The 144,179-nt window shown below is 43.1% G+C and overlaps 5 protein-coding genes across 8 annotated transcripts in view; 1 reads left to right on the top strand and 4 right to left on the bottom strand.

Moving 5' to 3' along the window:
- The window catches only part of LOC137799940 (plexin-A1-like), a 231,357-nt gene extending 229,352 nt beyond the window's left edge, over nt 1-2,005 (bottom strand). For all 3 annotated transcript variants that reach the window (XM_068596847.1, XM_068596848.1, XM_068596850.1), the window contains exon 1: nt 1,877-2,005. The gene's annotated coding sequence lies outside the window, so the exon portion shown is untranslated. The remainder of the gene's footprint in view (nt 1-1,876) is intronic.
- Nucleotides 2,006-48,083: 46,078 nt separating this feature from the next.
- chchd6a (coiled-coil-helix-coiled-coil-helix domain containing 6a) lies at nt 48,084-116,477 on the bottom strand. 2 transcript variants are annotated; one of them, XM_068598240.1, is made up of 9 exons: nt 116,194-116,477; nt 114,001-114,106; nt 113,271-113,391; nt 110,979-111,126; nt 95,892-95,915; nt 94,614-94,697; nt 83,625-83,695; nt 72,791-72,926; nt 48,084-48,691 (listed from the first exon to the last, which is right to left on the bottom strand). In XM_068598240.1, the coding sequence occupies exons 1-9, from the start codon at nt 116,395-116,397 to the stop codon at nt 48,668-48,670; spliced, it is 918 nt and encodes a 305-aa protein (XP_068454341.1). In that variant the 5' UTR covers nt 116,398-116,477; the 3' UTR covers nt 48,084-48,667. The 2 variants fall into 2 exon arrangements, with proteins under 2 accessions (XP_068454341.1, XP_068454342.1); XM_068598241.1 differs by lacking the exon at nt 95,892-95,915 and having other exon boundaries at nt 116,194-116,470.
- Nucleotides 116,478-117,792: 1,315 nt separating this feature from the next.
- LOC137801074 (E3 ubiquitin/ISG15 ligase TRIM25-like) lies at nt 117,793-121,308 on the bottom strand. Its single transcript, XM_068598480.1, has 4 exons — nt 120,691-121,308; nt 119,850-119,989; nt 118,701-118,868; nt 117,793-118,501 (listed from the first exon to the last, which is right to left on the bottom strand). Exons 1-4 carry the CDS (start codon nt 121,306-121,308, stop codon nt 117,793-117,795), a joined length of 1,635 nt encoding a protein of 544 aa, XP_068454581.1.
- Nucleotides 121,309-124,658: 3,350 nt separating this feature from the next.
- Nucleotides 124,659-127,069, bottom strand: LOC137800775 (galactose-3-O-sulfotransferase 2-like). Its single transcript, XM_068598117.1, has 2 exons — nt 126,656-127,069; nt 124,659-125,658 (listed from the first exon to the last, which is right to left on the bottom strand). Exons 1-2 carry the CDS (start codon nt 127,067-127,069, stop codon nt 124,840-124,842), a joined length of 1,233 nt encoding a protein of 410 aa, XP_068454218.1. The 3' UTR covers nt 124,659-124,839.
- Nucleotides 127,070-140,533: 13,464 nt separating this feature from the next.
- Nucleotides 140,534-144,179, top strand: part of slco4a1 (solute carrier organic anion transporter family, member 4A1) — a 28,502-nt gene continuing 24,856 nt past the window's right edge. The window contains exon 1 of the mRNA XM_068598548.1: nt 140,534-140,854. The gene's annotated coding sequence lies outside the window, so the exon portion shown is untranslated. The remainder of the gene's footprint in view (nt 140,855-144,179) is intronic.

The raw sequence follows: 144,179 nt of genomic DNA, 5'->3' as shown, positions 1-144,179 counted from the left end.
GAAAACATAGAGAGCGTGAGGGAAAAGATAATCCTTTCAGAACAAATTAATAATAAAAGACTCCAAGAATAAACTAGGTAATTAGGTTACAGGCAGCTCAACGCAGACGTAGCACCGCTGTCGTCGGGAGTCCAATTCTGACTCATTTCAGGGCTAAAACCCGTTAAAAACATGTTAAAAGGAAAAACACAGCATGTGTCAGCGGCTGCGACAGGAACAAATATGTTCCACAGTTGTCATTGTGTCACTTTAACTATGCATGCCGTCACTTCGGATGTCACGCCTCAGCCCCAAAGTGGAGGTGATGTTCAGGGTTTCAGCCTTATCAACACATCCCAGCACAGGCACATCATGACACACGCTTAAGAGAGAGGGGGAGGCACCCCACCCCCCTCCATACATCTCCTCTAGCTCCCACATCATTCTCTCTCTCTCTCTCTCTCTCTCTCTCTCTCTCTCTCTCTCTCTCTCTCTCTCTCTCTCTCTCTCTCTCTCTCTCTCACGTAGCCTGTGAGTTCAGAGAGAGGAGAGAGATAAGAAAAGAGAGAAGGAGATGAGAGGAGATTCAGAACATGCAAAAAAGACTCTCACATCTCTCCCTCTCTCTCTCTTTCACTCACACACACACACACACACACACACACTCACAATTTTTTTCTATGTGCTTTGGCAGCCAAACTGGTGGCTTGACGCCCGTAGTCTCTCGAAATCCGCCCGTCTGCCTCACCTACGCATTTCAAGTCAAAAATTCATAAGGTGACACAAAACTGTCGAAGCATGTTGATGCGACTCCAAAATGACGAAGTTGTGTGCGTGTGTGTGTGTGTGTGTGTGTGTGTGTGTGTGTGTGTGTGTGTGCCCCTCTCTCACCCACACAAACACACACACACACACACACACATCTGCACGGGCACTCACACACACAGGTCAAACACTAAGCACCTCTAGACAATTTACATTTTGCATCTGAACAAGCACAAATAGGCACATGCGTGCACACAGCTAGAAACTTGTAAACACACACACACACACACACACACACACACACACACACACACACACACACACACACACACACACGGCGTTGATTAATGCACGTGCACGCGTACAACCAGCGCAAAGACTGTTTTCAAGTTCAAAACCGGGTCTGGAGCGCAGCTGGAACGCTGTTGACGTCCGCACTGGGTTTAATCACATCTGTCAGGGAAGAATCATCGCAATAAACCACAGCGGCTGCAAATCCTAAACTGGCGTCACTGGCGACAAAACATTCCTATAACCATCCTGCGATGTGACATGCACGATAAAGACGAGACCATTAAAGCTCACGCATGCGAGATAATAAAAAGAAACACCCCCGTGGAGCTCTGAGACTCAAACAGGCCATTCATACAGACACTTTTTTGCATCCGAAATTCGCAGTTTTTTTGCCAGTGAAGTACAGCAATCCTTCACCTTCAAGCAACTTTGCCCATTCCAGGTAAGGAAAAAAAAGGGGTAAAAAGACAGGGGGGACGTTTAGTCATTTCGGAGATGCGTGGTGTTCATCCGCATCCACCTCGTGAGTCTGGCTGCTTTTCCCCGGGTGCGCAAAACAAGCCATGCGATGTTTCCAAACGCCAAAAAAAAAAAATATCTACAGAAAGCCGGGTTTCTCCCGAAGCGCAGATTTTCTGAGGTTAGTGACACGAGAGAGACATCGGCGGAAGGTACAACGCAGGGCAAAGGAGAGGGGAGGGTCGCAGCAGGAGGAGAGAAATGTCGCCAACATTTCGGATGCAGGAAAGAATACCAAAAAAAAGATCCCAGATGACTTGAGAGATGATCGCGACCACAACAACAACAGCCACCGAAACAAAAGTTTGCCTCTACTTACTAATCAAACCGCGCTTCGAGTTCGTCCTCCTTGGCATGTTTTGTCTTTTTTTTTAAGATGTCAGAGTAGCAGCAGAAGACATTTCCATTCCCGGCGGGCTTGTCGGTCAGCAGCAGCAGCAGCAGCAGCAGCAGCGGCAGCAGCAGCAGCACCGGTTTCGAGGCTCAGCTCTGCAGTTCCGTGCGCACAGGACAGCAGCGATCAGCATGAATGAGAGGAGAGCTGCGGTTAGACTCCGGCATCCCCTGGTAGAGAGAGTGGGAGAGAGAGAGTGGAGAGAGAGAGAGAGAGAGAGAGAGAGAGAGAGAGAGAGAGAGAGAGAGAGAGAGAGAGAGAGAGAGAGAGAGAGAGAGAGAGAGACGGAGAGGTTAGTGACATGAGTGCGCCCCCTGGCTGCGGACGCGGGTAACGACGGGTCGCCGGACGCACCGCTCCGCGGTGCGCATAGGCGGCAGCATCGGGCTCCTTGTGGTGTGTTGAAGGCTCACACGTGTCAGGGCGGAGGTTTGTGTTTGACTGGAAACCAGAAGATGTTTGATGCCTCCCTGATGAAAGGCTGCCCCTGAACCTGATTGATCACTGAATGTCATCGCATAACTCGCTGTTTCTGTTTCCACGTCTCCCCTGCTGCTCGCTGTGTGTTTGTGATCCGTTATAGGCACGCCTGTATTTGATTGTGTTTCTCTTTTGTCGGAGCAGGCGTCTGTGTGCCTGCATGTGAAATCGTGAGCTTGTGCTACTGTGCGTGTGTCTGTGCGTGTGTATGGGTGTTTAGCAACGTGCACTGCTGAAGGTTTTAGCTCTTTTAAAACTTGTCAAATCATCATTCATGTTTGAATCCACAGATTTCAAACTGACGCTTTAATCGCCTTCTTGCCTCAACGCTGTCTTGTTCTCCTTGCGAGGGCCCTCAAACAAACAATGACCATTTGAAAGAAGGTGACTTTGTCAGAGACTGAGCTGGCAGGCCGACTTTACAAAAAGAGGCGTTTATTTCCCCAGAAGAGAAGCAAACTACAAAATGTGTAACAAAGTTCCTGGCCCACAAACTGAAACAAAATGTCTCAGTTGTAATCATTGATACATGTTTGCGCTATTTGGCGCTGGGGGTGTCCCATGTAACTGTATGGAGTATCTCCATCTGCTTTAAATAATTGTCGACTGAGTCGGCGCCATGATGGAGCCAAAGAATGTTGAACAACATGTGACATATAACCCCAAAACGAGGGAGACGTCTGAGGAGATGCTGTGCACGGCCGCTGAACTCGGTCCATGTTGGCGGGAGCAGCCGGCAACAGTTGCGGTCTGCGTTCGGTTTTCTGGGCATCATATCGACGCAGAGGATGAAATAGGAAAGGCCTTCAGCGCACTTCTTCGAGGTGCGCTTTCTTTCATTGTTGCTCTGGCCTGACAAGATGTTCCTCCAGCAGCACCACCCGTCAGCACTGGTAACGCAAAGAAATAGAAATTAAAATGATTCAAGGAAACCTTTTCTTCAGACAAAATTAAACTTGACTGTGCAGGAGTTGACTGAATGTACTCATTCACTGCTGACAATTCACTGCTGACAACATGTTAACTGCCTATTTCCAGTGAAGCTGCTCTGATAAGCACGCTGGATGCTAATTGACGGCCAGCACCAGAGAGCAGACACAGCTAGCAGTTAGCAACAATAGTGGAGCAGTTAGGTGCTCAACAGACAGATATTTCTTCTCAGGAGTTGGCGGAGAGAAAAACAACAAGAAGGAGAATACATATTGAATTTAGTCCAGAAAACAAAACTCCTAATGAATGCTAACACTGCTACGTGTCAACTCGATCTGTAAATTGAAGTTAGCCTTCTGTTAGCTAGCAACTGTATTAACTTTACTTCATTCAGTCAACTTATGGATACCCTTAACAAAAAACTGCTTTTGTATCATTTCACTAAACTACAGACATGTACCTCTCATCATTGATTATTTGAGACCATTTCCCCAAAAAGCTAACATACCTTTTTTGAGGAAGATTAATGAACACAATCAATGCAGCCTTGGATGTGCTGCAGTAAATGTTTTTGGGGGCATTCAAGAAGCTCAGTCATCTGAGACTCGAGAGCTCCTGCACAGACAACAGTTTTGACGCAAGTAGCAAGTCATTTCACGTCATCCCCTTTCTCCACAGCCATGTTTGCATGTCTGTCCTTTTGGATTAACTTCACAGCACAGGAGCATATCATGCAATTAATGATGGCTGAATTCCACTTAGCTCCTTCAGTTTCACGGTAATGTGCATGTTGGCGCACTGTCAGGTTTTCCTGGGACACTTGAATTGAACAGAGCCATCCTTGATGTCATTAGTAACACCTGTGGTTTTCCTACTGTGACCAGAGAAAATATTGTTTTAGAAAAAGGCTTACTGTCTATATCCAGGCCTCAGACTATCCCAAATGATATTAACATCTTGTTAATATCATTTATATTTATAATATTAATACAAATATTTGTACATTTGCATGGCATACAGTGCCAAAATGTCTGGATTTTTGAAAAAAAGACAATGTTTGTATTTTATTTTATTTTATTTTTCTCAGAAATGTACAATATTATATATTATTGGTTAAATAGAAATTGTTATCCTTAATCTACTGTACTAGTGTGGTACAATCGTGATTTCCACTGTCACCAACGAGGGACTCGAGGAGAGGAGAGGAGAGAGGTCCAGTCGCACCATGGAGGAAGACACATTGTTGGTGTGTGTTCAGGTAGCATCATTTCTGCTTGTCTGCAAGAATTTCGCTCCTCATCCTGGGCCCCCGCTACGACCTTTGCGGTCTCCTTGTGCATATTAAATGTTGATATTCCTGCCCATATTAGCGATGACTAGGGAGTTTTCTTATAGGGCGATGGGGTGTCAGGTTGCTCCTCTGCGCACTGAGGATGTGGTTACACATATGATACTTGGCTGCTCAGATTACTGTGTGTGTGTGTGTGTGTGTGTGCGTGTGCGTGTGTGCGCGCGATACATGAACATCCTTTCTGCTAATGCTGCATTCAATTTGACTCGGAAATTGGAAGTCAGAGCTGGGAACAACGTCACACCAAGTCGATTGGGTCCCAGTCAAACAAGTTGGACAACTTAATGGGCTTTGCTTCAGCCATGTTAGCCTATTTTAGCAATACCAGTTTATGGCGTATTCCGCGTATACAAACACCGCAGCATATGTAGAAACACCACAGGGAGAAGTTGGACACTACTGTATGTATACATGCTGATGCTGATTTAATGAGACATGAGTGCTTTTGAACAGCATAAAACTACACATCTTTGTCTGTTGATGCACGCGAAGCCATCTTGGATTTGGAGGTCTGTTTTTGATGCGTGTCCGTCCGATTTTTCGAGTGGGAAGTTCAACTTCAGGCCGCGTTTCCACTTAATATTTTCCCAACTGGCAACTCAGAAGTTCCAACTTCCATGTACTCTAACGTGGCTGAATGCGTCACCGTTCATTTCCTCGAAGAAAAAAACAAACTCTGAGTCATCCGCATCTGCCCTGTTGTGCTAAAATCTTTATCAATACCAATCAGTGTTACATTAAATGTCTCGATAAAGAGTTTTGCTTGCTGAAAGCAGGATTCAGATTTAGCTGAATTTTATTAAATTGCCTGATTTATTGTGTTGCATGGTTTACTTCCTCCCTTGGTTACAATAACGGAGTCATGGGTATATGAAAAGCAAAATGAAAGGGGGAAAATTATCTACATGTATATATCTGCCTTATCATGACCACTAACTGGAAGGTACACTACCATTATAACCGTTACACAACCGTTGGAGGCATCCCCTCCAACATTTTCATGGAATAATAAAACCCATAAAGACGACACAAAGACGACGGCCCCAGGCCCATGTATGTAAAGGCCTTAAAAGCCGGCTACACAGTACCATTCATTACTTTTATTTATTTCCAACTAACCAGAAACAGAGGACACGTCACACATCAAGTGGTTCTTCCGGAGAAAAGACAAAGAGCCGACATTCAGTGTTTGGACTTGCAAATGAAAAAGCTTTCACGAGCTAGAGTAGTTATGTCCACTGACAATAGAGACGTTTTGTTTAAAAAAAAAAAAAAGGTGCAATTCTGCATGAGGAAAAAAAAGAAAGGGCTCTGCTTCCGACGCGGGTCTCAGTGGCTTGTCAGCGTGTCACCGAGCATGGCGTGAAGGAAAACGTGTGTGATCCAGTCCACAATCTCTTTCTACCTCTCTCGCTCCCTCTCTCTCTCTTCCTCATCTTCTGGTTTGCTTGTATCTCTCTCCATCTCTTTCGACTTTCCAACAGAGCCTTGATCAGCAATGTCCATTTCATCCAATAAACGCCAGCTGATGCCAAATCATAATTAAAATCTCCACGGAGAGAGACGCCGAGATAAAATATTCTAATTAGGCTTTTCATATTTTTTTAAACAGTGTTTTTGTCCGTTTCGTTTTGGCTTTAAGACACAAATCAAATTAACTCTCTCAACTTTTGTGCTTAAGAATCAAGGTCTCAGCATGTGCTGGTGGAGATCAAGCAAATTTCCTCCTCTCCTTTCTTTTGTGTGGAAGTCTGTTTTGTTTCACCTTGACATTTCTTTCTGTTATTTGCTTTTTTGCTTTTGATCAGTGACAAAAAATCACGACGATCCCTCTGATGTTAGACCCAATTCTGAGAGCAAATGCAGCGGCAATTACACAGAGAAAGAGAAGAGCAGAGACAAGAAAAGAGGAATGCTGGCAGGAGAGTGAAAAAGAGATGGAGAGAGAGACGGGGGATGGAGAAAAAGAAAGAGTGAAAGAGCACAGCAGCTAAACAGACGACCGGGCTTCAGTTCTCTTCACTTGTTTTGTCTCTGCTTGATCTGTATCGCACGTGTGATGCACTCCCACGCTCGCTGCACAGGTGTAGCCGCACATACATACATACATGCGTGGCTAAAAAGGGCCAGACTTCTTTTGAGCTTCCTTCTTTTGTCTCCTCTGGATCCGTCTGTAATTACAGCCTGGCCCCCTGATGAACAGCAGGAGCCGGGCTGTTAATGCTACTGTACTGGAAGTGTGAGCACCAATGGATAGCAGCCGGAAAGAGAGGGAGGAGCAAGGTGACCGGGTCCCGTTCATGTCGCTATCAAAGGCCGTCGAGAAACGCAACTATTGGCAGGGTTTCCATCTTGCAGTTTCTGTGTCCTTCTCTCCGTCGCGCTGCATCGCTGCTGGCACGTTCACGCGTAGCTTCCTCCTCAGCTCGTCTCCTCTATAATGAGCCCGTGCCCGCTCATCATGACCTCCAACTGACAGGTGTAGTGAGTGTGGATGAGCTAAATTGTGAAATGTACTTTTGCATTAAGTGACTGACTTATTTTTACAGCTGCCCTTCTGGCGGTTTTGCTTTGCGGTCTATGTTGCATTAATGTGAAAGGAATGTATTTATATTTTTTACATGGACCTTTTATACATTTTCATGCTTAAATCTGTGACGGCTATGACGTTTGTTGAAGCGTAGCCAGCGAGTCCTCCAAATTAAACAGGAAGATATTTTCTATATTTTGTAACTCCGACAAATGCTAGCTTTTTCTAACCCGACGACATCATTTGTTAGTGTCTTCTGAAAGTGATCGATCCCACCGAGGTTTGTAAAGGTATAGCAACACCGTGGTTAGGGGTCAGGAAACTTTGACTCATGGTTTGAGTAAAAATAAATACCTTATTCTAGGACAGATCGGGGTTTTGGAGAATAGAGGCGAGGCAACAATAGCGTGGTAAGAAGAAACCATCATTGACTGTCGCTAGGAAAAAAAACGGCGGGAAATAGACTTAAAATAGAGACGACCTGCGTCGACAACTGGTTTAATTAAAACAGGAACATATGTATTCTGTCGGATGCACGTGAGAGGAACAAACGGAAAACACTCCTGTCATGGACACGCTGTTCTGGCGGACAGTCTTGTGAAGCATGGCTGCCGAGCAGCTCCTTGTTGGGACGCATCAAAGTATTCATTTATTTTATTTTATTCATCTTTTCGGAAAATTTGAGCATATTATGCCACCTTCCTTACCTCGAGTTATTTTGGACTTTTCCCCGGGGAGCCGTGGAGAGCAAAGAGACCCCGCGAAAGGCTTTGATTGTCTACAATTGCAAGTTGCTGGTGCACACACAGAAATGCACGCATACCTTTGGTTGCTACAGTCAACATTTACATTTCATCTCTGCCTCGGCTGATTCTGGCGGCTAACAAAAGGGCAGTGTGCCTGTGTGTGTGTGAATGTGTGGGCCCCATTAGGGATTCAAAAACAGAGGCAGATACAGACCTTCACACGGCCATTTGTGCTCACAGTGCACACACACACACACACACACACACACACACACACACACATTACTGAGAAAAGTCGCCTTCTGCTGAATTATCAGATGCTCGTGCAGTTATACCATGCTCGCATCTATCCACATTTCAAAAGAAGGTTTCATTATATTACAGTGTGTTGTCACAGCAATCATATAAGATGTGTTCATTGTGCAGTGTATATTTATCTGTACTTTACCGTCATCAGTGATATTACGTTAAGTCTTTGACATTGTATTTTATGTTGCAGGTGCGGCATGAAGTCAGGACTACCTGACAACATGAAGCTGGGACATCAAGCTGCATCCACAAGAGCTGCAGTTTAGAGTGTCAATATGTGGAAGAAGGCCTCGCCGGAATAAAGAAAGGAAAAAGCTAATTAGTCCATTTGCAATGCTCCTGACATTTAATCATCAGGATGAAACAACAGCTTTTGTGACAGTGCTGGCCCTGAAATATTTGAACCCCATTATTCTGCTCACCCAGTGTAAATAAGACCAATGAGCCTCCAAGAAAGCCCAAAACCATTTTCTCGATATTCATTCCAATTACACGCTGTGGCGCGTGTAAACACAAACTTCATCAGATCTCTTGATTTTGAGCTTGGCTAAACAGCTCATTTGGAAACTTCAATTTATTCTGTGATAGTAGTGTAACTGTCGATGTGGCCTTCGCTGCATCCATACAAATATGTGCACACGCAAACGGCAGCAAGAACAGTACTTTTGGTCTGTATCAGTGAAAAAAATGAATAAATAAGAACGCTCCCCGACACAACTTGAGCTCCTCTTCACCGATGACACCAGATAAAGCTGGCGTTTTCATCCCCCCCCCCATTCCCCTCCAAGTTTCCCTGCGCGCACCGTTACGGCTCCTTGGCTTTGGAAAGTGGAGTCGTTGTCATGATATGATAATGCAACCCGGTTTGGCATAACTGTGGGGCTGGGGGAGAGAAGGGAGTCTGGGACAAAATAAATGTGTGTGGATAACACACCAGGGAAGCGGCAATATGAAAGTGTAATGGAAAAAATGCTGTTGATCATAATTGCCGGTGGTGAAATTGCTGGTCTGCATTTCCCCTAAAATTTGCCCGTGTGCTACCGTCTGCAGGGGCTCCAACATCTGTAATTATTTCTCCGGGAAGGATTCGGCTTGAACTTCAATATCCCCTCCTCCTCTTTCTCTTCCTCCTCCCCGCCCTCCCCCCTGTCCTATCCCCCTCTCTTTATCCCCCCCTCCTTCTGCTCCGGACCAATTTGGGGTGCCGAGGCGATGGTTATCTAAATGCAAAGTGATGCTGTAATAGCACTCACGACGAGGCGCAAACGACTAGTGAGACCCGGAGATGGAGGGATGAGGAGGAAGGGAGGAGAGAGGGTTGCGGGGGAGGAGAGAGGCTGGGAGAGGTAGAAGAAGGAGGGGCCTATCAGTAAGAAAGAGATACACACAAAAGAGAGGTGGAGGGAGGGGGCTTAGGTTGTAGGACAGGCTGAGTGAAAGAGAGAGCGAAAGAGAGGCGGGGGACTAAATAAAAGAGGAAAAGAAGCAGAGATCGTGAAGGTGGGGACGATGGGAAAAGTATGTGTGAAGAGAGAGTGAAAAAGAGAGGGCTGTGGAGAGAAGGAAGAGGCGAGTCCGAGAGCAAGCAGGAGAAGGCCGGTGAGGAAAGAAAAGAAAGTGTAAAATAATGGTACGAAAGGGAATAGTAAGACAAAGTAGAGAAGAGATACGAGATACAACAAAGAAAAGAAAAGGGGGAGAATTACCTCATGGGAAAGGAAGAAAGAAAGAAAGATCCAGCAGTAGACATTACAGAGACTGTCCTCACCAGAAAAGCAGAAGCATTGGTTGTTTGCTCAAATGCCAAAAACGATGTGTGCTTTTACCTGATAAGGCCTGCGTGTGGTTATGGGGAACCCTGGATTGGAATAATGACTCGTGACTCTCAGACGCAAAGTCGGAATTAGAGAGATTTTACAGCGGCGGTAAAGCTCATAGAGAGCAGGGAGGAGCATTAATACTGACGATGTTTGTTTTGACCAAGCTTACCTCACCTTGAAGCTGCTGTAATCAGTATTTCGAAAGGTTAAAGGATAAGGAGACATATAAAAGGCATCGTAGGAACGAAACATGTATTTTTAAAAGGGACATGGTAAATAACAAATATGATAAAGTTGTGTCTCGTTTGAAACCAAAAGTAAATGTTGACTTTAGCTTTTTGTGTGTAGTTTTACATGATATTGTTTTTAGTGAAGCTGTTTTTAGTGATATTGGTTTCATGACTCATGAGAAAGTCCCCTCAGGATCGTTGTGTTTTTGTTTCTCAAAATGTATGGTCGTTACATTGTTAGGGTTGTTGTTACGCCATTGTATAGGCGTGATACAATTATATCACGTGGTTTGCAGAACCCCTGGTTTACAACTGGGTAGTAAAAAAACAACAGTTAGCAAAAAGCTAGTGGGGAAAATTGAGCATTTAGCAGATGAAGAGCCAGATATTTCTCTCATTAGGAGGTGGAGACCAAACAGAGCTGCGAGGACAGTGAGTGACCAACATTTGCCAGGAAGACAAGAAATCTCATTTGCCCGACAGTAGTGTCATTAACTTGATCTACGTCACTGTTGTGTTAACAGTTTGTTGCACCGCAACCAAGTAGCCCAAAATCGACATATTGACAGATTTAAATTTCTCAACATTTGGAATTTGGATCAGACATTCATGGTCCCCAGAGGATGAATTGTGACGACTTGGATACCCAACTCCTTCATCTCAAGCCACCATCAAGTTAAAACATCTGTGAAGTTAATGAAATCAGCCTCAGTTCAACAATACGGTGTGTGCTAATTCAAACATGTTAGTATGCTAACATACTAAACTAAGTGACAATCAACTCAAATCATGAGCTTTCCCTCAACTTGCTCTCCAAAAAAGCTTTGCTATGGCAGTGGCGGATCAGAAAAACAATCATTTTCGTAGCAGGTCTGGAAGACACTGACAGATGATTTCTTTTGTGGGTTTTCATTTCGAAGGGCAATGACAAACGACATGTTTTTCCCCTTAAGTTTGGAAGACTTTCTGAAATTAAAAAATATTTTGTCTTGCTTGTATGGAGAGAAGACGAAGGAAGGAAAAGGACACAGAAGGACGGGTGCACAGGCAAACAGAGATTGGTAAAAACAAAATAAAAATAGAGGTTTGAGAAGAACATATTGCAAAAACTTTGACTTGATTTCCAGGTGACATTGGTCATAATATTACCTCTTTGCTGCAAGAGTGTCATTGCTTTAATGGTTGTGAAGCAGAGTTGAGCTGAAATGAGAATAAAGAGAGGACGAGAAAAAGAAAGGACTGAAGAAAGCATCTGAGACGGATGCCTTGTACCATAAGATTCACACAGTGAGAAAGATGATTTAAAAAAACATGCAGGATAATGCTATTTATGTCATGCTATGGAAGTGATTTGAATTGGACAGAAAGGAGAGGGAGAAGAGAAGAACAACAATATGGATGTGGAAGGTTGAGGGCGCTGGATGGACATTGATACACAATGTCCTGTGTATCGCTAAACGCATGTATTGTGCATGTGTGTGCATGTTTTAGAGTGAGAATGTGCACGCATGCTGGCTTCAGAGGGAGCAAAACACATTGCATCAATTTCCTCTGTCAATTAATTGCCAAAATTGGACAAAATGAAGAAAATAAAAAAGGACGGAAGACAATATTAGAGTAGTTGGGTCACAGCGCTACACCTAACTAACATAGCATCAGTTCCTCATACGTCCGCCTAACTTCGTTTGTATGAGGAAATAATCAATGCACAATGAACTTCCTGTTGAACATCTAAAAAAAAACCTCCTTTTCCACTCTCTTTCTCTTTGGAGCTAGCTAAGAAACAACAACGACACCTGCTGACAACGTTATGAACACCATTCACACACTCGCCTCGCTTTGGTTTAAGTTTTAGTCCATACTTTTGCCCTTCCAAAGTATGCAGCCTTTGCATGCAGTGTAGAGTCAACTGGGCCGTACTTGTTTGTCATAACAGTTTCACTTGAACGTTGACCTCACGTTGACCTCATGTATCTCCTCCATTGAGTAGCCAGAAAAACCTGCTGGCTTGCAGTTCCTCAAGTGGCCACTTGAAGCTGGCTCCAAAAGCGAGGATGGAGCCCCATGTTAAAAGCAGAAATAAACATGTTGACAGCCTGGTTGAAAAACAAACCGGTTTATATAATCTCTGTATAGCTAATTTTGGGGAGCGGGTCCTGAGTCATGTAGTAATAAAACTGGGGTTAGGTGTTTGGCTTAATATTAAACTGGTTTGAAAGTATTTACGCCGGCACAATCCCAGAAGACATCAGTCAGTTTTCTAGCCTATACGTACATACGCCTTCCATAATATCTCCACGAATGTTGAGTCAATACCCAGATGAAGGGCGTGCCAGTTCCAGCTCTCCGTGCCGAGGGAAGGAGTCCCCTTTTGGCCTCTGCTAACAGGCCCGTTTGTCCGTCTGTGTCCCAGCCAAAGTGTTCGCGTTTAGTTCATTGATTTCCTCCAGTCGGTCGCTGTGATTAATCCCAGGCAGCCGCCCTGCCCTGCATTCTGAAAGCATGTCCTCCACAGCAGGGGGGCGAGCAGCTTGAGACAGCGCCTATTCATTACAGGCCTTGACACATTTTCCTCCATCTGACATACTGTCAGTGTTCTTCCGTCCTCGTTGACAACAGGGAGGACTGGACAGTTTGCGTGATAGAATGAGATACATGAATCAAATGAGCAAATTATGCTTTACACACCATATTAGTAGCGTTTTGAACGGGATTCATGAACTATGCCGTGTCCTTCTGCTTGAAAAGCAGGTATTGATTTTCACCGGCGTCGAAAGAGAACGCTCCAATGGAAAAGGAGGGGAGCAGCACTTAATTAATTTATATTAATTCTATAGTTTAATACAGAGCTTTATTTGGTGATAAGTGGATAGAAATATGTGTTTGCAAACACTGAAACGTTAGTATCAGAAGGCTCCATGATAGAAGACACTTATTCAATGCGGAGTTTAACTATTACATCCTTACATGTTCATTTCTCATCGTGTAATATTCTATGCTTTCCTCATATTTATGGGAGTTCTTTCTGCAAACCTGTCAAGTTACAATGAACTTTTATGAACGGATATCTGCATAGGAATGCAATCTGTCAGCAACGGGGAAAGATTGTGGTCCCTGAAGCGTTCTGCGGCCCGTTTGTAGTCCGAGTAGCATCGACCAATCACGTTTTAGAGAGCTCGACACGCGTTAAACTGTTCGTGTCGCGAGCAAAAGACGTGCAATATTTTGGCTGCCATGCAATCTCTGATCCCATTGGCCCATTTAGCTTGTTTTTATTGGCCAAAATAAGTAACTTTTTAGTGGGTGTAAACTGACAATCCGGTCGTCTTGCAACTACAGCTCCGTTCTTGGATCTCATGTTGCTAATCGGACTGTAAACGCTGACTTGGCGGTCTTGCCGTGTCCGGATATCCTCCGGCTGCACTGGAACCCCCTGAAAATAATGCCCTCTGCCCCAAGAGGATACATGGTCATCAGGCTGATACTCCATTGGCTCTGAGATGGAGTTACAATGTACACACACACACACACACACACACACACACAGCAGCCTGCTTACAAAAGTCCAAATCAAACTTTGAAACCCTGACTGTCCATTGAGTTACATCACAAATTCATTTCTTTCACTTACTAATTTCTCTCACAGTTCTTTTAAATACACAATTTCAAATGAGATTCAGACCCTGGAGGAACTCGGAGCACTTGTTTCTTTCGGAATATAAACGGCCAAGGTTGTGCAGGATGAGCTGAGACCTTAAGTTTCTGTAATCCTTTCAGAGCCTTTTCACTCCAGTACTGTGGACGCTCACAATGACGCGGCTCCCCGCACAATGGCAGACCTTCCTCGAAGAGGAGTCATTCGATTGAGGTGGCATTCACGAGCTGTGTGCGCGCCCACACGTGCTTTCAGTGAGAGAAAGAATGTCAGGGTAAAACTTACAAAGAGATTTGTTTTCTAAGAGACAGATAAAAGCACCACCAATATATTACTGTGCATTAAAAGCAGGCCACTCGTGCCGAGGTTACTTCCCTCTCACCGATGAACTTTATATCGCTCCTCCGGCGTTCACAGCATACATGAATCGACTAACACACAGGAAGATGACGCAAAGTACCGTGAAAGGAAGAATAACTGACACGGGAGCAGAAACGGTCGGCAAGGGTGGTCGATATTGGTGAATCCTATATGAATGAGGATGTGTTGAAAAGATACTTTGAAAACCTTTTGATGTCTATTTCAATTGATAGTTTAAAGTACATAAACATCCGAAATGGTGGTGACTTTTGCTTCAGTTGCAAATAGAAGTTGCTGAAGAGGAGGTGGATATTGGGGCTGCCATTAACAGAATTATCATGTTGGAGTGCTTCGTTACTGCGAAGGCACAATTTTACAACATGAAAGACAAAAAAAAATAGAGAAAGAGAGGCGTCAGTCCTGGATGCTTTAAGGTCAGGCTGTCGTGCAGCCTCCAACTGCTTACCGCTTGCCCCACTGTGCGTTCTCCCATAATCATGCTGGGTATTTTTAGACTATGTGGGGTTCAGGGGCGCACTGAGAGCCAGACAGAAAAGACTTTGGAGCGATTTGCAAACAATGACAAGGCTTAAAAGACAAACCTATGCTTTATCTATATATAAATATAGAGATAGTATTGGATATCTGATATTTGTGAGAAAAGGGAAGGAGCTGTGTGTGAGACGTAATGAAACGGAGACGAAGAGTAAGAAGAGACAGAATCCCATCTGCAATGTCACCGAGCTAACGGGACTTTCGTCCAGCTGACCGCTGTTCGTGTCCCTTGCAGAACTGGACTGGTGAAGTGGACATTTTGTTACGTGAGTCTGCTGTCTGGTGTCTTTGTTCAACGCCCGTTACCGACTTGTTAGTCAGCCATGTCCTTTTCCCGTGAGGACAGGAGTTTATTTTAAAAAGACTCTTGAAAAAACAAGGGTATTTCGTCACTGACATGACGCAAAACTGACAGTGTGAGAGCATCATAGTTTGAAGCTTAGCGCCACTGAGCAAGCGCCTTCATTTGAGAATGTGTTGATGGTTATTGATCCAACGTAAACTATAAATTCCCTTTGGATGATATGGTGTGCGTTCCTGTATCGCCTGTACTGAGCCTGGAAAATCAATTTCACTACTGTTTAAGTTATTCTTCTTACGGCCTCATTTTCGGTGGCGGCTCTCCAATTCTTGGGCGTGTGCCAGATTGCACCCGGTACGACACTTTCCCTTATACAGCGTTTAGTGGGAATTATGCCTGCAGTTTAGTGGGATTCCTCATTCAAGCACACCTGGGTAAGAGCACATGTGGACGGTTAAGAACATTTGGTGCGTCTTGAGTTGCCTTTAAAATAAAGAGAAATTTAAGGGAGTGCTGGTCAATGAGGCCCAATGAAACGACTCTCAAAGTGGAATTTCAAACCGAGGTGTTATTGGAGAAGACGTTAAACACGTGTGTAGCGAAGAGAACGTGTGCTTTTATGGCTACGGAGGCCATAGCTTGTACAAAGTCACAATGAGAAGGTCAACACATTCAATCAAGACAACTCTTGACATCTAGGTCAAAAACGATGGATTTTGCTCAACTCTTAACTCAAGCTTTTCATGTAAAGGGTAGAAACTGCCAAGAAAAAGAGTGTCCAACTATGAAGGCTTCTGGCACAGAAAGCCCTGCTCCTCACTCAGCAGGATGGGCATCAGAGTTTTTAGGGGGTTTAGTTTTAAAACAATGCTTGACTTACAGATGGATAACAGGTTTCTTTGGTGCTCACACAGAAACATTGTAAAGAAATGCCCACGCTCCCATTTCAACACAGCATGAGAAACCTTGTACACCTCCTGCACCCGGGAAGCCTAAACCTAGCACCATGGCAGTGGTAGGTACGCTCAACCAGCCACCCTCGCCTTCCTCTGACTGGAGATACACTAAACCTGATGGCCGCGGTTTGGTTTTAGTTCGACTGTGTTCAACGTGGAAGCCGGGTCACAAACCTTCCCCGTTTACAACAGTGTTCAAAATGTCTTTCATTTGTGGAGAGAAACAAACAATGCCTTCTCCTGCGAGCCTGCTGCCGCGCGCCGGACAGATGAACGAATAATAACGTCGAGGTTGAGTCATGACGGCGTCATGGTTTGAGTTTTTCTTGTTTCCTGTTTTATTTTGAAGTCTGTGTCTCTTGAGTCCTCTGTTTCCGCTGCACTTCCTGCCCGTGTGAGTGTCATTGTTTCCTCCTGTGTCTCATCACCTGCTCCTTCCCCGAGTATTCAAACCCTGGGTGTCTCCAACCCCATTGTCGGATCATTTATTCAAATTTGTGGTTCGTACCGTGTTTATGCCTGGTTCTTGTTTTTTGAGTCAGCCTTTTGGAAACCCGTTTTGTTTCATTTTTGAGAAATACATCCACGCTGCATCAGCTCTTGGGTGCTCTTTCTTGGAAGCCATCACGCGACCCTCGGCTGGATCTCTCGCTGTCCATTGGAAGACGTCACTTAGGCCAATGGATTTGGTTGCCATACCTCGGGGGTTGAAAGAATACAAAATAGCATTGCCAGTGAATGTCCTATTACATTTGGTATGCTTTTTTGTAGGAGACAGAGAATAAAAGTTTTTTTTTTTAAAGAGCAGAAACATCCAGGAATTTGAGTTCCATGACCTGAACTTTGTGGCCTGGATCTGACTTTAGCTGGATAAGTACTTCTGCCAACACGACCTGCCTATTTAAAATTTGATGGAGGAGGGGAGTTAATGAATCTGTGGAAACTCTCGTTCTCATTCTCCCTCTACTTTGGTCTGGACATGAATGAAAGTGAGCCGAGAGATTTTGGCCATTACAAAATCTCTCGGGGAATTAAAAAAAAAAAAAAAAGAGAAAGAGAAATAAAATCCCCTTCTGGGCAGCCCTCTGAATTGTTGCACAAATTAATCCCCTTTCCCAATTCCATCATTTGCCCCAAGCTCCCATTTCAGAATTATCCCTTTTCAATTATTTCTCTCCCCCTCTTCTAATTTCTAGTCACCATTGGACATATCAATGGTGATGAGAGTAGAGAGGAGAGAAGAGTGAATGCGTTATTAATTGCTCTGATGTGGATTAGATGTGAGCATCGTGGCAACCCCCTCCCCCTCGCCCCAATCACATTTCAATTAATAACAGTCAGCCGGGCTTCGCCTCAAGATGTGCTCGCAAGATGATTGGCCTGTCAGTCAGAGCTGCTAGGATGCATTGGCAATTTGTTACCAGTTTCCTTTTTCCTCATCTCTTTTTCACAAATCGCTCACACTTGCACTCTTGTTTCTCTCTCCTAATCTTTTTCCCTTTATTCCGCCTCTCATCTGCCTCTTCACTCAGGTATTTTTTTTTTTGTATCTTTCTTCAAAATCATGCCACATTTCATCCATTTATTCATTTTTCCCATGATAGCCTGGTCAGCGTTGAAAAGGACTGTCAACGTGTGTGTGTGTGTGTGTGTGTGTGTGTGTGTGTGTGTGTGTGTGTGTGTGTGTGTGTGCACAGATCTGTAAAGAGGTTCTCTCCTGCCTGAGATGACACGCAACTTTAAAAAAAAACGGGCGTCCCTGCACCACATTTCAAATGAGATGGGAGACAACACAGCCACTTTCTTCTCAGGCCTGCGTGCTCTCATGACAACCTGCTACCCAAAACCAGCTTATGCAGTAAAAAAAAACTCACACACACATTCACTCACATGCACACACACACGCCATCTTAAGAGCTATCTTCTTTTGTCAACTGCTCCTGTTTGTAAATATGATGCCAGTGAGGATTCATAGTACCACCGTTTTGTTTTTTGGCTGCCTTTTTTTAATATTTTAAACCTGTTTTTATCTACAACCATGTATTGCTAGTCAATATGTACATGCCACAATACTTTAAGTATGAAAAATATGCTCGAAGGAAGCAGAATACGGGTTTACTGGTCTGGTGAAGACATTTTGTAAAAGTTATAGGAATTCAATCCACTCATGCTATTCCGCTTTTCTTCTGCATAAATCCAAACTTCCTTTGAACAATAAATGAGTCACTCCCTCTGTCATAATAACAGCGTTACACCCGAAAAAGGTCATTTCATTACTTCCCAATATTCACCAGCAGAAGTCACACTCCCCATGAAGCAGAATGTCGCTGTTAAACAACTACAAAGCCTCCACACATACACTTCACGTCTTGTGTGTTTAAGACATGTAGAAATAGAAAAAGAGAGATGTGTGGTTTAACAAGCAGCCTGCATTGTGGAGGTATTTATCGACAGCTATAGATAAGCCCTAATGGCCGTGCACGCAGCTCTCCAACTGAGAACAGAACCCACCGAGTCCCTTGATGCAGCCTCACCAAGGCTGAGCTACTGTAGCAGAGCAGAACATAGAAAATGTAAGAAAAATAAGACTTGGAATGATCTAAGTAGTCTTCTTTAGCTGTCTCACCATCTTCCACGGAGCTAACACGTCCTGTACTGGTCTGTCCCCTGTACTGGTCTGTCCATTGGACTCATGTGAATTGAAAGGAGTTAGACTAAGTCCTGGCCAGCAAGCCATTTACCCATAATATTGAAACAACAGGAATTTAAAATTATATTCAGTTGCACTACTCATGATTGAAAACAAGTACTCAGATTCCACATGGCAAGTCAAGTAAGCCCATTATGGCAACATAGAGGTGTACATGCAATACCACTTGTTGTCGGGTCATAGGTAATGATTGCTTTTGTCTACACATTGTTGTTCTGAGGTAAAACAAAATCCCATTCATTCCGAAATTATGACATGTGTAGAAATGGAAAACAAGACATTGAGTTTTAAATTGAGCTTAAAGTCGTCAACATTGTGACTGTGGTCTGATTCGAGTTTAAGTCATGCGACTCCAGGCCACACCCCTGGCATCTACTGAATAACAAATTGTAGCCCCGTACCTATTGCGGATTTTAGAAAATCACATTACGCTAAATTGTTACTAAAAGACTGCTCACAATCTGGCAACAGGCTGGATTATAATTTTATTTGGCACAAGAAGAAGCTTAACAGACGTGTATTTATATGGAAATGTTGCAGATCATAGGGTGTTAAACAGATGCCTTTAGCCAAGCAGGAAGGTTGTGTCAGCCTTTGTCCATTTGTTTTCTGTCTACTTGTCTTGCCTCTCCATTTCCCTCTTCCTCTCTTTCTTCATACGCGGTATTCTTCATCCCCGAACAGAGTAATTCCCCTCGTCTTCCATCTGTGATGTATAATGCAGAGCGACCGGACACAATTTCCATCAAAAAAAAAAGAAGAGCTTCCAGCAAATCGTTCAGGGTGTACGCAAGTACGAATGTGTTCTTCTGACAGAAGGTGAATTATTCTTCTGCCAATATTTTGGAATTGCTCTACTTGTTGTCGAGTCTCCGCAGATGGTTGGGAAAGCCTCCAGGCATTTGATTAAATACTATATCTTGTTTTGGGGCGCTTTGTTTTTTCTTCGCGCCTCATATGTGTGTTGGGAGGGCAGCTCCTGCGGGGAACAGCAGCAGAGCCCCGTGCTTCTTGATCCGGCAGGTCGGAGGTCGTGCAGCGCTGCGGCGCGGAGAGCGCGGGGTCAGACATGTAGAGGAAAGCAAGTTTATTCAGATTGAGTTGTTCCTGGTTTCTCGTGGATCTCTGACCTCCCTTTTGTAAGCACAGAGTTCATCAGTGCCCGACACGATCATCATCGCAAACTGAGATCCTTAAAGTCCCCTCCCTCACTGCTGGCATCTTTTCAAACGCCTCCGTGAGGTTTCTTGTTACTTTTTCCGAGCAATCAATAATTTGGTGTCTCTTTTTTTTTTTTTTTTTGCTGCGTCGTTGAAATCGCGTCTGCACAGATACAAGCTTGCAGCCTCAGCCTTTCACTGCGATACAACCAGGGTCGGCTTCCACGGAGCCCCTGAACATGTTTGACATGTAGTTATCCCAGCAGACACGGTGGGAAATGGGATTTTTCACACATCTCAGGATGGAAATGACAAGAAGACAAATCCATTTTTTGTTTTTGTTTATTGGAACAATTGTGTCCCTCCTCCCTCGATATGACAGATGCTGTGGGCCTTCTTCATGGCTGCAGATCGTCACAAGACTATTCACAGCCTCAATAAATGTACTTCCAAACAGTACAAACACAAACACGTCAAAAAGAAAATGTTATTTTGAAGTGCTTCCTCTGATGTGCACTCGGCACATTTGGTACTGAGTAAGTTGAAGTGGTTATCTGCATCATCAATTGGTCTTTGTTGCTAAGCAGCGTTTCCTGGATCCCTGGAACGTCATCGACTGCCAAAATGGGTGTTCAGCACGCAAACAAATTCATCCTTCACACTGAATCCTCAAGCTGTTGTGACTAAACTGAATCATCAGTATCACTCGGCAAACCAGGTAGCTTTTACAACAATGAAGCCCGATGTGAATGCTGCTGGTATGTGGGTGGTTGCTGAGCCATTGGGCTACAGACAGCACTGATATGAGAGGCCGAGTTTTTAACTGAATTCCACAAAAATGTTGTCCTCCTGATCTAAGGGAATACTGAGATGACACTGTGTACCGGGAAAAAATGTATTTGATCACTTCTGATGTGGGCGCTGGGATGTATTGGGATGGCGATGCGTTTGCTCAGCCTGACAAACTGTGTGACGACGAGTCCCATCTTTAGACTGAGCAGAACGAAACATATTCATATTACCAATGTAAAGACTAGTTATTTACTAACCCGTTTTTTTTTTTGTGTTGGCTATCTTCGTAGACTGCAAAGTACATTCATACATGTAAACAAAGTCAGAGCTGTCCAACTAAAATGTGACAGGATACACGAGGACTCGACGGAGAGCGGCAAAGAAGGCATTTGCCGATTATACGAATATCGCTGTGACTCATGCTGCTGAAGAATAAGAGACAGGGAAGAGAGGAAACAAACTGTGAACACTTAACCTTATCTTGGAAAGGTGTGGAAGTGCTCTGATTGACAAGCGCCCCCCCCCCCCGCCCGCCCCCCCACACACACACACACACCCTCCCCCCACACGCCCCCTCCAATGGAACAGCAAGCACACAGCTGAGCTCAAGGAAGCAAGAATGTGAAGAGAAATGAGAAAAGCCTCAGCCTATCTCCTTTTGGCCGAGTGGCTCCGCACCGCTCTGCTCTCTCTCTCTTTCTCTCTCTCTCTCTCCCTCCCTCACTCTCCTTTCTTTATTAAAAAGAAACACATGTAGTGTCGGGGCGTCCAAGTATGAAATTCAATTCTCATCCCCCAAACGGTGTTCTTATTAAAGCCGCTACTATCACGGCAGGCAGGCGGGCCTGGCCTGCTCCGCTGTGTGGGTACATACGGTACAAGGACGGAGGGGACGGGGAGCGTTAGGGGAGGAGGGTGGGATGATGGAGGGAGAGAAAAGAAGACACAAGGAGGGTACAGTGTGAACAAGGCAGCGAAGGATTGGGGCAGTCGTCAGCGAGGCGACAGAGGGGCTTAATTTGCCCAAAAGGCAGCTCAGCCTCTTATGCAATTTAACCAAGACGTGCTTGACTTGCGCTTGGGTTAGCATCCCCGGCACGGCCCGGTGCACAGAATCAATTGCACATTGGACATGCGGAGAATTGCGCCACATGGTCTTGTTTGCCGTGTGTATTATTATTATTTTTTTCCCATCGCTGCAACAACATTGTCCGGAAATTGTGACGTAACCACTTTAGAGCGCCATCACCAGAAGCTGTGCTCGCGCTTGAGGAAAGTTTTCTGACACTCGAGCGATATGACAGTTGCCGTTCTTCATACTGCGGAGGATTTAGTACATTTCTTTTTCCAACAAAGGAAAAGAGAGAGAGAGAGAAAGAGAGAGAGAGAGAGAGAGAGAGAGAGAGAGGTTCTCTAGGCCTCTGCAGCAGAATCCCGTTTCTGTTTCCAATCTGTCGTGCTGAAATCAATCAATGGACAACAAGCTAACATTAGCCTTTAGCTCATCCTCACAGAGCCGCTCGCTAGCGGGACTGCAACTATTTTGTGTTTTTTCTTTTTCACACGCAGTGCACTGGGCTTCAAGTGCTGCCAAACCGATGATCACACAGCGGTCCTGTGACCGAGCGCATCCTGTGTAGACGCTGACAGGACTGAAGTTGCTGCTCTTGGAGGCTGACGTGACCCAGCTTGTGTAGACGATCCACATCAATGATCTACTGCGGTGTGAAAACCTGTAACATGTTGAAAACACTGACTGAAGGACGCTGTTAGAACACACAGACTTCAAAGTGAGACAACGTGCCTTTACAGCAGACAGTCAGTTGCGTTGCATCTCGTTGTAGCCGGTATTTTTTGAGGATTTACACCTCAGTGTTTACGTTTTCAATTTACTGCACTTTTTATTTATTTATAACATCTTCAGTCATTTTCTGCTCGCGTCTGTCCGAGCGATTCCACTCCTACATGACAACTTGAACGGTTGGGCTCTAAGATATTTAATCACAAAAAGAAAAAAAACTCTGAATTGTCAGAAACACCCAGCCACTGTTGGATCCTTTCTGTTATGAATCTCTCCCTTTCTCCTTCCCGACAGTAAATACACAGTCGGGGTCAGTTGACCCTGTCTGTGCCTCAGAGAAAACAACGCATTGTGGCTAAACTATTCTGACAGGCCTGCCCTTTTTACACATGAGGAAGAGGAAGAAGGGGAGTGCGAGCGAAGACATGGATGGGGAAGGTGGAGTGGAAGGAGGGGGCTGAGGGGGGGGGGGGGGGCAATGCACACAAGTGAAGGAAGGACATGGAGGAGGAAAAAAGTGAAGGGACGACGATTGGGGGTAAGGGTGGCCCTGGGGATAACAAGTGGGGGCATGACTGTGGGGCTGCCCGTGTGTGGCTGGTTGGCGAGCTGATTAGGTGGAAGGCTGTGTCACTGGCTGGCTCGAATCAAGGCTGCGTGGCTGACTGGCTGGATTTCTGACCAACGGACTCGCTTGTTGATCTGATGGCCAGCTGCCACGCAGGCTGACTGGCCGACAGGGCGCCTTGACGGGCGCCTTGACGGGCGCAAAGGTTCCTTTCATCCAGTTTGATGGCTTGTTGGCTGTCCGTGCTATTCATTATTCATACCGTGTATCTAATGATGTGGGTCAGGCTCCGTTCTAGTCCAGCTGGGTCTGCAGACAGGCTGTGCAGCGAGCGAGGACCTGAAGTTTTCAGCCGGCAACGAAACAGCTCGGGCCGCAGCGTCAGCAGAATCTGGATAGACCGCAGTTTACTGTGTTCCACTCTTTGTTTGGACTCCATGGACATATGCCTAATCCGTTCTGCCAAAATGTACAGTCAATCCAATCCCCCAGAGGTGAGGGAGTAGTTTTATTTTGGGGAAGCGCGCTGAGCCTGTTCACTTTTTTGCCAGGCGACAAGATTGATGCCGCTCTTATGTCTGAACGGTAAATATGAAGCTACAGCGAGCAGCTGGTTAGCTCAGCGTAGCACGGAGGCTGTGAACGGGGGAAACCAGCCGAACTTTGTCCGAATTGCATCAAAATTTGGCCACTAGAAGCCCTCAAAGCTCACTAATTAGCATGTTATTTGTTTAGTCTGTACAAAACCCTAAAAAGAGTAGAAAAAAGAGAGAGAGACCAAACGATTCATCCATTTACAGCGGGTTATGTGCCGGGCGATTTCTTGGCTGGGACAAGGAACTTTCTGGAGTTGCTGCTGGTTGCCTGGCAACTCATATAAGCCAATAAATAGTCTGGCACATAAACCCCGTCCTCACACAGCGGCAAACTGGCACTTTTTTTCCCCTTCACTTTTCACTTGTTTTTTTGTACAGATTAAACAAACAAGATATTTATTGGTGCCGATAGGCGGATTGAGTCCCCTTCAAACGGCGAAAGGCGAGCGATTGCACCCAGTTTACAGTCCTGCAGCGACACTAATGCACAGCTCCCTATTCACCCTCCAGACAGCAATAGCTTTGCTAGACAGGGCGGTAGGAGGTGGGCTCGACCTCACCTGTGCATGGGCAATGTTGAGGCGGGATGAAGCAGAGTTTGAAACACCTTCAGCTGCAACAACTTGGATTGACACGTGTCCTTACAAATCAACTGTGAGGAGAGACGTCATTCTTATATCAAATTTTGGGGGAGGGGTTAGTTTTTATTCCTTTGGAGTTAATACCTAAAAAGTAATGCAGACTACACAATATTATTGGCTGATTCCATTACTGTGTATTGAATTCTGTCACGGATGTCACCATTTTAAAGCCGGCCGCCAAGCTAAATCACAAGGGAGGCAATAATAAAAGGAGCTAATGAGGAGACCCTCGAGAAGAAAGCAGCCCTTGTCTGAAGGCTTTTACAGTACATTTTAGAGAAAGTATGCCAGACGGAAAAAAAGAGAGACTATGCCAGAGACACTTCTTTTACACCAAAAACAGGCCATTTGAAGAAGGTCTTGTCACTGTCGCCAAGGTAAGATTAATGTGTTTCTCAGTGAGGCACCGCAGCTACAGCTACAGTGGTAACATGATCCAAGTGAAACTCCTTCCCCACACATGGGAAAAACACACATATTTAAGCACAGGGCAACCACACAGCTGTAAATTGGGGCAGTTTTGGAGGTAGAGTGGGTCATCCATTAATTATAGGTTTGGCAGTTCAATTCCCAGCTCCTGTTCACATGTCCAGAAGAGTATGTGAATGGGTGAAAGCGAGGCAAAACTGTAAAGCGCTTTATTTGTTATGGTAGAAAAGCGCTATGGAAATGCAGTCCACTATGCCATTTTTATCAACTCTCGCTGGATGAGCATGTTTGACGATTTGAAGAGGTTTTTTTTCTTCATATTTATAATTTACTGTGGGGAACTTTTAACTGGTGATGGAAAAAAGTCTCAATTTAATACTGAAGCCTCTATGTGATCTTTGTAAGTAAACAGGACAATCAGTGAGAAGATTTAGACCAGGAGTCACCAATCCTTTTGAAACCGAGAGCGACTTCAAAGGTATAAAATAATACAAAGGGCTACTTGTTTGATACAAACTTACTGAACAACAAAGTTCCACAGATCACCTTTTAATAATAATATATGTGAAGTGTCTGATCACATATCAATGTTAATTATTCCTCACAATAATTATTAACAATTTTTCCACAACAACGATGATACTTTGGTAGAAAAATTAAAATAAGGTTATATCTGAGCAAAAAATAACTAATATTTAGTTAAATAGCTTATTTTGGAAAATATTAAGCTATTTTTTTGCTAAACAAACAGAATGAGTGCAGATGTGTGAGCATCAGGTTGTATCAGTGTTTGTGGCTCAGTGAGCTGCTTTCCTCTACACACCTTTTTAAAACGGGGTTGTAGATTTGATACGTACTCAACTCAGCTCAATGTTGAACTGAGGTCTGTTTTCTGATGAAATGCAACGGCAGAAAAGACCTCACGTTGATCTCATAAAGATCGACTTTTGGCAAAATGCCAAGAATCGTTGCGTCGCCATCAGCGCACGGTGAACATTTGATATCACCATTTCCTCTTGCGCCCCACCTGTAATAAATACCGCCCCAGTTTGATGAATACTGACTAAAAGGAAACATGGTGTTCATTTATTTTAATGAAAACCACAAAGTGTCCAGGTGTGCCTGTGTCTGTGTGCTCACCTTTGTGCATCGCATTGGGGTGGAACTCAGCTGCTTGCGATACAGAGAACAGTTTTAATGTGACCATGGTCGATTGATAAAAATATATATATATATCTATTATTTTAATTTTTTGGGGCGAAGCTCAATTTTTTTTCTATTTTCATCACATGTTTCGCAGGCAACTCACGTGGTCCCTGTGGGTGACAAGGTGATTTAGACCGTTTCTGTGAGTATTGTTGCTGCTTGTTATCGGTGCACTGCTTGGAAACACTACTGCTTTTGTACACATGGACCGCCAAAATCAACACTAAATGAAAGAAAGTAAAGTTCCTCGTAGTAGCCTTAAGGACATGATCTACAATTGAACATGCTTTTCCAAATAGAGGAACAAGGATTTGGTTTTCACCAATACATTCCCACTCACTCACTCAAGCAAAAGGTTCAGCGAGAGGGCTTGGAGGCTGTAAGCTCAAACTACGCTGTTCTTTTGGCAGAGTCCAGGCCGGAACCTTTAAACTTTAATTTTCTCACCTAATCTACCTCGATGATCTTTTTTATGACATTCATCCGCTTGCCTTTCTCTCATTCAATCCTTTCTTCCTACCTTGAAAGTAATTTCACACGCTTTCATCCCTCTTTCCCCTTTGGCTTCCTTTCTTCTGTCCCTACTAGAATGCAAATGCACCAGCGGAGGACAACATACAAGAAATAAGCAGCTTTCTGCATGTCATCAGATAACGGGTAATTATTTTCTACAGAGTACCGTACAACTCTACGTCCTTTCCAAGTGACCCTGCTACCCATTCTTGGCAGCTCGGGATCCCCTACTCTTTTCCCTGAGCCCTATCCTGTCTTTATTCCAGATGAAGTGAGGAGTAGCGATGGAGATTTCCCCCGTGGTGAGACGGAGATGATGTGATTAACACCAGAGACGGTGGGCCGGAAAAAATAAGAACACAAGAACGGACAACAGGGGGGAAAAGGGAGATCGAACATGAGAAGAGCGAATGTGTACTGTACTGGTGAAGTGAGAACATAGCCCAGGCCAAAGATAAAGAGAGGAACATTGGGGATTTGCTTAATAGAAAAGAAAACAGGAGAAGGAAAAAGGAGACAAATGTGGACAGATGACTCATACAAATCCTAAAATTGAGCAACAAGGGGACCCTGTGTGAAGCTATATATTTATCTTTGTCAATCCAGCAGACATGCACACCCAAAGGACCACACGGTAACACAGTGTTTCACAAACCTAAGCAATGGTTTGTACAAAAGCAGGGGAGCATTTCCTACTGTTTAAAAGTGCCGTTTTACCCAGTTTAGTTACTCTTTAGTGACAGAAGACATTGTAAATCAAAGAGAATACTGTTATCCTACACTAGTGTAAGCTTTTACTAGCTTTTATTGCAGCCATCCAACAAAATGATTTCACACACCTTCAACCAGAAATAAAGGGATTCTAATTGGCGTGAATGAAAATCTGCATACCCTCTGATTCTAGAATGTGGTTTGGAGGGTTCGCCCAAGAAGGCATTCTGCGGTAATTGTTTCCACGCGGCATTGGATCCTCTGGATTTTCACGGCCGCTGGTTTCCCTTGATATGACTGTGTCATGAGTAAAGCTCTGGACCTGCCTGTCAGTGTGAGAGTGCTCTGTCTCCCCCGTCTCCAACCCTGCTCCAGGAAAATGCCAGGTTGAGTTTTCAGCCTGAGTGCCTGGGATGTGCACGGTGCAACCATCAGTGTCAGCAGAGTACAGTACCTGAAGCAGCCTCAGTCAAAACGCTGACAGGCTGAAGAGATGGGAGATGGGAAGAGGAATCCAGTCCAGCCAGTCAGCAACCATTAATTGCACATAAATGCCATTAAACAATTTAGCTATGGAATGTTTCTTCTTCTAATATAATTTGTAATTATAAGAATTGTTCTCATAATTATCATTCTTGGACCACAATGTATCTTTGCAGCTATCTGTGCTCACCAGAGCAGCCTGATCATTCAGAAGCTGGGCTCACTCTCTTCTTCAATGAAATGCAGCAACAACGTTAACAGTAATATTACAACATCTAGTGGAAGATTCAAGGCTGATAGCTTACATCTACCCTGAAATAAATTCGACTGAAAGCCTATAAACAGCGGACTAAAAGTTAAATCTACAGCCGATGCTATGGTCTCCATATCTCATCCAGCCTGCTGGCCTTTATGATTTTGCGGTTCGGCCCAGCAGGTTTTCTGCAGCTTTTTGTCAATTTTTAGGTAGATTGTGGGTGCACTTTGGTCTTTAATTCCGTTGTCTGATTTCCTTCAAAAGAACCGTGAACATTAGCTAAAATTATCGGCTGAGACATATCATTACTGAACTGCATGAAGCTGCTTTCAAGTGTCAATCAACTTTTGAGAATGAGATTATTTGACAGCGTGAGACACCGTTTGACCGATATGGAGCACACGATGCACAATTCTACAGGTTTTTAGATGAGACATGCATCCTAACATGGAGACGACTGAGCTGGCGGCTCGAAGCTGAAGGAGCTAACAGCACGAACAGTGCAAGCAACGGCAACAGTGCTGACAGAGCTAACGGTATTAGCCCGCGGGGGCCACCAGACCATATCTTTACCCTGCAAATAGTTCCTTGCTGCTATATCAATGTTACAAAATAAATACATTCAGTGATGTATAAATTATTTCATTGAAATTCCCCCACCGTGATAATAAGAATAAGCATATGTTTCTACAATAATATCTGCCACTGCAAGTATTTAACAGCAAGTTGTTGATGTTGGGTTTTTGTCGCTTTTATAATTTTCTTTTTTTTTTTGTGTAGCAATTTGCCTTGCTGTATATTATTTTTGGGAAGGGGAGGCGAGGGAAGGGGGGCTGTAATGTGTATTCTCACCATTTGGCTGTCTTAATGTACAATATACCTCACAAATAAGGAGTGAAAGGATAACATATCAGTCTTGTTTTGTAACTTCTACAAATAAATCATATATAAAAAAGAAATTCCCCCACCGGGTGGTTATCCCTTCTCTCCATGCCCCGTGCACCTGCCAGTATATGTACCTGCTTTAGAGCCGGTGTATCAGATTCAAGAAAATGACAATGACAATGACAACAACTTGTACCACTGCCAGACAGAATATGCAATATATGGAAACTACTGCTATATTAGGAGACACTCATAGGGTGCTGGAAATGTCTGATCACACAGCATTGTTGTTTCGAAGAAAAGAAACATCGCAGGGTCCAGTATCTCATCACCCGTCGCAAAGACATGTTTTCGGCTGACTGACTGAGCGTCATTTATGGCGTCTTTAAACACACATTTTCCTTCCATTTTTGTTCTATGTTTGTCCTCCCTCTCTGCCCTTCCCACTATATATCCCCCCCCCATTTCCTTCTTCCCTCGTGCTTTCCCCCGCAGAACTCGGTCTCCTTCTCCCAAAACAATAATAACAAGCTTAGCGATGCAGCTCGCTGACCGGCTCATAATCCAGAAGGAACTGAATCCCACAGCTCGACTCCAACAGATAATCCTTTCTGCAAAGCCAGCCTTCCCCTTCTGGAACAATGCTCTCATTTACACCAGAGTGACCCCTAAATTAGAGCAGGAAACGGTTGAGAGGAGGGAAATATGGAAGGAAAGACAGACTGTAGCAAGTTTAGCACTGAGAAAGATTTTCCAAGAGAGGCAACAGGATTTTGGAAGTCTGAAAAAATGCCATAAAAAAAAAAACTTTTCAACTTTTACTTCAAGCTACGCTAAAATTCGAAGCCTTAACATAGCTGCCGTACCCTTCTGCCAACCCCATCACCGACTACGCAACTGGAGGCAGAGGTTTTAAGACGCACACGCGCAAAAAAGCGCACACACACTGTGTGACATTGGGACAGTTAAAACCTCGCGGCTCTGCGTCCGTCCTCAACCTCCGATGACTGCCAAGGCAAACACAACGGCAGCTGCGAGGCCCGAAACAAGAGGATGCATTATTAGACTGCTCTTCAAAGGCACAACCACTGGCTGGACTTGGTCACATCACACCAGGCAACACACACACACACAGAGGGCACAGACAACCCTGCCAATGAGGTTGTTGTTAGTGGAGGAGAACAGACGATAAAAATCTCTTCATTTCTGCATCTCCATCCCTTGAATGACATCAAGCATTTAGTTTGCTGCACTCCTCTGCTTTCTTAGCACATACTATTTACCATTAAATGTTACTATATAATCACTGATATAAGTGTAAACCACGCATACTAATTAAGCTGGTTGACAAATGATCCAAACAAAGGGCAAACATTCCCCCTTTTTCGTGCAGAACCGTCCATTTCCTCCTCATCCTGATCTCATCTCGACAGTTTCTTTCACAATGTTGCGTTCGTGGACTCCGACTGCGTCAGCCTGAAGATGTCTTCCTCTGCGTCTGATGAAGGAGCTTCTCTTCCACACTTCACTCCAGATCCACCATCGCAGCTCTTGTCTGGTAAATAAAAGATGGCTGCCGATGCTTCAGCACTTTGCTGGTGTTGTTTTGCTGTGGCTTGTACTCAGACTGTAAATGTTTCATTTCATGGTATTCTGAGCATTTGGAACTTCTGTCTTTGTGCGGCAGAGCGGGCAGCGTTCAGTTCTTGGTGTCCCAGCAAATGTTTCTTTGACTTGGTAGCTGATTGGAAACACTGTATTGTGCCCGTATTACCGTTTGAGTGTCAGGTTTATGGTCTGGATGGCGCCCTCAACAACATCCCACAGTGGAACAAAAATACTCGTGTCCATGTCTACTTTCTGCGAGCACGATGCAATGCTATGTCGATGATGCATCAGTGTCCCATATTCCTGCATACTTTAGAGTAAACTACTGGGGTTGATATTGGGAAAGGCCAAATCCCAACCCTATCACTTTGGAGGGTTCAATCGTTTGCAACCTGTTCAGATTCCTGCAAGATTCCCCTGAGAGAACCGTTCCTGACTCATGCAGCCAGTTATTTAACAACGTTAACCGACCTCATGACGTTTGACATAAAAAGTATGTCAGAGAGAGAGATATAATCCTTTATTAGTCCCTGGGTGGGAAATTACAGGATTACTGCAGCACTGCTCACAAGTAAATAAGATAAAAAGAATCAAGTAATATAAATTAAAAACAGATAACAATTTGCAGTGAAAAAGAATATTAAATAGACACCGGGGATGAATCCACCACAGCGTCAAAGAAGGTCTTCAGGAGTGCTCCCTGCACCCCAAAAGACCTCAGTCTCCTCAGCAGAAAGAGTCTGCTCTGTCCCTTTTTATAGAGTGTGTGTGCATGATTAGTCCAGTCCAGTTTGTTGTTCAAGTAAACACCCAGGTACTTGTCAGATTTGATGATCTCAATGTCCAGTCCCTGGATGCTCACCGGTACCAGAGGAGAGCTCTTACCCCGGCGGAAGTCCACCACCAGCTCCTTGGTCTTGCTGGAGTTTATGTGGAGGCGGTTCCGCTGGCACCATCCCAAAAAGTCATAATTGAGTTTCCTGTACTCCCTGTCGTCATCGGCGGAGATGAGGCCGACAATTGCAACTTTTGCAGGTGGCAGTTAGCAGAGTTGTGGTTGAAGTCCGAGGTGTATATGGTGAAGAGGAATGGAGCCAGAACGGTTCCCTGTAGGGCCCCTGTGCTGCAGGACACACGATCTGACTCACATCCCAGTCTCCGCATATACTGTGGACGGTTGATGAAGTATAGTCCAGGATCCATGCGGTGAGCTGGTGGTCCACCCTGGTCTGTTCCCGCTTGTCCCTCAGTAGAAAAGGCTGGATGGTGTTGAAGGCACTGGAGAAGGTGTAAAACATGACTCTCACAGCGCTTCCAGGTGAGAGAGACATCTCTGCAGCAGGAAGATGACGGTGTCCTCCACCCAGATGCCAGACTGGTAGGCAAACTGAAGTGGGTCCAGGGATGAGCTCACCAGGGGGCGTAGATGAACAAGGACCTACCTCTCCAAGGTCTTCATCAGGTGGGATGTTAAAGCCACCGGCCTGAGATGTCTTCCATACCTGTGGTACTTTCCCCAGCCTCAAGCTCAAGTTGAAGATGTGCTCAGCAATCTCGCACAGCTCGTCTGCGCAGGATTTGTGGAGCCTTGAACTGTTGCTGTTTGGACCTGTGTAAATTAAAGGTGTTACACATGTCTCAGACGCAGGCTTGAGCACTGTCCTGAATATGTTTTAGTCAGATGCAGCAATAAAATTGAACAGAAAATTAAACCGTGAACTGTGGAGCTGCCTTAAGAGTCCCAGGTGAGGCGCGTCTTGCCTTAACCCTTGTCTTATTAATACACCTGGAGGGGATTGTGCGCTCAATCCAGTGTCAATATTCTTTAAATTTACAACTGTATGTTCAAGGACCTCTCGTGCTATCGGCGACGCAGACGTTTGGGGAAAAAAATAATGTATTAACTGTTTCATACCGCCATTGGCTGCCGACTCCTCATTCCTCTTGACCGGACGTTTTGGTCGCGAAGATCTGCTTCAGTTTGGAAACTTGTACCCGCTCGGGAATTAGGAGTTCTTCCTGTAGAGGTTGGCATGCAATTGAGGTTGTGTTCATTTAAATAAATGTCGCAGCAGCCTGGCGGGGCTCTGAAACCTACACATCATAAAGACGCTTTAAAGTATTCACTGACTCATTGATTACTCTATGTTATGTTGTTGGCTCTGAAACCTCCTGCTTGCCGTACCTACATTAACGTACATACATTGCACTTCAAGTTACACATTGTATTTGTTCTCTTTCATTTTGCCGACTTTCTGTCGATGGTTCCAGTCACACTTGGATCTGGCTTTGTTATTTAGAAGGAAAACGGCTTGGAAAAAAATCACACTTACATTTTCTCCTTACAATATATTGTTCCCCTGCCATTGCGGATGAAATAGACGTTTCTCCAAGGACATTTATCTGACTATACACCTACGCAGAAAATCATGAGCAAGAAGGAAAACACAAGGGAAGTTGTCATTTCCTTGGAAATGACAACATTTTTAAACAGCAATAATTTCTTCACTTTATATGTTCATTTACTGTGCATCAAAGTGCAGTCAACCATTATTGTTCCTCCACTGATGCATCTCGTCTTTCCACTCCTCTACCTGCTACCACTGCCTCTATTAGACAAAGGGCTGTGCACACACACACACACACAGCTTTAGAGGAGTGAGTGAGTCATAGGGATAGTCTGCGTGTCCCTACCTGTCAGTCAAGCCTCCATTAGTGGCTACTTGGCTGGGTGGCTCGGGGTCCGCTGCTGTGGACGTAGATGTGAGATGACAGCACTGTGTTTCCTCCCCAATATACACACACATCCAACATTTGTGTGTATCGCTGTTCGCTTTGTTAACCCACCGACACAAAGCCACGCATGACGCACACACCTGTACATGAGTGGCCGTGTTTGATTCACACGAGGAGGAGACATCTTTCTCCTTTTTTCATCTTGCGTGTGTGTGTGTGTGTGTGTGTGTGCGCACGCCCATGGACCCCGAGCGACGTTGGATTCCTGCAGGATTTAAATTTTATGTAAAATTCTAATCTTGTTTTGTGGACTCACAAGCATTTTAAGTGTTTGTGAGTATGTGTGTGTGTGTGTGTGAGTGTCCCTTGTGCCCCCCCTGGAGGCAGGTCGTCATGAATCATGTCAAAGCGAATCTGCGATTAAAAGGAGCCCTCCGCACTGAATAGAAACACACACACGCACACACACACACACACACACACACACACACACACACACACACACAGTGGCCAGTGGCTGGTTGGTAGCCAGCAGTAGTGAATCACAGCGGTCATCACTTGGTGTTTCATTTGCGGAGCATGACAGACACAGATTAGTGGAGCTTTGCTGTATAACGGCATCTGCTCTGCACCTCCTTTCTTTATTTGCACCTCCTTTCCTTTTGTTCTGAATTGTTTTCCTCGCTTCCTCCCATTTGGTCAGTTTACTCTCTTCTATTCTGCATCTTCATTCTTTTTTCTTGCACCTCCTTTCTTCTGCTGCCCTCTCTTCATGCCGCCTTTCCTGTTGTCTGCACCTGCATTGTCTACTTCTGTTCCTTCGACTGCACCTACCTTTTGAGAGTCTCCTGTTGCTCAGCTCCTCCCCCCTCCCCTCTTCATTCCTTACTTACCACCTTTCCTCGCCTTCATCTCTGTTTTCGCACCACCTTCCTATGTTAGGGTCACTTTTTTTCCTTCTTTCCCGGACCTTCCTCTTACCCTTCTCCTTTGCCTCCCTCCCCTCCCCCTACATTTTTCTTTCTCCTCTCCTATCTCCTCATCCTGCTGCCCTCATTTCACCCTTTACCTCTCTCTCCTCCCTCCTCTGTCTCCTCAGCCCCGCTGCCCTCCTCCATGCATCCTCTCCTCCTCTGGCAGCCCGGTGCAGCCTTTCAGTGGCCTCTTAAGTGGATGTGAATAATGTGTGGTTGGTAACAAGGGATGTGATCAGATCCACTTGTGAGGAAAAAACATGCATGCATGAGAAAAATGCAATTCAAAGTAGATCAATTCAGTTACAAGCCAAGGTTTCACTCTCAGTCCCGGCTTCCTGGAATCTCACCTCGCCGGATTAATCACCTGCTCGTGGCCTCCAGGTTGCCTCGGAGACGCATAGCGTGCGTGTCTCGGTAGTTTGGGATGGATAATAACTTCTGTTAATCAGCTTTTGGATGAATTCTCATTTCTTCCTTGAGATTAATCTATTTTAATTCCTTTTCAAATATTCTCTTATCCTTCTTTGTCCAGGTCCCAACTGTTTATTTGGACATTTAAGGCTGAATGTTTCAGGTAAAAAGAAATGAGGAGAAAAAAAAAGAGCTCCATGAAAGAAACATTCAGCTCGGTGAGTGTGTGTGTGTGTGTGTGTGTGTGTGTGTAAACTGAAGGCAAGGCTGCCATCTATCGTCCCCACACGATCTCTCCATGTGTGCACTGCATCCTCTGTGGAGCCCCACCGAGTGCTCACTTGGCCTCGACACGTCCGTCATCGTCTCCTCAGGACCGGTGCAGAGCTGCACACTCACTGCAGTCACTTGCTTCCATCACAAACGCCTCGACTGCATGTTACACGTGTTCACTCAGGTTTGACAAGTGACGCCAGTGATGCCCAAAGGACCGCGGAGACAGAATAGTCGTTACCCTTCCTCGATTTAAATCTCTTGTGGCTGTATTGCGTTCTGGTCTATTGCAGCTGTTACTCATATCCCTTTAGGGCCTGTGAATCAGAAATATGAACGCGTTGTTCCAACAGCGCCTTTACTCTTTGATTCGAAAGATTGACAATAAAAGTTGACATTTGCTGTGTTTTTAACGTTCTTGGAGATATTCCTGCTGAAAGGCAAACACACAATAGTAACTTTTTTTTTTTTTTTTACCCTTTTCAAAGTGGTTTAAGTTAGTATAAAATATAGCTAATACCTCAATTTTGAGCAACAACATTTTCTGGAGTATACAACTTGTATATTAAAATGATGTAGATCAAAATTATAATCTGACACCACTTTGAAAAGAGCGACAAAAAAAAAAAATCCCTCTCTTAACCGCCTTCTCGCCTCCATGACAGCAGTGGACCTTCTGGCTGAAAGCAGTAATGATCAGATACGTCAGTGGATGCACCTCACAAGACGATGCTAAATACGTTGGATACCTGTTCAATAAATCGCTAGTGGGCGGGACAAAGGACTTAATGAAGGTTACATGTTTCTACTGTCAGTGCTCATATGTCCTTAAAGCCCGCAGAGTGCAATATGATGAAGTCTGAGCCTCTCGAGTCAAAATCCAATATTTCTGACTCGATAAAGTTCCCCAACATGGGTTGAAGTAAAAGGAATATCTGGAAAGTTATGCTAGATTATGCGACAGGCTCAGATGTGGGCAGTGACAGATGGAAGAGCTTTAAAATGAAAGGCTACCAGCATCTGCAGGCGCTCGTTCTGTTGCGCTGGTTTTAAAGGTTCAAACAGGAAGTCCAGGTGCTATTTCACCATACAGGTACTTTTACACATGGTGCAGCTTTTGGTTTATTTTTGGCCACTTAGCCAAAGATGAGACTAACAGATAAATACAAATGTGTTTCAAAGCATTGACATTTATCATACAGGCCTTGGGGATGTGTGGTTTTATATAATGTGTTTTTCATGTTGACGAAACACACTCGGATGCTCATTAGCCGCTCTTGGAAGTCGGTCCTTGTAAGATATTTCTCGATTTCCACGATTGTGTTGAAGACCTCTGTTACCCGCTGCCACGTTGCCATGGCAACCTCTAGTTAGGCTCGAAAAATACTACAAGGTTTTGATAAGACTTAGCCCCAATTAGGCCAGCCCACACAAATTTAGAAGGCCAGAGAGGAAATCACAGAGCCATTCCTCCCAGAGGGCTTTTTATTCCAGAAATATCATTTTACATATTCGCCTGAAATGACACTTTAATAAAGTAAAGCCTTACATGATTAGCTGTTTGACTGGATCAAGGCCACATCTGAAACATTCATCAATGCCCGCGGCAGTGTGTGTGTGTGTGTGTGTGTTATCTAAGCCTTCCTCAGTGTGACCACCTACAATAAGACAGAACATGTCAACCTTAAACACACTCACGCCTTCCTCTATCACACCTGTTGCATCACGCCCACTGTGCCCATTCCCTTGTCTGTCTGTCTCCTGCAGGGTCCCCCTGATGAGCGACACCTGGGCCCGGAGCCCTCCGCCCGTGAAGCTCCGCCCCGGTGACGGCGCTCGCTCTCTCTCTCTCTCTCTCTCTTTTTCCGTAGCTGCCGGGATGTGTGGCCTGTCAGCCGACAGCGATATTTTGTGTTGCATATGTTTTTGGCTGTTGGGGCTCCGCCAGCCACCTTGTGTTTGTAATAAACCCCCCCGGTTGAAACGCTACGTCTCTAATGTCTTGTCGCGGCACCTGAGCCGGGTCGTGACACCCACTAAGAAACATGGAGAGAATGTTAGTTTTAGTTTTTGTTGTGGGGAGGGGGGGACGACAACAACAACAACAACAACAACAACTGAATAGACTGGAAAAGACGAGCAGAAGTGTTTGTCCTCTTGGTGTTGTGTCAAGTGCTGGTCTGCCAATCAGAGGACCGTGGGGCTGGGGGTGAACCAGACTCACTGTCATACATCATTAAACAGGGTTTGGTTTGGAAAGCTGTGGATATAGCATTGTAAAAACAGAGAAAAAAGCAGTCTGGTTATAATTGGGTAAATAATGACATGTCCAGGGGGCAGTTTGAGGGGAGCATGAGGCCGGCCGCTACCAAATAAGTAGATGTTTTGGCTCCTGGTTCCTTGTTAATAATGGATTTTAGCAGGTGCAGGTAAGCAGAGACTATATTCCACCTTCCTCTCGTTAAATTTGACCCAGCTGCTCAATTTCATCATATAGAAAAATAAGTGGGAGTCGTCCTGACAATACAAATAATACATACAGGATTTCCAAGTTGGTGAGGCGGCACTTAATAAAAAAGTGAATTCACATAAATATGAATTGCAACATTGGGCTCCATGGAGGAAGCTATTTTTATATATATATATATATATATATATATATATATATATATATATATATATATATATATATATATGTGTGTGTGTGTGTGTGTGTGTGTGTACACACACATATATATACACATATATATATATATATATATATATATATATATATATATATATATATATATATATATATATATATATATATATATATATATATTAGTGTTATCAAGTGATTCAAATATTTAATCGCGATTAATCACCTTTATGTTATAGTTAACTCACAAATAATCTTTTTTTTTTTTCATTTTAATGCTCTTAACATGAAAAAGTGGGGGTTCAAAATACAATTATAAAGTGCACATTTTAGGTGAACAAGGGCGAGAGAGGGAGAAGTTATTGTTTTATTATTATTGTTGTTATCTGTATAAGTTGTATATTTCTATGTAACGTTAGCCTAGCTTCCAAGAGCAAACGGCGTGCCTATTGTTTTGCTTCCGGTTGAGCTACATCCGGTTTTGAAAACTGAAAATTGCGTTAACGGCGTTAATAAAATTGACGGCGCTAAAATTGGTTTGTGTTCAAGCTGTTAATAACGCACTAATATATATATATATATATATATATATATATATATATATATATATATATATATATATATATATATATATATATATATATATATATATATATATATGCACACACACACACACACACACACATTTCCTCTTAATTATCTGGAATTCGGTAAAGACTGCTTACCAAATAAGAGAAAAAGTCCAGCAATCGTTGGCCAACTCATGGGTTTAAAATGTTGATTTAAGCAGCATAAAAAAGGAGCCACATGCCTCTCATTTATGATCATGTGGTATTCGTCATCCAGCATTCGTCACTCCACGCTCACATTTAGATGGTTTGGAACATTTGGTGCATCCGGAGCCGAACACCTTTTATTTTCTTTCTCCGACAAATGAAGAGAAATTTGAGTGACCATTGCCGCTGATTGCGCGTTACTTGTTGCACATGGGACACACTGACACATTTATAAGCAACACTAATCAGTCACTTCCAAAAGCTAATTCATATTAGTCGGTGGAATCAGCGTGCGTAATGGGAAAGGGAGAATTCACACCTGACCGCAAAATTCCCCTCAGCTCAAAGGAACGTTTTAGCGTTTTTCGTCTAATTGCTTTGGTTTTTACAGCCCGCAACTTAATTGTTTTGGCTCTCGTCCCGCTCATCGTACAAGCTGTTTGTTTTTTTTCTCCAGCAAGACAGCTCTGATAGACTGACCCGGCCAGCTGGACAGACCAAGTCAACAAGTAAGTCGTCTCTCGCGGCAAAAGGCACAACTGCTTCTACACTGGGGAGTCCGAGGAGACAGAGGCGGAGCTAAAAGGAGACAGAACATTGGACGATACGAGTTGCAGCGTTCTCTTATCGTGACAAAAACACTGTTGTTGATTGTAAACAGGAAGTGAAATGTGTTTTATAGTTTTGTTGTTTTTTTCTTTGTGATTCCGACTGGTCCGTTGGATTACAAGAAGTTTATTAGTCCCATTGAAGCATGTTTGGCATAGAAAAGATGTGGTCACATATTGCACTAAAGACAACTCTAATGTGGTTGCTATGGGAATATGAAGGAAAAAAAAATCAATGCGATGACATTTATACCCTTTCCTTTCAAAGAAGCGAAAGACGATGAAAAGAAAAATCTAATATCTTGCGCGGATGAAATGTACTGCGTGTCCTTTTCAGCTATCAAAACCTGTTCATCTCCTCCCACCTGCAGCGCCCGACATCACTATTTCAAAACTAATTCATGACTGGGGATGTCAAGGCTTCTGGTCGACTCCTCATCTCGTACATCTGTGTGGTTGCTGTTAGCAACAGGTATGACATCAGGCCCCCATGGCACCTTCTGCTGGAGGAGAAACGTCAGGAAATGTGCTCAACTGGTCCCTAATGGCTGCACACGGGTCATCAGCAACGTGCTGCGTTGACTCCGAGTTAGTTTAGTCACATTCTGGGGTCAAAGGTGACTTCATTAAAACTGTGGCCGGTTAAACCGCAGATCCTGGCTTCATGATGAGAGTTGCAGCTATCCGTATCTTCTCTGCACGTTTCTGCAGCTCTAATGTAGTTTTTAAATCCAGAGTCTTTACTAATAAACCCATATTCATTCTCAGTATTCTTTCCATTTGGCCCTTCACCTTCTGTTCTTTTTTTTTTTTAGGAGCGGTTACCTTTCTCGTGGGCCTTTTTGCTTCTTTTCTCGCGATTTAGTGACCATGTAGAAAGTCTTTCGACAGCGTTTTTCGGGATAAGCGCATCAGTAAATAAAGTGACGCCCCCCCACCCCAGGAGCCGACATCTCTGAGGTCATCAATATCCGTGCGAGTTTTCTTTTCTTTTCTGAAAGTCTCTCGGTTCGGACAGTCCAAACATCCCCGCGGACTCATCAGACCGTGTCAGAACATCTTTAGGAGAGTGCTACTCACGGGGATAAAGTGCACACAGTCGTGATCAGCTGTCCCCGGTGGACTCGGGGTCACAGACTCACGGCATGAGCCCCTCCGACAGAAACATCGCACAAGTCAAAGACTTGGCTGTGCCCGGTGGGGCGAGACGAACAATGATGACAATTCCAAAGACTTTTTGACACTGAGCATCTGTTAGTCTCCATAATGGGGATCGGTCATATGGATTGTGTTGTCCGTGCCGCCTCGAAAAATCTGGGACCCGCGGCAGGCATCATAAAGCATCAAAACAAATAACAGGACTTCCTGAGGCATATCTGCAGGGCAGGAAGACTGCCGCGCTGCATCTTCGGCGCGATCTGATAAAGACTCTCCGAGGAGAGTGCAAGCGTTTTATACCTTTATTTAAGCAGAGACGAGACTCATCTTCTATTGATCTGCCAGAAATCCAAGTGCCGGGTGCGTGAGTGAAGGTGTGCCGAACCTTTCGACTCTTCCATCCGAGTCCACGTCCTTCTACGCCGAGCGCACAGCCCGCAGGCTCAGACGCATGCATTTGCAATTAAAAGGGTTTAAATAATTCATTCATCCACAAAGCAGTGGTTCATTATCAATATTTACATTATTAAACCGATGTGGGGGTTTTATTCTGTTTGAACACAGTTATGATATGCAATTTGTTGGTTTTGTGTATAGAGATACGGATTTTCTGCATTATTTGTGTCAGGTTTAGGCCAAAAAAAACCTTCTTTGGTTGGGCTTAAAATAGCTGAACATATATGTCTTGACAACAAAATGACACATTTAAGTTTAGGAAAACTGTCACATCTAATCAGACACAATGCATGACGATACCTGCGGGGGTAAATCCTAGAGTGTTAAGTGTGGACCTCTTTGAGTTTCCATGCGGTTGGAGCTGTAATGGAGGCGTTGAGTTTTACCTCACAATGTTTTAATAAGAAAGATGCTCAAAAGAAGATTCTGGCAACTTTAATTGAGGATTGAGCTTAGCTGCGCGTTCATGCCTACAATCATATACTATTTCTAAATTTTGAAGATCATGCCGGAATAAACTAAAAAGTTAATTTCATCTTTAATCAGTCTGAATTTAAATAGTTGGAGACGGTACTGTCAATCAGCCCCACTAAACACTTTCTCTCTTCAGTTCACAAATGGACCTACACTGATGATCATCATGTGGCACTGGATTATCTTTTTTTTTTAAAAATGAAGCATTCTTCCTTTCTCCCTTCAGCAACGTAGTGTTGAATCTTTCTTTCACACAGATCGACATGTACACCCGACGTGCGCACCCATATAATGGCATGATGCAAGTCAAAGTAAGACGTTGCTCTATAATTAGGGGTGTGTGGGTCATCACAGCAGACATGAACCCGGTGGTTTTCCCACAGTCATTATCACCTTTTCTCTCTGCTCTTTTAAGATGATCCCTTTGTTATCTGATCGTACCAGTCGATGTAAAGGTACAGGCACGTACGCATTTACACTCCCACGCACACATCAAAGGACATCATAGTTGCAGAAAGACTTTCATAAAAATCCTTTTTTTGTGGAAGCTATATGATCAAATCACACACACACACACACACACACACACGAAATACAAGATGATAATGTTGAATTACCTCTGGTATTACAATTCATTCCTGGGGGAAAAGGAATGCATGAAATTTGATTGGAAAGCCATCCAATACTTACTGAGAGTTCATTCAAAACCACAAACGTCAACCTCAGTCTGGCATTCGATCATCAGTAGGATTCAACGTCTGGGAAACAGGAATGGCTTCACCAGACGTTGTGCCAATCTGTCAGTGTTCTTCTGGATGAGATGAAATGTTCGACCTGCTGAAGGAACAGTCATAAAAGTCTTCGGGATTCACACTCTGGGGACCCCGAATGTCTGAATGAAATATTAGTTGCCGTTGATAGAACAACTTGGATGCATACACGAGGTGGTACCTTCAAGCGACAGTAGATCGTAGCCATAAATGCAACAGTTCCAAATGCCACCTGACACCCGGTTAGAAAGAGATAACAACCTCTCAAAACCAACAATCCTAACGCAAACACGGACCCGATGGTAATGTTTTTTTGCCGGTGTTTTTCTTCTACTGCTTTGGTAAAGGGTGCTGAGAGATCGAGAAATTATGAAGGTAAAAAAGTGTAATCATTAAAAACGTGTAACTATTTTCTTTTTCTTGTATAACTATTTTGATTTTGTATGTACAACTATTCTATTTTTATGTATAACCATTATCTTTTTAACCATTGAAGGAATATATGTACTGTTTGGTCTTTATTTAGAGCATCGTTTGTGATTAGACCGTATAAAATAGGATGTTATAAGTTGCTCTGTTTCATAATATATATTATGGGTATTGTAAAACGCTCTCCTGTGTAATAGGGTCCAGCAGCCAGTGTGACCATATTAGGCAACAAACCCTCAGTTGAACTTAGAGGCAAGATCGAGGAGTGACCCTTGAAGAAAAGGAGGAGGGGTTAAGTGTGTCTGTGCGGTACAAGAGGTGATGCACAGAGAGGACAAAGAGGAGAAGTTTGTCAGCAGATCTGATTAGAATTTCACCAGATCCTGAGAAAACTAGACTTAATATGCAACTTCAGTAAAACAGGAGAAAAATCATATCCACCCTGTCCCAGCCCTTAGGGGTTGGGCTGGGGAACCCTGTTAGAGTCTGGAAGACAAGGCTCCAGCTTCAGTCTGGAGGAAACTTCTGCTCTCAGGAGAAGAAAGCCTGGCAGTCTAGAGCAGGAACACACAACACAGAGAGTTTTCTCCAGCTTTGAACTTTTTCTTTCTTTTTACTTTCTACACTGAGCACTGTTTCATTGAGTTGAAATTGTTGTAAAGTGTTTGGAGCGCAAACAAAAAAAATCTCAGCCTTACGATTGAGTAAGTGACTGAAACCCAACAAAGTTATGGTTGCTCTTTCCCTGTCCACCAACCGTGAGATACAGAAGTGACGACTGAATCTACCAAACACACTTAAGGTAAGTATCTTTGGGTGAGAACTGTGCAGTGTTAGCATAACGATGAGATGGTGTCAAACAGGCAGAGAGAAGGTGGAGACGATGCACGCACTCGCTATACGGGTTGAGACAAGTTCCAGCCCGCTGTGGGGACCTGACAGCATAGAGCTGTGAAACCCCCTCGCCAAAACCTAGAACTTAACTCAAAATGTTCAAAAGTCCTAACGATTGAGCCCGGGGCGAGATAAAAGACCTTAGACATTATACTCATATCGGATGAAGATTGTTATTTCTTCCGGGATCACTGATATAATAGTTAAAGGAGTGCCACCGTGTTGGGCTAAGAGGTCTTGCCTTCCTGCCGACCTCCCCCCGTCCTCCCTCCTCTTTCCCCGGCAAGATCTCCGATCACGCTACAAGGGTCACAGCACAATATTCAATTTCTAGTCATATATGTATATTTTTAATATGAAAGTTGAAGCTTATTACAAAAGTTAAACCAGGATTTAACCCAGGGGCTGAGGAGCTGCTGTGATGCTCGAGAGGTCTGTCCAGCGTCTCCTCGGTTCTCACACGCCAACACTTTTCCTTCCCGCTAATGAGTAAATTCATTAATAGACTCCAAGATATGAAACCAATTATAGAAGCACCTGCACTCAAAGCTAAAAGAGTATTGACTGAAAAACAGACACTGTAAAAAAGAAAAGAAGAAGCCTCTCTGTTTGTCAACATGTGGCCCCAATGGGAATCCTCCCATAACCCGGAAATCCTCAGCAGAGACAAATTGTCCAGTTATAACAAGACTGGTGAACAGTACATATTTCAACTCTCCCTTTGCTTTTCCAACCCACACATAAAAAAAAGGCAACATATCAGATTTATTTTTTGTTGGCTAACAAGGTGGATGCCATTTAATGTGAGCCACCAGACAGCGGCTGTGGGAGCGAGCAAAACATTTTGACAGCAGGTGAACGGGAGTCTGTTTGTTTAAATTTAACAAGGATGGCGGACTGAGGATCGGTCTCCGTTCATTCCTCTGTCCGTCACACATCTCAGATGCGGCAGATGAAATTCTGGACAGCCCTGAGGGAACGATGCGTGCCGCTGGCATCCCGGATTTCCGAAAAGTTGCCCTGGCCAGGAAGTGAGTTACAGAAACGGGTCAAACCAAACGGACACGTTGAACCCTCGCGGTCCCCTCGGTCCGCTGCGTCGCGTGTGAGGGATCTTTGCCGTTGCGTTGTTTTCAACTATTTATCTATTTGCAATCTCACATGACGGCCCTCGGCGTCTGATACCTTCCTTTTTTGGGACAATTAACGAACACTCAACGAGCTCCGATGAAAACCCATTCGCTTCATTTGTACTGAACTGAACTGACTGACTTTCACCCAGAAGACCGGCGTTCATGTCCCTTGTGAAACCAAGTCAACGTTGATTCGTTTTAACGTAGTTTTGGTGCTTAACTTAAGTGAACCTGGAAAGTACGTAGACCTACCTTCAAATTTGGCTTATTTTAAAGAGACTGAGAGAGCTGAAAACTGTACGTTTTCCTATGAACGCGGAAGTTTATTTTGAAAAGACACAATGAAACTGACAGGCTGTCCGCCGCGTCCAAAACTGACGCGAGCCGGGTAACTAGCGCCTCGTAAGTTGAAACAGGCGTGAGATTGGTGTGTATCTTCTTATCTCACTCTGGGAAAGAAAGCTAATGATGATATTCCTTAAAATAATAAAAAGCATGTCTTTGAAGTGGCAATCCGAGACTCCCATGTGTTTTTTTTTATTCGGGTATTTCAGCACCATTTTGGCACAAGTGCTCACTGCTCACGGACACTTATTTATTTAGACAGCACCATTTTAGCTCAACGGAAGCTCCACTACAGCAGCGCCTTTGTCCCTAAGAGAGAGTAATGACAATAGGCAGATAAAGGGAAGTCACCACATTAAACCGCATTAAGCCACTCAGTACCAGACGCATTACCGAGACAGAAAGGGGGAATGAAGAAAGGGATGAGGGGAGAGAAAGCGACAGCAAGGCCCAGAGAAAAGAGCGAGGCGGTGATGAATTGCGGGACTAATCCGGGCTACTACAGAGGGATTAAATCGTTCTCCTGCTGCACGTTCGCCCGCTCCGTCAGCAGCAGAGGTTAAGCAGACCGTCCCGTTTGTCTTCTTCTTCTTCCCCTCATCCACCTTCCCTGCTTTTTCCTCATTCATCTAATGACATTAGAGAGGTGGAAGTCTTTAATCGCAAGAGCAATGTCGTGAGGCAAAGCTCTGCCGAGCGCCACACACACACACACGTATACAGACACACACGCACGCACACGTGCAGATGGAGTGTCCGGTTAATAGATGTCAGTGTTTCTGATAATCTGATGGAGGGAAGCGATAACAGAAAGAGTCATTGATTTCCCTTGTGGTATGTGTGTGTGTGTGTGTGTGTGTGTGTGTCTTGTTTCAATTGAGAGTGGGACAAATTGCTTTGAGGAAAAATAAGCAATTATTACGGCGTGTTTCAAAATACAAAATCCCACAAATTCTAATGCTTTTAAATGATTTTGTTTTACTGTTTCATACATAGTGTGCTTATTTTTTTTCCTTCAATTTTATACTTCATGCCTTCATGTGTGCGACTCCTTTTTCGGCGGGTGGAATTTCAAGAGGAGAAAGATGAGTGAAACAAAAAAATGCATCCCTTTTTCCAATGCATTCATATTACTACCGACACAATGACACACACACACACACACACACACACACACACACACACACACACACACACACACACACACACACACACACACACACTAAACGTGTCCCCGTATTGTGTCGTGCAGAGGAAACTGTGTGTACCGCTGCAGCTGAATCCACACTTTCACATTTCCACGGAGAAGTTGTCACACACTGAAATCTTCACCTGCCTCGCACTCGCTCTCTTGAAGCTGCAGATGAGGGAGGTTTTTTTTTTTTTTTTTTTTTTGCCTGAACCTTCCCTCTTGCATTAGACACGTAATGACAGGCGTGGGTGTTCACCTCGGCACACGAAAGGTTCCAGCAGACACCGCGGCGTGCTCCTCTTTCCTCTTTCCGTCGCACCAACACCACCACCACCGTGTCGTTTGTTCTTGATAACGATTTCCCGCTCGTACCAAAAACGGGTGTGCGCGCACGCACGCGCCTTGACGGAAAAAGCGCGTGACAGCGGAGCGCTGCCAGCCGTTAACTCCGCGCGCGCTCCAGGCCAATTACCGCCGCCTCGCCTCCAGAAGTCAAAAGCTCCAAATTCAAGGAAGACTAACCCCGAGCGGCGGGAAGTGGCGCCACTTGAGCCTCACTTGTTACAGTAAGTCAATCTGGGACATTACGCACACCTGTGTGTACGTCAGTGCCGCTCGTGAAAGCGGAGGGAGGGGTTTATCGCTGAAAACAGCCGCCATGAAGAAGTCTATACAGCTTTTGAAAAAAAAAAAAAAAAAAACCGGTGACTTAGGATATGTTCAAATATATTTCTTTTTTTTTTTTTTTTTCAATCTGACATTATTTGTTTCTCTTTTAGCGCCGGGCCTGAAAACAGCAGTCTTCTCTTTTTCTCTTCTTCTCTCATAAGCTGTGAGGCTATTTCTAATCTTTAAATGCAATGAACTTAATTACAAATGCACTACTTTTCATTTTAAAGAGCTCTGGTTTAAAGTTCACTGTTAAGCCATGTGTGGCATCACTCCGTGCTGCCCAACACTAAACCTCACCATTTCCTCCTGTTTCAAATCTCTCACTTGATCTCCTCGCACTTATGATGGTGACAAATGACACAAGTAAAAACTGCTGGTATTAATATCCTGCACATTTGTTTTTCAAATTCGTATGAATGATTCCTCCAACAGGGCCGACTTGAAGGCCATTTGGTGACGATGGGGATTTCCTCTCAACGCCACAGTGCGTGCATCCTGTCCTCCGGTTTCATTAGGTTCGTTCGGGGTGAGCCAGTTTTCTGCACAGAATCGATCGACGCGCAATGCATGCCGGTTAGATTTGTGTCCGACTTGCTCCCGCCTCGCTCTGACGTCACGCACACGTGGTCAACGGTACTCTCACGAGAGCGAGGCGGCCGTCGATTTTAGAGCCAGGCGCTGCAGCAGCTCTCCACCGACTGCCTGGCCCAGTGCATGATGGGAAACACCTGTCGCCACATCAGAGAGCTGATTGGCGCTTAGATCTGACAGCAAACGCCACGTGTTGTAGAAAGTCTTTATTTTATGTGTAGTTAAATACTTAACGCTCAATTGTTGCCTATTAGTCTCAGGTTTAATCTAAAAATATTTTGTGTGATTGATAATACAAAATCGTATTTATATACCACATATCAAAACCAGTTGTAATGTATTTCACACACAGACATAAAAACAACAAAGGATGCAGGTACACGCACATTTCTACATAAACATATATTTCTAATCACATATGAATGAATCCAAACATCATCTGTAAACCTCAAGTAGTCTTAAGATTGGAACTAACAGGAAGTCGTTTTTTCTGTGACTTCCTGTTAATACTTTGAAGGCAGCTGAAAACTGTGACTTTGCAGTTTTTTGTCACCGCCTCCTGCAGCGGCCGCCTGCTCTCGTCTGGATTCAAGGCGCCAAATAAACTCAGTTCATAATCAGTTGATAATCCTATTATTTCTTTCCACGAGCAACCACAAACTGACTTCCCGTCCCACACGGCACAAGTAGTGTTCCACACAACAGCAGAAGGAGTCGTTCACCGGGCTCCGTTTGCAGACCGCACTTCGTTGTATCGTCGTGCAGGTCCTCGATGAGCGCTGTCCCGCGGTGCACATCATAGAGAAGAAGGAGAAGCCAGAGTGAACCCTTGTCTGCAATTTCTCAGTGCGGCCGCCATCATCATCAAGAAGGAATGACGCGTTTCTCTCGAGGAATCACAATTAATCCCTTTTTTTTGTATTTAATGTTGTTAGCTTTCCAATTCAAATGAATACATAGTTTAATACAAATATGAGATGGTTGAGAAATAAATAAATGAAGACACCGACAAGATTGTCACAGGATATGAAGGGTTTAATAAATTCATACATTACAGGTCTGATGGATTTAAGCCATGGCCAGGATAACCTGAGCATTTACTCCTGTGTTGTTGAAAAAACAAACAATAAAACTCAATCACTTTTTTTCAGTCAGTCACCAAAACCAGGACAGTCCCAATGGACTCGACTCATCTCACACCTGAAAAGATCCCAACAAAAGGAAGTGTGAACAGTTAACTGAATTTCAGAATATGGAGGACTGACCCTGAATGCATCTTTACAGCCCACATCTTAGAAAGACTTTCTCCTGAACATGTGGATGACGGCATTTGAAAACGAATCAGGAATCTAAGTGAGCAGAGTTGTTTCTCTTCCAAAAAGCTTCCTGGTAAAATGTAGCAGTGCAAAAACAACAGCGCATCCTTTACTGGATGACACCGCAGATAAATACCATCATGAGAATGTTTTTAAAACAAAGCATGCGAACAGAAAAGCCACTCTCTCATAACATTAAAACGGGAAGCTGGCCAGTCCCGCCCTTAGTGCCAAAGTAAAAGCCGACTTCAGATGACCGTTCTGCCCTTCTCCTCCCCCTCGTCATCCGTGGTTGACCAGCAGGTTCTAAAAGAAGAGAAAGATGGAAGAAAGAGAAGATAATTAGTCCATCTGCACTCTTGCCACACCCTCCGACCTTTGAGAAGCTCTTAGGAGCGACGACCGCCGGGCCTTGTGCATATTTTCCCAGCTGCACTCGAACACAACTGAAAGGTCAGAGGCGTTGATGGTAGGGATTATCTCAGTGATGAAGAGGAGAGGACCGGTCGACTGTCCACGTCGCTTCCTCAGTGGCCTTTCCATGCTGCAACAACTTGCAACAGCAGGAAGTTGACAAGATGAGAACGACCCTCAACTTGTAAACTTCTTTGTTGATGCAGGCTGTGTTTGGTGTTTGGCGTTACAATTTTTATGAGCCTGTTCCCCTTGACATATTAAATCAGTTGAAGGATTTTTTTTTTCTTAACCGATACGCTAGAAGTTTGGGAATGGACTTTCAAATTGTCATTTTTACTAATACCTTACAGAAATATGTTGTGCTTCCTCTCTGTCACGCTCTCTACACACACAGAGCGAGCGACCCGGCGCTCGGTCCTGCTTTCTGTGATTGTCTCAGTTAAAGGTCTGAATGTGTTGAAAGAAAGATGGATCTGTGTTTTTTTATTTTTTTTATAAAGTGAATAATTGCTTTCGAAGAAAAGTCTCTGAATGAAAATCGATAATTCAGAGTTGGTACGAGCGCCATTTAATGGTGTATTTCACAGTTGTTTAGATTGTTATCCCAAAGTAACCGGACACATGCGGATGTTCCCAGCAAGTGTCCCTCACTATTGGAAAAGGATAAAGACAATTTAATTGTCTGTATCTGTACAATATGTCAACACAAGAGTAGAAACTTATGTTTCTCTGTGGACTGAATCCTTTTAAAAAAAATACTTGATATGATACGACATGTTCTGCTATAAGTTGAATCGTATATTTTTATAAACAAATGATCAAACACTTCTTAATTATTTTCTGTTGAAATGTATAATTAAATACATTGGCCATAATGAAAGGCAAACATACAAGCTCAAAGAGGCGGTGTGGCCTGGATGTTATTATGCATGATATCTACCCAAAACTCATTTCAAGTAAATTCAGGTCCATTCTTATTCATGCTCTCTGAACACCCCAGCATTCAGTCCATGTGTGGAAGATGCAAAGACCTCCAAGAGCGCTACAGCCGAAAACTTGAAAACAGCTCTGTGCAATTGATCTAAGCACTGCAACCTCCCATCTTTCAACTGAAGATCAATGAGGTCCCTGAAACCCGGGCACTTCATCACCCTGAGAGAACCCAACAGGTCTGACACCGTGTTCCCAGCTGCAGCGTACGACCTCATCTTAAATACTGTGAGCGGGCTTCACCCATGAACTGACTGTGATCAATTAACACCTTGAAAGAGAAAGAGAGAGACAGAGACAGAGAGAGAGCATATCAAGCCAAAGGTAGAAGCAGCCAACTGGAGTCGAGCTCTTGGCTCCATGCAGACCTTTTCCAATAACCTTGGAGTTTGACCTGTCGTATAGATCAATAAAAGCTCGGTGATCTAGCTTGTTAGTGAGACGGTCCCAACAGAACACATCAAGTTATAGATTAAGAAGTGGACGCTCATGGGTGTTTAAAAGTAGGTGATTGGCCTTCAATGAAAAGGGCGATGAATTTGTTGAAGCCTTATTAGTTATTACTGATGTGTTTCAAGAATGCCAATATCTAAAACGGTGGCTCCGAGCTGTGATTATATAAGCTTATTACCAAGGAAAGACTCGAGCCCGACTACGTGGTCTGTTTTTTTCAGACGCAGATGTGATGCTCCCGACATAAACACCCTCTCACATATTCCTCTCAGGAAGGATCATGCAAATGATACGTGGAAACATGTCAACAGAGTGCAATTATAAAGTCCACTGGATTTGAGCATTTCGTGGCGATCGAGTTTGTAAAGAAAACTCTTTGTCGCTGAAAGATTTCCCAACAGCACGGACGGGACAAGCGACTGGAAGGGTCGTAAGGATGAACCTTCAGTCTGCTGAAACCAAAATAACATGAGTCACAGAGTGAGCAATCGATGGAGAGATATCTATTGTTCAACCACGAGATGTCGCGAGAGGAAAAGTGTGGTGATCACCACAGTCATGAGTGTCAAGTGTAAGTTCATAGTGTAAACTTTGACTTGCTGACCAAAAGAAATCCCCAAAGTAAGTAAGATTTGTCCCCTGGGTGTCGTGGCTCTCTGCACCAGAATTTGTGGCTATCCATCTGACAGTTGTCAAGACATTTCACCAAGAAGAGAATATTCCAGCTCCTCCTTGTCCGTACACATTTGTCATAGCAATCCATCCAATAGTGTTGTGCAAAGTGTTGGAACAACCAATCACCATTCAACCATTAGCATAGTTTAAGATACATAAAGTAGTACAAATGTTGACCTGTAGCGGACTAGAAACAGATCTCCGAAAGACAAACAATTATTATCACGATGATGTCAGATTGTATTGTATCACAATACAAACGGGGGGAGTCTTGTGGTTCATAACCTGGAATTTAAACTTCAAGTTCAGCAAACTGAAGTCTCTAACGTTTACCGTTCAATCGCTTTCTCTTCACAAGTTGGGATGACTCGGGTATATTCTTTGTGCCATTAGTGTGTCCTGCTCTGTCCCTCCATCTCTTTTTTATTTCTCACACAGTTTGTTTGACCCCATTTGTATAAGACTTAAGACTGTAATGTTGTCATTAATCAGTAACAGTCTTTATCAAATGGAGCAGAAGTTTGGCTCCATCAAGATCCCTGTTATTTCTTTTCTGAGCTGTGATGTCAGACACGTCCCACTACTGTTCCTAATGCCAAGGGTACCGATGTAAGGTGGTGCAACACTTTGGGACGGACTGGAATATCTCTACAAATATTGGATGAATTGCCGCGAAGGTTTGTGAGGACATTAATGACCCTCTTATGACAAATTGTCATGACTTTGATGATCCCCTGACTTTTCCTCTAGCGCCATTATGAGTTTGACATTTTCCATTTTGAATTAATTGTCTCAACAACTCTAATGCAAGGTTGGCCATGACATTTGGTGGAGATTCATTTTCCCCCACAGAACAGAAAGTTGTAATAACTTTGGTGATTCTCTGACTTTTTTTTTTATCTGGCACCATCATCAGGTCACATTTTTTACATTGTCCATTACTTTAAATAATGTTTAAATACCTGCTAAACTAATGACCTTCCCATCAGCCTCAGTTGTACTTTTGCTCACTGCTAATGTGCAAATGTTAGCTTGTGACTCAGATGTTGAAAAGGGCAATCAGCAGCACATCAGCATGTTGCGATGAAGAGCATGTTAGCATGCTGACATTAGAATTGAACTCAAAGCACCACTGGGCCTAAGTGCGGCCCCAAAGAGCCATAAGTGTCGACTGCTAGTGCTAGTTGTCCCGAAACCTCCTTTAGGCTATATTAAAAAAAATCTGTAACAACTCTCCTTGGTCTCCCAAAGTCGATCCCTATTTTAGAAAAACCTCTCGACTCCGATGTCTACGGATGTTAAACCTGGAGCCAGAAACCCGGGTGTTATATTTGACCTTTCCTTTGAAACGCAAGTTGCATTGGATCGTTCAATCGTGTTTTTATCAGCTGATGGGCATCTAAAAAATCTGATCTTTTCTCAGTCAACCTGATCTCGAGAAGGTCAGTCATGCTTTCCTGTCATCTAAGTTCAATAATTATTTGAATGTAGGAGTAATCCCCCCCAAAACAAACAGCTCAGCTTTGAACAAATACCAGAAGATAAGATCACGTCAGCTGTGTTTTATCCTCCCATCGCCAAGTTTCTACTGATTACTTTTAAGGTACTTTATGGTTTAACGCCATCAGCGGTACATTACCGTTAATGCTGAATTGCCGCTTCACCTTTTAAATCCATTCTCAAAATATATCTAAAAATAGTTGTTTTAATGAATTGGTGCAATATGATCTGGCCATCATTTTTGTATTTTTTTTTAACATTGTCAACAGAATATGAAGACATTACAGTGTTGTGTCAATGACGGTAGTGGATTTGGTCGCAGGAGGATGGAGAGTCCGGTCTGTCCTCCGTCCAGAACGAGAGGACGAAGACGTAGAGCGGCCAGGAGGGCTTGTCAATAGTACATCCATCGCCCGTTTTGATTTAGTTTAAATCCAATGTGGCAGAAACAAAAAAGAAAAAAAACGCTTTGCACACTTGACTCAACCTTCCTGGGATGCATTTAAAAATGTTGACTATGCATTTATATTGTAATGGGGATGAAATGCTGCCCCCTGTATCTCTGGAGCATGTGGCAAGGTATAACACATTGCCTTTGTCTTCGCTTATTAATGTTATCGCCTTCAATTTTTTTATATTACTTTAGGGTAATCTATTTGCATTAAAAGAAATTGTCGTCTTTAATTTGAATAAAGTTTTTTTTGTCTAACCTTGTAAAGTACTTGTAACTCCCACCATTTGATCTACTGCGTTTGGAAAACTGAGGATGAATTAAGGTGCTTCCTTGATGTTTAATGCATGCCTGTAACACTGGCATACATTTGAATTGCATGGTTTATTCGATTAAGATGAATAAATAAAACAACATTTCAGTCAATACGTTAATTAGGAGTTAAATCTATTATTAATCCATGGTTTGTTATTATTCAATAAAGCCAACACCGGCATCTCTTTGGTGTGCCAGTCAGACATCGATGGGTCTCAGCCTGTTGGCTTTGGAGGCTGGACAGCAGCAGGCTGCTGGTCCCGCTGAAGTCCTTTAGTGACCCGTGTGGAACGATGCACCGAGCTAAACGAGGGCGGAAGGCTCGAGGAGCATTGACCAGAAGCCAGCCGTCAGATGGGCAGACTGCATGTATGTACTGTGTATGTGCCTGTGTGTGTGAAGAAGGCATGATGGTATCTGTTCTAAGCACCGCAGAGTCCCCTCCAGCTGTGAAATTCAAACCATTAAAACCACAGAGAGACTCACAGAGCAGGGTGATCAATACGGCCCCCCTCTTCCGCCCTCTCATCTCATCCCTCTGATTTCCTCTCCTCGCTTTCCCTTCTCTTTCCATTCTTCTGCCCCAACATATTGTCTGTTCTCCTCTCATCCATTCCTCCAGCCATCATCTGCCTTTCAGCTCAATTCCGCACTTTAAGTGTTCACGTATGGCGCAAATCTGAGAACATACTTTTCTCCTTGAAAAAATAAAATTAAAAAATCTTTGTTAAACTTTGATGAAATGAACCTCACCGAACGCTCTAGTAGCAGAAATGTTGACATTTGAGAAACACAAACTGTGTGTAAAAAACAATGTCGCTGGTTCAGGCCCAAAACATGACAAAAAAAACAATGTTGTAGTTATGTACACCTACATGTACGTCCCTTGCTGCTTGCACTGTGCCTGTAACGTTCAAGATTTTAAAATAACATTGTAGGGAAATATGAAGATCTCTTTTGCTTTCTAGAATAAAGAAATGAGAGATGATTTCTAACTACTAGAACTACTCTAGTACTTTAAAGACGGTTTGAAGTCTAAACTGAGAGAAAGAGTATTTATGACTACACGTCTCTAAAACAGATCTATCAGACTGCCGCTCTTGTTTCTACTTTCAGTAGATACGATGTAAACCTTGTCACAAGCATACCTGATACTAAAATGGCCTTTGCAGAAAAATGTGATCACATCTAAGGTTGAGAATGAACTATAAACCTCAGCCACATGGACAGGAAGTTGTGCTCGGGCTAAATGGACATTTTCTTCAATTCTTCATGACAACTGGGCGAACTTTACCTGCTTATACGACTCTTGTGATACGTTTTTACAGTTTCAATTATAAACAGTAGGCAGTCTTTCCCCTCGGTGTACAGCTTTGGAGAGGAGGGGGGGCTCGACGACACCGACAATGACACAAACACCAAAAGCATTACTATTTCTGTAAATAACATCATTTTGTGACTCCATCTGAGCTTTTATAAATAATAGAATAAAGGACAATTGCAATAACTTTCAATCAAACCAGATTGCCCCGTTACACGGCAAAAAAAGAAGAAAAAAATTGCAAACAATTAAAATAAAGTTCTATCTTTGCAAAAAATAAATTATATGTATTTACTAATAAATAGGTCATTTTGGAAAACTAAAAGCAAATTGCAGAACAAAAAAGAATGAGACTGCAAATATTAGGGGGGCGCCCTGCCCCCCTAATATAATGGTAGGGAAAACAGTGGTATGTAGGATTCACACTAAATGTTTGCGTACGTTGAGAGGAGAAAACGCACCGAAGCCCCCAAAGGAACTTCTGATCTATAAAACCTTGCATACGCCTTCAAGTGCACACTTTCCTCTTGTAAATCCTCAAACAACCTGTAAATGTGGTCCGCCTCTCATCCCGCCTTCTACAAACCTGCTATCAACCATAACTGGTCAATGTGAAGCACCTTATGAATGTTAATGCATTAAAATGAGCCCGCTGATCAGTGGTTCTATACAGTGAATCAACTACCGAGAGCAAGAACAAGAAAATTATTTTTTAGACGCAGAAATCAAATTGTTTGTGGAGGAAGGATCCCTGAACACTCGTTCCCTCCTAATTTGTCCTTTTACGAGTGTTTACAGCAATCACACACATTGCTTTCAAAATGATCGTGACAATCAGTGCTACCCACCATCCTGGATATTGTTCAGAAAAAGGAAGTTTGGCAGGTGAACACAATTTATTTATATTCATTCATGTTTTCTCATGTCATTATGATTAGGACTGACAATGAGGGAACGGTGGGAGGGAGCGAGCGCCGTCACCGGCTCTATTTCCAGACGTTGTTCATTTATGTTCAGGTGATGAAGATGACGGGTGATGCGACTGAGGAGGCAGAGTGCGTGACAGTCACCGCGGTTCCTCCAGTGAGCTCTGATACTCGCATCAGATATGTCTTCTAGTTTGTATATGTGCAGCAAGCTGCGTCTGTCCCTCTGGAATAAACCATAAATGAAAGAATGCAGCAACTTTACTGACAAAAACTTTATGAAAACTGAAATTTGTCTTTGCGAAGTATTAGATGACGATTGAAAATGACTAATGCTCTCTTCTGCAGTTCGTTCACACTTTGAGTCCCTCACAAGATTTTCTCCATTTGCGGAGAAAATATTGTTGCATTGGTATCACTGCAAAATCTCGGACGTTTTGGAATCCCTGCTGGACGCATTTATTATGTCTGTAAAAGAGGACATGTCCAGGAAAAAGAGGACGTCTGCTCACCAGGTAATTCTCACTACTCACAAAAGTCCAGTGATCGCTGTCAGCGCCACATGATCCGTAGCAGCCAAGTCATTTTCCGTTTTGTTCTTTCCAGCTTTACACAGCACGTGGATTTGAGTCATGATTGTGTGTCTTTGCGGTGCTTTGATGCTCGGGTCCCCCGTTGCCACTCGCAAAACTTTGGTGAACCCCTCATCCTCAACAATATTAATTCCGCAACTGTGCTACTCAGCTTGTCACAGGCAGACTTAGTGAGGGGTCTTTGTTGTTCAGTGAGGCTGGTTTGACGCATTCCTCTTGAACGCCCCTCGCCGCGTTGAGATGTTACTTAAGCTGGTTGTGCTGCGGTGAAACGACAACGTCTTCCCAAGTGAACATCTGACATCTACGTCGAGCTGCATTAGAGCGGAAATAGTTCAATAGGTATATTAGAAGCTAATTCTGCGCATGTGTTAAAAGAGGTATATATATATATATATATATATATATATATATATATATATATATATATATATATATATATATATATAAATAAAAACAGGAACTAGGAGAGCCACAAATCATAACGATTTACATTATCAAGTAATCTTTAATCATTCCTCCAAATAATCAATGTGTCCAAAACACAAAAATCCTCACATTCGACACATGTTTGGAATTATTGGCTGATTAATTAACTCAACAATGAATCCATTATTGAGTATAAAGTCTTGCATAACCTCTGCTAGAGGGGATACTCATGAATGAGAATGCAACTTGGTCTGTTCAACAGACCTCAGAAAAGCAATTAGCACTGTGACCGGTTCTGAACATGGTGTGTAGACTTTTACTGTATAAAAAAGAAAAAGAAAAAAAAAAATGGTTAAAAACTCAGCCCACTAACAAACTAATGGATTTCCCACCTGTTGCTCTAATTGAAGAACCATCCTGAGTTCAAGCAGTCACGCACTAAGAAGTCTTGCTGCGGCTCCACCACGCTGCCTCCCAGATAACGCGCTGGGTATCTGGGCTTTTACAACCAGCCCATTTTCATTTAACGTGGCCCCGGCCAGCAGATCAGAGAGACAGAGTGAGGGGGGTGGGGGAGAGAAGACGAGGGACAGGCCTCGAACACAGTAGGAGATAGAAAAAATATGAAGAAGAAAAAAAACAACAACAAACAGAAAGTCAGGAGAGGTAGACGAGCAGCAGAAGTCTGCCTGTTCTCCAGTCTGCCTGACCCAGCCCCGCAGCCTTGACTCAATTGGAAATCCATTTTATCTGATGACTGGCAGGCAATTGGGGCTCCCAGGTGATGGGGCTGAGGCTCTGCGGTTGATAGGCCTGACCACTCCACTGCTGAGGGATGGAGGCGTGGAGGTGGAGGGGGAATGCGGAGGAGAACATATACTGCGAAGATTGTCTCCACTAACAAAGTTCATTTCAGGCTTGCGAGATACTCTGCCTCAGCCTCCACAACTACAGCTGAACTTCATTATTAATTGATACGTTCATTATTTTTTCATGGCAATCAATAAGTCCAAAATCCAAAGCCGTTCAATTAAAAACGATATAGACAACACAAGAAAAATCCGCCAATCCCTATGCAGACAAAAAGGAATGGGGAGAGTGGCGACGGTATCGGTGTTTCCTTTAGACCTCCCAGAGGCTTTTTGTTTAGGGAACCAGTGCCACGCCAACTTCCAGCTTGACCGACTAAAACCACATCATCATTGCAGCACTCCAAACCTCCTGACTGCAAACATTCAGAAGCCGTTTGTCATACCGTTGTAGACATCGAACATGCATTTTTGTGACCTTGATGGTGTCACGAACGCTCTTACGCGCAATGTGTTGATAGTAGCAATGTACTTTATCTATCTGCTGCTTATGGAAGGGGCTTCCTGTGATTGACCACTAGAGCCGTATACAGCGCCTCTACGTCACTCCTCCACATAACAAATATGGTCACTGTCTAAAAGACCAAAAAAAAAAAGACCAAAATGCTGAACTTGAGGCTTCAGAACCACAAGTTCACAAACCAACGGGTGACACCACGATGACTATGTTCACTTCCTATGTACAGTCTATGGTTAATAGGGTTGGGTACCGAGAACCGGTGCTAATGTGGCACCGGTTCCAAGACGTCCGGTACCTACCCGACCGAAACACAACGCGGATTTCGGTGCTTCCTTTCGGTGCCTGAGCAGATTGAAATCCTTTTTTTTTTTTACACTACTCTGTAAAGTTTCACGGTATACCGATACTAAAAAGGTAGCGCGGTACCCGTGCGTGAAAAACGATAGGATTTAGCATATTTTTAGTATCGATACTTTATTAAAATGGCGCGGATCAGAGCGCAGTCACTGCTCCGCTCCCTCTCATGTTGCTGCATGCAGCGGGGCGCAAGGGGGCGGGGCTACCAGTGTGCACACGCAGTGCGCTCACACAGTGATCGCTGAGGAGACGACATGAGTGCAGGAGGTTTTACCGTCCTCGGCTTGTTGAAACAAAGCTGTAGTCCAGTAAAGCTCTCAGTTGATATTAATGATGACGTGTTGTCCAGTAAAGCAGCCGTTTGTAGAAGTCTGTTCAGTCTGTTCTTTTTTAAATAAATAAATAAATAAATATTCTTTATAGTTTGAAGTTAAAAAGTTTAAAGCTGTAGTTTGTATGTATTTATATTCATATTATACTTTAAACAGTTAATATATTGTTCAATTTGAAGAAAAAAATGGCTTTGGCAATAAAAAAGTATCGGTTCAGGCACCGGTATCGGTTTAAAAGTATCGGTTGAGCACCGGTATCGGAAAAAACCCCAAACGATACCCATCCCCAACCCTGAGGCTATGAATTATGTCAATTGGACAAAACCACCCACAACAAAAGACCTATAAATGTATTATCATTTTTGTATCATGCGAATACGCAGCTGCCTTTAGTACATCGGCTGGACAAATAATTGTAAATAACTGTAGAAAAAACAAAAAATGTAAAAGTTGGTGATGGTGAACTTGTCAACACAGCTGTGGCAAAAAACAATGACACAATGGCATTTATTTATTTACAAAAAGTCCAGAGAAAAGAAAGGGGAAAAAAAACCCTAAAATAATCAATCTCTTTAGTAGTACATGGTGTGAATTGGAAAGCAACCACAAAAGAGAAGCGGGCCTCGACTCATAAAGAGAAAGAGGAGGTAGGGTAGACGGACACATTGAGTGACAACGGGACACAAAAGAGAGGCTGGTATGAAGTGGACTGTTCCGATAATGTTGCGGGCTGCTTTGAGGCATTGAAAAAAAAAAAACAAAGCCAGTGAAAAAGCCACCTAAAAGCCCCGCTGCTGTCCTCTCTTATCCCAGCTGGTGGTCCCGCTTCCACAAAACCTCTTCCTAACGCACCAGAGAGGGGGCGATAAAATGCTTACCAGAATATTGGTGTGAAATGCGCCTAAAAAAAACAACCAAGTGTGCCAATTGCGTGTGTGGCCGGGGTGGCTTTCAACAAAACACAATACAGGACTGTGGTGAATTATTATCTGGACCCCCCCCTCTCGCAGTTACAGAACGCGGAAAGAGGAAAAAAGGGGCAGGGGGTCTCGTGGTCGCGAGTCGGCGGTTGCGGTGGCACTCAGAAAGGTCAGCGAGGTGTACAAAAGCTGGTGAAAATGCCTCCCTCAGGAGACCTTAGCCCTCTCCCTCGACTCGGCCCTCGTTTGAACGCTTTGAGGCGTCCGAGGGCTACGAGGCAGATAAAAGAGGAAGCAAAGGCTCCAGATTTGCCGTTCGATCGCACACTGCCGCGCAACAAAAGACAGGGAGAGTACAATACAGGGAGAGGGAGCGAGAGAAAGGATGGAAGCATGGGGACGTGAAAGGAAAAGTAAGGGAAAATTTCACGTGGAACACAACAGCTGCTGTAAAGTGTAATTTCTCTGCTCGAAGAAGAGTGAGGTTGTGATCATTTCTTGTGAAAGGTGTGATGCAGTTTTCTTTTAAACCCCTCAGCTTTCCATCCGAGTTTGCCGAGAGAGAGAGAGAGAGAGAGAGAGAGAGAGAGAGAGAGAGAGAGAGAGAGAGAGACTACCTAAATACTTAAATGTACCAGGTTGTTATTTCACCGGAGTACTAAATGGCTAGATTAGAAAATATAACCCACAGAGCACACAATACGAGACAGACGAGCAACAAAAGAAGAAGAAAAAAGAAAGAGCGAGAGCAGATAATGACGCTCGCTGGTGATTGGTTGTGATCGGCTGTACGATGATCAATGCGGGCGTGAAAGGAGGTAACGCTGATGGTTGATGACAGAGGGAACAACTGCCAACAGTATGAAAATGAAATCAATAAGTCAACTGCAGAGCAGGGAGGGAGAGAGAGAAAGAGAGGAATGAAGGGAGCAGTGGAGAAAGAGAAGCGAGGGGTCTAGAGAGGAGTAACAGATAGGAGAAGACAAGAGAGACAAAGAGAGGGGAGTAGACACATAAGAGGAAAAAAAGAGCCGCAGACAGACGAAGGAGCGAGATGAAAGGTGTTGGTTTAAAGGAAGCAAAGGCAGAAAAACAAAATTGACAGATGAAGGAAGATTCATTAAAGATAGATAAAAAAAACAAAAACAGACAGAGACTACAGCGAAAACAAACAGACAAAGAAAAATCTGATAAACCAACTGACAAAAACTTTTCTCTACAAACCCCCGGAGCTGATGTAAGTCTAATTGAGTGTGTGTGACGTATGCGTGGTTAATTTCCATACGGCAACGCAATTTATATCATTCCCCTCCCCATATAATAAAGTGTGAACGCATGTTCAGGTACAGTAACCAAACACAGGAACAGTGAGATGCAGTTCGACACTCTCAGCTTCCTCACAGAATAAACCTCCTTCACTTCCGGTTCTGCCGAGTGAATCCGATGTGGACGTGTTTTAAAACTTGCATTCTCTCTACCGACCACCAGGGGGCGATTCCTCCGGTTGTAAAGTCGATGGGAAAATTCATTCCCTCAGTACACATTGTAAACGTGAGTTTATGGTCTCAATCTATAGTTTCAAGTCTCCTTTCATACAGCATGATGTTCATTTAGTACATTCAAATAAACCATAACGCGGAGTATCCTTTTGGGCGGGGCTACTGTGATTGACAGAGTATCCTTTTGGACGGGGCTACTGTGATTGACAGGTTGCTGCCGCTACCAGACCTACCAGAGTATACAGCGTCTCTACCACTTCCGTTCACTGGTTGCAAAAAACTTGGCAACGACCGTAATCCAAGATGGCGACGGCGAAGTAGCCGAACTCGAGGCTTCAAAACAGCAGTCCAACAACCGATAGGTGACGTCACGTTGGCTACACAGTCTACGGTCGACACACAGGGGAACAGCGTGTCCTCTTATCGCTTAAGGAATAAAAATGTGTGGTTGGTTTTTACATTCGATTTTCGCCTTCAAGTTTGAAAACTGGACTCGACCGGTTCATGTGAGTTCTTGCAGTCTACTGCCACCCTGACCTCTATCCCTCTTCTCTTTGATAACACATCTCAGTCACAATTTAACACACTCTTCAGTGGACCCAACACACACACACACACGCACACACACACACACACACACACACACACACCAGGTCTTTCAGCTAAAAAGCACTGCCTGTGGCACAAACATAACGCAGAGTTCATTCGCAGGTCGAAGTAACTGCCATTTGATATATTTATATACGTTTCTGGCAGCTGAAGTCATTAAGGACACAAACAGCCACAAAAAAGACGGCACACACTCTCACCGAGAAACGCACAGTATAAACGAAGTGAACATTGTGTCGTCGGTAACAGCAAGCCAATCAAATACAAATAAAGAACGCTCACTTTACTGTAACAAACCCAATTAAATACAGAGTACGTTCCACTTTCTTTGTTCTGCCTTCTTTTGCACTAAACTCTCCCTGCGTGTAGCAGCATTATGCATCAATACTTTTTCAAATTCAGCTTGTAAGAATCATCCACGCTTGAAATAAATAATCACGACTGTGACTCCTTTGGAAAGTGAAGTCTTTCCGACCCCGAGGACCCCGACGCTCACTACAGCAGCACCTGAGCCTCACCTGCTGACTCCAGCCAGCATGGCGCCATGCTACAAAACATCTGCCGCGATGGATAATCGATCTGAAGCTTGTATGTTGTTTGAAGTCAGCTGAACCATGTCCGGAATGACTCAAGCGTTACTTGTTGAGTCAAAGAGTTGAATAATATTAATACAGATAAGAATTTAGGACAGATTGATGATCCATGCGTTTAAAAGGGCAACACACTGCCGCTGTATGACGTATAAACACGTGCAGATCAGCAGAGTAGTATTCAATGTATAATCATCAAATCACAATTTTTGTGTTTAACAACTCAACTGTGAGCTGGACAGCCTGCTGCCGTCAGTGTTTTCCCATCTGAGCCCGCCGCACTGGCTGCATCTTGACGCCTGTCAGAACATCAGAGCACCACATAAGCAGCAGTATCATCTCTGGACCGGTGCGACCATCAACTGGACCGTGACCTTCTGTCTGCAATGATACCGTCCGTGATGCGTATCTACTACGAGCAGCCGAAGGGCACATGAGCCGGTGACTTGTGCACTTAAAAATTGGCCACATTTGCATTGTTCAATACTCAACATGCCTTAGTTTGGACAGCACAGGTGATGCAGGGATGACTCATTCTTGGAAGGCCAATCCCCGGAAGTCACCTTTGCCCGGATTCCCTCGAGGTTGATGGGATTTTGTCAATGGATTATTAAAGGAAAACAATGTTTTTGATACTTTCACGTTTTAATAATCTTTGCATATGAACACCGCTTTAAAGATGTTTTTGAAGCGTGAATGCAGTTGGCAGAAGTAAAAAAAGCCAACCATTGTCCTATAAAACCATGAATACATAAAAAAGTTGGAGGCGGACCCGTCGGCCCAATGCTGTTTTCTTGACTCTTTTAGCAACTCTCTTTTTCAAAATCCATGCAACGAGTTACTTAGTGACATATTTCATATTGCGGAACAACTTTCTAAGCTGGCGTTAGCCTCAGGCCGAGACGATGGAAACTCTCCAGGTTTCAGGACTTGTTCCTGCAGCTCTTTATCCTCCATTACAGCTACGCATCTTGATGACAAACGCAACTTGTTGAAAAACAGAAGCAAAAGGAAAGATGAACACCTTCAATGGTATTGTTCCACTTCCAAGTATCCAACTCTGATGGGAATCCAACTTTTGGTCAATAGACTTCAGTCACGACACTCAGCATTTGCACTGCTTGGATCTGGCAAAGTCTCGAGTCAACTTTTGCTCAACACTGCGAGCTTGCCTGGTTAAAAAAAAAGATTATTCCTTAAAGCTTTTTCTTGTCTGAAGGCAGTCCCAGCTAATGAGGCACAAACAGACCTTCAGCTGCGAGCAGAAGAGAATGACTCAAATGTGCTCCAAACGTACGGTACCTCTTTTGAATCCATTCAACGCCTTTGCAAAAACTGTGGAAAACTACCATGGAACAATTTGCTAAGATTCAAAATGTAGTTATTTATCTTTTACTCGCGAGTTTCCCTCCTGTTTTCTCCAATGGGCAGGAAGTCACGCTGGGTGAAAGCACAGCCACAAATAGAAAGTCAAAGGATTAAAAAAAAAAAAGAAAAAAAGTGCTATCTGCTCCGCGGTACATCAACTTTGTAGAAAAGTTCTGCACTTTGAAGGAAGATATAAAAACGCTGCAAGACTTTAGCCCCAATTAAAGCAACCTACTCTAATTTAGACGCTTGGTGTGAAACCCCCACGCATGAGTGTTTAATCTGAGACGGGTTCTCTCTCCGAAACAAATAGAAGAAATTGGGAGAAACGGTTCCCTTAATTAGGCCTAGTTTAAAGAAAGCTACTCAACACTTTGTAATATTTATTCATGCATACAAATGAGGTGAACGTGGAGTTTGACTGCTTCTGCGCTTCACACATTTTTTGTCAAAAATCGAGTGTGTGAAATTCTCACTGTTTCTGTGTGTGTGTGTGTGTGTGTGTGTGTGTGTGTGTGTGTGTGTGTGGTCAGTAGCAGGTCCAGCAAGCAGCTGAAACCGCTCATTCTTCTTCATTAGCGTTGACTGCTGAGGGGCCCACCATCTATTCCTCCCTCCGTATCCTTTCATCCTCCGTCCATCTCCATAACCACTTACCATCTCTTCACGGCATCCACCAGCCTTACCTTTTTTTTTTTCACCTCCCTATACTCACCCTTTTCTCCCATCGTTCCCAACCTGTGTGACATGAGCCCCGTGCACCCCCCCTCCCCCTCTTTCTCTCCCCTTTAGCGCGTCTGTCCGAGTCTTTCCCCTCCATTTTTCTCTCTCTCACACACATGGCACTCCCACCCCATCTCCCATCATCCCTCGTCTCCCTCCACCCCTGTTCTTTACTGTCCACCTCCTCCTCACATCTCCCCCATCGCTCCCACCCCCATTTCCACCCCATCGCTTCTCCGATTGCTGTTTTTCAAAGCTCAACTGCATTTTCTTCCCCTCATATTTCTCCTCCATATTATCCACCCTCTCTTCCTCGCAATCATTCCTCTGGTTTGTTTTCTTAATGTCCTTTCAGCTGTGTCCCATCAGGGCTCATCACAAGGTTCATCTCTCCATTTTCCTTAACTCATTTATCCTCTCTTACATTCGGCCTGTAGTAGGAAGTCCGCTCCATTATTTGTCTCACGTAAACTGGTGGACATTTTATCTCAGCCTTCACTTCAGACCTCATCGTTTCTCCTCTCTTGTCGCGTTTTAGTACTCCCTTCCTCTGCTTCCTATCTACTTTTTATGTCCAGTGTTTCTCCAGGCCCTTCCGTTCACGTGTCATCGACCTCTCATATCTCCCACCTCTATCTCACAGTTTCGAGCTCTCTGGTTATCTACAGCTTGTGCTTTTTAGTTCTTCAAAGCCTTCCCTTTGTACTTTTCCATTCAGTTTGTTTGTCTACATTTTCATCTGCCGACAAAGACGTTGAGCTGCTGTGATCTTTGTACCGGCATGACTCCTGTTCAATCAACAATACAACTGAAGGTAAAAAAAAAAGAAGAAGAAATCAATAGTAGGTTTTATATCGCTGTGATTCACTGGCTTTGTGAGTCAGTTTGCATACAGATTGGCCAAAGATACAGATTTATTATCAGTATCGTCAATAGGGTTTTCCTCTGAGAGTGGGCTTATCAAAACTTGATAAAACTATTTTCTTTCTTCCCTTATCTTCTGGTGTGCCATCCACCGGGAATCAAACTTGCGCACAAAGCACGGCTTGGGTACCAGCACACGAGCTTCTGGACAACAGGCTCAAATCACAACAGCGCTCCTAAAAAAAAAATGTATTCCAAACCATCCGTCTGTGGGTCTCAGGAAAGCTCCCCTGCATTAACTACAAAACTGTCCTGCTCTGATGCCCCTCCCCACCCCCACCACAACATAAATGATCGGGACAGAATATTGCGAACTCTTCTCAGCACATAATTGCAATGCAGTACATCCGTCGACATCACAGACGTATAAAGAGAGAAAGATAATCAATTAGCGATACCTTTTTCCGTCGTTTTTTTTCCTCGCCTACTAAACAGCAACTCAAAAGTTTGCCTGGTTGTCACCGTTACATTCGGGTTCATGAAACATAATGGAAAACTAAAAAAAACACAAAAGATTTATTGTGAGGCTGTCAGGTGGGATTCTTGTTCTTTTAATACAGGTGTTGGCTCAGAACTATGAACTCAGTAGAAGTGACTTTTTCTTTTCTTATATAAGTTACATAAGATTTGAAATGTGATTTGGGTGAGACTTCTATTGCTCTGAGTACAGCGCCGTCTTACCGCAGCACTTAATACATGTGTTAAGTGGCCTCTGATGGACAGCAGACACGACACGTCTTAAGTCAAACCGCCTCCGCTATTCGTACGAGCCCTGGATGTCAATGACTGTCAACAGTCCAACAAGCTAAATCCTCACCCCAGCAGAAGAAAGGGGAATACAAAGGTGAAAATGGATGCCGCTTACGCAGGAGCCGGACCCGCGCTCTTAATGCGCTGGGTCATTTAAGAGAACGAGTTACAGTGTGATAGCTGACATATCTGACATCTCATCAGCAAGCCCTCCGACTCCCATCTTGTATCTGGTTGAGGCTGTCGGGGACCGGGGGAGTTCAGCTGCTTGGACGGTTAACGGGAAACGCATCGGGAATGCGAGGCTACAAAACCCAATTGTAGATCTAATAAAACCATAAAAAGAGACAACGCATTGCACATTTATTGTCGGCATGGGCACGGAGCAAGAAAAAACAATATTCAGCCTCGTTTTCACTTGACATTCATTATCTCTACGTCTCTTTAAAAAGGGACAGCAGTATATTGATCTCGATTGTCTAATCTAATCTAAAATGCATTTGAAAAACCCAGCAGAATGCCATCTCCCCCAGAATTCATCACCTGGAAACTTCAGATGATCTACAGACCGTGTTGGGAGCAGAGTCTTCAAAGCTAATGGCGTCCCGTTGCCCCCGCAACGTTTTCCCTTATAACGCGTCATTTGTGAACTACTCCGCGTTGACATTGGCGGGGGAGAGCTAGTGAACATTAGCGGGGTCCTAATTCCAATGTCCCCATTAAAGTAATTCACAGACGACAGAAGGGAAGGGAAAGTCAATGAGAGGGAGAGAGACACGAGCCACAAACAGCTGATTTTAGAGAATCACTCATAAATTAAACATATATCCAGCCTCTAGTAGACAGGGTACCACAGGATTTTTCATCTCAAATGTAAGACTTTTTAAGACCTTTTCAAGACCACTTAGAATGAAATTTAAGACCCTGATATGTGTATGAATGAAAAAAAATTGAAATCAATCAAATATCTTTCATGAACTATATGCTCTGAGGTATACAGCCTTCAAAGATCTTATCTGTCAACGTAACATCAAGCTGTTGTAATCTACACTATATTTAAAACATAAGACACAACCATTTAAAATAATAACTGTGAGGGGTGTACGTGTGTGTGTGTGTGTGTGTGTGTGTGTGTTTGTGAGTGCGTGTCTGGATACGTCTGTGGGTGCACCTGTGTGCGGTTGTAATACAACAGATCCTACAGCCTTTGGCATCAATCTGTTCATCCAGTTTGATGAGTTCAGCCAACGTGTCCTTGTGGCTTCTAAAGGCATCAGACTTTGCCCGACCTGCATTTGCCATCACTCACTGCCTCGTGCAGCCCACAGCAAACAACGACCATTTCCGTTGCGCGCGCAAAGACAGTACTTTACCCCCAAAAACATCAATTTGCAACATTTTTTCAGAAAAACAGAACTGACAGTGCAAATTCACAGTGCAAACAATCGTAACGATAAAGAATTCATCAAAAGTAAAGAAATACAAATCAGAAAACAGGAATTTTCTGAACGTCAGAACTTCTTCTCTACACTCACAGACGCTGACATACACACACATTCACAGACACACAAACACACACACATTCACACAAACACACTCACAGACACACACATTCACAGACACACACACACACACACACTCACAAACGCTCATACACACACACAGACGCACACACTCACAGACGCACAACGGATAACTTACGGACTGCACTTTACCTAAGAAAAGTTATAAATTAGATATGGAACTACAAATCCCAGCAGCACTTCAAAGCCACAGTATATCGGACAGTTGAACGCAGGTCTGTGTTCTGCACCTCAGAGGAGACGTATTTTAAAACAAAGACGTTATCTAACCCAACAGTGCAGCTCAAACACGGGGAATGAACGACAAGCTAGTGTGCTAACGACAACGGTTAGCCTAGCTAGCTAGCAACGCGACTATGAAGTGACATACGAGAGGATGCAATGGGCTCAACTCAACTCGTTTGTTCAATACTCAAACATCTCCGCGACTTATTGAGTGGCGTAATAATCGCGTGACACAATGAATCTATAATGAAAATTCATACTTTTTTAATAATCGATTTTTATCGATTTGTCGTTGCAGCCCTACTGTACAGTGAGGGGGTGTCAGCGTCTCAGTCAGTTCAGAGCATATACAAGGTTACCTGACATTTTGGATGTGACGTTTGGGTGTACTAAGATTCGTTTTAACAACGAACAATAAACAGATGTTGTGGCGCCGTATCAAATAAGAAAGGGGTAAAAATGAAGACTTGATGAACGAAATTCAAGACCTGTTGACAAAATGTTATGCCTTTTTAAGGCCTTGAATTATGAGTACTAAATTTAAGACTTTTTCAAGTTTTTAAGACCTTGCGGGTACCATGAGTGGTGCTACGCTCCGATTAATACATGGAGGTCCATTCTTTGATTTAGTCCATGTTGAATGGTCAACTATTCAGGCTCACCCGTATTAAATACAGATATTTTCAAATCTCCTTTTCAATCAACCTGCTTTTCCATCACACTGCTGCTCCCCGGCGCTTTTCTCTCTGTTGGCTTCAGTTTTCTCTTCCTCGCTCGTCTGACAGGCAGCTTTTAACTTTAGAAGTAACTCCCTTGGTATTAGACCCCAAGGTCTGTACTCCACAGCAGGGCATCGATATATATGCATGAGTGTGTGTGTGTGTGTGTGTATGTGTGTGTGTGTGTGCGCCTCAGTAGTTGGCCTTGCTGAAGGGGAAAATAACAGCGTTTAAAGTTCCTGAGGTCTCAACTTTACAGCTGGCCAGATCCAGACCTCGCTGTAGCTCCACATACAATATCCGTCTGTGTTTCGTGATTCCGCTGTTGCACTCATCTGCTTCCCGAAATCTCTCGCGCTGTTTTCACTCCCTGTATGTGTGTGTGTGTGTGTGTGTGTGTGTGTGTGTGCTACATGTAGCGGTGCCCGCGTCAGGCCCTGCCTCCCAGAGGATAATGACTGGAAGTCGTCTGCTAAGGCTCTGTGGGATCCTCCCCTCATTTGTCATCGGACAAACACACGCATGTACACAAGCGTGGATAAAGACGGCGGCGTAACCCAGCAGGAGGACGTCTGCGATATGCTGGCTTGACCGCAGACCCACTGTGACACTGATCAAAACACATCACAGTCGCTTCTGTCGAGTCTGGAAACACAAAACAATAAAAAAAAAAGAAACTGGACCACATTTAGTCCCAATGAAGTCAGATCTCGCTACAGACATCATCGCTGCGTCTGACTGGACGACCCTGTCTGGCTCCCTTGACATCAGGTGAACCGCTTCCAGGAATTCAGATTTGTCTTCTATTCTGGCAGTCTGTTCAGAAAATATTACAATTAATGTTGTCAGGAAAAATGTCTAGTTTTATTGCTTGTTTTTTTTTTCTCCCTCCGAAGACAACCGGCTGTTTTGTTGTGTTTTTTTTCCTCCTTCTTGCTTATTTTAAATGATTGCGTGTCTGTAAACTACCTAAAATTAGAACCGAAGGGGCGAAGTCTGCTGCTCGCTCGTTTTAAAAAGCTCTCGCCCATCGGAAACTTTCAATTTCATTCTTTATTTTGATTTATTAAATAAGTGGTTTTTGAAGTGATGAACACTGAAATTGGTATACCCTTATTGAAAAGCAAAGTCAATCCCAAAAGCCTTAAACATATAAATATAGAAAGTGTGCTGAAACTGGCCTGAGGTCTGTACTCGTATCGGCTGGTAGTCCAGGTATCAGTATCAGGAATGAACAAGTTTAAAGTGATGCATCCCGAGACTGGAGCCTTAGTTTTTATTTTTGTCAGCATATGCACACTTAGTTGTGGGTTCTTTGCCGTGTTGCTGGTTCATCCCACCACACGGCAGCTTTTAGACACTTTTCTGTTCTTTGCTAAAGGGACAAGGAGGCACCTTCGCGCAATACAAATTCAATGGAGAGCAATTAAGAATTTTCCTCTGCGATGTGGGCGGGACTTAATTGCACTTTCTTTTCATCAACTATGTCTGATGTGACTTGGTTAGATGTACTTTGTGAATGATGCCATGATTATAAAAGCTACAATTATTTGAAATATCGCCCTCATATAATAGTTGTAAATTTGTATTTTAGGCAATTCCTTTGATACTGAATTAAGTCTGCTGGCTGTATAAAGTTATTTTGTCTTTCAAATTCAACATGGTGAGTTTGTTTTTAGTTTCTTGGGCCATGGCACATTAAGTAAGTTCACCATCTACCCTCCAAGTCTTCAGTGATAACCTAATGGTGACAGTTTCTACATAATGGAAGAAGAACTTTATAAACTTTCAACTTGGGCATAAAGTCAGGGAGATGCCTCAGGGGCTAATAAGCAAGAGAGACACATTGTGTATGATCTGCTGTGCTCTTTTAAAGACAGCCTTCAAAGAGTTTTCCCTTCACTCCTCGTTATCTCACACCAGTTAATATGATAAAGAAAAATATATCGCTCTCTCACTCACACTCACACACACAGACACACAACATTTGACATCTCATAAGTGCAAAAATACAAGAAAACAAACGTCGGCTTTGCTGTGCGTGTTTGTGTCTGCATGGGCTTCAAGACAGCAACAAAGCTACAGATGCGATTGAAAGTGCACACACGTATAGGCAACCACGCACACATTCTCTCTCTCTCTCTCTCACTCTCACACACACACACACACACACACACACACACACACAGCTGATTATCTCATGCTGTATTACTGTATGCCAGGGGGAAGCCTCAGTGCTCCTGAGCAATGCAGTGAAGATGTGAGCAGAGAGCACCATGAGGCGCTGATACGCCGTCCGGGTGCATGATTAGCAGCTACACCTTCAAATGCTTCTACTGTACAAACTTTGGAAGGGTGAGCTTCCAGCACTTTGCCTCCAACTGTCCCCCCCCCCCGCTCGTCCTGTTGCACCCTCCAACTTCCTGTGAATTTGTAACTTCAAACTGCTGCAGCGATGACACACACTCGAGGAGAGGAGCTCATCTTTGCTTTTGAATAATACAGCAGTGGATCCAATTGAGGAATGGGGAATGCTGAAAGCGAAAGTACAAAGGCTAGACGTTTCTGAGTGCATGCGTAAGCAGTGGTTTTTAAATTTTGTTTCACCACGGATGAAAAAAACAACTAAAAAAGTGACAAAGAGAGGGAGAAAAAGGCAGGGTTTCTCTTGGATGAAGAGATAACTACATCAACTAAATTAACAGTCAGAAAACGACAGGAGACCCAGATCACCTTAACATAATGTCATAGAGTTTGCTGCTTCGTCTATTGAAGCCTCATAGCTGTCAAAATGTCGTAAAAGATTAGAAGTAAATTCAAACTAATATTACTGTTTGTTAAATAGTTCAAATGAAGGAACGTTTTTACTCCGTACTTTTATAAAACCATTAAATTACATTTGGACCAATATGAAATAGGAAAGTTAAAAAGTCTAAACAGAGTAGAGAAAAATATCATGTATGGTTTTAATCTATTTTCTAAACTTATTGGAGGTTAAAGGAAAAAAATCCCTTTCACTTATTTAAATGTATTATTTATTGATACATTCAGTTATATTTTCAACTAACCTCGTTCTACCTTTTGTCAGTTCTATGACTCCGTGTCTTAGTCTTCGATAACTCAGATTTTATGTAACACAGATTAGGAAACATGTCGGTCTGCCCTGCTCGGTGAGTGTGAATGTTATTGTGTTGTGCTATTTACCAGGTGAAACAGCAAGACAACACTGAAGATTACAAAAATCCCATTTCGCAGCTAAAAAGACACCAAAGATACAGTGAAACATGTGGATTATATCCTCAGCATCGTCTAAAGCCTCGCTTTGATGACGAAACGGGTTATCGGTTGAGTTGTTTCCAACTTAAAAAAATGCAAAATGTCTCACGCACGAGAAAAGAAGCCTCGGGGTTATATCAACACATTTACAATTGACAGTGCAAGACTTCTGTTAAACTCTCCCAGAATGCTAATGAGCCGACTACAGACATCATCGCTGCGTCTGACTGGACGACCCTGTCTGGCTCCCTTGACATCAGGTGAACCGCTTCCAGGAATTCAGATTTGTCTTCTATTCTGGCAGTCTGTTCAGAAAATATTACAATTAATGTTGTCAGGAAAAATGTCTAGTTTTAGTGCTTGTTTTTTTTTTTCCCTCCGATGACAACCGGCTGTTTTGTTGTGTTTTTTTTTCCTCCTTCTCGCTTACTTTAAATGATTGCGCGTCTGTAAACTACCTAAAATTAGAAGCGAAGGGGCGAAGGCTGGTGCGACGAGCTGAACTGCTACCGAGGACTTATGTCACAGCAACCCAAACCGTGTTTGCCTTTGAAACGGTGTCATTTTCAGCATTAGTGGGAAAACAAGTTCAGGAGCGCTGAAGAACTTGGATTTCATACTTTTACATCAGACAGTCAGTCTGAAAGCAAGTTCTAATGACAAGTTTTTTTTTTTTTCTGTATTAAAACCTGAAGTGACAGCTCTCAAAATCCGATCAATCTGATTTTTCGGGGGTCTTAAACTCCCCCCACCCGCACACTTCCCGCCTGAATAATCATGAGAACATAAGAAAAATTGAATTTCTTTCTTTTACATCAGACAGTGTGCTGCTCTGAAAATATCATCTCTCTCCATGGAGAACTTCAAAAGACACGACTCAGACTGGATTGTTATGTCTCCCCCCTACTTCTTTGAAGGGCCATGCAAAGTACAATTTGAAACAATGTTATTAGCATTATTATAATTACTGTACACTTATTCTTTTTGCTTTAAAGTTGCGATTGATATGGCTTCAAAAAGGGATCCTCATAATGAAGGTATGATCTTGGATTGACACAATAAATACATTTGGGGATTTTGTTCCATTGCCCCTGATGTTCCAGGTCCTATTGATTTGAAAGAAGCCCTCACCTTCTTTGCAGCGTTGATACACCGCATGTATTCTTTGGCCAGCTCGGAACACCTTAGGGTCTCGTCTCTGTTGTCCCTGTAGCAAGATAAGATCTGAGCCTGCAAGCCGAGACACACCGGGTCGGTGTTGCGAGTCCTGCAAAACACACAAACACAGAAGGATGGAATTATTGAGGTGAAAGAAAAACGTCTTTCTCACTGACGGTGTAAATTTGGGCCTGCAGAGGGGAAAATGCAGCCAGAAAAAAACCTAGGATCACTTTATATAAATCAAACAACTGATGGGGATCAACATCTAAAGCCTTAACATTGGACCAGATGCATTAAATCCACTGTTTGCGAATGTACTGTGGATCAAGGTTTCATATATTACTTTGGCTCAGATTTGTCGAGGATTTTTATTGGTCTTAACAAACAACGGAGACTTTTTTCCGAGTGAGAAAGAAACCCCAGATGTCAACAGTTAGTGCAACGCGTACATCAGCTCTTCGGGGAAAGAGGAAATGTGAATGTGGAAAAAAAAGAAGTAAATTTAAAGTGGCTGTAAGCTATGTTGTTGTATGGAGCAATGGATCAGATACACGCGGAATAAACTCTCGCGTGGTGTTTCCAACTGCAGCGGGCAGCCGCTGGTGCTGGTGAGCACATGTGGAGCATTTAGAAGCTAAAGAGCCAGATATTGTCCTTGGTAAGTGGTGGCGGCCAACGAGAGTTTAAAAAAGGTGAGTTCGTATGAAACAATGATCCATTCATCAGTTAATGAAACCGATTGAACAATAACTGAATATTTCCTGCTTTAAAGCACAGCTAAATGGGGCACTTTCTATTTTTTGGTGGGAAATTGTGTGGTTTTGTCCAGTCCTAGCAGAACAATAAATACCCTCCTCCTCCTCCCCCCGACTTTGAAAGATCCGTGTGGCTGGTCCAGTTCACAGCTCTCTCCGACTTCCTACTCCTCAGCTGTCCCAAGGATACTGTCTGACTAATTGAGGCAAGACAAAGATGGAAAACAATTAACAGTCTCACCCGCTGCAACCTGTTCAACAACCTACTATGGGTTCGAGTACGTGCCTCCTCACAAATCGCGCAATTAGTGCTAAACCACGCTTAATTGCGTGGGTAGGATCACTCTGATCAAATACAGCAGAAAAGTGTGCTCTGAGCGACTGAATGAGCCGTGCTTAATTTGATATGTGGGCTGTATTATAATTGGTCTTTGCCTGTCTATCTGCGCGATTGTTAACTATGACAGGCTCGCTGCCTGGGTGCCTCGCTGTAATGGATTCTGACTGATTGGAGCGGAGACAAGCGAGTTATGTACGCCCACGCAGGTAGAGGAAAGAAACACACGCGCACACAGACACACACACACACACTTGTAGAACACCGTGAACATGAAAGCGCCGTGAACTTGCGCTGTGCGCGCACACTCGCTCTGCGAGGAGCATTTAACACCAGATTTAATTGAAAGCCATATTAAAGGGTCTTTCTGGCTTTGATTCATGAAGGAGAGCTGACCCCTGTGTTTCAATTAGGGTGTATCCGTATCCACGCTGGCACGCACACACTTTATCATCGGTATCATGGATGCAATGACTGAGTTTTCTTTTTTTTTTGGAGCATGGGTGACGGAGGTTAAAGAGGTAAATTAACAGAGACGGATAGAAAAACATATAAAAAGGGAGATAAAACGATGAGAGGGAAGGAATGAAGCAATTTTTGGGGGGTGTGGGGGATCTTTCACGAGCCCTTTTTAAAAAGATGACAACCTATCAGATTGCTCTGCATCCCCGCACCCCCCAATGGTTTATCTCGCCTGTTTTATCTGCCTTTTCCCATTTTTATTCTCAGTCTTCTCTCTAACTCTGCCCCCTTTCTTACTCTTCCTCCCTCCCCCCTTTTTCTCTCTGTCTCTCATCCCATTAACAACACAGCGAGGACGACCACAAAGCTCACCGTCTTTATCTCTCTCGGCGTTTGAGGCCGCCAAAGATAAGGAACTCTCCTTTAATTTGAAATAAATGGCCTTCATCAGGAGAGCCAAAGCCTCCTGATAGCGCCGCGTGGTTTATTAAAGGCGCTTGAAGCAGAAAATTGGCTCAGCCGCGGCAAAAGCTAAAGCTCTGTCCACATGCTACACTAAATTGAAGGTGAGGTCTTAAATCAACAATATTAACTGAGCCGCTTACAAAAAATAAATAGAGTGAGAGAGCTTGTCTGTGGTTTTTTTTTGTTTTTTTTTGCTGGAACGAGCCGCAAAGCAGCGTCCCCGACAGCCCGTCCAGCCGCGTATGAGGTTGTTTTTTAATGTGCGTGCGTGCTGCGAAAGCAGTTTTTTAAAGCGTGTGTGGGAACAAACTGTCGATTTTTGGGGAGAGTTCTCCCCGCATCTGTGAGCGGTAAATATGACAAAACATAAACAGTAAGATTAGTTGCTTAATTAATGGTGCAGCCCATTATTTTTAATCGGCGGCGGCGGAGGCGTACGGAACACAGAGGCCTCAGACTTGTGGACCACATCGACCAGCTTACCAAGACAAAAGAGAAGGGAGCGACATGAAAGGGGAGGAATTGGAAAATGGAAGAGACACAAAACGCGGCAGCAACTACAAAAGCCTCTGGCAAAGCTTGGAGTCTGATAAGGAAGATGCCTTTATCGCCTCTAAACCATGCATCTCTCAGAGTTAGACTGATGCTTGTTTTTGTGCTCTCCTTAATGGCTTTGGCTGTACATATAAGGCATTGTTTGTCCTACATGCCATTTTACTTCTATCCTGTCAACTACAAAGTATTTGTATCTGCGCTGTGTTGCAGGCAGCCAATTAGTAAAATCGTGTTCACATCTCACGGGAAGCAGCGCCCGAAGAGGAAAAATAAAGAGAATCCAATATTGTGACTGACTTGAAGGCTCCAGAAAAAGAAAGAAGAATATTCAGTGAAAGTCTGTACATCGTGTTAGTGCGCTGACACACTGCGCATATGTTGTATTAGTTTTGACACGGTATGAATATAGTGTGTCCTTTTTTTTTTTTTTTTTTTTTTTTAACAGTGCCTGGCTGTGTATTCAAATGACAACAACGCCGTCTTTCAATGTCTGTTTAAACATTAGGAGTGTAGGAAAAAACTGCCTTGGAAGTAACAATATTTCCGCATCGTGCACAGCGTATTGCTCCTCGCGGTGCTGTCGAGAAACCGCTCGTCACTCGTTGTCTCCAGGGGAAGTTTGGTTGCGACGTTTTACTTCCAGCGTCCAGAAACCAAAAGTGAACTACAGTTCGGAACCATTGAGGTGATTTTGTGCAATATTTAGGATACACCGAGCCACTAAAGTGACATTTTAAGAGGAACACTCCACCCACAAGATGGCCATCTGTATTTTAATGGTTCACTGTGTTACCTCACATGGTTGATGTTGTTTTCCTCATGCCGCAGGACGCCTGCCAAAGCGGGAGACAGGTAAGTGTTTTGAAAAGAAACGTTTGTGCGCAAATGCCCGCGTTGAGAAAGGACTGAGGATGCCACTGGATGAACGAGACTCGCATTACACAGCACGAGTTGCGTGGGCACAAAGTATTTTTTTGAAAGAACTCCATGAAAAGGTCAGCAACTGATGTATGAATCATTGAATGTCCAATTGAACCATATTTTTCTGCGAAGATGAATCTGTTTAGTGCAAGAAGTTTCATCATGAAGAGTTTTTAAGTCCTTCAGAAGTGAGGTTCAAGTTTGCCGTTCCAATAACATAAAATACATCTGAATGACTAATAATTATTTCATTACAAGGATAATATTATTATTACTAGTTTGTTTTATTAGAATTTTTTTCTTTCTTTTTTTTATACAAATCAAGGTTGTGAGTGCATCCGAATCGCAGCACAATGAAAAAGAGAGCGGCTTGTGTGAAGAAGGTAAATAGTAAATGGACCTGTACTTTAAAGTGCTTTTCTCGTCTTCCGACCACTCAAAGCGCTTCAACACTAAATGACATCATTTGCCTATTCATACACGCCCATCAGGACTAACTAACATTCACACACATTCACAGTCGCACAGCTACGGGGTTAAGTGTCATACCCAAGGACTTTCTCCAAGCCCTGCAATAAAAGTCTTCACATTAGGCAGTGAACGTTGTTCACGCACTTTTGTCAAGGAAGTTGCCGTCGTCGCTTGGGCTTTGAAGACGGTAAAACTTTATTCCATGTTTGGATGTGTATGTGAAAAGCAGACAACTGTATCTGCGCTTTAAATGCTCCCAGGTTAAAGATGAGAACAATAGCCCTCCTGCAAGGAGCACCGGAGCAGCTCTCTGAACCCGGAGCAGCTCTTCTGCTCCAAGTGAAACGAGCCAAAGTGCCGGTGATCTCGTACCAATCAATCAATGAGCTGCTGGCTTCACACATTACAAAAAGTACACGGACATCAAACTAAGTCATTAATAAAAACATGGAGAAATGCCTGTACTTTTGGGTAAATGGTAACGGTACGCCGTTAACAGGTTAGCTGCGCATGCAGGACTCGTCAATTTTCAGCGTTTTGCCAAAAGGCAATCTCCGTGAAGTCTACGTCAGGTCGTCTTTTCTGTCTCTCAAAACCTCTACACATAAAAAGATGTGTAGAGGAAAGCAGCTCACTGTAGCCACCAATACTGATACAACCTGATGCTCACATAGCTACACTCATTCAGTTTTGCTTAGCAATTTGCTTTTAGTTTTACAAAATGAGCTATTTAGTAGTAACTACATATTATTTATTTTTTGCACAGACAGAACTTTATTTTTTTTGGGTCCGATGATGTTTTTTTTTGGGTCTGATGATGGCAATCTGGTTTACTTTTTGTTTATTCTTTTATTTACAAAAGCACAGATGGAGTCACAAAATGATGTTATTTACAGAAAAAGCAATGCTTTTGGTGTTTGTGTCATTGTCGGTGTCGTCGAGTTAGATGAGATGAGAAGATTGAAACCACTGATGTCTGTCCAGTCGAAGTGAAGCGGGAGCCAGTGAGGGATTACTTTAGTTTAGCATCACAACTGGAAGTAGAGGGAACCAGCTAACCTGGTTCTGTCTAAAAGCTGAAAAAGGCCTACAAACACCTTTAAATCTTCTAAAATCATCACTTTCTTTAAAGCTTTCCCTGTAGCTTGAATCCAGCAAAATGTACATATTTTGTTTATTGCAACGTTCCACTAATATACAAAAAATTGGATGGGTCCTATATGATGAGAAAATGCTTAATCCCTGGTATAGAGGGAAAGCTGTACGGAGAGAACGAGAGAGAGAGAGAGAGAGAGAGAGAGAGAGAGAGCGAGAGAGGGGAAAACAGGTCCACCCTTATCTATTGAGGCAAGAAATGGCATTTGACGTGTCTTGAGCGTCAGGACTCCTCAACAGACCGCTTTACCATTTACCAGCTTGATTAATAATGGTGCGTTGGTGGAGGAAAGAGAAAAAGAGAGATGATAACAAGGGAGACGGAGGGCCGGAGAGGTGAAGAGGAAAACAGCGTGAGAGACAGAGTTGCCTCTTATCTCTTGCTTGTATAGCTTGTATGCACCTGCACCCTGACAGCTTTTCAATTGACTGAGGGCACACATCCTCCTCTCCCCTATCTTGTATCTCCACACTCCTTCACTCGTACTCTCCCATCCCTCCATTCCTATCACAGGCAGGTAGAGAGGCAGAGAGGCTCCTCTCTGTGCTAGTACTCAGACTTCTCTGTGTGCCTCGTAAACATTGAAGAGGATGTAGGGTACTTCATTTCCCCCAATGCCTCGCACTTTTGTCCCTCCTTTGCCGGTGATTTTGCCGTTTTGTTTTTAATTAGCTCTCATGGATTTGCATAGTTGCAAAGACTTGAACTTTAATTACGGTCGTCGTATACCTACAGGTGCATGCATGAAATTCAACCTCTAACCTCAGCATTTTAGGAAGGATTTTTATGAAGTGTCCGGGGAACGACTTGGTGATCCATGGGAGTTGAAGCCAGAGATGGAACCTCCAACCTCATCCTGGTTAAGGACTGAATGCTCTGCCCACTTACCCTCAGGCGCCCCTGGACACACAGGAAATGGTCCGGGGACTCGCTGCTCAGGGTTAGTTGCTCCTTAACCGTTCGGCTGTCAGAAAAACACGTTTTGAGGTAACCCATTACCCTAAAATAAGTTTCGGTCAAGAGTTTATCTGTTTTCCAGCTCAGAATCGGTGTAAGCCGGATTCAAACTCTGACAGATCAAGGACACAAATACTGTACAGTATCTTGGGTTTTTTATCCTATTGGCCCCCCAACAACATTCATTTTGCTAACTTAACCATGCTCCAATGATCTGTATTAACACAAGGAATTATTTTTACGACTGCATTTCTTACAGCTGTAAATTGAAAAAGGGTGTGAATACATCAAGTGGTGCTGTGGATTCATTTTACCTTCAAAGTCTCTCTCTCTCTCTCTCTCTCTCTCTCTCTCTCTCTCTCTCTCTCTCTCTCTCTCTCTCTCTCTCTCTCTCTCTCTCTCTCTCTCTCTCTCTCTCTCTCTCTCTCTCTCTCTCTCTCTCTCTCTCTCTCTCTCTCTTCTAAATACAGTGAGCCTCTCACACCTTATCTTCTGGTTTGCTTTTTCTCGTATACAGCACCGCAACAATGGCCAAGTAGAAACACCTTTTTAACTTGGACTCCGCTTGTCAATGTTTCCAGCCTTATCGCTGAGTGATCTCCGGAGTCTGGTATCATCTGACACAAGCTGGGAGGATCTGACAAAGACCGGCTATTAAGGCTAGTTCGACTACGACTGTAACAGACAGCTGGCCTTGTTAAAATGCCTTGGAAACTGACCTGAACGGTTTGACGTGGGTATCTGCCTCGTCTGTCTCCGTCTCGCTCTTGTTCCATTACTTTAAACTCTAAAGAAGAAGGCCGTCTTCCTCTCTCTCTGTCTCTCTCACGCGAAATGTATCTTGACTAAAAAGATAACTGTTAATAACTCAAGGATAACTCCTCATGTCTCTTTCGCTCCATCTGTAATTCCACAAATGCAAAAGTGTCTTCGCCAAGTGTTAAGTGTTCATCAATTATGCGATGCAATCTAAGTGTCGACCGGTTCTAGGACAGCTTGCTGCGAGAGTCCAGCGCTAACGGCGGTCCCCTCACTTGTTTGGTTAGGTTCAAGATGAACTCAAGTCCGTTTGCTCCATCGGTGCGGTTCGTTTGGGCCGAACCCGGCAGCCAACCAACAGCAGCCGCTAAGCGTTGATGCGAGACGTCTGGAAGCGTGCAAAGGGCTTTTGTGCTTTCCAGTTCAAACCATTATTCATTATAACACGCGGTCGATTTGCGGTCTAATAATACTAATACTGCTTATGGTCACGTATTAATCAAATAGGATACATATAAACAAATCAACTGTCAAATCAACGAGTTCTCTGTCGGTCTGTATGGATTACTGTTCGTTTGAAAGTCAGTGACCAAGAGCTATGCAACCATTTGCAAACAAATGACCCCAACTTCTTAATTTTGTTTGTGGCTGCAGACTATTTGAGGGTGTAAAGCTCTCTTACTTGCTATGCCAAGAATCTGAGCTAAACTATACTATTCCACAAATGCAAAAGTGGTGCATTTCTGACCTGGCCGAGCTTTTGGAGCACACCTGTTGTTGCAAACAGCTGAAATTGCACCACAAGCCTTGATGACGCCTGTCAAACTGCTTTGACGCTTCTCCTCCAACCTCGTTTTGACTTTGGCGCATCAAATGATGGACCCAGCGATCATAGCTGGGGTTTTTTTTGTCCATCCACCGCAGAACTAAGTAAAACTAACTAAAAACTAAGTATTCCTTTATTAATATCAAATAGATAGTGTGATTTGGCGTTTCTCAAAATGTATATTTGATTGTAATTACTGTAAATCTGCATGGCTTCGCGGTTGTGTAATTGTGTGGTATAAATTTGGCGAAGCGAATTGTGTCATTCACTCTCATAAATAAGGGCGAGAGAGTTAATGAATGGAAAGTTATTGAGGCTGTTTTGCTCCACACACACACGACTGTGACACACTAGTCCCCTCAAACCTCAGAGTGCCTGCCAAAGCCTCCTTTTTGGCTCCAAGGGTTAAGCTGCTGATTAACACACACACACACACACACACACACACACACACACACACACACACACACACACACTTTCTCAGGCCACAGAAGGGGGAATGGAGTCACCCGCATCATATTTTACAGTAGCTTTGTTCTACAGCTCTGCGCCGAGAGAAACTTTGCCACACTTTTGCAACACAGAGCCAGAGTCCGTCTGAAGTTTTGCCACAGATTGTTCAACATTTATGGCATTTGGAAATGTTCGAACACGGCATTGTCTTTTGCTTTCAAATACACAACCAATGATTCAAAGTGCCTATCAATGTCCAGACTCCTCCTCTCTATTGCTAACGCTGTTTCAGGCTCTTAAGACGATACTCGGTCAAATCAGAGGACACAGCAGTGGCTCACCCAATTTGTGTACTTTTTCACTTGTTTAGAGGCAAACATTTAGACGTCAGTATCGGCTACAACTCATCCATCTAGCCCGTTGCACTGACTGGAAGTATTCTGGATGGATTGCTTTTGGAGTGAGGTTATCTAAGTTGAGAGACTGTCTCCCCAACTTCATAAAATCATGAAATAATGAGCATGCAGTGCTATTTCCAACAACTAATGGCATGTTTATATTGAGTGGTCGCTGTTCAAGCAGTAATCTAACTAACTAAATTGATAAATCATAGGGCGGGATACATTGTAAATATTACGCTTAAAATGTACAGGGAGAAACCCTGTACTGTAGTTAAAACTTTTCTCACATGGAAGACAGAGGGCTGAAAGCTATCGACTACCAATAAAAAGGATAGTGTGAGATCTATAGTAATAACAAGAGTTTACACAGCGGAGGTGGACAGAGAACTATCTGAGGACGTGAAAGACAGACACACGATGTTCCAAGTGCTCATTTAGATCAATGCAATTACCAGGAACCGGTGCTACATAACGTCTGACAACGATGCAAAACTGCCACTCTTAACATTAACAACAGATCCGTTCTATTTAAGATACTTATGTTATAGTCACTGAAGTCTGCAGGTCCACGTCAAAAGCACCCTGTTTATTTTGTATAATTTAACACCGTACACACAGATGTGCTCGTATCCTCACACCTGAGTCCACTCATTTAAGTGACACTCCTGAATTCCCCCGGAGGTTGGGGTTAGACTAGATTACACATTGAATGAGAGAGCCTAATCCAGGCTCCTAAGCCTGCAAAAGCGGTGTATAATTGTCAATGAAGATCGTGCCAGACAGGAAGCTTGAATCTTTTTATCTTCTCTGATAAAATGCTTGCGGGTTAAGAGTACCCGCCTTCCCCCTCCACGCATACACACACACACACACACACACACACACACACTCTACGAGCGAGAAGAGGATTAGCGGTATTACTGTACAGTATTCCCCAGAGGTAAGATCACCTGGTCTTCAGCATCGGCACAGATCAAAACATGTCGGCATTGCTTTAAATCGCACTGCAGTGAGGGGTCTTATGTTACTAAACTGCTGATAACGGCATTCAGTCACTCCAGATTACCATGGTATGGGTGTATTAACTACATGGCTGGCACACAAAGAGTTGTGTGTGTGGAGGAAGCCCAAATTCTTCTTGTTATCGCAAGGCTAAAAACTGAAGTGCATGGCTTCCTTGTAATCTTCAATTCTGCGGAGAATGGGTGAAACAATGGATTCTTTGTTAAGTCATCCAGGTAGAATTGACTGACCGAGCTCCTTCTAAATCAGCGCCGCTGCATTTCAAACTCAGACTCTTCCTCACTAGTTGCTCCCTTTTTAAACCTCCAGGTTGCTGCCAGCTACTTGGAGCAGCACAGTGCACTCCGAGTCCTACACATGTGGCACGTGGCAAGTCTTCTTAAATGGAGCGATTAGGGTTCATTTATGAGAGAGTGACGGACTACAGAAGGGACAAGTGTCCTGCAATGTCATTCTCATTTTACGCCCCCATTCGAGAAAATTAACTGCACCCACCAAAGAATTTGAACCGATCCGGGAACATGCAGAAAACGCTACAAAGATCCGACGAGCCAAGAAACACAAACTGTTAAATGATAAGACGGGTTGCACACAAGCCAGATTATCTGAACCATTTGGTGAGGAAAACGATGGAGTACAAGAATCTGGTTGCTTTCTTTAGGAATGAGGGTATATTGGACAAAAAATGGACCGGCAGACCCAACCGGAAGTCCAACCCGGACCTAAATGCGTTGGGTCGTGGATGAGATCAAGACACAAAGCCAAACAGAGAAGTCGGTTTGTAAACTGCCGTAGACCTTTGTTAGGACTGTTCCTAGAATAACTTCTGCTGTTCGCCTTCGTTTTTTGCTTCCACATAAGTTTGGCGCACAGAAATACTCTGATGCGACTGATGTGACAAATTTGGACAGCGAGTCAGGCCCGGGGTGTTTTACAAACAGCAGTGGCATTTATTAGCTGCCTCTCCCCCGACTGCGGCTCATTGCAAACCCACAAGTGAGAAGCGAGGATGGGGAAAGAGGGTATTGTTAAAATTGGCTTAATTATAAAAGCAGCCAATTAAAACACTTATCATATTAGTCAGGTGTGCTCCAGAGGATGTATGCAGGTAAGGAGCAGATCACAATCCAACGCTGCTTATTAGTCTGCTGTGGGTATGCTCATGCTCGTGTGTGTGTGTGTGTGAGGCTCCAGGGAGTAATATCTGCTTACTTTTGGAACTGCAAATTAGTTTGTGAATGGAAGTGTGCGTGTGTCTCTCACCTCACGGTTTCGTCCGTCTTGGAGGCAGCTTGGTGGAATTTGTCCTTGCTCTGTTCGTATCTCTCCAAATTCTAAAGGACAACACAGGAAGACATCGACAGAAAGTATTTGCTGAGTATAATTTCGAATTTTACACGCACACTGTGAGTAACACAGCCACACGAGACATGAAGCGTACAATTTGTAACACCTGCAAGTCCAAAAGAAGCTGTGGAGGAACAACCTTTCAAATGTTTGAAACGACTATATAGGGGATATAAAAGGTTATAATCACTTTTAAAATATCTGATATTGAGGAAAACAATACTATTTTGCAGCGATTTTTTTCCCTCCATTTTTTGGTTCCTGTATATGTTTAAACAAAAAGACATATTACACCTCCAGATGTGCAGGTCGGCGGGCTGTTGCCCCACGTTTCTCATCTTAACGCTAAACTGAGCTAAGCTAAGCTAGAATAAGCTAGGCTAAGCGTCTGCTGACAGTAGCTTCATAGTTGAGGGGAGACACATAAAGAGTGGAATTTTCTAACTTACTCCTGTTCTGTGAAGATACATAAACATACTAACCACTGAATCACACTTGTCCTATCCCTTTTCAATCCTACCCGTCTGTGGCTCCTTTCAAATCAAACACCCCTTCTTTCCTGAACTCGCATTACCTCGGTTTACTCTTTAGAACAAAGATTTTCTCTCCTGCACTTCATTTCTGTATCTTTCTATTTCCCCCCTCTTCCACTGAATCAGCCTCCTTATCTTCCATGTCTTTTCCATTCTCCAATCCGTGCCTTCCGGACCTTGAAGGATAAACCTCTTTGAGAGTTCATACGCTGCAACCCCGGATTCACTGACATTCTTTCAACACCGAAATGTACAGTCGGAAGGAAAAGTTGTGTGGAGTTGTAATTTCATCCATAGGAAAGCTTTGCAATTCCAGCCCCCTTCCAGCGAAACTAAGGCTCGGCAGTAATGAGGTGCATTACTCATACATTTTTTAAGAAATCGTGATTTCTGACTTCTGCAGCTTTGCAGGGTGAGCCCCAAACGCCAAGCAAGCAGGCAGTGGTATTATGATAAAACAAGCAGCTAATCCGCAACAACTGCAGCCCTTCCTCTGTTGATCCTCCCAGCTTAGGCCTTCCAGCACCCAGAACCCACACTCCTCAATCCCAAATATTTAACCAGCAAACTGTACCAGCTGGGGAGGGAAGAATGACTGGGAAAGAGAAGAAAGAAAAAGCTAGAAGGGACATTAGAAGAGAAGAAGAAAAAAGAAAAAAGAAGCAGCAGAAGGCATGACAGTAAAAGGCAAGAGAAGAGAGAGAGATTGGTGTTTGAGGAGGGTTGGATGGGGCTTTGTGTGTAATTCTCATGTAACAAGGGATGCAAAGTACAGGAGGAGTCCTGCCTGTGACATATATGCACGGTACTCCTCATAAAGTGGCCGTTAAATCTGAATTATTCGACCGTATATCCTCAGAGAAACAAATCTGGTGAGCGTCTGGACAAGGTAGCGGTCCTGGCGCCACAATTTCTAAATGAGGTCTAACGCGCATCGTCGTACTACATGCCAGAGCTGACGATGAACCACAATACGGTCTGTGACTTTGACTTTAATAATGAAAAACGGGACGACTTCCAGGGTGAATTTATTCAGACGGATTAAAGGCACCATTCGGTCCCAATGCTTGGAGTGCGCTCGACTAACGAGGGTTGTTGCACTTGTGTTAAATGAGAACAAAGACATCAGGAAAATGAACGAAAGAAAGCAAGAAAAAACATTTTAATCACGCAAGTGCACATAGTGGCAGGGCTCGAGCGTGGGCGAATCAAAGAGCGGAGGCTATTTTGGTTCACGTTGGCGCAGCGGCGCAAAGTGCAACAAGGTTGGGTTAGTAAAGATCTTAAGCAAGTAGCGCGCGACAACTGCAGCTCGATATCGAAGAGCCGCCTTTTCGGGAAAATCACACGGTCATCTGGATGGTGGAGGGCGGCACGATGTGAACACACGGCATACGTACACTCGCAGCCGGAGGCAGATGGCGTGGGTTATTTAGTAGAGCGATGCTGGAACAAATAATTCATTTGCGTTGCCAACGATCACATCGATTGGCCTTTGATGCAGCCTTGACTCTGCTGCATTCCCCATTGAAAATGTGTCCATAATTTCATAAAACCTTTAAGAAGGAATTTCAAGAATAACACATGAACCGCGGAAATTATTTAAAGAGTTGTGAAGACCTGCGTCATGCGTGTGGAGGTGTGTGCGCTTATTCGGTGGAGCAGCCTGGCGCCATTTGCATGCGATTTAACTGAGGTAAACACAGAAGACGGCTTTGATCTCCAATCAGAGGCTGCAGATTTATCCGCCGGATCTGTCCAGCTGCCTTCTGACGGCTGCGTGGATTCAGTGACCTGAATTTGACGCCGATGTAAATGTATCCATTGGTTGGAAGGTTTTCCATTAAAATAAACAAAATAGCCGATTTCCATTGAATTGCATTACTGCGTGTCGTATTTGCTGGGTGGTGGGGCGGCCGATGGACTTCTCTCCACACAACGGGCGTGGCTCTGAGACGTGCATCCCGGAGTGAAACACCTTTTCTGCACATTTTCAACGACAACACTGGTTGATACACACCGCCGCAAACGCAGGGCCCCATACCATACCTCTCTTCCTCGGTGTCAGGGAAGGAATACTGAAAGACTTCTGCGACTGCGCCCGAGTGTACCCTCATTAGTGCTCTTGATAAATGAACATAGACATGCCCATAATCACACATTTGCATATCAATACATCTGCCTGCTCGACCACTTATTAGAGCTGTCAGAGCTCCCAGTGAAAAGAATGGCTAAGAAGTGGCGTAATTTCTCCGCTTGAGACGCACCGGTGAGGTTGTACGACGATGCCAGAGGAGCTGTCACGACGAGGGACCTTTGCGTACATCTGTGTCTATTCACAACACCTGTATTGGTAATTCATTACACCGACCTGTTGCGTGGTATCCTCATATCATCATGCCAAAAACGTGAGAGATGTAAATCGACGATGTTGTTTATAGCGCTCGTATTGAAACAGATCAAATTCATGATCAACTCGTACTCTGACGACAAAACACTCACTCCAATGGAGATAAGAAATGGATGGTAATGACAGTCATTAATCTAAATTAAATGTGTTTTTTTCTGCTCACACATCCTATCCATCTATATATAAAAATTAAAAAAGCCATAAAGAGATAGATAATGGAGATTGAACGACGGTGAAATAGCAGGGAAAAAATGTTGTTTCCTGGGAACATACTGTAAACGCCATGATTTTATGGATGAACAGGTTCATATTCTTTCGCCTTTCTGAGCCCAGGATTGCTTCCTCACTCCAGGATAAGGTCTAATACGAGTCATTTGAAATCCCAAAACGCTTCAAACAGATCGGCCCAAATATTGGTAGCTTAATTCATTAGTTGAGTCCGATCTGCCACCTTTTCTTTCCTGAATCATCTTCCTAATTATCTCAATGCCCCAACCCGTAACTGCACTGACACGATGGCCTTTGAGAATTCATAATTCCAATTTGCAGGCAGGTGTGAATTCACGTCTAGTAACCGGTAGGGCTATTGTTTTAGAAGTTGTGTTTCGAAGAAGAAAAAAAGGAAAAAAGGATTAAAAAATAATACTAATATAAACTGATTTATGCTGGTTTAATGAAAACATGTAGTTATTGATTCAGCATGAAGGAAAAATCATACAAGAGATTCAGATATGCTGTTAAATAAAGACTAAACTAGAATAAACACAGTTTTCTGAATCTGAGTCAATCATCTAGAAAATATGTGTAATTTTTTGGAGATCTGCAGCTGAAACCACAGGGAAAATTACTAAAAAAGTGAACTAGATATTATTCCGATAGTTGCTGCAGGTCAGGTTTTTCCCCCACTGTTATGTCTCTTTTTTTCTTGCATCCAACATACTCTCCTTCCCGTGCTGCAGCGAGGCTCTTACCGATGCCGGTGCGATTAGATAAGGGCCGAAGTACCTCGCTTAAGGACGAAATCAACAACATTCAACACAACATGGACCCGCTGATTGACAGCTTTTGCTGCAGCTAAACATGAGCCACTCAGTTTTTTGGGGCTTTGAATACAACTATTAGGCCACATGCAGACTCTAATTGCCACTTCCCTATTTCCTCCTTGTCCATTATGTTCACGTGTTCTCACTCTCCCAGGTCCTAAGAGCATGGCATGAGGAAAAAAACAACTAATGAATAATGATGCTATTACGGAGGAACCACTGTTATTACCATCACTTTGGTAACAGCAGTGGTATTTGCTATTTATTATGTGGCCGTAGAGACTTGTTAATAGAATTGCGATGAGCCATGGTAAAAAACCTCCACAAGCTTGTTAGACATGAAACGGTGGCAACAGCTGTACTAAACAGTCATCAGCCACCAATAGCCCGACAGAGCGTTGCTCCCGTATAATGATGATGATTGCAGCCGGTCGCCCCAGCGTTCTACACATGCTTACTACCCCGCAACTATGGGATTACATTTTTCTTAAATCCGGTGAATTGCAGTCGACAACAAACCCGGGGGCAATTAGGTAGATTGTTTTTTTTTTTGCTGTTTATTTCTACTGGCTTGTTAAAAAGGATGCCACGTTATTAAGGCTGATACTGAAGTGAAAAACAGACCTTGCAAGCTAAAGACCAGGAGACAGAGGAGCCTCCCACACTCCAGGTGGTCAGAGCAGAGCATTGATGCGCTTGTTCTATCAGGACTGAAACTATGCACCATGACTTACGAATGTAAGCAGACACTTGCCAAAGCAGCAGAAGCCCTAAACCACGTGGTAGCAAACATCCGCTACGTCATTTGATGTGGCCCGCGACGGCTTGAAAGACGTATGATCACCAAAAAGTGGGTCCGGTTTTAGGTGGGACTTTTGCATGGGCATAATATTTTTCTTAAAGATTCTGTGCTTTTATTTTGAAGGGGATGTTTTATGTAGCGCAGTACCGTCTATTCATACTCAATGCTGCGTTTGAATTGAACTTTTTGTTAAATTTATTTTCAGTTTGTGGATAAAAGCTTCTTCTCAAGACAATTCATTTTTCCATAGTTCAGCGTCATAGATTCAGTGAGTGAGTATTCTCAGCTAAAGTTACGTAATGTAGTGTTCGGTTGCGTTTGTTAAAAAAGCCTGAAGTTATAAAATGGTTATGTGTGTTCACTGTGTTTTATTACCTTGTGTCCTTAAGATGGACTTCTTCTTTTTTTTACTCCGTGTAAAAAATGTTTTTGTGTTGGCACACTGATATGCTGTACTATCTCAGGTTCAAACTGCAACAACCTTTCATTAAATCCATTTAAGAAGTTGAAAATGTTCCTCGCTTTGGGTCTTGGCTTGTCATTCAGGGGGATGCAGCCAGAGCAGATGACAACCACTGCGCCAGACCGCATGCATGTTCTGATTAGCTCACAATTATTTGTTGGACCAGAGTTATGTCCTTCTCAACTGTGACAAAAAAAGCTTTGAACAATTCATATAAAAATGTGGATTTGATCTTTGTAAAAAAGAAAATGTAGGGATTATTTTATATATTGTTAGTTACAACCGGCCCTTTGAGGCGACCATGATGCCTAAACAATCCCTGTAACACACACACACACACACACACACACACACACACACACACACACACACACACACACACACACACACACACACACACACACAAGGTGCTCTTTGATCCAACTGTAAAAGGAGCAGTCTTTCAACCCACACATACTCCCACCTCAGCTAACCTTTTAGTGGCAGCGGTATTCACTGAACGACATAAAATAATTTCTCACCTGTGGACCTGTGTGTGTGTGTGTGTGTGTGTACGGACCTTAAGTGTGTGAGCTTTGAGACTGTGTGTATGCTGGAGGGTCCCATCTAATGTTAACAGATGACTAACAGTAGAAATGACGACTCTCTGGACTCTTTGCATGGTGACAACAAGACTTGGGTCAATGTTTTATAATTTACATGCCAGATGTTTTTGCATTTGGAAAATTAAAAATCCGTCTTTGAGCAATGCTAAGCTAACCAACTGTAGCTTGTAACGTCAAACATCGTAGGTTTGACTTTAGTTCAATATCAAAGTAAGTATTTGAAAAAGAAAAGGCAGTTTTTAGAGCATGGCAGCCAAATTAAACGCCGACTCAGCAGTCGCCATGTTGAGAGGCGATAGCTGTGCCCCAACCTCGCGGGAAGCCCCTTTAACTAGTACGAGTAACTTCTTAAAGCTTAAAAGACACGTTAAATACAGAATAAAGCACCGTGTGTAAGAAGCAAAATGAAAGTATTGCATTTTTTTTTCTCTCCCAGACCTTCAGAAGTTCAATTAAGTGTAATTAAATGGTCTCACTGACTGTTTATCACTGTTGGGAAATGAACACAAGCACTTTTTTTGTTTGTTGCCAAGGCGAAAATAATGAGGCAACTTGAACGGAAACCACAGCTCCGGAATGTTTAGTCATGTTCACATATTATGAAACTCATATCTTCATCTCCAGATGGGTGCAGCCTCAGTGGAAATATTGCTAACAAGCTAAACTAATAAGCAGATTCGAAGCCCTCGCTGCAGCATATTGAGCAGAAAGCTTTTCACAGGATGAAAGCGTTAAACTTTGACTCGGCCTCCATAGGGCCCTGGCTGGATTCATTTCCATAAGAAAGTGCAACACAGCAGAAAAGGGAGTTTATATATATATATATATATATATATATATATATATATATATATATATATATATATATATATATATATATATATATATATATATATATATATATATATACACACACACACACACACACATCTGAGGGGCCATCCTGGCTCAATTGTCGCAGGAACACACATGTGCTTTGTGTGGGTGTATATGTTTTTGTGGATGTGCGTGCATGGCATCTTAAATAAGTCCCCTGCCTCTCTGTTTGACCAGGAAAAAGGTACTGCCACTGGCATTATTTGGAGTAAAGCAGTGTGTGTGTGTGTGTGTGTGTGTGTGTGTGTGTGTGTGTGTGTGTGTGTGTGTGTGTGTGTGTGTGTTTAGTGTGCAGGTATTTTCTGGTGCACTACGTGGGAGCCCATGCTGACAGCATGTCAAGCAACCTGTCAAGTCTTGGAGGAAGATTATTATCCTTCTGTACGCTCCATTTCCATCATCTTCAAACTCCACTTTACTGCGAGAGAGTGAGACAGACAGCGAGAAAGGGAAAGAGAGAGGAGACATTAGGCTGATAGTTTGAAGTGCATCTGAAATTAACAAAAGGACATGTGCCCCGCGTCAAATACATGTTGCGACCGCTTTTTCCTGTATTGGCATTTTGTAAGAAGTGGAAAGACGGACATGAACTTGAAGATGAACTTCTGGATTGTCAAAACAGTAGATTAGAGAAGCTGTATAGTATCGGGCATGGTGGTCCATATTCATGTTTTCTCAACAGGAAACAGAAAAACAGTACTTGATGATATCCTCAGGCTCCCCTCACCAAGGAAAGGGTGGAGAGCCAGAGTGCATTCATGTTTGACGTCATTTGTGTGACTGAACTGTGTTGAGACTGAACAGTACCGAGAATATTCTGTATATTACTTTTATTATAAACCCCATATGTTGTAATATAAAAAAAAACTTTGATTTAACTGAGGTTTGATCGGATTTCCAGAGAGAATTTAAGGGGAAGTTGTGCTTGTTATTATCAATTTCCACGATATCATTGTGTATTACAGCATCTCTATATATTAGATTTCATCAAGATTCCATTTTAAAAGGTCGAAAAATAGTCATATTGACCTATCGACCCATCCTTCTGGTCGCACTGCACAACTACGGAGGAGGAAGTAGTTGCCAGCGATACCAAAGTCAAGCACTAAGGGAACCTCCCCCACCGAGCGGACATTCTTGATCCCCCTCACCGACTCCAATCTCCCGCGGACTGTGCCGACCCAGCTCTCTGAGAAGTGAAGTGTTAAAGTATTTCCAGGTTCACTGTGAAACTATGGGCAGTTTAAAGCCTAGTCAGAGTGAATCCATGAGAAACGCTGCGTTTCCCCTCAAAGCGATATACCAAAAAATGTACAAATGTGTCACGAGTTTTCTTTTTGTTACATCCTAACCGGCGCATATGTTAATGCAAAGGGCAAGACAACATTCACATACAGTAAGCCTCGCGCAGTTTGACTACGACTCATCTCGGTTCAACTCGGCTGAGCAGTTTGAGGAAACTAAACATGGAGCAGTGAGAACACTTGGAGCCAGCACACAGACTAAAACCGAGGCATTAAGTGGCTTCTGGTGGCATCTGTGAGCACGCCGAGCCGGCAGATAGACACGTAACATCCCCCCACCCCCTTACATATACAGTACACGTGCACCTGAATATACCGTGTGCATGCAAAACACACATGGCATCGCGCGCACACACATACGCACATATAGAGGTCTGTCTACAAACATCCTAAGCCCAACAGCAAACACAGCTTGTGCCACCCGTATGTCAGCCTGCCAGTCGTCTACTCCCTATGCAAACCCAACCTGTTACTAATGAGACTAACACAAATAGCAAGGCATCTGACACCAAGACCTCTGTGTGTGTGTGTGTGTTATGATGGTGTTTATCCACCATTTAAAATTAGACAGCCACAGAATGGTGGAGGAAGGAATGAAGGAAGACACGAAGGACAGAGAACAGAAATTATTTTTTTTTAAAACACAAAGACAGACTTCCCTCTGGTCTTCTCTCTTGAAGAACAGGATTGACACGTCTAGTTTCAAAAAGCCTGAACTTCCGATTTAACCAAACGGGGGGGGAAAAAAGCCTATTGCACGAGTCAGTGGTTACAAAGAACTCTATCCGCTTATGGTAGCTTATGGCACGCGCTACCCATAACCTCTGCTGACATGCACATACGCACACAATTTATCACAGACTCGGTTTGAGGTTTTCATTCGGTCAAGTTTCCAGCAGCAACGGGGAAAAAACAAATGATGTAATAGAAAAGAGAAGTGAGTGAGTATAAACAGGGTTCATACACATTTTGACCAATGGATTTCCTTGACTTTAAACCAAATGTCCGTGACCAAATATTGTGTGAAATCTGGGTGTAAACATGAAAAAGTGATAAAATGTTGACTTTAAACTAACAGTGAGGATTCCAAAGCATACAGTATACCTTTAATGACACAAATGAATGAGAGACAATAGTTTGAGTTAGTTGCCTGTATGTATGCCTGCTTGATATCTTTGAAAATCATAGAAAAATAATTAATTATATATTAATATATAATAATTATTATATTTTTTTCCCTTAGGACTTTTCCTGGCTTGAAAATAACAATTTTAAAATCCCATGATTTTTCCAGGTGTTCCTACCATAAGACACATGAACCACAAGGGGAGCACTCCAATGTTGCTGTGCGGCTCCATCAACTCCTCGGGCTCTTTTTGCGGGACAGATTTCAATTAGCCGTGGCAAACCGTACATAATACTTGGATTTTACACAGAACGTCCAGTAAAGGTTTTTTGCATCCGAGTACTCTGGGGGGAGAGAAAGTTCGCCTTGTGTGGCGCTCGGTGAGGCTGGGACTTAACTCGAGACCAACAGCTTCCGCACCTTTTCTGCCTGGTAAATGTCAGACAGACGGACTGATGAAAGGGGATGAAAGGACTTGTAAGGGCTCCGTGGAGATGCTCAGGCCGGCTAAAATCCGTGTTCCCTTTTGAAATGACATTTACCAACACGGTGCTTTTTTTTCCACGGATTTTTGGTGTGCAGGGTGCCTGCTCTCTTGGGCAGCGGTGCCAGCTACAGTTTAACTTTACGTATGCCAGAAGAAGAAGAAGGAGAAGAAGAAGAAGAAGAAGAAGAAGAAGAAGAAGAAGAAGAAGAAGAAGAAGAAGAAGAAGAAGAAGGAGGAGAAGGAGAAGAAGAAGAAGGTCTGGTAACTACCCACCGTGGTAAAAAGGACAGTTGCCAACAGTAGTTGGCGCAGTTTGGAGAAGCAGGCAGGAATACTAATATGGGAGCTAAACAATGCTCTGACATATTTTGGCCACTTCAATATCACTTCAAGTATATTGAGAATATTTTCAGCCATGAACACCTTTGACAAAACCAGTAATTTTACCTCTCAGAACACCAGAGTTGCTGGTCCACTCTGTCCTCAATTGGTTCGTTTGAGTCATTGTGGGACTTGTTGCTCGCTTGGCTTCACCTGAAGTCACACAATGACACAAACTAACATATTGACCAATCGAGGCAGCGGCGGACCATCGAAGCAAGCAAAGCAACGTCTGTCTGACGGCAAGACAGAGGGAACGCCGCTGTCCACTGCAGCTAAAACACTGACTATTTATACGTACCCGGTACAACCCCGACTTCAAATACATAATACAATCCAATATTCAAACATAAAAGGCCTGGGTGTGTTGTGACACATTGTGGTGCGAGTGTCACCCTCTCACAGTTGTTTCCAGCAGGTGTGCTGGACCGGCGTCAGACCGCCGTTGCCATTCATGTTGCAGAAATTTCCCATAATAACAGATACGACACAGACCTGTTCTGTGTCATCACACATGACTTTCTGTCATAGTGCGGCGGCTGAGTGAACATGCACAAAGCACGTTGGCAAAGTGTTGCACTCTTTTTTTTTTTTTTTGGTGTGCCTGCATTTGTGCGATTGTACAATAGTGTGTATGTTTGTTTGTGTGTTGCAAACTTAAGTCTGTCCAAGTGTATAGACGGTGTGTATGTGTGTCTCTGTGTGCGTGTGCATCTCTAGTTTTGTGTGTATATGTGCAACTTTGGGAAACTGTGAAAAGCCTCTAATGAAGTTTTTGTAAGTGTCTGCGTGCGCTTACAAAGTGCACACAGTCACACGCGCGCATATGTTTGTATGTGTATGTTTGTGTGTGTGTGTGTGTGTAAATGTCGTACCCTCTTCTCCAGCTGTGCCAGCTGCTCCTTGTAGAAGGCATTCATTGCTTTCAGCTGTAATTCTTTCTTCTGTAGTTGCTGAGCCTGCAAGAGGGCAAACACATGCACACACACAAGCACACACACACACACACACACACACACACACACACACACACACACACACACACACACACACACACACACACAGGATTAAAGACTGTGTATTAAGTTGTATCACTAGAAAGTAGTAGACTAGTATGGTACATGTATTAATGGTGATGTTTTTTAATGATATTGGTGTTTTAATCAGAGCAGATTTATAATTATTTTTTATAATGCTATAATATGATACCATACTTCAGTGGTTGCTAGCTTGTTGCTATTGCTACCAATATTGGCTGATTTGTGATCTGAATCTGATCTTTTGTGGCTGTCGCAATTATCTTTAGATTTCACAATTAAGGGAAGTTTGAGCTGATGTTGGCAAAAATATGGCAACCGGACAGAAATTGGATTCGGTTCATATTTACCTGCTGAGTAAAAACAGTGTCGACCTCATCAGAAGCAGAAGCACATGAGACCGTGATTGTTGCTAAATGAAGACCGAGAGGTGCCAATAACGGCTCTCTTGATTCTCCTACAGGTGCCGCGGGGCGTTTGACATCTCTGAAAATGGACATTTGAGTTATCTAGTTGTAGTAAGCGTGTAACCTTGAAGTGAGCATCAACTTTGGCTGCGGAGGCCGAACAAAGTCTCCACTGCGTTCTCCCGAGACCCGACCACGGCCCGGAAGCTGAAGCTGGAGGGTGAACGCAGGCTTTGCAGTCTTGAACCACACTTTAAAATGAGCAGGAGGTGAACGGACTAATTTTTCGTCGGTCGCATCATTCCGATGAGCAACTATTGAAATTAACAACACTGATTTAGGTCTCGTTGGAGGGATGTTAGAGATATATATTAAAAAAAACTGGATGAATATATGAAAAAAAGACAAATAGTAAAGTCGGGAATTATGTGTGTGAGATACGGGAAAAATAATAAGAAGGACTGACAGGTGTGGAGTGGAAAAACAAGTGGGAATTATTTGGATGGATGGGCAGATGGGGGACATGATAAAGCAGAAAGAAAGAAAGTTGAGATTATTGATACTAATCATGATAATTGCAGTTTCAACTTTGATTTAAAAAACATTGCGTCAGTTAGAAAGCAGCAGTATGGATGGATGGATGGATGGATGGATGGATGAATGGAATGGACAAAAGAGCAAGAGGTTGAAAGGTTATGATGAAGCTTACCGTCAAATTTATCTCATCTGCAGACTGGAGAAGTTTGAATGTAGAAAGCAGAAAGAGCAGAGGAGGCAGAAACACAAAGATAGATAGAGGAGCAGGAGGAAGAAGAAGAAGAAGAGGAGGAGGAGGAGGAGGAGGAGGAGGCACAGTGTTTGGGTCAGGGCTGTTACATTGTTAGGATTTCAAGTGCAGGTAAAACACAAATGAATTACATTATTGATCAGACGAAAGACTCAAAGAGAAAAATACAATTTAAAAAAATGACAACGCTGTTGGGTTCAAATGATTGCAACATGCATTTAGTGTCACAAAGAATTCTACAATCAGAGGTATGTTTCTCAAACGTGTACAGCTACCGGGTTGCACAATCACTCAAACTGACGTTACCACAGAAATAAAGATGAAGCAAACATTTCTGACAATGGGCCGACTCTTTTTAAATAAAGATAACATTCGCTACTATGTGTGTGTGACTATATATTCAATGTAATGGTGATTGTGACCCCAATGTAATGCTTCCATACTTCCTTTTCCTCTGAACATATATGTAGCATATCTAAGTATAAAGTTGATTCTGCTTGCTTGTTTCCAAGGATACCAGATGTGCCATGCAGAAGCCTGAGGAAGCGTGTATGAAACACCAACAATATTTCCTTTGATGTTACGGCTCATGTTTGGTTTGGATACTAACCTCACTGTCAGTATCATAAAGCGTCAATATACAGCCGGACGGACGGACAGACACAAGTGTTGAATGTTTAAGAGCCACTCTGGGGGAATATATTTTAGCTTTGCTGTGAATAATAACCACTATCTTACTGCTTAGAAATTCTGGAAATTGAAATATTCTACTTTGCTGAAACATAATTCTGGATCTAGTCATCTACTTTTAATTTAAAAAAAAATAGAATTGCTGAATGATTTACGTACTGAGAAGTCCATTCTCGCAAATGTTGCCCTGGAGATGTCAAGTTGCCGTGTTACAACACATCCTCATCGTCTTACAAACAAGCTCTGAACTCTCCTCCTGCAGGAAAGCCTTCGAGACGGCCACGTAAACTACTTCAGTAACAACAAGCTGAAAATTATTCAACCAACAACCGCATGCTGGGTCCTGAACCCAAGGTTGAGAAACTCACACGCCCCAAAACCACCACACCAGTGTTTTCATGCTCTTTTTTTTCAGTTTCATAAATATCTTTTAAGTGCATGTAATACATACCGAGATGGACATGAATAATTAGTTTAAATGAATGTAAAATATTGCCTGTGAAACGGTCGCTAAAGACTGAATTTGGCAGCAAAAAATAGCATTCAACCATGCATGTTCCAAAACAGCACAATCACACACACACACACACACACACACACACACACACACACACGATAACAGCTGTTCTGACTCCATTGATCTATTGATAGACAGCTAACTGGAAATAAGTAGAACATGAAAGTGCAGCGGCCATGCCTGATCAAACTGATGCCCTGGCGTTTGTCCCGCATAAACGACGCCCCCTCCCCTCTCTCGTTACTATGCCAACACGCAAACACACCCACGTTTCAGCCTGGTCACCTCAGCGGACGCTCGCTTAACGAGCCGGTCCGAGGTGTACGGCACTAAAGTGCATCGGCGTGAGGGAAACTTTGTGTGACTTGCAGCCGCCGCTCACGACAGATGGGTAGTGAAGTCGACGTGTGAAAAGTTTGAACGATAACCGCAGAGTGTCTACGAGAATGGCAGCCTGTCAGACACTATCTGAACTACCCTAATGCACAAAAATCGCACACAATCTGGTGCACCCAGCAAATTAATGCCAGTCAATGTTTTGTTTTTCGTCGCTGAAAGCATCAGCGGCGATGGCGCGGAGAGAAGAGGAGAGAGAGAGAGTCGACGAGCGCACACGTACGGGAGGAAGATTCATCATAATTATCAGGGATGCTGAACGCCAAATCAAGTCAGAGTCGATCGTTCTGCGTTTCATAAACAGATCTTTACTGAGGAGAGACAAAGGAGCGGGGAGAGCGGCGCCTGATGCCAGAGATGCTCCCTCTCTGGCGGGTGAGAGCTGCAGCTGGTGCATGTTAATGCAAAGGGTGGGGGGAAGGGAGGGGGGAGGATTTGGAAAGAAACTGAATGGGTTTTAATTTGGAGGAAAAAAAAGAAGCTCTCCTTCCTATCTGTGTCTGCGTTTTAATTTGCAGTCAGAGATGAAACTGCAAGTGAATCAGATGAGTCCTCTGGTGTCCCTCCAGGGACCCGCGAGTCTATGGTAGATAAAAGCCAGCCAGGCGTGACTTCACAGACCTCACACACACACACACACACACACACACACACACACACACACACATGCGCACATACATACACACACCAAATCGCGGATGTTCATTTAGTCCGCCTATGTTGGGGAAACCTCACCCCTCAGTCATTTGTTCAGTCCTTCCTGTCTGTATTAATGTGCGTCAGTGAGTCCATCTGCAATTCTGCTTTGCATTAGCACTGTGAGAGGACGAAAGAAGAAGAAAAAAACATCCAGTCTTCCTCATTCATTTCAATTAAAAGTGAAAACCGCTGGAGCCGAGGGCGCCAGCTAAATAAATGCAGAGTCATTTAACTTTAAAATCCCGTCTGTTCGTTTGTTCTTCGCATATCTCTAAGAAACGCTCTTCGGTTCTGCTTCACTCCTTCACTCACTGCGTGCGGGTGGTTCGCTGGAGGATCCCGTGGAGCGCTTTATCGGATTTGGTGCCATTTGGACACGCAGCGCATTCAATATTAATACACTTTGAATAAATGAGCACACAGCGCTGGATCCTGGAGATAGTAAACATTATAACCAAACTCCTCTTCACTTCCCCGCCAGCGTGTCCGGGACCGGGGAGCCGAACCCAATGCGCCGGTTACAAAACCAACGGACACATAGTCCGGTCTCTTATTGTAAAATTCTGACGCAAACTTGTAAATACACTGCCTGACCAAAAAAAAAAACTTGCCACCAAAAAAAAAGGTCACACACACAATACTTTGTTGGGCCGCCTTTAGCTTTGATTACAGCATTCGCTGTGGCATTGTTTCCATAAGCTTCTGCAATGTCACAAGATTTATTTCCATCCAGTGTTGCATTAATTTCTCACCAAGATCTTGTATTGATGATGATACAGTCTGACCGCTGTGCAAAGCCTTCTCCAGCACATCCCAAAGATTCTCAATGGGGTCTGGACTCCATGTGTGAACATGATGTCTCATGCTCCCTGAACCACTCTTTCACAATTTCAGCCCGATGAATCCTGGCATTGTCATCTTTGAATATGCAATCAGGGAAGAAAACATCCATTGATGGAATAACCTGGTCATTGCTGAACGTAGACCTGACCAACTGCAGCAACCCCAGATCACAGCACTGCCCCCACAGGCTTGTACAGTAGGCAGTAGTAGTTAAATCCTTCTTTAAAGTAGTTAAAGAAGTCCTTTTCACCTGCTAAAAAGGTAGCGGCACTAGTTTCTGTAGTGTTAGAAGAAAAAAACAGTTTTCATGTTTTTGCTTCAAGAATGGTGAAGAAGCCTCACAAAACCAAAGGATTATCCATTTATCACCAAAAGAACCTGCGTACAAAATTAATTTGAATTTAATGGGACGGTGATTCACAAAGCAGTGTAAAAACCCCAGTTATATTAAGCCCTGTGCTATTAGACATGCATTCAAATAATAAAAAAGGCACTGTTGCCACCAAAAATGGTTGGTTGAGTGTAATATAATATTAGGATACAATACACAGGATATTCAATTCATTTTTTTTTTTTTAAACGGCTCTAAAATTGTCCTAAATGACTACAATAAAAAAACTAAAGCGAAAGACAAAACCTCATCTGTTTGGGAAGGCAGAAGATGCGAGAGACGAGGGGAGGCCCTAACATGTAACAAATGTAAACAAGGGCAGGAAAATATCTTCAGTTATTAAGAAGGTGCACAATGGAATATGACGACTGGTATGCCGTGAGCTGTACAGGAGATTAGCTCACAAACGTATTATCGCACAGTCTTCCGGCCCGGGGGCTCCTTCCACATACGAATCATTTGGGTACGCACTTAGAGGTGTGAAACATCTATTCAGAAGCTACAGACAGAGGGAATTTAAACGTTCTTTGCTACTTTTTTCTCAGAAGCTCCGATAGCAGTGCCATGAGGCTGATGATGAAATGGTGAAATTATGACAGAAGAAAGTCCACTATGATAAAGAAAACTGCTGTGATGCAGGTTAAGTTGTCTTAATGCAGCTGTAAAACACATGAACACGATTCACAGTGTGGTAAAATGTGTATTATGTAGAAATGAATAGTCAGACCTGCGCTTCGACCGCGAGAAAATAAATGGCCGTTGTCGGATGTTGAGGAGTCGAGACACGCAGGCCTGAATGATGTCAGAAGGGAGCTGAAGTTGTGCTGGAGTTGAATAGCACGAAAGTATTGTCAGGTTATTTGTGAAGGAAAAGACAAGAGCTCTTGAACTCGACCTCGATGCCAACTGGGCCCGAAACGGTCACAGATGGCGAGGAGCGAGAGCGGTCCCGCGGCAGAAAAGAATCATTTTCTAGCTTGAGACTTCAGTTCCAAATTGGATCTCCTGTTGAGATAGTCGTAGAAACAATAATTGGCCGGTAAAAAAAAAACTCCTCATATTTTTAGTGCTGGACCACATACTGTAGAGAGGGGCTTCTGGTGTCATTGACACTAGCTTCGACACATTTGAAACAATAAATAGCCGCCGGGGTCGAAGTCGAGCAGTGTGCTGACCCCACTCTAATCTTCATATCCAACAATGTGCAGCATGGCCTGCTGTCAGGGCCAGATCAATACACCTCGCATTGATTGTCTGAAGACGCGGAAAGACGTCGTCAAAGCTGTCCGATGAATGAAATGAAAGTCCAACTGGTCTGGTTTCACCATTATCTGCTCAGTGAAATCATTTTGTTGACCCGTTCTCTGGTCTTATAGTTCCTATTTAAATAGAAAATGCAAGACCGTATAATTAACATTAAATTATGTTTTAAATTTCTTTTTTTTTACAGTGCACAGTACTCTGCATGTTTTGAGGCGGAGGGGACAACAGATGGCGGCTGTCTGAGCTGTGGCGAGTGCGTCTGCCGGGTAGACATCGCATCGATACCAAGCTACGGAGAGGCCAAGACCAGTGATCCGGTACAGAAGGGGAGACGTGAAGAGAGCATCTGAGGGCGGCGCGGTCCAACGGATCATCAGCGCGACACATGGGCACAGAACGCCGGTGTTTGGGCTCATGAGTGCGTCTGGGAACGGACAAATATACACTCGCGCATCCCGCTCCTCCCCCCGTGGGCAATGCGTGTGCTGTGTTGCCATCTGATAGCAGCGGCAGTCTGTTCTCCCCCCCTCTACCCACCCTCTCTATTTACTCCGCTGCGTTTATTTAACACATAGCTCCCAGCGAGGCAATAAATTAGCACTCAATAATAATCTGACTGATAATTACAGCCAGGCAGCTACATACGCAGAGGAGGGAGAAGGACAATAAGGGCCACTGGCCCTCCTCCTCCTCCTCCTCCATCTATTACTTTTACTCTGACTGCTCCCACCCCCTCCCTCATGTGTTAATTTGTTGTTATACAGTATTTTCCACAAAATGTATAATACATGGTCTCATGTGGTTCAGTGGGGTCAATCGAATCAGCAATACTTTAAAGAGGGAGTCGATTTTGACGAGACAAACGCTGTATTTTAAACGCCAAGGATCCCACGTATTAAAACTGCCGATACTCTTTGGTTTGAAGCGCGCCGATGCATCTCATGTCGGTGCAATAACCTGGCAACGGGACTGCAGCTGGAAGAACTGTTTGAATTGTTCCCTTTTAGAATTGTGTGCAGTCAAATTCACTTGTCGTAGTATTGGTAGTAGTAGGAAAAGAACATGGGTCACATTTAAATAACTATTATATAGCATTTGCGCAGGCACAAATGAGGAAAAGCATGCACGGCAAGAAAACTAAAATACAGATGTAAACTTTGAAATTACCTCTGATGAATCCCAAAATCGGCTTTGAATTGCGTGCACCGTGATCCACATTGTATCCCGCCACCCCCCTATACTCCTCAAGCGTAAAAGGTCAACGCAAAGCACCTTGGGGGACGCTGCTGCGCAGAAACAAGCCTGCTGATTGGTGGTTCTAAAAATGTGTCCCACAGCATCAAGAGATAATCAAGATAATCAAATGTATTTTAGAATCAGTGTGGCGAAGAGGAAAATAACTGAAGTGATTTACGCACTGTAACAACAGACTGCAGTATTAAAATGTAAAAAGTTAAAACTAGCATTGCCGAAGTAACTATTTTAAGGGACTACTACTCCTAGCAGAAGCAAGTTCGGCGTGTTGATCTTGCCAATAAATCATGCTTTGGTGTTGAAAAAAAAGAGACTTTACAAAGAATGGATGTGACTGCTGTGATAAGCCGTTTCCAATTTGCTGAGTTCACACAGCACAGCGTTGTTGGGGTCTCAGTCGAAAAACACTTCCACGCGTTAGAGGATCGTGGGCAAAGGTTCCGACGGCGCACACAAATCAACATACTTTGGAAGGCTTCCGCGGCGTCGATTATATCGCAGCGGATCGGCCCTCACCTGCATGCAAGAGCATCTGACCGTGTGGGGAGGGAAGCTGGCTGCCGAGCTCACAGTCAGGCTAATAGCTTTACATGCAGAACCGTGTCAGTTCCTGCAGATTACAATTACCGATATAGCCGCGGGGCTTATCTGCACCTCACCCACTCCTTCACTCACCTCTTTCCCCACATTTCCTTCACTACCACCTTGTCTGCTCCTTCATTTTCCCAATGTTCTCCTTTTCCCCCCTCTTCACCCTTCATCCCGCTCCACACATACACAAAGACACACACTCACACACACACACACACACACTCTTACTTGCTCCCACCTTTAATGGTCTGACTTTTTATTTGACTCTTTATTCCTCCTTGTGTCTGATCCCCAAGTCTGTAAAAATATGTGGATTTGAACAGTACATGTATCCATACAAAAAGAAAATGAAAAATATATTTTCTTTGTTTTGGCGCAGTGAGACACTTTACGTTGCTTGGAGAATGTAAATTCATTGAAATTCAAGGCGAACCCTGAGCAAAGTAAAGGATCTCATTTAACCTGTTTTTCACTCATCTAAATGGCATAATAGCAGCGTGTTACCAAATGTCTGCCTAGATAAGCAGTCAGAGGAGTACACGATAAAACATCAAGCTATTCACCGGCTCATATGTACGCTATAATAAAGCGTGTCCCCATCTGCTTCCCTCCAGATGTTTCACTCACACCCGTAACCAGAGTCTGAGAGAGAGAGAGAGAGAGAGGGAGAGAGAGAGAGAGAGAGAGAATCTCCAGCTGATTACATGGGCTTAGGTAAAACAAGTGTGATGGGTTCGTCCAATCAGAGCCAACATCTGGGTCCGCCGCCTCAGAGTACCATCTGGGAACACAACGCTGGGAACTACAGGACGCGTTGTCTCTGCTGTCAGGTAGTGTGTGTGTGTGTGTGTGTTTGTGTGTTTGTGTGTGTATAAATATATATATGTTTTCCCCAAAAAAATCTATAATAGCACATGAAACGAGGAATAGTATTTCTACATTATTCATTATGCGTCAACATTCATTATTAGCTGTTCTCAGATGGAGAGCACTGGTTGTTCTGTGTCAAAAGTGTGTGTGTGTGTGTGTGTGTGTGTGTGTGTGTGTGTGTGTGTGTGTGTGTGTGTGTGTGTGTAGTCCAGGTTGCTGAAACCCAGTGGAGGAGATCGATAGACAGACAGTATCAACAAACCCAGGAAGTTAATTTAAAGGGTCAATACGTTGGCATTGGTTTCGGTTTATGTATTTTGTTAGTTTTTAGGCACATGAGCAAATCTGTTTTCAGGGCTATTCCAGCAATTTATTAGACGTGTTTATTTCACATTTCGTAACTGCTTTTTGTTTAAATGAAATAAAAATAAAAGGGTGAGGATAAGCTTGATTCTTCGTGACCCGGGAATCGATCTCAGCGCTCCGTGTTGAAAGACGTCCCGGTTCCTAAAATGCATCTCAAGGTGCGAGGAGACACAGGTGTTTCCTTTGCGGAAGTGTTTACGGCACAAGGCTCTGATCTAACCACATTTGCCATTGACATGCACACGATGCTTGTGTTTTTAAAGACCCTCCTCTAGCCTCTTCCTCGCCTCAGTCGCTCACATCTCCAATGGGCGGGGTTAAGACGAGGAGGCGAGGAAAGAAATCTAGGAAGCACGAAATCGAGAGAAATGAGAGGAGACCCCATCTGTAGTCAGCTAGCTGTCATAATAGTAGCAAAAGGGACACAAAGACCCACAGGGGATTCTAGTAGTGGGACACGAGGCCGGCTAAGATAACAATGCTAATTAATTAGAGAAGGCCGCCCAATTTCCTGTCTTCTGCTGTTGAATGTAGCTCGGCGTGGAACACCCTCACCCCACACATTTCAATCAGACTTGTTTTTGTGGCTCCCCACCAGTGACTGCTTGCTGCCATGGCGTGCCCGGACTCCAAAAGATTCTGACTTATTTGCGCCACTTAAAAAAACCGATGATGTCACATCATTCTAGGAACCTTTTAACAAAAAGCCTGCATTACAAACTGGGGTTCATGGATTTAATAAAAGGTGGGTGCTCACAAGACTTTAGGGTCTCATGGACAATGGAATGCACAAAGCATCAAGTTGGATTATGGGAAATGTAGGATGCAGTTCATTTCTGCTGTTTTCAGCACAATTTTCCACTCGAGATTTTCAAGTCTACTTTCTTCCGTTTTACGCTCACAACTCCAGTGATTGTGCACTTCCAAAAAAAAACGCACTCGACACTCCTGTGTGGACACACACAGAGCTCTGAAGTTTCGTTCAGGTGCGGCTCAGGTTACGCCCCCCCCCAGTCTTTCACCACATGTGGGTAATTGTGTTGGGACTGCAATCGTGACATTTTAAAGGGCTCAGCAACACCACAGACTGATAATGAAAAACTGCTCTTAGAAAAATTAGACAAGAGACATTTACAGTTCATCAAACACTTACTTACTTATGACTTTTTATGACTGTTATTAAGCCAGCAAAGATAAGCAAGCACCAAGCAAAAGACAAACCCATTTATTCCCCTCAACAATCCCCATAAAAGCAACACTCGACATGCGATAACTTCCTTGAAGACAAAAAGTTATGTGAGCATTACAGTAGAAATGTTCACTGTCACTGTGCCATTCCTGCAGGTATTTTAAAAAATAGAGAGATTAACGGTCACCATAGGAGGAGAAATCGGGTCGATTGGATTAACACAGAAAACCTGTGCAACAGCATTTGTGACCAGCCTTCCAACAGAAGAATGTCAAACTTGAGATTTGATGTAGTGCATAATGGGCACAGAGTCACAGAGAGAGAGAGAGAGAGAGAGAGAGAGAGAGAGAGAGAGAGAGAGAGAGAGAGAGAGAGAGAGAGAGAGAGAGAGAAAGGGAGAGAAAATCTGTGAGACTTGCAACAGGCTTCTGTTGCCATCTAGTGTCACTTATGGGAACTGGTGAATCCAGCATTTTCAGTAAAAATGGACATATGAAAGTAACTAATGATGTGAACTGAATTTGTTTCTTTCACCTTTTTTGTGGGTGAGACCTTCACAGTCTCAAAGTGCAGCACTTCTTCATCATAATCCTGCTGTGGTTTACTGAGACCAACCCAATGCCAGTACCTGGGTTGAGGATCACAGCCCATTAAATCGAGCATCTTTTTGCGGAGGTTCAACATTTAAAATACCGGCAAGAGACCAGATTCTCCCTCCTGCGGAGCTTTTCTATGCTCTCCCCATATCATTTTTAAAAAGGGGACAAATTGACCACCTTCTTTCAAAGTTATCATAGACAAAAACCATATTTTATAGGAGGTTGAAAAGCCACGGTTTTGCAAGCTGGACACAACACCTCACAGCAGAAAACTGGAAGCAGCGATGGTCGTTATTTTTACAACAATCTATCTATTTGTATCACACACAGCAAATGTATCTACATGTCTCGCACATTAATGTGAAAGCAGTCGCCTGTCGCGATGAAGAGAATCGTCGCCCGCATCGGCAGCGTCTCTCGTTGTTTAGCTGTCCGGTCCGCTATTTTACCGTTTATGGTTCCCTCTCGCCGCCCTTATCAAATCCATTCAGCTGCTCTCAGTGAAAAGGTTGGACTTTTTTTTAATGTAAAAACCCACTTCTTAACACCAAGCAGAAGACACGGTTAGCGACTAGCTGGTTAACACAGAGTTGCTTATCAAAACCTAGAAGCTGAAATCTCAGGACTTATCGTTGACCCCTTTCCCACAGAGGTCAATGTGTGTCTGGTGAGTGAAATGGTGATTAATTTACTGTTTTTTACGGACCAAGTAGTCATAAACTAGCCAGTCCCCTCGCTCCGTATGCTCGTGGCCGAGCGGACTGTATGAGTGTGTCGGTCTGTGACACTTTTTTTTGGCTGCGATCACAGCTGGCCTAATGAGCCAACACCACGGACCACCACTGGTGCACGTTCAAGTGTTTTATCAATCTGCAAAGAAAACGTTGAAAATGGCTGCTTTGACTAGCTTGTCGCATTATGTCGTCGTACGATGAGACTGGTTCACCCGTGCGTTTTCAAAGAGAATCAGTAATGCCTGGGTGGCATTTTTGTATCAAGTGAAGCTCCATCAGAGGAAGTTAAAGGGTAGCTAATAAAATAGGCCTCTTAATTGTCCTGCAAAGAGAGAAAGAGAGAGAGAGCAAGAGAGATTTACCACATGCTAATTTGGCTTATAACCTTTCGACGCTTTCAACAGGCACCGAAAAGGCCATTAACTCATTACAAAAAGAGAAAATCCCTTTTAGCCCGTTGGTTCGACATGCTTCCTTTCTTTCCATTCTCCTGCTCCCCTCTCTCATTCTGAAATTAATCTGCGGAAGATTTGCTATTAACAAAGACAATTCACAAAGCGCGGCACAGTGGGCGAGGAGGGCCTTGGCTGAAGAAAAAAAAAAAAGAGGGGAAAGAGAGAAGAAAGAGAGCGCTGGATCAGACACTTCACCGACACAAGGACAAAAGCAGTGAGGGAGAAAAAAGGTGGAGGAAAGAAGAACCGGGGACTGCAGATGCTGCACAACATTGTCTGGCTCAGCGCACGTGCACGTGCATGCGCACCACTTAGGAAAAAGGGCAAGAAGGTGCAATAGGTGACTCACACCTTCGTTCCAAACTCAAGGCCAAACGCTGCAACTTACATTTCAGTCCACTTCTCTTTTGGTCATCGCTCTCTCGTCTATATCGCCCCTAGCTCCTCCCCTAGATCGTAATTCTGCAGGTAATCCTTACCCACCTGTTGGGCCACTTTTCTTTTTCATCCTCATCCCTTCCTTCTCCCCCCCCATCTGTTGTCCTTTTAAGTCCTCTTAATTAAGTGTGCAACATGTTTAGTGTTCTCATATGTCTCTCCTTCTCGCCCCGAGAAGCATTGAAGAAACACGCGTCACTGCCTCCTTCTCATCTTGCCATTGCTGCTCGGCTCTTCTCCTCGCGATCCACCAGGAAAATGTCAGACTTCTTTCTTTTTTTTCTTCTCCACCCTTCGATTCGTTCCCTCCCTCCTTAAGCTGGATGCTATAGGAAACGCGTGTCATCTTCTCTTTCGTTTCCCCCATTCATTTGCGCGCTTCCTCTCCATTCCTCATCCCCGAACCCCTTCACTTTGTTTCCATCCTCACATCCTTCTCGCTCCCGATTACTGAGTAAATGCTTAATCAGCTGTCTCCCGTCACTTCTCATGTGTTCAGCCTTACTTCTTTTTTTTTTTCTCCAGGCGATATTGCATCACTGTTCATACACTGAAAAACACCCGTTTTAAATGCCTCGAACAAAAGCTTGAACAGTCACTGCTTTGACGCCTCTGCTTTACCTAGATTTGATTTTTGGGGCGCCAAGTGAGGACCCTGGACCTTGGAACTTGATGGACAGTCTGTGTTCTCTCTGCAGGACGGCGTCTGCACTCAGCCAACAATGTGATTTTTAAATGGGAAGAGACGCTTCATTTTGTAACTGGACCGAGTTTTGTTTGCAGGCAATTTCACATTGTCTAGTTCAACTTCCATCAAAATCACATTAATAATTGAATCTCCACTTTAAAGTTTGGAGCCAGGACCTTCATTATTTAGATCCAAGTTGAAAGATTAAGGAGTGTCTGTAGACGACGGCTCAGACCACACCCACTGCACCTGAAATGATCTGCCACTGTCCCTGCTACACTAGGTTTCTCAAGGACCACACACACGGACATATTTGGTCTGGCATGAGCATACGACCATGACAATTATAGGAATATCCATGAGAAGTATATCTGGCTAATGTTAGGTTTTATTGCCGCGCTAAGCCAATGATGGGCTGTAAATGTCGAGGGGCTGAACAGCTTAGTAGTAACATGGGAATAATGCATGACAGGAAATGTAGCAGACAACGTTTATCTGAAGCTTGACCCGTACACGTAGGAGGGTCTGATCCCTCAGCTCCTACTGGTTTGATGTTACGTTCACTTTGAAGTGCAACACTTAAGGGCCGGAGAAAGATGTCAATAACATCTTAAAGTTATTCAGAAATCCCCCTGCCCTGCTTACACGACTATTTATACAATACTATTATCAACATTAAGCTTTAAACATATTTTTTACCACGAAATGTTATTTTGGACACTTTGTACTTTCATAAAAAACTGACAGTTTCAACATTCTGACAATGAATAAAGGCTGGAATATGCAAAGCCACGTGTTTCTTCTTGAAGTTATGGTATCTCATACCACTCTAAAACTAAATTGAGTCTTTACATTGAAAAACAGATTGTAGTGTCTGTGTTATAACCGCGATCGGCGACAGAGGAGACAAATTCTTCTGCTTAATGTTTAAAAAACGACTCTAAACTCGACATTATTCTAGCTTTAACAACAAAAGGTTGAGAGCCCAACACATCGCAAAACACACGGACCTTCTCATGAACCCTCATCTGCACGGTACTTTGTTCAGCGACTACTAAACTAAACGACACTAAGGGGTAAACACAGACGGCCCATTAAGAGACGCAGGGAGGGGCTCCTAAAGGCTTCTCCTGCTCTCCCCTGAGCCCAAAGGGTGTTTGTGTTTTTAATTTGTTTTAAAAACAGGGTTGGCTTCGAGAGGTCCTCCACTTTTACAAGTGTGTCTCCGGAAACAGCCACAACCCCGGTTGTGTTACTGAGCTGTAAAATCATCAAATATAAAAAAAAGAGCTGTAAATGATGGTGGAAAATAAATAAAAAAGGACAAAAAATAAAAAATTGAAAAATGTGGTATTCATAGCACAAGAAACAGTAATTATAGAGAGCCCTGAGCATCAGGAAGTGTGGTCCTGCTCAACCGGTCATTTCTGTACGCGACATCCCGCCAGCGGCTTTCTATTAGCGTCGGGAGTGTGTTGGAGTGGAGATAAGGCGGGCGATACAGCATGCCTCAACGCAGCGGGAAAAGAGAGGAGAGGAGCGGGGTGGGGGGAGTCACGTGAAACAGGTGCCAGCCGGTGTGTAAAACAAGCTCCCCCCTCCCCCGCCTTCAGCTCCGAGTCCAGCACCGCTCCTATCTCCAGCTCCAAGGAAACTCTCAGGGTGCAATTTACCACTCGCACTGCGCTGATAATACTGTTTCCGGGGCAGGAAGGAGAGAGTAACGGGCCGGGATAGAAGAGCATTTACACAACGTCATCACCGAACTCACTGCGCAGAAAACCCAATGTGTTGAATGATTGCTGACTAAAACAAAAAAAGGTGCACTGTCATCGTGGTATATGTAACAGTGGGAAGGGGATTTTATTCATTGACAGTATATACATAGTTTTAGATTGCCCAACATTTTAATGTCAGGTCACTGATTGACAAACTGCACACAGCAGACTACTACTACTACTCAATGCAACCGTTACATGTGCATTATGGTGTCACACACACTTGTTTTTCTCTTTGCTTGGTGCTTATGTTTATAGACTTTTATGCAAGGTGTTTTATAAAACAAAAATGATAGAAACATGTTTCCTATCAAAACTTCTTTGACCTGAGAGTGAGCACATTGTCTGTGTCTCATTTCACTCAAAGTATTTGAAATGTGTCGATATGCGTGTATGTGTTGAACACGCTTTAGACCATCAATTAAAGGTTACTTAAATTTCCTCCCAGCAAAAGGTCTAAGTCTCGTGATGTCTGAATTGTATGCCAAAGCCCGCCCCTCTGTCTACCAACACTGTGCTTTTCCATATTTTTTTCAAAAGTATGAAGATATTATGCTTATATGGCATGCACACAACAGCTAGTGTAGAGCCACCAATGGCTATAGCCATAAATACAACTTCTTAGCTTAAGACCTACGTTTCAAGAAAACAGGACAAAAGTTTATGAAGAAAACTTAATAGAAAAGTAAATATTTTAGAACAAAAGAGCAAACAGAGCTTTGAGCCTTTTTCTCATTAATTCTATCAGAAATTGGTCCCCGTCTGCCTTAGCCTCAGATACCAGTGATACCACAAACATCCTTTTTAATGGACGTTGAATGGCTGGGGCTTTGATGTGGAATATCAATACAATTTAAATTACTAGTCCTGTTAAATGTGACCATCGCTACTAGTTACGTGACCGTGTTAATGTAAAGCAGGAACATTGGACAGTTACCGAGTTGGTTATCCTTTGAAAGCATTGCTAGCGCTTATGCTTTCACTGCAGCAGACCAAATGTTCATCACAAATAGACCATTCATTCATCAGTTTCATATCTTACAAATATAGTTTAGCCTAAGTCAACTCTGATTGTGGGACCAACAACATCATCCTTTGAAAGTAAAGGTCTATCTTTCAGATATTTTAAGTCACAAGGATAGTGTTAAAAAGGAATTTGTGTGTGTGTGTGTGTGTGTGTGTGTGTGTGTGTGTGTGTGTGTGTGTGTGTGTGTGTGTGTGTGTGTGTGTGTGTGTGTGTGTGTGTACCACTAGTTTGGCGTGATCAGCTTCCAGGCGTTTTTGGTGCCTTTCCTGGGTCATGGCTCTAGCCATCTCCTCCTTTGCCACCTCCCTCTCTCTTTTCACCACTTTGGCCCACATATCCTCCTTCAGTACTGCCTTCTGGCGTTCATACCTGAAACACACACACACACACATAATCATGCTTCCTTTCCTCGCACACCGGTGATAATGTGATTTGAGTCAAACTGACTTTAAACATATTTCCACAAGGGGGCAGCATATACCAGCTGTTATCAGAGCCAGAGCAGTCAAAGGCCCAATCCCAATGTAGTGCAAAGGTATTTTATCGGGCTAAACGCCGATGTGCCCTCATCTTTTTTTTTAACGTCTCCATGCTTCCATAGGTAACTGCGTGTTTTAATGTCACATTGCTATGAACTGTGGGTAATTCCCATAGTCGTCATCTATTGCTGACTTACGGAAAGAAAGGGTTCATAAAGGGCTCAAAATGTCTGCCAGCGAGCCCTCATGCACTGGACGATGTAACAGTTGGAAAGAACTAAACCCTCGAGGAGTTAGCAGGAGCGCGCCTCAAAGTCAGTGAGTCCATAAGGGTGGAGATTGGGATTGGGCCACACACACCGTTTGTCGCCGTTGTGCGATTTCAAATGCAGTTTTAAGATTGCTGAGAGTGATAAAGAAAACATTTCAAAGATGGCTGGAATCTGTTGGCATCCAGTTTGATCTTCAGCAGTGATACAAGATAACATTTATTCTGTAACTTCCTTTTTTTTCTTTGACAGTTTTCCACCCGGTTCACCAGGATTCTACATTTAATTCAAAAGGGCCTTTTGTGCGAGGGAAAAAAAGCTGCAGCATAGTTTTAACCACACTGCTTTATTCAAACCGTTTGTGAAGGAGGTAAACAAAACCCAGATGCAGTATGGGCTGTTTTTGGGGCAGTACCTTTCAAAGACTCATTCAAAATGTTGACATTCAAATTTGAAAAAAATCAACGTTTATAGCTGTGAAGCTGCTTCTTCTTTCTCTGTGTTGGGTTTTGTGGAATAGTAATAGTTTAGGGTGTAAACATTGGACTTGCTCATGTATAATGAAGAATTGTTTAATACGTACATTAAAATATATGAGGGTTATGATAATTCATAGAATATTATTATGAAAGATATGTAACTGTATGCATAAGAGGGTCACTGTATGTTTTGTGTTACTGTATAATAATTCAGGAGTGAATGGATTTTGAATAGTCTGCATGTGTTAGAATTGTGTTACTGTAGCTTTAAGAGTTAGGGCTTGCCGGCACTTGGCAGGAAGTGGAGGAGGACATTGGAAATGGGACTCCAGTGAGCGGAGTAATCTGTGTTTTTTGGAACTTTGTTTTTGTCGAAGACCGAAGATAAACCCACCCCTGAAACAGCGAAGAGCCATCTGCAAGTGAGGGCAATGTTTAGGGTGTAAAATTAGGAAAACTAACCAATGGTGGCCTTAAGCCAAGGGAATGTACTGTATTTAACCCGGTGCAATGCTTATCACGGCCTCTCTTCTTCACAGACCGTTGGGGCAACAGCTAACTGTTTACAGTCCGTGGTTCTGGCCGAGATTTAAAGCCTTGATCAAGTATTATAGCTGGCAAAATTCATCATTCTATATAGATATAGACATCATATATCTATATAGATATAGATATAGATAGATAGATATTCCTCACGACTGCCTGGGATTCTTGGACATTATTCTTCATCCATGTTTATTCATTCTGTCTAAACACAGGTTCTGCACAGTTGCAGATGAAGATCAAGCTACACTAATATTAATGGTATATTAGTATTTGAATGTACATTTTTATATTTTATATGTATTTACTTGTATGTATAAATGCTTATGTGAACAAAACAATTTCCCCTTTCGACGATTAATAAAGTATATTAACATATATATGTTTTGAAAAACATATTTTTCACTGCAGCTTCCTGGCTTGCCGCACACACCTGTATTAACAGAGCAATCTCGTAGCAATGTAACAGCCCCATGAATTACATTTATCTATCCATAATAAAAATATATATGTTATTTAGGCATGTGACATTTTTTTAAATATTGGATGAGCGCCATCCAAAAAGCGCAGCAGAAGATAGGAAAGTAAAAAAACGTGCATTCAGCAACACGGCCTCAGCTGTTTTGAAATGACTTTAAATCAGAAAAGAAGCAGTGTTAGTCATTCTACATGGAAGGAACCCAGAGCTACACATTCAACCACTCAGTCTCCATATTACAAACCAACATTTACTTTTGACCCACCTTTTTTGTTCTTCGTCGACATATGAAGCAGGTTTGCTAGTGAAGGATTGGGTACTGGGTTGAGCTTTTTGCTGCGGGATGGGCTGGGGTTGTGACTCTGAGCTGCGGCTGCAAGGAACACCTGGACAAAGACAGAGTGGACGTTAAACAAAAGGGAAAAATGTTGGATGACACTCAAGGACTGATGGATTATTAGGCTGATTTATTCGCAACGTGAAATTGGAAAGAGCGGCGTGGGATGACAGATCAATAGAGTCTGAAAAAAGGAAAATGATTCACAAAAGTACGAGAAGGGAAGGCTTCAGAGATGAGGGCCTATCCGACCATTCAACTATTACAATCTCAGGATTAGTCTGAAACTATTTTGTATTTCCAAAAAGGTTTTTCCCGATAAAAACTTGGGGAGTAACAAGTGAGGAAAAACATGAAATACTATGTCAACCAATGCCCCGAACATGAATTAAGCTCCAAAGATGATTAATCCTACAACTCCCACAATGAAACTGATTTTGACCCCCTCCCTCGACTAAGCTGTACACCTTATGAGTCATGACTAGTTAATAACTTTTATGTCTGTGGAGTTCTCCTTTCATATCTGAATGTAGAATTATTAGGCTTCATGTTTGAAAGCCTTTTTTTTAATTTTATTTTCAAGACACCCACTGTGTGTACATTTACATTAAAGGTTATGTTTAATCTAAAATCTTCTTGGGGGCGGGTAGGGAGGCACCTTGTGTTACACCTGTGTCCTTCTGAGGGCTTGAGGTTGGTGAGAATGTGCGTTCTGGAGCAATGTTGGCCACTCCTCTCATCCTCTGGAGAACATCTTCTGACAGCTAGTTGGGAGCAAATGTAAAGAATTAGATAAGTAAGAGACACAGAATCAACCCATGATTGAGAACTTAGGTTGCCCTGAAGTTCGTTTGTTCTTCTTCTTATTAGCTTTGTTTGCTTTAAAAGATGAGGCCTTTCTGCACGTTCATACACACTTAATAACAGCTTACTGGAGGAGAAACCGTAGCGTGCACATTGCATGGTTTCATATTCAAAAGAAAATCACAAAATCTTTTTAAATTTATAAACCTGCAAAATGTTCCAAAATACATTGAGTCACTGTCGCTATCCTTTATGTGTGTATGTGCATGTGCATGTGCGTGCGTCGCAGGAAAATGGCAAAACATAGTTAAACCACATTAAGCAGCAGCAGCTAATGACTCACTGTTCCTATGACTCACAAGATTTGAATGTGCCGGCAGGGCTGTTAAATACTGTAACCTGTTCATTATTTTCATTTTTTTCAGACATTTTTACAAACATTTTCATAATTATTGTGCCGCATGGAAGTAGAACTACTAAGTCGCTTGAATGGCATCCGTTTATCTTTAATCTTCCAAGTGTTTGGTAAACTTTACTTGTTTGCAATCTAATCATAAGGTGCCTTCCAATCCTGTGGGAAATTTTGGAAATTACATCCAACAAGTACACAGTTCAGAATTGTGTTGTGTGTGTTTGTGCCTATGGAGGGATTTGATAAGCATAACCGCTGGGTGTGGTCAGAAGAATATGACACATGTACGGGTAACCACTCTCAACTGTGGGCTGTGAAGGTCAGGGTGCCATCGAGAGCACTTCTGGTGTAAAGTTGCACTTTTGCCAGCCAAAAGACCTTAAAACTAAATCTGTGAGGGTGTTGGCAACAAAAAGTACAGGTTTTGAAAGTCGGTCAGGCAAACTTCTGAATTAACATTCTTCTCGCTAAACCATGGAGAGGAAGGAGGTAATGGAGGTGAGGTAGCAACAGTGAAAAGGGATCAAAGGCTGGGGGCTTATACGCTCTGCAAAGGTAGCCGCAGTCATTTTTGTTGTTCCTGACAATTCTTTTCTTTCACAACGTTACACACATTTGTATTGTCTCCTCCCCTGCTGCATGTGCACAGGTCATCAAGCAGTGACATTACGTTTTGTATTTTACTCAGACATTTTAAGGTTAGGAGCACACAACAAACTGGCTCAACAAATCTTTCAGCTAATGCAAATGCATCAATTCATTTTCATGTTTTTGCATGACCACACAAAGCTACCAGTCGAATTCCCTATTTCACTATTAACTACAGTAAAACACATTTAAACAGAGTAGTTAAATATTTGTTTTGGCTTCAAGTACAGTCGTATTACGTTTTACAGTATTACTTGGCACTATGCAAAATTCCGACATTTACGACAGCACTGGAAGGCAGCGGTAGCGAGAGGCAGAGCAGCAGACCAAACTCCATTCAAAATGTTCCATTTTAAAGCTCCCTTGGTTATGACACATATCTTTATTCCTACAACAACATAGTATTCTCTCCTTGGGTTAACAATGAGTCTACCGTGCGATTGAAACGTCCCATATAAATAATGAGAAGAGTTAACGATTGGTTCGCCTCTTAACTGATGGCTGATTGTTGACAGCAAACGTTGTTAGCGGCGCTGGACAGCGGCAACTAAACGGTCAAATAATGTCCGATTTCAAATTAATGTAGTACCTCTGATGGGGTAATTAATACGCCGAATTTACCGGAAGACATTGGGGTTTCTAAATGACGTTTGTTCATATTTCCAGTGAGCTCTTTTGCAGAGACAGCAAGACACACTTTTACCTGCTGCTTATTACAACTGCAGTTTGGCGTGACGAAAACAGGGTAACGTCCCAGGTCGTGCATCAACCTGCCGCCAGCCCCTGCCTCCCGTTACATCCTCCGCACTCCATCAGTCGCTTTTCGGGCTGTGGACCTCACGTTTTGTTTAGCTCAGAGCTACCGGTGAGTTAACGTGGCTGTGTTGTTCTCATATAACCACAGCATGCTAACGGATCGTTAGCGCGAGGCGGTGCCCGAAAGTAATGTTAGCATGGCTTATCAAACGCTGGCTAAATCAGCATTACCTTCACTCCGCGAAGAATACGGACTCTGTCCTCGTCGTCGACACCAAACGACACTTTTCGGGTCGTACTCTCTCCCGACCCCATACCTTCCGGTGGTACGGGACAGCTTTGATAGTGACCTTGCGTAGTTATTACGTTAGTAGCATGAATTGATGTGTACTGTCCAATGACAAAATGCGTGACAGATTGAATCCGGGTTGCCATGTTCGTCTTAAAGCATCCACCCTTTTAGCGGATGTGTGTAAAACTAGGAGCCTGTTTTTCTATTAATGGATTAATATCACAATGAAGTTGGACTATTTCCAGCTAACACAATGTTTCTGTGTAAGTGTACAAGTGCATTTAGGTTGAATAAAAATGGTCGAAGCACCGTTGGTTGCCTATTTACTAACAAACCTGGCAACCTTGCTGTCAACGAGAGAATTAATGAACTGTCAAGAGCCAATCATGGACCACATGAACCATACAGAAGCTGTCAAACATACAAATATGGACACACACATGCAGCATAATAAGTTTATTGCTGCATAAACATAAGCATGTCTCATTTTCAGCCCAAATGTCAATTTCACACACGTCAATGTGTATAAAAAACATTAAAAGAAAACACGAAACTTTCGAGAAACATTAAGTTAGCTTTCAATAAACAGACGAATGGAAATATAATAAATCTTAGCATATCAGATAAACAAATGGCCAAAACAACCCAAGAAAACAAAGTCATTCATGTAACACCCGTATCAATCTATACTCCACAAAATTCACTCTAATCTTGAATTTAAAAAAAACATGATTGTGTAAACTGATTTGCTCATGATTTATATCCTCTCATGGTTTTGTATCAAAGCATGACATTATAAAGTATTGTTTTCCAAGTGGTTGATTTTTTATTTTATTTGCGGTAAGTAAAGTTGAGGAATATAACAGATACAGAAAAATAAGCTAATAATATTATTACAAAATCACTTTATTGAGATGTAGCTCAAAGTAATTCAAAATAAAACAAATTTAAATGCAATACATTAAAACAAAGGTATAAAGACAATACAAATAGACAATAAAAAGAAAAAAGTTGATAAAAATGTGTGAAAGCTTTAAAAAAAAAAAAAAAGACCATGAAGAATAATACAAAAAAATAGGAAATCATTCAAAATAAGAATGCCAAATTTTAGGTTTTTAGCTATTTTTTTATTATGTCCATAATTGTCTGTATTTCAAAACTCGACAGTGAAGAAAACAAAAAGACAAAAGCTATTAATGGTTCGTTTACTTAATTAAAAAGTAACAGAACATTAAAATATGCTCTAAAAGCTATTGGGATACAATGGAGTGTTGGTAAAATCGAAGCAATATGCTTTCAATTACCTGTTTTGGTTTGATTTTTTTTTCAATTCTCAGTTTCGGTTGATCAGTAAAAAGAGCACTAAAATATCTAATCTAATTAAAATAAAAGTAAAAAATATAACACATACAAATATTTTTTTCTGCACTTGTTTAAGACAGTAACGCCCATACTCTGGAAAGTAGTTTTGTTCACCTTTATATGTCAAATGTTACTCTGAGTCTAAAGCAATGCCCCGCACATTACTTGTGATTTAACTACATCCCATTGTGCAGCGTGATCCAGGACTCTGGTGTGTTTGAATGCAAACTGAACGCTGGATAAACCGGCTCCCTGAAAACAGCCCTGAAGGTGTGGAGGTGCTCCCTGCGTCCTCTGACATTGTGGAACATTAATGTCCCCCCCTCGTAGTCCAGCGCTACCTCAATCCTTAACGGATACTGGCTCATTTCCCCCAGAGCCACATTGCAGGAGGACTGGCACACCGTCAGCTTGCCGTTTTTCCACTGCAGCCGCCAGGAAACGGAGTTGTGACCTAAGCGGCTGTGGTCCCCGCGGCGAAGGATGCTCTTGTAGCACAAACCCAGGGACCACATGCTGTTGGCCCCCACCTCCACCACCCACACGTGCTCCCCGCTGGAGAACCCCTGGCTGCACAGGACCTGCGGCGCGCTCGTGAAGCGCTCCGGGTGCTCCGCGTACGGCTGCTTGGTGGGGCTGTACTTGACTGTCCGCTGGTCGTTGGAGATTAACAGGCTGGGGTGGGCGGTGCAGAGGTTGAAGGCGAGTTCCAGGGGGTTCAGGAATATCTGCAGGGAATCCAGGAGGCGGCTCATCTCGAAGCGGAAGTCTTGGGTTTTGAGGCCCGCCTGGAGACGCTTGGTGTCGAACGGTGCTTTCGAGAGGACCCCGGGGGGAAGGCCGCCGGTGACAGCTTCTCTCAGCCTCCCTTCAATCAGCACGAACCTGGAGAGCACAAGGATTCGCTCAGTCGAGGGTGGTTGGCGCCACACTTATGTAGGCTGCCTGAATGCACCAGCCCATCTGATTATTATTGTTTCTTATCAATCAATAGACTATGGGACAATGTAAAAAAAAATAAGTCTTTCAATGGGTTGTTTTTTTGTTTGTATTAAGACATTTTAGTTGTACAGGTGTGTTGCACCTGTGTATGAAGACGCATGTGTCTGTCTCGCTGAGGGCCTCCGTGGCACTTCTCCGGGCCTCCACCAACTGCTGCTGTTGCTCTTCGAGTGCGCCCAGTCCCAGCTGCCAGCTTTTCCTGCGCATGTACCTCTCCTCCTCCAACAGCACGCGCAGACGCTCCCTATACCTGAACGCAGCGATGCATCAGAGTAAGGGCGAGCTTGGAGAGATTTAAGGTACGGTCGTTGGAGTATGTGTTCTTCCCAGTATTAATACATTGCTTGTTCTCCGGCCTTGAGGCCTTTCATATCAGTATGTCGACAAAGGCCCAAGGCCGATTCCAAGCACTGGACTCTCAAGGTTAGGTTTTCATGGTGGGCTCCCGTTGTTTAACTGCGATTGGTACTGCTGTTTCAGAGCTATGAGACCAGTGATGTGACTCCGAGAGAGTATTTGGTTGTGGAGAATGTGAATATAGAAGAAAAGGGAGAGGAACGTGCAATTATAAAGGTCAGTGTACATGATGGATACATAGTTGGACACTGTGCATGATAGCTTGCTGTCATAAAGAACAACCATGTTCCCACTAATCATTGGTGACCCCCCCCCTCCTCCCTTCCACCCCTTAGAAAAAATCATGTAAGAAAATCATGTAATAGAAGAATTTGAATGCTATGACGTTTGTTCTGGCAGCTTAAAAATAGGCTGACAAACTAGAATCACCTGCTGAACCGTCAAACCTGTCCTTCAAGCCTGAGAGAAAGAACTGCTTCTGGTTATCTGACGCACACATTTACTGTAAATCTTGTCGTGCAGGATTTTAAACATATTCTTACATTTACAGTAAAGGGAGGGAATGTAAATTAGTTGACCCATCTTCTAAAACTTAGTACATTATTTTTAAAAACAACGTGCATTATGTATTTCTTATCTTATTGAAGACATTTCCACTCTTTTATTTGATGTAATTATATCTAGGTTTTAATAATGTACCAATACCGTAGAATGTGATATTATCCTTATAATCCACCGTTAGTGGGCTCACAGTCACGAAAAGCAACAGGTTATAGTTGTTTCAAAGCTTTTAAAATAATCATGTTAATAAAGTAGCACACTTGCATCTTTTAATGCAACATGCACGGCTTTTATCACACGTGTGGTATGTTACCTGTCCACCATTTCAGCCATACTGTCCATGACAGTGACCGCCCTGTTGACCAGTTTGTCCCCTATAGCCTCGGACGCTCCCTGCTCCTGAGCCGTCTTCTGAAGGAGACTCTCGGTCATCTGCAGCCGGCAGGAAACCACCTGCAAATTTGAGATTTGTGTTCAACAGTTGTACTTTTCTAGCGGGGCTGTTAACAAGCGACAGGTAAAACACATTTCCTCGTTGCACGTGAAATGGGATGGAAGGGAAAGTCCCCGTGACCCGGTGCGATGACTTGGAACTTCCACTGAACGCTTATGCAATGCAAGTGTTTGAATCAGTCGTCTGGAACAGAAACTTCCTTTCATTCTGTCAGAAGACATCAGCCTCTTCTCCAAAGCCAGACCGTTTTGCATTCTCATCATTCAGCAGTTACAAAGCACAGTGGCGCTGAGCCAGACAACCGTCAGCCTCACGGTTTTACGGTTATGCAGAAGCCTGCAGACATTTTATGCAAAAAAACTATTTAATTGAATGCCAATTAGAGGGGAAACCGGGGTTTCCTTCAAATAAAGAGTTGGATTTTAACAATATCATTTTTAATAAACATGAATTAGGATTAATGTATTAATAGGAACGTTATTCGTCACGTTTGTCAAAGTGTGTGCTTGCATGTTCCTAAACGGTCGGCATGTGGGTTATGAGTTTGTTTGAACTTCCCTGTTATTTTCAGAAAACTACTCTAAAATGTGACCGTAAAGTAGAACCTCACCATCTCATTCACTTTATCACCGATTCACAACATTTTAGATGTTTGCAAAACTAATGCTGCAACATCACAGTCAAATAAAAACCAAACTACCTTGGTGCGGCTCTCCAACGCCCGTCTCATCTCCTCTTCGGCCGCGCCAAAGGTGAGGACGTCGTGGTTCTTGTGGCGGCCTTCTATGATGCACGTGCTGCACATCAGGCTCATGTCGTTGGAACAGAAGTACTCGAGGGGACGCCGGTGGGCGGCGCAGCTTTTAGTCCCTAGCTCCCTCAGGGGCTCCACCACAGTGTGCGCCCTCAGCCACTCCTTCTCCTGGTGCCTCTGGAGGTGCCCGGAGCACAGCGACACCTCACAACTCAGACACGTCTTCACTGCCGCCGACTCCTTGTCGATGCAGTGGTCGCAGAGAACCTCCGCCGACTCCGTCTCCTTCTCCGGCTGCCTTTCCGGCTGCGGCGCGGTGGATTTGTAGCCCTCGATGATGCTGCAGAGCTTGAAGTTTTTCTTCAGGGAGTCTACACCCTGATACTCCTCGCGGCACTCCGGGCAACGGGGAGGTGCTTTGTCCATCCTGTCGGCGGTCATGCAGATGCAGGCCCGACAGTAGTTGTGGCCGCAGGGGAGAACCACTGGATTGGAGAAGAGCTGGAGGCAGATAGGGCAGCTCAGCTCGTGCGCTAGCTGCCCCTCCGGTTTGGACAAAGACATGATGGGAGGCGTTGATGATGGACGCTTCTTATGCCGCTTGCCGCTTATTCTCTCTTGTCGCGCTTGTTTCCAAAACCCCCAAACACATCTCACCTTTGCGTCCCTTCTTCACACGGTCTCCTCTTCCCAGGCCGGCGAGTCAACAATGGCAACAGGTAATACAGGCGGTGTGCAATGCAATGTCAGCTGCCACAAACAATTCACCAGAACTGTAGGAGGCGTATCCACACACGTGTGCAGGACAGCATTCCTTTCCAAGATGGTCTGTCCTCTGCACTACCAGAAGTTTCCACCACCACAGAGGGTTGCTGTTGATGGTGAAAACAGTGTGTCACATGACAGTAGTCATAAGCCCTCAGAGCTAGTTTTGTAAAACTAAAAAAGCAAGTTTTGTGCCAGGAGCCACCTTAACAGGAGAGCACAGAGAACAAATCTCACCCGAGCCAAAGTGCAAGCTGCACACCTTCTTCCAACCTTAGTCATTTTCTAATTTTAACTTTGGTTTTCTTCAGTGGACTGGAAAATTCCCCCAACCAAACCCAACCCACGCGGGTGTATACAGCTCTTCATGGAGCAGAAGAATTGCATCACCAATTGGTTTCATCCACCTTTGGGTTCATTCTGTGCGCGACAAGTGAGCTGTGTGCGTTTCTGCACGCGTTGGGATGCACACTAAACGGAGGAGCCTGATGTTGCTCATGCATAGTAGCATCACAAGTGCTGAACGTCTTCTGTTGACTGTAGGCAACGCAGGGGGGGGAAAGGCCTACCGCTTCTTTCAGTGTAGTTAAGAGACTTTCCAGTTGAGGCAACAATATCGTCTTACTAAGAAAAGGTCAAGTGGAAAAAAAAATAGTGTTTCATATAATTAGACACCCAGTTGTTCGTCAGCAACTCTGGCTGTTTCCACAATACATGGCGACTGCGGGTATTGCATCCTGGGTCTTTGTTTGACAAAAGCAAAACACACATGACCTCCAGACACGAGCCGCGATCCATGGAAACTTGAGACCAGAAAGCACAGAGGCTACAGGGAAGAAGTAGAGTTAGTTATGAAGAGACATGAAGTCATCCAGAAGGAAAGCGAGAAAAGAAAAGAGGAGAGAGGACCTCAGTGTATCGTAAAATGTCCCGCAGCAGTCAAGGCCTAAAGCAGCATAACTAGAGGATAGACCAGGGCAAACCTGAGCCAGTCCTAACTGTAAACCTGAGCCAGCCCTAACTACAAGATAGATAGATATATATTTTATTAATACCGAAGGGGAAATGTGTTGTCATAGTAGTGCCAAACACTACACCAAATGGAATAGACTAAATAATAAACTAAACACACAAAATAAAATAAAAAGAACTGGGATGACAAAATAATGTATATATATATATATATATATATATATATATATATATATATATATATATATATATATATATATATATATATACACATACATACACACAATTGATTATGAATAACTGTGCAATGTGTATTTAAGGACATTAATTAAGTTTAAACAGAGTGTGCAAAATGCAAAGTGTGTGTAGTGTAAATGTAAATGTGAATATGTACAGTGGTTAATTAGTCCACAGAGGATCTGGCACTGATCCAGTCTAATTTCCGTGGGCAGGAATGTTCTCCTGTAGCGGTCCTTGTTACAGCGGAGCGTGATGAGTCTTTTTGAGAAAGTGCTCCGCTGACCCTGCAGTAGCTGGTGGAGAGGGTGGTCCGGGTTGTCCAATATGGACGATAGTTTCTTCAGTGTCCTCTCCACCAGCTGTTCCAGATGCTCCTGCTTACAGCCGATGATGGAGCCGGCTTTCTTCACCAGTTCATCCATCAAAGAGGAAAGTCTTAAGTCTAATCTTAAATGAGGTACTTTTACTCTGATTTCTCTGATGTGGCCTTAGTACAGTGAATCTGCACGTACTAGTTAGTATGATACACCTTTTCATAAAACATTCTGAAAGTCACAATGTTCATTTTAATTCATGCTGTTATACAGTCACACATCAATGGATGACAATGGCAAATAGGAGTTTTTCTTCGTCTTTATTATTTTTCAACAGTAAATAGTGAAGGACTATGATCATACAGTTATTATTGCTTCATTCAAACAATGGGGCTCTTCAGATGCATTGCTTGTTGAACTAGTATTTGCAATTCTTTCTCTAATTCTTTCCTTTTTACACAGTGTGTTGCATCACAACAACAGAGGGAATGTTAACTGACTCTAAAACAATCATCACAATGCACTCACTCCTACACAACGCTTTGAATGTCTAATTGTTAAGTAACACGTTCAGGCCAAATCATGAAATGATGTACATCTGTTTAAATGTACATGTTAAATATACAAAAACTCATAAATTAATGCCAAAATAATAGTCCAAGCCTGGTTCTCACGTCATGTTGGTGCCTGATGTGTCTGATTCTTTATTGTTATGATGACTGATGTGGTTTATGGACTTAAACTATTTTTTGCAGACACCAGCACATCAGCAAACACCTTAAATACAGTTATGACAACCTTGTAAAGAGGTGCTGTTCACTGTTACTCTCTTCCATTATGTTCTTCTTCTGAGAAACTTGACAAAGAAGCATGAATACAATGTGCAAACAACCCCCCTAGTGGTGGGATGGCGACACCTACTGGCCGTTTTGTTAGATATTACCCACAATACTGTATAAAATCAGTTACTTATTAAAACAAAAGAAAAACAATGGGTATACAACAGTGTTCTGCAAATTAATTGATAGATTTTACTCTCACGTACATTGACTGGTATTGCAATGATTGGGCAACATGCTATTATTTAAAATAAAGCATATGAATTGTGTTATTTGGTAACCACCGTGCACTGTGATCATGACTACCTGTGACGTTGTCATTTCACATACCCGTAACACCCTGTTTCACATTACTGCCATCATATTAGTCCTTGAACCTGGGTGGGTGTCTTCCTCCGGCAGTCCTCAGACACACTTCATACTCAAACGCCCAGACACATTTTGACCAACAGATTGTGTGCTCTGTTCTTCCCTGGCCAAAAGCCACTATATGTACAGTGTCCAATGGTAAGAGTCTCTTTCTCAATCAATAAGCTGTGTCAATTCATTTCCACTACCAAGGTCGCCAGTAACTGGTCACCGCTCTGTCTGTGGTGGACATTGTCGTATGTCAGTGTCTGTGGTTGTCTCCTTTCTCTTTTGGGATAATCGGTCCTCTGTTCTGTTTCCTTTCTTTGTTCCATCTTCACAGGTCCATGTTGTGGCTACAATGGACACCGTCCTGGCGGAAAGTGAGGATTAGACAGAAAAGCTGACCATAACATTGTGCTGTGACTGTGCGTTAGTCACAGTTACCAACCATGTCATACTTTTTGGATGTTAGCTTCTGTATGTGTTAACAGGGCACTTCTGGAGGCCTTTTGGTTCTTGAGATTTGAGAATGTGTGTCTTATGATCCGTCTGTGATGGGCTTCCCATGACCCGAGCAATTCCCGCATACCGGTTTCTGTCTGAGCGTTGCTGCTTTAGTTTCTTTTTAATGCTGATGAAACTAGCTCTGGGAACTGCTGGGTGTAGAGACGGGCTGTGTACTGCAATTCTGGAGTTATAAATCTTTGACATTTCATTTTGGTTTGTCTGTCCATCTGTGGTTTTAGGTTATAGCCCTCAATTACAGCTGCTCCATACTGGAATGGCTTCAGCCCGGCATCTTTTATCTTGGAAGGGTCAACTGCCCCGCCATCTTTCAGGCAGCTGTTTGCTAGCTTGGCCCGTAGCTCTCTCAAACGATACACTTCCTTCTTCATCTGCTCTTGCCCAACACGACTATCTATGTTGTGCCAGAAGGTGGTGTTGAAGTGCAGGTAGATCCTCCAATCTAAAGCATTCCACCTCTTGATTTTCTCTGCAGTGTACGGTAAAAGTGGGTGACGAGTTTGTTCACTGCGACCGTTGAGCTTAAAAGAAACCACATCTTCCAGGGACCAGCAGAGGGCATGCTTGAGCAAAATCATGGACTCGTCAAAGTATTCAGAAATAAGAATAAGGTGGAAGTCGCGTGTAATGGCTGCAATAGCCATGCTGGCTCTCTCCTCCAGGTCGACAGCACCAGCTGCAACATTGTTGTCGAAGCCAAAGTCGAAAGCCAGAATATTGTGAGCGTAGTGGTTGCTAGTCAATGATGAGTTGTAGTTTCTCCAGCTGTTGTCTAGGAAGTTGTCCAGGCTGTGAGTCTTGTGGAAGGCCGGGATGCTCTTGTAGTAGATAAAGATGGACTCCATCATGGCCACAGGATGCCTCAGGATGGAAAAGTAGAAGGTATCCTTGGGCATCACTTTTTCCACCTGGGATAACATAGGAAGATAATTATTTACAAGTGGCAGTTCTAAATGACTAAAACAAATGAGATAAAACATATTATAGGCAAGATGCATTGAATCTAAAGAAAGAGGTAGATTTCTTTTGACAAACTCTAAAGAAAATAGTTCTGTTGAGCACAAAGTGGGTGAGTTCTCTGGCATTTAAATTATCTTTGGACAACTACGGTGGGGATCTTCAAGTGTTTCCAGCCATCATTTTTAACATGTATTGATACAATACAATTTGGAGGAGCTATACCTATAACATGTCATATTCGTACCATACCTTTAATGTGGTTTACAGGTTTTTCCTCGACCTCAATAATAATTTAGATATTTTAAAAACAATGTTCATGAAGTACCATATGGAAGTCAACGTGAAGCGATAGCACTATATTTCGAGGGGAACTGATGCATTGACATTAAGCCAGCAGGGCAACTACATGGAGCCTATAAAGATTTGTCCATATTTAACTAATCTTGACAATACATCAGCACACACATAATTCCATGTCTTGGCCCAAACATCAGCAAATAATAAATGGGCCCTAAATATAGCCAATCTTGGTCCCATTAGCAACCCCCATGTGCCGGCCTTGTGGCATTTGGGCACATTGACCTGACTGACAAATCGTTAGACCACACTCAGGTTGCACAAATGGCCACACAGGAGCCATTTACCAATGTGGAAGATGAGCATGTCAGCTGGACAAATGGGGTAATGTGGGGTCCATCAGATTTCTTTTGGATCATTTTTCATTTGCATTGACTGATACCTTCATAGAATAATATTAAATAGAATAATTAAGTAGTTGACTAAATATCCTTATGTGTCCTTGGGGGTCCTCTTAATTTGTTCCCACAATTAGACAATATTGATATCATATGTAAATGTAAACTGGGCTGTAAAGCCCTCCATTAAAGTACAAAAAAGACATGGCATTAACCCACACAAACGGAATAAGTTTCTGAAGAAGCTCACCTCAGACTTTCTAAACCTCATGTGGTTGCACATGATGTGGAACTCCCTCACTCTCCGGCTGCTAACGCCTTCCACAAAATGTGAAGCAAAGAAGAATGGATAATACAATTGGCTGTGTTTGTTTAGAGGGAGTGCAAAGGTCAAGTTTCTGCTTTCACCATAGCGATAGAGGATGTTTAAGACAGTGCTGCTTGCCGTTTTGTGTGTCTTGAGGAAAACAATGTGAGACTTTGGGTGACAGGTTGCCTTGGATTGGACCCTGTTGATGAGAGCCTTTAAAAAACGTGATGGAGTCGCAGTTTCTGCGGTTGAACTTTCCAGGGTACTGTGGAGAGCCAAATGACCTGGAAGTCCAAGTCTTGTTCCAGGTTTAGGTAGAAACTGCTTCCCAGGTGGACCTTTTCTTGCCGCCATCTGAAAGTGTGTAGCGAGGTGATCCACGTGTCTTGGAAAAAGTAACTCGGATTGCTTTTGATATTCCTCATTCTGATGACGAAGATCTGAAGTTATTTCCGTTTGTAGTGACATCACGTCTGTCTTTATAGTAAATGAAGACTCAAACTGGAGGCCTTCCCAGACATTCTGCACGGTAGGAAACAGCTGCTGGTTGTTAGCCGGGAATCTTATTTCTGGGCGTCCAGTCAGCTTGTCATTCCTGAGAGAAGTTATTGAAATATTTTACAACAAAGTCTATTTTTAGGCACATAAATACTCACGGCAGCAGCATATCAACTCATTACATCACATGAATTCGAATAGATGTACAGAAAAGATGATATATTCTAAACATGAGGGTAAGGATTTCCTGTGAATATGAGTTTGTGACCTGTCATCAATAAGTAACTCCCAATATTCCTGGAATGTCTCGCCATGTAGAAAATGTGATTTAAAAAAAAAAAAAAGTCTTTAAATTATGGAGTAGATAAACAATTTGAAAAATAACCTTTGAGGTGGAGAAAACACAATGCCATAACTTCATAACTTCGAGATTTTTTTTCCAGAAATGAATTGAACTGGATTGTCCTTGCTTTGCAGGTTTAGATTAACTTCATTCAGTGGGATGTCAATAAAAAAAAAGCCCCAACATCCATATTATTAATAATGTTTTCGATGGATTACTTGATTATAATTTTAGTCCGAATATTATGTGAAGTCATATAGTGTAGCTACAGCAGTAATGTTTGGTGTCAAGCTTTAGGCTTTGTCCCTCCAGCAAGGAGTGTAGAATAAAGATGATAACCTCCCCCCCCAAGAGAAGACTCAGAGCCGACACGTGGGTACAGGTGGAGGTGGGCGGGGCAGCAGCACATCTCACCTGGCCTGGCGGGCAACAAAGGTCTGAATGGCAACACAGACCACGAGCAGGATGAGTAACATCCACAGAGAGTGGCGCCTGCTGCACGGCCCTCTCCTCACACACCTGCAGGTAGAGCGCATACACATATTGGGATCAAAGGAAAGTCCGAGCTGGTAGAGTTGTCCAACTCCAAGCAAACAACTGTGAACGAGAATTTAATGACTCAAACGTTCCGTTATCCAAATGGCTTATCCTGAAGCCGATCCCAGCTGGCATTGAGGGAATGCAGGGTTCACCTGGACTGGTCGCCAGTTTATCACCGGGCTCGTATAGAGACGGACAACTGCGCTCGCATTTGCACCCACCAGCAGTTTTAGTGTCTCCAAGTAACCCAAGATGCATTCTTTGTACTGGGAGGAAGCTGGAGAACCTGAAGGGAACCCACACGGCCACGGGGAGAACGTGCAAGAACAAGGGAACATGTGGTCTCAGGTCGTAAGAAGAACAAGGGGGCTGATCACCTGTGGGCTAAAAGGTCTTCGTCCTGCCCTTAATGTATGACCTGTCCACACACGTGAATGATTACTTGATACCAGGTACAGGAATGGTATCCCATTTGCATATTATACCTGCAGGAGAGAAACATATTCACATATAGAGGTTTGTAAAAGAGCAACCTTGGAATATAACTGCTTGTATGTCAAGAACTCCCAAATGTGTATCATAAACTATTGATTTGGTATTCTTTGGATATTTTTTATGAATTTAAGTATTCATCTAGTCCAAGTTGATCATTTAGTACAACTTGGACGACTTAGATTAAAGAGGTGATGCCCTTCCCTGATTAAATGCAAATGATATCATATTATTAAATAGAATTAATATCATTTTTTGATCATTACTTATTGCATTTGATTGCCATTTTCAGCCTTATTGAGCTCCTGCATCTACAGTGTTGTGCACCGTTATCAGTATCTATTAATATATCTCAAATATTTGCTAATAAGGAGACCTGGGCATACATGAGTGGGTCAGTGATTGTTTAGAGGTGGGACAGAAAAAGGCCCGCAAAGGGCTTCATAACCACACAGGTCACAGAGACACACATCACAGAAACAAGGCATACAGGGGCAGGAAGTGCGGAGACACGGAGGACAAACTACAAAATAAAACAGGAAGCCACACAACAACGTTAAAACTCCGGGTGTTTTAAAGTGGAGGGAGAGACAAAGTCCTGACCGGCTGCTATTTCTTTTAAGCAGCCTATTACTGTCCCTCAACGTGCCATCACAATGAAATGATGAAAATGACTACATGCTATTGTTCCAAGGAACATGCATGAGAAGGTCCCTGGTATATTCTCTCTCTTTTAGGGGGTTCCTATTGAGAACCTCTGCTCTAATAGGTTCCACATTGACACCACATGAGACCAGACAGGGTTGAGGTCGTGTCCAAGTCAAGCCCAACCAACTCTCGCTGCTGTAGGAATTTAGATTAAGTTTGAGTGTGTTGTATCAGCATCAACATACTTTATTTCAAAGTATCTGCTTTCTATCCAACCCCCAAACCCTTTTTTTTTTTTTTACCTAAAAAGGAATCACTGGTTGCTGTTTCATGTCCATGTCTTTTTTCCACACAGCAGAGAAGTTTCCGTGGGCTTCAGCGCGTTTTGTTGGTTGGATGTTTTAACACAACCACAACTCCAACCACAGCTCCAGATGGAAAAGAAGCATGTGGCTCTCAGCAAGACTGTCTGCATCGTGACGTCACACAACAGTTCATATTATGTCTTACGAAAAGTCACTAAGTAACGTTTTCTAAATGATATTACATATGTTTTGTGTAGCCCAAAATCACAAATTTGCCAGGGAGAGCTTTCTACGACATCCTCTGTCCCGAAACCTCACATCGGATCAGGACAAACTCCTCCACAAAAACTTTAAAGGGGAGAAGAAGGACAGAAACCTTCAGGAGAGCAACATCCCTCTCTCATGGACAGTACAATAGAGGCCGTGTGTACACAATGAACAACGTAACAGAACTGTGTTATGTTGTTCATTCACTGCATATGAACGCAGATGATAAAGAAGTTACAACAGAAAAATACAAATAACAGTGGATGGAAAAGAATAATAATGACAATAAAAGCTGTAATTGGCAATACTAATTGAAATTAATAATGATGATAGCAGTAAGTGTTGGGCAGGACCATGGCCCAGATAAACCTGTAAGGCGAGAAAGCACAAAGTGCAAAGTTATTGAAATCCTTTTATTCCATTTCGTTTGTCATGTGTTTGTTATGTTGCGTACAGCTGCGACTGAATTTTCTTGTGCATCACTGTGTTGCTTAATGAAAAAGAAATGATCCTCGGATTCTCCTTTTCCTTTGCTGCTGTTCTTTGTCCTGTACTGTCTTGTCACATTTCCCTCAAAACGTTCAGGGATTCACAACCACAAATTAAATTCATATTTAAAAGGAAGAAAAGAGCAGTTTGTAATCCCTTTTCTGCAAACACCTTCAATTGTTGCTCCAAAGAAAAGAGAATAAGTAAATATGCGTTATGAAATCAATATGGTCAGTAACTGAGAGGCTCAGGTAGCCTTTTGTAAATTCACCGCACTACGCAATCACAAAGTCCCCGGTTCAGTTGCCTGACACAAAGCCTGTAATACATTATGCACTTTCAGACTGTACGGAAATAACAAAATCACTCGCTGTCTGCAACTCAGATAGCATGCACAACACGCTATGTTACGCTGTTAAAAGAGGCCAGCAGAGATGTAATGTGAGACACTATGGTGACAATGTCTGCTGCATAGCAGACTGTTGGCAGACAAACGGGGAAGAGGGAGTTTGATCATAGATGGAACAGTGACAGGACAGTACTGCAAAACTGAAATACCCAACCTCCCAAAGTATTTTATGAACGGTGGGTGAGGTGGTACCAGACCAACCTTTCCCTCCTGATTCTTTCATCCTTCAAAGTTCTGGTGTGTGTGTATATATATATATATATATATATATATATATATATATATATATATATATATATATATATATATATATATATGATAAGGCCTCAAAACAAGGATATGGAGTGTAACGATTGTGCGAGAGATGTCATTGACTTTATTTGCACTTTGCCAATATACACAACCCCTATGTGCTGGGTGAGGTGACTGCAGAGGGCAGAGTGTGTGTGTCTGTTGTGCATAGTGTGCGCTGATGAAACACTGAATCGGATAGCTGTTTTCAGTTTGTCTACGTGTGTTGTATCAGTCCCAAATAAATCAATCAATTAAGTCATGTTCACTTCAGCAATTTACACACAAAAACTATGTAAAAACTCAAATTGGATTACAGTGCCCTGCAAAAGTATTCATCCCCTGAGCATTTTTCCTATTTTGTTGTAATTTCCGGAATTAAAACAGATTTTTGTTGTACTGTATATATTTACCTACACGAAAGAGTCAAAGTCGGTGAAGTGAAGTAAAGAATAAGAAATTAACAAAAAAAAGTCTTTTTATTCTCCGCCTTTGTTATGAAGCTGCTGAATAAAATCTGGCACTGGCAATGTGTCTAAGTGTCACGTTATATGTCCCATCATATAGCAAAGCACACTAAACCCATTATTACACAATGGAAAGAATATGGTTTGGCACCACAACCAACTTGCCATAAATTGACTCACGGCAGGCAGGAGGACGTTAATCAGAAAGGCAGGAGAGAGATTCTAGTATTTGTACAATTATAGCAGCACTTTAAACCACAGTCCACAGGCTGGGCTTCATGGAAGAGTCGGGGAAAAAGTCATGCATAATGACTCCCAGCGTGTTTTCTGATATTGCTTCAAAAAGCGATTGATGGCTGTTCAAATGTCCTTGGCAGGTCTGCTGTTGACCTATTTCAGTTATGACTTTGAAAAAGTCAAAAGTTAAAGTTCAAACAAATGTCTTGGGTCAGTCTTGTCTGACCTTGGAGGTAACAACAAGCCACACAACCTGGAATACTGTAACACGTATCAGATCTAGTCAGCAGACTGTAATCTGATGCTGAGAGCTAACATTTCACTGGCTGGAGTCTGATAGGATATCCGCACCGAGCTGAGTGGCGTTAGCAAGACACTGGTTTAGGCTTTCGAAGCCGGTGCTTTTCAAAGAGCCGTTTCTTGTTCCTTTAAAACAACTGTTTCAATTTGATGTATTTTCAAAAACAAGAAAGCTAATAGCATTTCAACATAGAGGATTATGCACATGCACACGTGCGCTATATTTACATCTGACACACTTGTTTCACAGGAGAAATGCCCTAATTAATTTAATGAAGTCTATTGTTAGAGGACTAAACTACTTCACCTTCCTATTGTTCCTGTTAACTTTGACCCATTTTCAAATATCAGGAATATGTTTTACTTTCGACTATTTGCCCAAAATAAAATGGTGTTCTCTTACTTACAGTGTATAGTGGATACTTTGAGCGGGCTGTGGCTCTTTGTTAAGGAAAGGAGAACTTCTTGAGATATGAGTAGACTGTCTGTACACGGTCAGCGAAAGCAAAAGTAAGGAGAACTTACGAGGTTATAGAGCTCGCGGTCTGGTCTTGGATCCATCTTCTCGATGGTGAGAGCATCTCCCTGAAACTCTCTCTCTCTCTTTCTCTCATACACTTTGGCTCCGACTGTCTTCACGATCCCCTTCCTGTCTGCTCTCTCTCTCTCTCTCTCTCTCTCTCTCTCTCTCTCTCCCTCTCTCTCTCTCTCTCTCTCTCTCTCTCTCCTGACTCCTCCTGCTCTTATCCGCTGAATGGGCCATTACCAAAGGAAAGTGTACAGAGTGCAAGTAGGAAAGTTCCCCAAAAAAAAGCATAGCAGTGGTTTGCACAGTATTGCTACACTTTAGTAGCAACGGAAAGTTTCAACAATTAAATAAAAGTGCGTACATGTGAGATAAATGAATAGGCAAAATAGTTGCAAACACACATTCTGGACCTCACCACAGTTTCATACTCATTCAGGGTCTGCTTTGAAGTTGAATCATCATCATGCGTCTTCAACGAGGTTGTGTTCTCTATTGTATTTAATTTAAACTTAATGACTTTCTCCTCTAATGCATCTTCACTGCCTGTGTTGTGCGACCTTAAAATCATGTTGCGATTGTTTGTGGAGAATGCCAACAGCCATGGTTCCTGAGGCGTGTGTGTGTGTGTGTGTGTGTGTGTGTGTGTGTGTGTGTGTGTGTGTGTGTGTGTGTGTGTGTGTGTGTGTAAATACACTGCCTGACCAAAAAAAAAAGTCGCCATCAAAAAAAAGGTCACACACACTAAAACTTTGTTGGGCCGCCTTTAGCTTTGATTACAGCATTCGCTGTGGCATTGTTTCCATAAGCTTCTGCAATGTCACCAGATTTATTTCCATCCAGTGTTGCATTAATTTCTCACCGAGATCTTGTATTGATGATGGTGCAGTCTGACCGCTGCGCAAAGCCTTCTCCAGGACATCCCAAAGATTCTCAATGGGGTTCAGGTCTGGACTCCATTTTTTTGGCCAGTCAGTGTATATATACTTTATTAATCCCCAAGGGGAAGTTTGGAAATATCACCCACATTACCATATAAAACCAGTTACTTATGAAAACTAAAGAAAAACAATGTGTACAAACTGATATTCTTACCACAAGCTAAAGATATACACATAAACACATCTATCTCACACAAGCTGAACAACTAAATCATGCTGTTAGACCTAAACTGCCTCTGCCTGTGCAGGCCTTCATAGAGACGTTTGCTTTCCAAGGAGGAATACTGATATTCATGGATCCAATTCCAATCACGCTGAACCTATACTAACTTTCTATTTATATTGTGATGTATTAAGAATAGCCGTTAATATTAAACACACCTGTTGATATTCAATCTTTTTACAGGCATGTTTGTGCACTTGACTCAGAAACAGGAACTTATTCCTTTTTAAATCCTCACTTTTTGATGCTAAGCTTCCAGTTCATGTTACCAATGAACGGGGATTCCTTCTATTCTTATTAAACTGTTGCTCACAATGATCTTTCTCTCTTTCTGCCCTTTCAATTGTCAGTAATTCCTTTATTAATCCCACAGTGGGGGAATTATTTTCTGCATTTTACCCATCATCCTTAGTAATTAAGGAGCTTTGTGCTGCTGTGAAGCACTGGGGCTTCAGTGTCTTGCTCAAAGACACTTCAACATGAAACTATGGGGAGAAAACAGGGACCCAACCGGCTTCCTTGGTAATCTTTTTGCCAAATATTAGTTTTTTTGCACATATATAACTTTGTTTGCATTGTTTTAACAAAGGTGATTGCACGTGTTAACATTTTTTGTCAGATGAAGCAATCTGGTGTACTTGAAAGGGATTTCATATTTCTTTAATCTATTAATTAAAAAGTTGAACCGTTTTGTTCCAGTGGTGTTGGGGCGGTGGGGCCCAAACGTTTTTCTTCCTCCAAAGTGGGGCGTGACAGAAAAAGTTTGAGAACCGCTGCTGTAGTGGCTGGGAGCGGAACAAAGAGAACAAGCTCTTGTGATGGGTGACTCCAAACTTTTGACCGGTAGTGTATAATGTATACCATAAAAGTCTGGTCCCAAGCAGCTACCTCCGGTGGGTGTCCCCGCTGTGGCGAGCCAGCGCTGCTGCTAGCTCCCCGCTACTGCTGCTGCATACCGCCCGCGTCCCTGATTTAGCTGCCAACAGAAATGTCCAGCATATAAATCACACTGAGTGTGTAACAGGACGTCAGGTGTTTCATCATCTCTCTCAGGGTGGCCCACAGTCGTTGCTCAAAGTCAAGCTGCTGCTTGTCTTATAATAATGAAGACAATATTCAACAATGTTCAGTTAGATATGAAATTGTTGGAGCTGTAATGTAGTTTGTCGCTTCCGTGTATCTTTGAGGGAAACACAGGGTGACTCGTGACATGCAGCTCCTACATTTGGACACAGGGCGGCACATTAACATCATAAGGCATATCGGGAGACAGAGAACAGGTGTGTGGACGGACGCGTCAACGTGGTCGTGTCATATCATGTCTCGTGGTATCCCGTGTTGTGCTGTTACCAACATGTAGGATTCATATCATGCAAGTGTGTTGGACATTGCTGTTTCGAATCTATGGTGTCACAGAGCACGGGATAAATAGATCAACAGAGGCATATCATATGATATCATATCATATTTTGTTGTTTGTTTTGTTTGCTCTTGTCTTCACGTTCGTGTGCTGTTGCGTCTGTTATTGTCTGTTGTGTAAAGCGTCTTTGTGTACTATGACAAGCGCTATATAAGTTGAAACTATTATTATTATTATTATTATTACTATTATTATTATTATTATTATTATTATTATTATTATTATTATTATTATTATTATTATTATTATTATTATTATTATTATATGCCTTCTTTGAGTTTCAGGGCAGCAGGCCCTTGCAGCCGTTTGATCTGCTCCTTGATGTCCTCAAAGGTCTCGTAGTTCATAAACCAGTATAAACTGTTCATTTTACACGCTAAATATTAATTCCAGTTGTTATGAAGTTATAAATCATACAATCTGATGATCTCACTGTCTTTCACTGTTTTACTTTCTACGAAATAAATTGTCCCATATGAAGTGTTAGTATAGTTTTTTTTCAAGTAGAATGGTAGTCTTTTACAGTAACATTAAAGCGCTGTGTGTCCTGAACCTTCTCTAATCATTGTTTCCACATCTGCAGGGTCTTCTATCTCATCACCAAAGTCCAGGTAGCTTCTCTTCCCGTACCACTCCTCTCCTCTCTTCATCTTCAGTTCAAGAGGACATCTTGTCACAATGCTCGAATTAGTAAAGAGTAAATGATGATGAGGGGGAACAATGTAAACCAGCGTGCTTGATAAAATTATAACAATGAAATTGTCTTCATAAAAGAGGGAATCTACGAACTGAATATGTCAGCCGTTCATCTCATTTGTACGATCTGTTTCATATCGATTTTAAGTCACAGTCATGACCCTAGGGCCTAGGGTCATGACTGTGGGCCTAGGCCTAGGCTTTGCACCCCGTCCATAAATGTGGCGGCTCCCAATGATGCGGTTTGGGTGATATTTCCTACATGTTGGGTGTTTTCAAGCATATTGAGCCCTGAGGAGGATTTCTCCCTTCTGTTGGATCTCTTGCTTCAGTGGAGTCATTCCAAATAAACAATGCTCCCAAAAGAATCGCTCATTCTTCTTCCTCTAACTCGCATAGACGGAGAAATGATTGACAGATGATCGATTGTCGAAGCACGTCACAGAGAGAGAATATCGCACTCTAGTGGAGAGAGCTTGAAGGTGCATCTATAGTTTGCAGGTTTAACTCATAGGGATCTCAGGTCATTTTCTCAATTGTATATAATTTCTTAAATTCACTTTTTAAAGTCACTTGCATATGATAAATACCCATGTGTTTTACATCTAAAATTGCAGAACAGTTTCAGCTCTCTATATGATGAGGCACCATTGTCCTAAGGCACAAGTGTACCGTTATAGTAAGGCCCGAAAGTTGAATATATATATATATATATATATATATATATATATATATATATATATATATATATATATATATATATATATATATAGTATATATATACCTTTACTCATGTGGTTCCACTGTTTTGGTGCTAGAAATTGTTTTACCAAAGGGTCTTAGCTTTACAAAAGCAGTGGACACAAAGTTGAGTGTACACCGCACCATGCTGTATCCATGGAGATGGAATGTATCCCTATGAAATGTATTCCTGATGACCTCATCACCATCGGAATTCTTTAAAGGCATTAAAGGCACCTTTCAAAAGTCTATATACAGAGGACATATTCCACCACCTCTGTAAATTCAAGGTTTTTAACCTCTGCTTTACTCCAGTTGGACTTTTTTTTTTTACCAGTGAATATATTATGGGTGAAAAATACGAGGGAAACCAGGCTGCTGGTCTGAAGGAACAGGCTATGAATCTTGCCGACGACGAGAGTATGGATAAGATGGGCGACATGGAGCAACATCAAACAGCAGCTAAGACTGAAAAGCCTAATTTGTGTCAAATTTCTGAAGATGACGAGGAAGAGAGCTTTCTGCTGAGCTTGAACGAAATAATAGACAAAAGAGTGAAAGATATCCAGCGGGAGCAAGAGAGCGAGTCAGAACATATCGACTTCCTCAAAATTCAAGTGTGCCTGAGCAACCACGAGCGCGACGAAATAACCAAAAAATATGAAGCAGAGGTACAAAAACACTCAGATTCAATGAGGATAATCTTCAATTTACAAAACGCGCTGTTGGCAGAGAAAGCCCAACACCGGCAGGACAACGAGGCCTTGGAGGCGAAAATAAAGTCTTTGATGGCAAAGGCCGACCTGAAAGAACAGGAGACAAAACAAATGCAGAGTGAGCACCAGAGCGAGCTTAAGAAGTTGAAGAAGGACATGGTCAATATCGAACTTACCAATGAGAATCTCCTCTCCTCTCTGAATGACACAACACATCAGCTGAGCCTCCAAAGGGAGCAGTGGGAAGAGAAATGTGCTGCTCTGGAAAAGAGGCACAAAGGGAAAGTGAGTGAGAACCCGTCCGTGACTCAAGCGTACCAGACCTCCCAGAGGATTCTGGAGAATAAATATCAAGCTGAGCTGGACCGGAATCGTCGCTTGCTGCGGCAAGTCGAAGTATTGAGCAATGAATGCACGGTAATGATCGAATCTCAACAGCAGCTGTTGCGCACACGCGACTACATGATGGAGGAATGCACTTTACTGGAGGACATCTGTCTTACGCTAAAGAAAAAGTCCAGAGGCCCCTTTGGAAAAAAGATGCAGGAAAGAAATGTCGAATTAGAAAAAATGAAACAGAAAATGCGGGAGACGCTGCGGACTAAGATGGTGTCTGAGACTGAGACTGAGACTGAGACGCAGATGCTGATTAAGAGGCGCGACATCGACGGCCCCCATCGTCCAGCCCCGCACTCTGCTAGGAGTAGACTGAGACATCTCCACAATTAGGACTGTGTTGGACAGAATCTGACGCTTCTGTACATCCGGGGAGAGTGATTCTCCTGGGCCATGGTGCCCCTCCTCTCGACCGCCTTCTGCTGACGTGGATTGTGTGGATCGTGGATTTTTCATATATTCATTAACTCACTTACACATGACATCTATCGCTTCTGTACAGCCACGGAGAGCGATTCTCCTTGGTTGTCCTCATGTATGTTTCTTACTTTTTCCACCCTGTGATAGGGGTTTTTTTTTCACACAGAGCTACAAAGTGGCAAGTGATTTGTCCTGTAGTACGACTGTGTATTAACAAAATTCACTTCAGGCTTTTGGATTATTATCATTTGTTTGGGATTAGGTTATCACAAACACATTAATAAAAAACAACAACAACAAACACATCTTTGTTCTTGCCTCTTTTATACATAGCATTATTTACTGGTATTATAATGTAAATAAAACAGAGTTGTAAACATGTGAAACATGTTAACCACTGGTCTCTGTGATGGAGACATAAGCCAAGTTATAAGATTTGCATCTACTTTCGGTCTTGCCAGAAAATAGGTATGTATGTATATATATATATATATATATATATATATATATTAGGGCTGGGCACGATAGCGCGTTAACGCGAGATTAATCTGGCATTCCTTTAACAGCGTTAACTATTTGATCATGCATTAACTGCATTGTTTTTCTTTTTGCGTGGTTGTTTGTTTTTTGCATTGGGAGGGGCTTATCGCTTTAAATCTCTCTCTCTTAGTTCAGACCTAGCGTCTTACGGCTCTCCCGGTCCGGCTCGCATGAGGTCAATTAAACATAAAAAATAAATAAGATAAACGCCATGAACGCCATAAATATTTTAATTAATTGACAGCACTCGTAAATACACTTATCTATTTTCCAGTGGATCCCTTTTATTGGCGCTGTTCTCTTTATCGACGGTATCGTATCCTTCAGGCTGTGGAGCTGCGCTGTGCTTTCCAGTCGGCTCGGCTCAGGCGAAACAGCCTGCTCGGCCCCTTCTCTCTCTCACGTACAAACAGTGAAGCTGTGTGTGTGTAATATGACACAGCCGTGTGTCGAGTGCTCAAATGTCACTGTGTGAATCACCTATGATGACGCGAGAACAGGACAAGGAAGTGGAACGTCGACTAATTCCACCAGATTTGAAACCATATCTCTGTGACGTATTATCACGAAGATAGTAATATTCATAAAACGTAAATGTCTGTGTGGCACTGCGCCGTTCCACTCAACACGGGCCGGTTGACAAAGTAAAGTGCAGCTTCACTCACAGTGAGCGTGTTCTGCAAAATTAAAAGACGCCTACAGATTGGATCTAACGGGGTGTAAATAGCTCTGGTACTTCCTGTCCTAGTCTTTGAAGGCTACTAGAAACTGAAGGCTACTAGAAACGCCCCCCCCCCCCCCCGCCCTCCCACCCACCACCACCCTGCTGACGTCGTCCACGTTTCAGGTGAAGCCACTCGTGCAAACTAATGGACATCAGTCCATATTGCAAATCATACAGTAAAGCATTAGGACATAACAACAACACTACTTGCCAAATTTTCATTAAACTTGATGGAAAGGTGCAGCATGGGCCAAGAAAGGACCACTTTCCTTTTTGAGTAGATCCATTTGCCCAATGTTCCCATCCTGGCAGATGAACCAGTACAACATCCATTTAGCACATGTTCACTCATCCAGGAATGGATTTATGACTTTAGAGATATGGCCTATATATTGTTTTTAAGACGTTAATAATTCATTGTTTTTAAGTAATTCCTTTTTTTTGGTCCAGGTCTAAGAGCTTTGCTGTGATTGACATGTTGCAGTGAATGCAGATCCAGTTCTCACACGCTTCTGACAAAAATGACATTGTGGCTGTCAATTTTTCATATCTTTTCAGTCATGTAAGTTCTGAGCCCCTCCAATAGTTAGAGAGGTTTAATCACGTGATTGAGGGGGCAGTATGGTTTCAGAGAACCACAGTAAATATTATCCCTAAATTCTACTTCCAAGCACTACTGACACTTACAGGAAGACAAATAGCAAATTCTACATCCAACTCTAATTTCAAAATTTGAAACAAATATCACGGTGAATTATTATATTATTTACTTTCTCCTATAAAGTAAATACGGAAAATATTAAAGGCTACTTGGTCTGTGACACAGACTTGAAACCAGTATTTTGAGCTTTGTTCCAGTGGTTAAGCCACAAAGCTATACTCATCACTCCTGGTTCAGTTTGACTCTTCAGCTTATTGGTCCAGAGCTGATAGCACCACAGTGGTGGAACATCATTGGAGGAGAGCATGAGCTCTGAATTCAGTGAATCTTATGAGTATAGAGGGTGAATAATGCCCAAAACAAGAAGCAGGAAAATAAATTGTTTAAGAGGATGTTATTAGCAACATCACTTCTCTTATGACTTAAAAAAGAGAGAATGTCTCACTTTGACATCCTTTTTTTTCTTTTTACAATGTGCGTTTCATATTTTCAGCACTAAATCATCTGTTTGTCTGTTTAGAGGTTTGTGATCCCCAGGCAAATCTATTTCTAAAAGAGACACGACGTTAATTAAAATGTGCTGAAACAGGTGCATTGTTCTCTCTTTTTGTATTATGTTAAAAGATATCCTTATTTATAAATTTGTACTGGTCTGAACTACGTGTTTTGTGGCACTAATCACCTTCCATACAGAAGCAGTTACAACTCGCTGGCTGCATACAAGAAGGGCGCTTACCAGCCGCGTTGCAATGAATTCAGCTGTAGCCTCTCTCCCCCCTACCCATACCCCCCACAGGACAGACAGAAAATGATGCGAGAAGAATGGAATAATGCACGCGTATTTTTAAGGTAAGGGTTTTTAATCTCACGTGCATCTACACTGCTGGGGATTATTCCTTTTGGTTCGAAGGATGCGCTGTGTGTGCGCGGTGCGGCACGCTGCTCAGCATCAGCATCGTGGACGTCCAGGCATTCACATGTTCAAAAGCGGAAAGGGTTGCCTAAAATACTCAAATCCTGCAACATCTTTCCCGATCAGTGTGGGGGGGGGGGGGGGGGGGTATTTGGTGGTAGAGCCGCTGCTTCTCTTCAGCGTGTCTAGATTGAACACTTGATAGGAAGGGGAAGAAATAAGAAGAAGAAAAAGGCTTGTTCCCCAGCAGCATCTGGTGGCATTAATCCTGCACATGGGGCTTTCTGTAATCCATGGGCATGCTCTGCTTACAACACTGCACCGAAGCGAAGGCTGTAATTTATGGGGGAGCCTCAGACAACAGTCCGCAGTAGCTTACAATGTAAAACAAGGCTTCTAGGTGACGCTTGTGGGAGGATATTGACAGGGCACTTGTACTTTTCTATCACAATTCACGGTAGAATAGAATAGCCCACATTCGTGGCATAACGGACCCAAAACAACAACATGTATATATTTTCCTTTCCTAATTATTCAGTGTCCCTGCCACGTGCCTTTGATTTGTTGATCGCTCCAATCGATCACTTCCAGCTAAGGCGTTTCAGTGACGGGTTGCCAGGGAGGGACCACTGCGTGTCCATGGGAGCGGGATGCCATGTCGATATCATGTACCATGTCGCATGTGTTATCACTCGGATTGTCAGTAGACAGTTAAAGCAGTGCCAAGCAAATGAATAAACCCGGGTCTTGGGGAGGCAATGGCCCTTGGACTAGGTCTATCTGTCTTGCATCAGCTTTCCGAGAGCGCGCGCGTCAGCCTCCGCACGGCCTCCAGACCGACACTCGTGGTTTCCCTTTACGTGTCGTCTCGCTTTGTTTTCCGATGATGATTGTGTCGCAGGCGGAGGCCAGGCACCCACACACCTGCATGCATGCGAGCCTCGCTCATCACGGACCCCGAGTGATGCGCGAGGCGAGACGGGCCTCGCAGAGCGTTTTGTCCGGGAATTCCCCAAACTGCGCATCTCGGAGTCGCATGTGCGTTTCAATGGAGCTCGAGCCAAGAGAGCAATTGTGTTAATACTAAGGATTTGTACTTTTTTTTTATTTGGAGAGCTTGAAGTTATTATTTTGTTTCACTTTGGATGTTTGAACAGCTATGGGAAGGTATTACACATCTACGTGTGTATATTCTAACGTGTCGTACAGGTGTATAGGTGGCTTCCAGTTTCACAAAATCCAACCAGTAGGGCACATAGTGTATTGGCAATAATCTATCTATAATGCCTATAGTGACAGGGTTTATGATTCAATTATCAAATTTGAGATGAATCTGCAATCAAAGTAAAAATAAGTATAGTTATTTTGTGATCAGAAACATGAGGTCTGCATTCCTCCAAGTTATTCTCACGCCCAAAGTCATTGCACTACTTTAAGGGGCACACACGTTGTTACTATCCATTGTGTTCATTTTGAGGTGTAAAGCTTTAATACAAAATTAAGTGTTTTTTATTTTTTAGAATCGAAACAGCATTTGGAATCGATACAGCATCACACTGTAGAACTTTTTTTTGAGCCAAATGCATTTTAATGAAATACAACCTGGTTTTGAATGCTACCTGTGTTCCTCTGTAGCTATAGTTTCATTGTTTGCTTCCCCTTTGTTGTGTCGAATGACCTACACACACAGAGGCCTGACAGGAATCAATGCAGCATCGTTTGTAATTTCTAAACAGCCTCATTGCTTTCTTATTGTTTATTCTCCTAATGCCGTTTCAGATGTGTTTTAAGTTACTGAAATGCAAATGGAACATTTCCCTCTGCTCCTGCTTCACGTTTAATCCCTCTGGCTAAACACTGGGTGGCCTCCAAGATCCTCCACGAGCACGTTAGCTAGCGACAGCTGTTGCAACAGTCTGTGTGCACGATTAGGCCTACGTGTTACGAGTTCTATGCATTTCTTTATTTGATAATGCAGCGAGAGTAATATTAGCAGGAAGATGAATGGAAAAGTTAATTCTGGATTTCATCCTGTGCGGACAAACATGAGAGGTGTATGAAATCAACCAAAAACTGAGAAAGTGGACTAAAATCCTGAACATAAATCGAGTGGAGCGAAAGTAAAACGGATTGACTGATTTAGTCTTGTCTGCTGAGATTATTGGTGGAAACCATTTTTGGACAAAGGGTTCTTCGTGTTACGTTTTGTGTCTTTGACTTTTGCGTGAGAACAAACTAAGTTTTAAGCAAATGAACACACAGTTCACCCTCTCACAGTGCAACATGGTGCATGGAGACAAGACAAACAGACAATCACTTTAAAGTAGAATTTTAACAGGCAATTAGACTTATTTGGGCCTTTTTTGAATGTCTCACTATTTTTCTGTTAATTGATCGGGTCCCAGTCTTAAGTATTCATTTAAACATAACTTATTTGAAAATGCAGAAATGATTTCTAATCACAGAGATAAGGGCTCCAAAAGGGTTTATTCTGAAGAGCTGATGTTCTACCCTGAAACATATTGAAGAACCCTTTTTTGAAGAAGTATTTTTTTAGGGTACAAATTTCTTCCATTAAGAACAATTTTTATCCCATTGACTCTTATTGGGGAGTAAGTTGTTGAACTAATGAGTGTTAAAGGATCCTCCGACCCCTTAAAAGCTGTGATTGTGAGCCAGGATCACCCATGGTGTAAGCTGGAGAATGATTTATGGGTTATAAAAGGAATATCGGTTGTTGGGGGAGAAACCTTTAAAGATGGTCCTTGTTATACTTCATTTTATTTGGTCCTTTTCAAAAGGTTTCAAGTGGAACTTTTATGAAAAGCACTACCAGGAACCAAAAAGGGTTCTCCTTGGGGACAAGCCAAAGAGTCCGTTACGGTTCTAGGTATAGCACATGTATTTCTCAGAGTGAGACCTCCGGCGTCACAGAAAAGCTCTCACTGCTAGCTCGTTGACAAAGTAGATCAGGGTATTAGTTTCTTTCATCTCCTCCACTCATTTTGTTGCATCTTCTAACAATCTGGACCACCATCTGGACTGTCAGTCAAAGTGAAGATGGCCCTTCAGTGCTTTACAAATACCGTTGGCTTTTTGTCATGTTTAGTCATAAGTATTTCAGGATAGTTCTACGAAAGGAAAGCTGTTGACTTTGTTGGTTTGAGTCTGTTAGTCATCACATTGTATTGAACATTTCCTTCAGCCTCGCCTCGTCACTGTCAACTTGAACTTGTGTCGACGAGTTTCTCCTGCAGACGG

Source organism: Clinocottus analis, unplaced genomic scaffold, assembly GCF_023055335.1.
Source record: "Clinocottus analis isolate CAN_PGR_092001 unplaced genomic scaffold, fCliAna1.0.p SCAF_4, whole genome shotgun sequence".
Taxonomy (NCBI): Eukaryota; Metazoa; Chordata; class Actinopteri; order Perciformes; family Cottidae; genus Clinocottus; species Clinocottus analis.
This window is presented reverse-complemented; position numbering and strand designations above follow the sequence as displayed.

What these genes read in the sequence shown, in the direction of transcription:
- chchd6a (XM_068598240.1), bottom strand. Translation starts at nt 116,397, where the DNA reads ATGGCAACCCGGATTCAATCTGTCACGCATTTTGTCATTGGACAGTAC. An exon ending in GTATTCTTCGCGGAGTGAAG is followed by an intron (nt 114,107 to 116,193) that starts GTAATGCTGATT and finishes GCTCCCAACTAG; the next exon opens with CTGTCAGAAGATGTTCTCCA. An exon ending in TGGCACAGCTGGAGAAGAGG is followed by an intron (nt 83,696 to 94,613) that starts GTACGACATTTA and finishes GTTGTCCTTTAG; the next exon opens with AATTTGGAGAGATACGAACA.
- LOC137801074 (XM_068598480.1), bottom strand. Translation starts at nt 121,308, where the DNA reads ATGTCTTTGTCCAAACCGGAGGGGCAGCTAGCGCACGAGCTGAGCTGC. An exon ending in CGTTGGAGAGCCGCACCAAG is followed by an intron (nt 119,990 to 120,690) that starts GTAGTTTGGTTT and finishes TCAAATTTGCAG; the next exon opens with GTGGTTTCCTGCCGGCTGCA. An exon ending in ACATGCGTCTTCATACACAG is followed by an intron (nt 118,502 to 118,700) that starts GTGCAACACACC and finishes TGTGCTCTCCAG; the next exon opens with GTTCGTGCTGATTGAAGGGA.
- LOC137800775 (XM_068598117.1), bottom strand. Translation starts at nt 127,069, where the DNA reads ATGGCGGCAAGAAAAGGTCCACCTGGGAAGCAGTTTCTACCTAAACCT. An exon ending in TGAGGTTTAGAAAGTCTGAG is followed by an intron (nt 125,659 to 126,655) that starts GTGAGCTTCTTC and finishes ATGTTATCCCAG; the next exon opens with GTGGAAAAAGTGATGCCCAA.